A 144,179-nucleotide genomic window follows, 5' to 3' on the forward strand; every position below is an offset into this window, starting at 1 on the left:
AGGCTGCTTATTTTGTATTTACCTGTTTTGCTGTCCTTTAACTTGAACTTTTATGGCTGCTACAGAGGAGGCAGGCACATTTCAGCAGCGAAGTATTGGCTTTTTGGTAAAGTGCTTTGGTTTTTCTTTAATTTTATTTTCAATAATTTAAATGAGATGTCTCAAGTTGCATACTTCCAAATTGTACTCTGTCTTTTCATCTCTACTAACAAAAGGTATGGAAGGAACTTCAAACCTTATTTTTGAAAGCATTTATTAGGAGTATTAAAACTTCTATTTCTGGCAAAAAATAGTCAGAGCAGCACATTCATATTTTGAGTACCTTCCTTAAATGCACACTCTCAGACGTCTAGAAAGTTCAGCATGTTCTCTTAATATTTTTTTTTAAGGAATACAACAAAACATTATTTCCAAAATATTCTTCGAGAGATGTGTTTCATCAAACTGTCTCAGTACTTAGAACCTTTCCCTTGGTGGTTGTCCTTGTTTTGCAAGACTCTGTGGCTTCCAAGCTATTCTGCCAGTGATTGAGTAAGATGGAAAACATACATAAAAATATCCCCTTCTTCAGGGCAGAGATTCTTGGGCAAAGACAGCACAAACTCTCTCACGCAAGCTTTGGCACCAAGGGGAAGGGGAAGGACAGAGACTTTTTTTCCACAGCCAAATAAGGTTCCCAGGGCCTCAAGCTATGCTAAGAGTGAATAATATGTGTCAACAAGTGTCAAGTCTTCAAGACTTCATGCATATTCTGTAGAGGCCGTAAGAGAAATACCTGACTCAGATAAATGCATGTATGTCTGAAATTTCTTCACTTTTTGTAAAGTTCTTCAGGGATTTAGACAGTCATACGTAAATGGCTCTGTCTTTCTGGCACTTCCTTCCCAGGCTGAAATTCATGAATACATTTCTCACAAAAAAGATTTTTCCTTAATCTCTTTCTTGCACTCTTAAACCTTCTGTGATGACTTGGAGTTAAGAAACACAGAATATGACCAACTAAAGCAAAAGCTGATCAGCATTTACTTTGATTTTCCTTTCAAATATAAATTAGATAATATACCAGGAGAGAAATTATATCCGAGCAATTACTTTAAAATACTTTTCATATCTTCTAACTGTAATACAATCATCAATAGCAATTTATGACAAATAGTCACCAAAGATGATAAAAATTTTGTCTAGTTGCTCTACCAGAAAGTCATATGTTCTTCTCTAGCACTACAAAATGTACATGAATACTTAAAACTGCATCAAATAAACACCTCTATAAAGTATTAAAATACTGAGAGATCTCTTGAAATGTGTTTGTGTATGAAAGGTAGTCACTAAAAATACACTGACATGTAAAAGCTTTTACCCATAGATTTGTAATACAGGTGTCACCTTAAGTTAACCTGTGTATATTTTAAAGGGATTCTATGAAAAATAAGAAATGTAGGTCTCAACATTTTTATACTTCTATTCTACAAGTACCTGAGGAACACAGAAGAAAAATCTATCCTCGAGAGTGTTTAATAAAGCTGATTATTTAAACAGCTGTTTGAAAAGATGCGTCAAGCCATTCATCTGAAATGTCACATTCACATCCTCAAGGATATCAAAACACAGCTGAACGCCTTTCAAGTATGGATTTGGTTGACAATAGTGACATCGAGTGGTCATTGTTGTTAAACGCTGCTGTGCATTGGCATGAAACCCCTGCTGCGATGGGTGGAGTGGCACACAGTGCTAGGTCAGCTCATACTGCTTGTACAGCAGCTACAGAGGTGAGTTCATTACAGGCTGTCAGCGTGCACTTTAGTCCACAGTTTAGTTCACAGTGTGCTCTCCTGGGCAGCAGAAGAGGAGAGATCACTCAGTAGTCAGGGATTCAATGAACCACTTGTGGTTTCGGTGCTCACTGAATCATGTTCCTAATATGTTGATCCTTTCTTCACTCCCTTTCCAGTGCCCATTGCCACAGCAAGACAGGATTTATACTAAAAATTCCCCATCTTTTTTACTTCTCTACCTTTTCATTAGTGTGTTACATTTCTATGTTTAAAAATGTTGCTCACACATTAAGGCTGTATGTAGCCTTAGCTGCGAGGGCAGACACCTTCCATCAGTGACAAATTTCAGAAATCACTGGAGCTCCTCACAGGCTTGAGTGCAAACATGGCTCTCATTCGGAGCATAACACATTCTCTGCTCAAACACACTTCCATATCATGCCCTGCATCTGCAGGCTATACCTTCAACAGAAAGGTCACATCAGTATCTAGAGCTATATTGAGGGAACTTGCTAACAGTCCAATGCAAAAACTTTGATTTTCAGATTTCAAGGAGGGAGTGGTCTTTCGTCTGTATGACATATAACAGTTTCTGCACATGGTGTGAGATTTTGGAGGAACTGAAGGATAATGCAGAAAAGGAAAACCTTTTTGATCATTGCAACAACAGCCCATATGGATAAAAAAACCACCTTCTCAAATTCATATGATATGCACAAAATGTCCTGTTTCATCTGCTTGTTGCTTTCTTGTTCTGATGTCCCCAGTTATTATTCCCTGATAAGCTGCATTAGAAATAAATAATTTCTACAGCATTTCTGTAAGAAAAATAATTGAGACTACTACAGTAATGGATATTTACAATGGGGTTTGAGCAGATGAAAAACATAGCAGACTGTGGTATGTACACAGGAGGACAAGGTATCAAAAGACTTTTTGCAACTGAGATGATTCCAGCACAGACCTGCAGCAGTGCCCTTCCTGGAGGTGTACCTATATGTACAGCACAGCTACTACAATATAAAAACATTCAGCTTGAAGTCACATTCTAAACTAATTTGTATTTGATGATCTAAAAAGGTATTATTTAAAAAACTTTTGAAAATTTGGCTTCAATAAATTTGCTGTGATATGAATCAATACTAGAGTTTTTCGCTTATTGAAAATATTTACACAGAAATGTATTTCCAATTTACCAAATCATACAAAATTTCTCTTTTTCCTTGAAGACCACAAGGTGGCATGTGAAACATATGATAATTCTGACAACATACTTGAAAGAATACAGTAGAAAAAGTGGTATGCAGTTCTACCAGAGAACCATAACATAAATTCAGTTTTAAGAACCAGTCTAAATCTTTTCTAGGAATTTGCCTTTTTCAGTCCCAGCTCTTTGCATCGGAAAAAGAACAAGATGTGCAAGCCTTTTATTAACAAGGAGAGATTATTCTTTTTCATATAAAAGTACATTAAGGCATTCTAACAGACAGTGGGCCTTGCAACCCACAGAGTGAGCAGAATGAACTCCAGCAAATTTCTTCCAGGATTTCTATTTAGCCATAAGAACCAGATGATCATCATGCATGCAGCTGTGGTGTGCTAAATCTTCAATTTAGTGAAAATTAATTATGAGATTTTATTAAGCATGAACTTGTGGTTTAAAATGGAAAAATATGGAATCTGGTACTGTTTTGCTACACCATGGAAGTTCTGGGCCTGATCACACTGATGTCTGAGTACAATGAAGTTTTTCACTTATCTCACATACTTCTAAATTTAGCAGATTCAGGAGATGCCATTGGGATCCCTAAAGGACACCAAAGATCTCACAGTGTTAACTGTTAGGAGTGATTTTTGGGTATCTTCTTCTCATGTGCTTTACCCAAGATGATAATATTATGTTTTTGCCATTGCCAACAGAAATTGAATCACGTTGATGTGTCCATTTTTCTGAATTGCATTCCAGAGAAACACCTTCATTCCTCAGATCACTTCAAATGTGTTCCAAACCCAATCTTTCTGCTCCATCCCAACTACAGTCTCAGCCCTTCTGGGTTATTTTACCCTGTGTGAAGGTGAGCTGTGGCAACCCCAGGGCAGTTAACTCTTTACAGGCATTTCCTATATTGATATATTCCTATATTTCCAACTGTCATTGTTTGCATGGAAGACAGCCACAGAAAATATCTGCTCCACTATATAAACTCTTGTGAAAGGGTCAAGTTAATGACCTGCTAATACCTGTGGACATTCAGACAAACTGTACCTGTAAGTGTTGTACCCTGTGTAAACAGAGCCCTCAGTACAGATCTGGCATATATATTGCTCAAGAAAATATTCCACCTTAATTACTGTTTTGGTTTTTTGGTCTGGTTTGGTTTGGGGTTTTTGTGCCTTCTTTTTTTTAGACTATGTTCTAGAATTCACCCCACCACAAACTGTTACATTTGTGAGGAAAATATGTCTTACGTTATTCCGAGATGACACATTCTAATTGTTTATGCAAACAGGAAGAGAGGGACATGTGTTTATGCCTGAAAAAGAATGATTAACAGGTTGATTCATTATAGCTTACTATGAATTCCTTGAAGTGTAAACACTTGTTGCTAAAAGTCATAGACTTGCAACATAATACTTACCAGGAAATACCTGCTCCTAAATTAACAAGAAATAATTGCACTTGCTAAAAAATTAGTGAGGCTTTGACTATCAGAATCACAGAATCTAGGCAAAATTTGTCCTTGGAAGGTTATCAAACCTGGAGCTGGAAACTGGGGGCTATTTTTCCTATTATGAATACAGTCCCGTATTCTACTACATACGCAAAGTTCTTACAAGTCTTGACTCCTCATTTCATTTACAGATAGGCTGCATCTTAATTTGACTTCAAAGCACATAGATGTTATCAAATAAATATGCCATTTTTTCCTTTATTTAAGTGCCAACACAAACTACAAAAAAAGGCAAATGTAAATGTATAGTATTTCCAACTCCCACATTCCCACCTGGTTCTGTGCATCTACTTGATAATCTAGACCTTGCCTTGCAGTCCTGTAGTTAAGTAATGAATGCTGTTCTCCTTTATGACTCTGTCATGACTGTCAGCTTGACAGCTCTTTGGAAAGTATTGTAGCTATTCAAGCTAGAGGACAGAGCTCCAACACATTAAGTATTTCTGGGAACTGAAACTACAGACCTAGCAGATTTGTTACACTCCAGGAGGTGCCTTGAATCAGAGAATCATGGAATGGTTTGAGCATGGAAGAGATCTTAAACATCTAGTTCCAACTCCCCTGCCATAGGCATAGATGAGAGGCACTAGATCAGCTTGCTCAGAGCTCCATCCAACCTGGCCTTAAAAACTTTCAGGGATGGAGCATCCACAGCTTCTCTGGGTAAGCTGTTCCAGTGCCTCATCATCCTCACAGTAAAGAATTGTTTCTGATATCTAATTTAAACATACTCTCTTGAGATTCCATTTCTCCTGTAACTACATGCTCTTGTAAAAAATTCCTCTCCATTTTCCTTGTACAGTCCTTTCAGGTACTGGAAGGCTGCAAATACCCCAAAGCCTTCTCTTTTCCAGGATAAACAAACCCAATTCCCTCACCTTTCCTTGTGGGAGAGGTGCTCCATCCCTCCAATCATCTTTCTGGCCTCCCCTGGACTTGTTCCAACAGGTCTACGTCTTTCCAGTGCTGGGGATCCCAGAGATGTATGCAGCACTCCAGGTAGGTCACAGCAGAGCAGAGCTGAGGGGCAGAATCACCTCTCCTGACCTGCTGGCTTTGAACCAAATCTTCTGTACTTGTATAATAAATTAAATTTTAAAAGAGAAAATAAAAGGGGTAGGGGGGAAACTTGCTCTAATTCACTGCCAAAAGAATTTTTTTCAGCTTTCTCTCAGCTGAACTAATTTCATGGGAAACACAAAGAACAGCAGCATTTGAAACTGAAAACCAAAATAAAGATTAAAACCAATGAGCAGGGGGAGGGGGGGAAGCAGAATTATTTGAGGAAATACCCAGTATAAAAAAATGCACATAGACTAATCCTGAACACAGCAGACCACTGAATACCTAATACTACCTGTGCTTGTAAAGCTGGAGGTGTCAGGGAATGCTCCTAGGCCTGGCACTCACCTTCCAACAGGAGATGATTCTTTAAGAGTTCTATTAGAATAATCCTTTTTGGCTCATGAGAAGTACTGCTCTGCTAATAATCACCATGGTTCAGGAATTAGGAACTACTCTAGAGAGGCATTTCTGATGCAGATCCTGTTTCAGATGGATGACAGTCATCCCATGCTAGTTGTCCTTGCTGCTAAGAAATGGTCAAAGACAATTTTATTTGATTGAGCACCCAGGATGGACCTGGGCTTCACCTGGCCACTGAGAATCCACATGTTAAGAAAGGTACAGAAGAGTACCACAGTGCTACTGTGTCTAAGGAGAATCTTTCAAAATCACCCCCTCTTTTCCTTCCTCCTCTGCCAACCTTTTGCATCTGCATTACTTCCACACAGAAAGCTTCACTGGGTTCATGCAAAACCAAGGGCACTTTCATAAAGTTGCTCAGGTCCCACAGGCAAATGGTAAAAAGACGAAGCTCAGTGAAAACAGCAAATAAACACTGAAATGGTTCAAGTGTGGGATGGCTTTGTTAAACTGCTGGGGTTGAAAGGAAATGTCATTTACCTTCAAAAGAGCACTAGAGTTTATCCTGATATTACACTCATGATGTGTCATCACCACATGGGCACCAACAGTAGCATAACATGGTTATGCTAAAAAATCCAGGTGACTCAGAAGCATCAGACCCCAATCACTCCCTCCCTCCTTCCCTCCAAACTGCTAGAAAAGCTTTCAGCAGCTCTGCTCCTCGATTCAGTAAGCTGGGTAGTGTCAACATGTTGTAATAGCTGGATACAAGTACTTTCATGCAGCTCTCTTAATATAAAACTGTGTTAACAGACATCTAAAACCATAGGTAACAGCTTCCAAAAGAGTTCAGATGCTCAGGAATGGCTCACCTAGAGTGTGGCATATCCTGACAAGGAAGGGTTGCTTGAGGCTGGCAGGAGAACACACAGGGGATTTCAAAGGCTGTTGGTTTCCATGGTTGTAGCACTCATTACCAATAGATCTGAGCAAGTCTATCATTGCACTGCCAGTGTGACAGCAGGCAAAACAAGATCTCAGCCAGAATCTAAACACCTGATGAATTATTTCAGGAAAAAAGTACTTGTTTCAGTGAGAACAAACACAATTGAAGAGGTTACTACCAAAGTCCTTCATTCCTGCAATGTAGATGGTACAAAATATTCAGGCAAAATATTCCTTTTAAAAAGGCTATTATAACCAAATCTCCCTTGTCTTTTTATGCAAAAGCTTGAAAAATCCACAAAATAAAAAGCAGGGACAAAGGCATTGTGATTACTGAATGAAAATTCATTTTCTAAAGCAGGGTCTTTTATAGAGCTTGAAAGACACGACTAAAATTCAGAGACTATCAAGTGCTAAGAGGAAAAAAAAAAAGCCATTTCCCCAAATTTTCCAGAATACTCAATAGGTAACAGGGTGCATCATGTTTAAGTCCAACAGCAAAAATATAGTAAAGTTGTTTGAGATATAAAATCATCATCATGCAACCATAGCATTCCACTTTTAGAATAACAATCATTTTCCTGGGGTTTAAGTCAGTGTACTTGACACTATAAATATACATTAAATCAACACAGCACACAGTAACAAGAAGCATAAATAAATTTTCAGTATAGTGGCATCTTAATGGCAAAGACTGTAAGCATCTATTTACATCATGGTTTTATAATGCAAGCTCATGGTAATTATCCTTTGCATATAATTTTCTTTTGGAAACAAAATCTTCCTTATACATCAAATTTAAAATTGTATGACTAATGCTACTTCCAACATGGTTAATACAGAGAAGGATATACATAAACAGATACCCAAAACTTGCATATTGCAAACATTGCCTCACAGTTTTGGGAAACCACCTAGTGTGTCTAAAGGACAGGGACTAACTGAAAACTGAAAGTAAACTAAGTCACAGGTTGCTTTACGTGGTTGCTCATATGTTCATAATGTTGAAACATTTGGAGGATATAAATCATTCAAGACACAAGAAAACTGGAAAAGCCACAAAGCTACCAAAGTGCTAGGACCTAGACAAAACTGAAAAGTTTTTGCGATGTCTTAAAATGAATGCTGTGAAATACTGAACATACGGTAGCTTGAAAACTTAGGTATTTTCCCTCATTCTCTGGTCCATATCCATGAGTGGGAGAAAATAGAGGTGAAAAGCTACAGGCGCTTAGCCCTGATCCACACACATGGAAACGCAAGTGAGTTGCTCTATTAACCTTTATTTCATCCCGTGGAACTGTCACTCCTTGTGGAAAGCTACAAACCTCTACTTTAAAATTAAATTACCGTGTTAGTCTGCGAGAACTTGGCTCGGTGAGCAGGCTTCACAAAAGCTTCCTGTGCAATCTTCACGTAAGGCTCTCATAAATACATCAGCGTGTCTGGCAGCTCGCTAGGAGCAGGAGGGGCAAGGGTGAGCTTGCACTTACTGGAAATTTCGAAATTACCTTTTTGAAATGCCGCTATCCTGAAAAATCTTCCCAGGACAAACACGGAGGAGATAAGCGACTGCATGAGACAAAGCTTTTCTCACTTCGCTTGAGCAATGAGTATACACAGGATGGGGCTCTGAGCAACCTGGTCTAGTGGCAGGTGAGTCCTGTCCTGGCAGAGGATTTGGGCCTAGATAATCCTTAAGGTCCCTTCCAACCCACATCATTCTACGATTCTATGCCGTGAACAATTAATTCACTGCGGCGATCAGCGCTCGGCTCTGGCATCCTGCATCACCTTTCGAGAGCAGAACCCGCCCGCCCCAGGATGGAGGGGGCTGCCCCCTCCTCTGCAGCGCAGGGGAGGCTCCTTCGGACGGGATGGGGGATGCTCCCGGCCACAGCGCTCCCGAGGGGCGAGGCCGCTGCCCGGGCACGGCTCTCGGCACCGCCGGCACCGCGCTCCCTCGGCTCGGCTCGCTCCTCCCATCCCGGCTGCTCCGCCTTCCCCGACCCGCGAGCCGCGGCACGCTTTTTCCGTGAGGAAGTGCCTCGGCGGTGGGGTAGAAGGAGGAGAGAGGTGCTGCCAAGTGGAGAGCAGGCGGGGCAGGGAGGTGCGGGGCGAAGCGAGGAAGCGGGGGCAGAGGAGCGGCGCTCCGGGCCCCGCTGCGCCCGGCAGAGTGCGAGGATGAGCGGCGGGGACGGCGGCGGGGGCCGGGCGGGCGCCTTCAGCTACGGCCTCCCCTCCATCCCCTCCAGCAAACTCCCGGACTTGCGTTTTATCAGCCGGGGCGCTTACGGGACCGTGTCCGCCGCCCGCCACGCCGACTGGAGGGTCCCGGTGGCCCTCAAGTGCCTGCAGGGGCCGCTGCTAGACAGGTAACGGGGGGCGGGGGGCACCGCCGGGGCCAGGGCCGGGCCCTGCCCGCCTTCCCTAATCCAGCCCCAGAAAGGGTCCAGGTGCCGGTCGAACGTGCCGGGCTGGGTTCCTGAGCTCTGCGGATCACATCCTGGTGTTTACGTGGGCAGCCCGGCTTTAATTGCGCGGGGAAAGGGGAATCCCACGAGGATGGTTCAGCTTGGGCCAAGAGAAAGCACGGACCGGCCCGAGAGCTTCCTCTCTTTCGATTATTATGAAGTGGAGGTTTCGGTCTCGGTCCGTGAGACACTAAGTTGTATCTCTTGGAGCTTTTTTCTTCTGCACCTGTGCACCTTGAGCCCTCCTCACGGTGGGATTGACAGAGTTTGGCTTCTTGCTGGTCTGTTGGCTGCTAACCATTTTGCTGAGGCATCAGCATGATATTAAAGTACAGTGATTGCTATAGATTTGGTGTTTACATAGAGAGAGGAATCTAGGGAGTATACTCTTCTATCCACTAGAGATTGCTTCTAGAAGCTTCTCTCAGACAATGCAGAATTATTCTTTTTCCCTAGATCTCACAGTACTGAGGGAAGCTGATTTAAAATAATAGACTTTCAGGCCCCCCCTGTCAATCTGGTATTTTCCATGTAATAATCGGGTTCCCCGTTTTCCAGATACCCAAGTGGCAGCATATTTATTACAGGAGTTGTCATTCCATGTAAGGGGGCAGCAAGTTTTTTCGCTTTTCCTTTTTCACTTATCTCTGAATCTCAATCCGTATAGTCCCAATTTGTTAATATGTCAATGCAAATTTGCCTCTTCTTAAGATGTCTGGAGCCTACCTGACTGTAAACCTGCCTCTGAGTCTTATCAAGCTTTTGCCTCAGGTTTCTTTGATCTAGTAGTAGTCCTTTAGGTAGGATAACTTCACTCAGAAAGGCTTCTAGTCTTGTGATTCAGTATACTCGAATATAAGACAAATTGTTTAAAGCTCTTTCACCTCTCATTGCCCAGGTTTATGTATACAGTCTTTATCTCTGGAATCTTGCCAGAAATGGAATCTCAGTTATGTTGTGTTTTCTGATAAGCTGGTGGGGGGGGGAGGGGGGAGGGGAGTGGACAGGTCTTGCGGGTTTGTTTTTTGGTGGTTTTTTTGTTTGTTTTGGGGGTTTGGTTTTGTTTTGTTTTGGGATTTTGTTTAATGTCTGCTTAAATCCCAGCTAATTGGAAATTTAACCTCAGAACACAGTTGGGAGAAACCACCAGGGCTATTTTTAGCCTTGCAAAAATTTGGGTTAGTGGGGCATCTAACCTGTGAAATTATGATTAAAAGGGCAAGTGAGGTAATCAAGATAATTCAGTCACCTACAATGTATTGTGCAAAGCCCAGAAATGCTATCAGAATACTCAAAGCTGTGAAAAAATCCATCACACCTGAGTCTCAGCAGCAAGTGCTTTGTTGGCTGTATGGACAGTAGGCAATATAAATGCAGCCTGTAAGTGTTGTCAAGAAAAGGGATAAGTTCATGGTGCCATTAATTCCCCAAGAGGGAAGTGTGTTCTGTGCATGCCAGAATATGGTGAGTGACCAGTGAAAGAGCAAAGCCAGTTGGGAAGCTGCTGTGGGAATGTGCTCATTTTGGCATTACTCAGTGCTCTTCTGGCGTGGAGCAAAGGTAGAGTGACTGACAGACACAGGAATAGACTTCAGTATGTTGCAATTTGTTTCCTGGCCACAGCTGATTCCCATGTTAATGTGCCTTACTGTCTGGGAAAACCCCAAACTTCCTGAATCCTAGAAATTTCTGGAGAGAGGGAGGAAGGCGTAGAGTTGTGTCTTCCATCCTATGCTTGTCTCAAAGGCTGCCCTTTTGCTTCTATAATTTCCTAGAGTTTTCTATAAGTCTTTTTCCATCACACAGATAAAAGGACCTTAATTTCATATCCATCTAAATTCAAATTTTCCTGCTGCTAAGAGCTGCAGGCTTTAGTTCATAAGGCTTACTCTTTTCCTGTATATCCTGACAGCCTTTTCTTTGTGAGTGCTAAACCCACCCTGATGGATCCAGACAGCCCTGTGTGCTTTGGGGTGTGCCCTGAGCTCGATGGGCACAAGCCAGCTCTCACCCCATAGCTGTGCTGTGCACGGTGCTGTGCTGAACAAATCGTAGTGAGCATAGCCCTGGCCCCAGCACAGCCCTATTGCTTCTGAGTCAGACTGGCTCACATCCAAAGGATCAATTTTAAATGTGCTGTAAATGTCCTGTGTTTGAATATCCTAGTCATGTACTTGTACCTGTACCAGTCTCCACTGGTATAGGATATAATTGCTTTTTCTCTGAATTATGTTTTGTGGTCCACTACCCTCATTGACAAGAAACCCATTTTTTTCAAGACTATTTGACATGAGGCATACCAAATAGTTTCTGTTTTTAGGGATGGAATCATACTCAATGCTAAATAAAACTTGACCTTCTCAAATCAACATGCTGCATGGTCTGAATTTGTAAAGATGCATCAAAGACACATTTATGAGAAGTTTTGAGGTAACAGAGTGGATGCACACAGTCAAATTCAGGCATTCAAACATCATGAGGCTGGTCTATTCCTGCTATCTATGTGTCTAGGGTATGCTTTTTCCAGAGGGTGATTCAAAGTAGGGGCTGTTTGAGGGAATAATTTATGTGAAAACAAAGCATAGATAATTGTTCCTTTTCCTTCAGAAAGGAACTTCCTTTCTTTCAGAAGTCAAAAATGCATTCCTTCAACCCCTATTATTTTAGTGTACGTCAGAGTTCACTAAATGTTTGGAGAATGATGTGTATTAAAATCTCCACTCTCTAGGAGATAAATATTGGGCCTGAGTGAAAAGTCTGGATTTGAAGGCATTCAGTAAGGTGGGAGAAATGCAGCTAGTTGTAACCATTATGGTTTCAAGGAATGGTGGAAGCTGGAACTTCTGTATCCTTATTTACTGGAAACATGGATGAAATGTGTGAAGGAAATAGATCTGTGTGGTACAACAAAACCAGGGAAGCTGTCTTGTCTTTGCATTTGCAGATTCTGATTTGTCTTACACTGTCTTCTTAAAACAGTATAGTAGAAATCAAATGGTGAAAAGGTGGTGGTGCTGCATACAGGGATGTAATTGCCACAGAATATAGTGAACCCAGCATTTGCTTTGAGTTTCCTACAACTGGTATGGTAATGTATTTTATTTGTTTGCTTGTTTTCTTTAAGTGATAGAAACCACCTTCTAAAGGAAGCAGAGATATTACACAAAGCCAGGTTTACTTACATTCTGCCAATTTTGGGAATTTGCAACGAGCCTGAATTTTTGGGGGTAGTAACAGAATACATGACCAATGGATCATTAAACCAGCTATTGCATGGGGTAAGTGCACTTACAGTCTTTAAATATGATACCTGGCTGCTTCAAGTAGATTGCAATTTCCATACTTAATTAGTATGGTAAAGTATTTTATTTATAGTATTTCACACTAGAAGACAGTCATTATCCCTAGTAGTTTTTAGTGCTCAGATAGACTTTCTGTAACTCAAAAAGACTACTAAATTCAGCTGACTTAAGTTTTGTTAAAATTTTTCGTTTAATGTTGTAACCTATAATGAGCTTCATGTTGAATTATTATATGCAATCACTTTAAAAGTCTCAGTTGTCCTCTAATTAGATTCTGAAATGCTTGCTTCAGTTTGGGTTTCTGAATGACTGCCAATACATATACTGACTTTTTTTTCAATAGTTTGAATATTAAAAAAAAAAATTGAAGGTTTTTACTTCCGTTTATAGAAGCCAAACAGTTATGACTATTTCTACCAGATCTTATTCTCTGAGTAACTTCTGCACTGAACTCCAAGTTGCTCCCATTAGCCTGGTCTGAACAGTGTTGCTACTGCAAAGCTACTGCAGTTGTCTCAACAGCACTAAAGTCTCTTCTCCAACTTTCATCAGTACACATCCTGTGCATTAGCGTCAGTATAACTTCTAAGATTTCTGTTGAGTTTTACTACATTTTTCTTGCTGTATTATTATATATAAAGGTAGTATTTTGTGCATAGTTTCAATATGGTTTTTTTTGTTCCCCGATGTAAGTTGAAGAAACGATTTTTGCCATTCTTCATGTAGGACTTATAAATTCTGGGTTGCAAGTTTCATGCAGAAGTTCATCTGTAATTCATATTTCCATATGAATGAGTGATATAGTAAATGCTCAACATCATGTATAGCAGTCATGAACTACTGTGTAAATTCTTGGGAATGGAAACATAGCAATGCATAATTATTATTTTTGATAATGCTCCATTACAATTTCTTACAGAGTTTGTGAAATGTATGTTTTAAAAGAATATTGCTTGCCCAAGTCACTTTCTTCTTGTTGTCTTCAATAAGTCTTTGTGTGTGTTCTTAGATCAGAACAGATTATTATATTCTGGTTTTGTGGTTTTATCTTGGCAGAAAGATGTATATCCTGACATTCCCTGGTGCCTGAGATTCCGCATTCTTTATGAAATTGCTTTGGGAGTAAACTATTTGCACAACATGAATCCTCCATTGCTGCACCATGACTTAAAAACCCAGAACATTTTGCTGGATGATGAGTTTCACGTCAAGGTAGGATTATTTATTTCTTATGTTCTTCAGTATCCAGAGCAAGTGAAAGTGTTTTCATTATTCTAGAGGAGGAAGGGTGGGGTTGTGGCCATATAGAGAGGATGTTAATTGTATGGTGGACTTTTTCATCTATCGTTGCAGACAGAACTTTGGAGATTTTCTTTTGGAAACTCTGTATTACTCAGTTGCGGATTTGATCTGTCTGAAAAGACCAGAAAGATAGAATTTGGGCTGTTTCTGCTGTAGCAGTAGCTGATACTCAATAATGGTGACGCTCTTGTTTGCCCACCTTCCAAGGGTAGCTACATCTGGCCTTTCCTGAGAAGAAAATAGAAAGTGTTCCTGCCCAAGATGGTCTGACAATTTACTTCTTATAGGTCAAATTTCAAATATTAATCCTTATTTGATACTTATCATGCATTATCTGTTTTGTTGGTGTAGTATAAGAACATGTAAAAGAAGATAGTGAAATCTTACTGTGTTGGAAGTTGGCTTTTATGAAGCTCCTTAAAACAAGCAAACATACATGCAGAAGTATCAGTAGTTCACAACTTTAATTCTGCCTTTTAAAATATCACTGCCATGATGTGTAAAAGAGACTGAAAGTACTTCTGACAAAATGTTTAGGTGCTTCCATAATTGCAGGAGTTGGATTTGTTGTTTCTTCTTTTTTTAAAAGGATCTTTATTATTGATAAAATATGTTACTCAAGTAAATGAAAATAAGAGGTATTTTGCACTGAATTTATATTGGAAAAGTCAATGTTTCAGTTGTTACTGTAAGTTGAGTCTCTTTGTGAGTCCTTTGAGCAAAGATCCGCTGCTGGTTTCTTCTTTCTTCATTGCACAGAAAATTTTCTTGGCAGCAAAGTGCCTCACATGGCTTTGTCTCTGCTCACACCCTCAACAGGTCATACTTCCTCCCACTCAATTGTGCTGGTATTGCCAGCTCTGGAGCTTCCTGATAAACCTGATCAGGGAACTAGTCCAAGTCATTTTTTTAATCCACTCGCTTTTTAATCTGTTACAACTTTGGTGTGGCCTGGTGCTCTGCCTGATTGTATCTGAACAGTTTCTTTGCTGAGGCAATTGAAGGGAAGAGGTTTGCTCTTGCATACCTGCCCTGCCTCCTGTAAGGAGTGTCCTTAGGGTTTTAAGTGAGGCAAGATTCTCTGAATTAGTACAGTTGACAGGAAATGCAAACAAGGTTATCGTGCATGCCAAATAGAAGAGATACTGCATATGTATAAAAGTAACACCATTCACAGAATGCTTCTGACTGTCCCTGATCTACTTAATGAGCAGGTGTTAAGAGCAATTACAATGAGGAAGGCTTGATGAGAGTGAGTCGTAAAGAAAGGTTACTTTACATTGTGGATTTTGATGTATGCTCTTCAGAAAGCTTGTTTCTGTTATCTTAATTGCCACAGTGCTTGCATATCCTTATTGAAAATGTTTTTGCTATTACGCAGATGCTGGACAAGTGCAGAGCTGGTAGCTGGCTGCTTATCTCCCATGTATTCCAGACACTGCAGCTAAGCCAGCAGGTGTATTCTGCTAAACATTTCTCTCCCTATCCATAACCTAATCTGGTATCTGGTGCCCTGGCTCATGGATGTCTGAGGATGTACACTGAAATCAGTTACTTTTTCATGTAGATGCACTGTGTCCTGTAGAAAGGAGCAAGGCCCCAGAGTGCACAATGAAGAAAATATTCAGCAACCTTTTGCAGCACTGAATTTCAGAATATCCAACTTATTAATTCAAGATTAATGCATCATAGTTTTGGGAATGAGGTGAAGTACCCTAAAATTTTTCTGTGAGAGGATCTGCCTCAGGATACTGGCAAGCTGAGTTATGTATAACAGTTACGATTTATACTAAACTTGTGCTTTTTTCATAACCAGGGAGCTACAAGTAATCAATGATTATTTTGTTTGCTTTTTTTAACACAAGGAAGTGATTTTCTTCATATTACATCCATCTACAGCAGATTCTTCAGCCATAGTGTACTTGAGTCCTTCCTTAAAAGAACAGGATAGGGCAGTGCTATAGGGATAGCGTGAGTCATGACCTGGGAATGCTTTATGGACTGGAGTTGATGTTTCCTGTTGCTAGGAGAACCACATACTTTTTGTGTGTCAGGTTGAGAGCTTTGGGTGACACCGGCTTCTAGGTGTATTTCAGGAATTTCTAACAACTGTCAGCAGAGAAATCCAGTTTTTCTTCTCAGAACAACTGATTTGACCTTTCCAGATTGCAGATTTTGGCATGTCAAAATGGCGTATCATCTCCATGTCACAATCACGAAGTGAATCCTCTTTGCCAGAAGGAGGGACAATTATCTACATGCCACCTGAGGATTACAACCCCAGTCAGAAAATGCGGGCAAGTGTAAAACATGATATCTACAGGTAACTCCTGTTGTTCTCCAGCTTCAAATCTGAACTCAGATATGACTTACTGAACTTAGATTTTATTATTTTCAATGATAATATCATAGCTATATAGACTAAATTAATTGGGAAATAAAGAATTGAGTGATAGCTGGATTTAATGGCTCATTGCTTTTGTGCTGTGAGTAGTGTCATGCTCCAAAATTAGGCTGAGACTGCAGAAATAGGTGTGGGATTGGTTTCTGTAAGTGAGTGTACACATACAGACAATGCAGGGAAAGAAGAAAGCTATTTACACCATCAAGTCAATGCACGTAGTCTTATAATTTGTGTAATCAAATAACATAATTTTCAGAATATACTTGGGGGAAAGAAGAAAATGTATTTTTGGAAAGGAGGTAAATAAAAGCAGGATAGGGTGGTTGGAGAAAGTAGTTAAAGTAATCTCCTTAAGGAATAATGTTCTTTATGAAAGTTGTGATAGTTTTGTGTTGGGCAGTCGAGAGTACAAGTAGTAGAATAGTAAACAGAGTGGTGGTGACCCATATAACAAAAGGAAATCTCTCTGAGGATATTGGAGTTACAATTGGCTGGTGTGAAATTGTTTGGAAAGCTCAGAGATTACTTGAAGGATTTTTGGAGGAATTATGTGTAAAGGAAGATGGAGGAGGCATGAACTGGCCAATCACTGGTGGTGATGTTGACAAAGTCCATCATTCTGGTTCAGTTTGCCACGTTTACCCTCACTGATCTCTGACATGGTTGTATCTTGGTGAGAGGTGGCAGTCTCAGAGGGTCATACTGACTTCCAGGGAAACCACTATTTCCCTTAATTATCCCTTACTCTGAAGAAGCATGTGAAGTTTATTGAGATTCCTGTCCAAAGAATACAGATGACAACATACCTGCTTTGTTTATCCTTTGATGGGAAGATATGCATGAGGAAAACATTGAAAAGCAAAAAGGGTGTGTTAAGAGGATAGAGAGTGACTGGTGGCTTAATGAATGAGTGGATATGAAGAAGATAGATGTTTCTTAGAAAGAAAATAATATTTTCAGAGGAATAACAATCAAATAGGAGAAAATATGAGGACACATAAGTAGAAGGGTGTAGAAAACAGAAAAATTAGAAAGGAAAGAGATTATGTGAGAAGAAAGAAGAGAAAGTAAGACAACATTGGAAAGAGAGGTGTTCAAGGCAGGAAGACATGAAGGTACAGAGACAGTAAAGGACCACCAGAAAGGCCACATAGGAGGTTCTGTGCTCACGATCAGGAGATGTGACAAAGCAGAAATAAGAAAGGAAAACAGCAATAGAGTAAAGAGGAATGATGCAGTGTTGCAGAACTGAGAAAATAATCTATAACTGTAGAGAGATTCCAAAGTGAAAGAAATATATTATTAAATATTTGGATATGTTCTGGATGTCTAATTAGTTGATTGCAGCTGAGTGTTGTTGAGATATTGAAGCTAATTTGTGCTGAAGGATCTTTCTTAAAGAAACAAATTTTGTAAACAACAGTCAAGCAGCTTAATTTCTACAAAAGGGATGATTTGCTTTTCCAAAAACATCAGCTTTCATGGACTTGTCAAGAATACATCAAAAGCAGACTTCTAACAAGGAGGACTGCTTTTATTAAAAGCTACATGAGTAAATTTTGTTACTGAAAAATGTTAAAATGTAAACAAAATAAATAGTTAGGAAAACTCAGTATATGATTTGATTTTAAGCATCAGCTATTTGTTTCTTTCTTCATTTTTCTGAATTCTTACTTGGTAGCTGTCAGATGGTACAGTGCTCTAAGGCAGTTAAATGACACTTGTATGCAAAATTTGGTACTTCTTAGTGATGTAGGAAGGAAGTTCAGTACATTCATACCAAGGGTGGGGAGCAAGCCCTAAGAGCAATTGATCATGGTGATTATTTTCTGGAATGACACTGTCACAATACTTATAAAGACTTGGACTGAAAACATGGAAATGTACTACTGGTCAGCACCTTGCATGTATTCTGAACTTATTGAAGCACTGAAGCTTTAGCCTGAATTGTCTTTCTAAGTTCAAGTAGTGGAACCAGATACTTGAATACAGTGGTGGGTTGCCGGATTTCCCCTGGTCTCTCTGACCTGCTTCGGCTAGCTCAGGGTCAGAGAGATAGAGGATTTTTACCCAGCATGAACAAAGGCAAAAGATTAGAGGAAGCTCTCCTTCCTGGGATGATCCAAGTTTATTGTCCTGGAGGGTTCCAGGGAAAAAGAGTGAGCATGGGAAACGCGGGGTATTTTCAACCCCAACTCGGGCGGAGGAACCCCGGGTCACAGCCACTCAGGGCTGGCCTGGGGAAAGGGAGGGGTTAAGGGAAGGGGAGAACCACAATACAAACCGAGGGGGAAACAGAACAAACCATCCTCAGTGCAACACAAAACCATAAATGTGCATTACAACAGTGGGATTAATATTAGGACCTTTTAGGCTAAATCATGGACTAGAATTTCATTCAGATATGGTGGAGTATGTGAAGAAAAAATGGAGAGAAGGACTGAGAATTCAATGATGCTTTTAAATGAAATCAGCTAACCTTATTTAAATACAAAGTTGTTTAAAGTTACCTCTTTCTAATATATCCTGATGGCTGAACAGAGTGACTAGTTTACTAAAGATAGGGCAAGTTTGTACTCAAAGAACCACTTGCAGGACCATTTTACCAAAATGTTTCAAATAAAATGTAAAGCTGAGCATATTGTGTTGTTAAGTGTTTGTAGTCTAAAATAGCATCTTCTGTACTTTTTATACTGTAAACAGTTATGCAGTTATCATGTGGGAAGTGATGTCAAGGAAACAGCCATTTGAAGGTAAGGCCATGTCTTCCTTTAATTTATTTTTTCCTGCCTTACCTAGAGAGGTTAAACATGAAACCTGGGGATTTAATTTTAGGGGTTACTTTCTAATAATTCAACTTTTATTAGACTTGTTGAAGAACACTTTGAAGTACTTCTCAAATTAGGCAATTTTTTTAGTATCTTTTTCTTTTTGAATTACAGTGTTGTTTCATAAATGAAGAATACCTTTTCATTAATTAAGAAATGTAACTTTATTTTGATGAGCTATAAATTCTATGTCTGCAAGCCAAATTACTCCTCCTACATAGTAAGCTCTTTATATTGCATGTATTTCTAATGACTTCACAATGTCTGTTTTGACAGAAGTTATAAACCCCTTGCAGATAATGTACAGCGTGTCACAGGGACAGCGACTAGACTTGAGTGAAGGAAGTCTATCAATGGACATTCCTCATCGAGGGCTTATCATAAGACTGATGGAAAGTGGATGGGCACAAAACCCAGATGAAAGGCCATCATTCTTAAGTGAGTTTACCTTGACAGATTTCTGTTGAACATGGTACTTACAGAGCAAGATTATAGTCAAAAAAGGGAAGTGTTAAAGATGTCAGATCTCTGTGCTTGGTCTTATTGCTTATAAGGTGCTTAGCTACCTCCTTCATGTCTATAAACAAACTTTTATGAATGAATTATATGTGTGCCATAAAACCAGGTTAGTTGTTGGAGTGCATTTGCCATCTCAATTTACCTGTAAAAAAGCAGCTTGTTTTGTTTAACTACTTGTGTTTGGAGGTTTTTGTTTATCGTTGAAGATAATTTGGGGTTCTTAAGGGGTGGGGGGGAGGTGGGAGAAGTGAAGTGTAGAAAGAGTACTGTGAGATTTATGAGCACCCAACCAACACCAACAAACCTTTGCACATTAGATAAGCTGTAGTGACTTCAACTCCTGTTTGTGTCTCAGTGTAAGTCTTTCACTGATACTTTATCTTTTATTGTTCCATCTCCTTTATCAAGCAAGAACTGGATTTTTTCCCAAGCAAGGAAATTTATCTAAATACAATATTTTCTAAAATTAAAAAAATAAACACATCATGATATTTTCATATGCATTCTTGTTTTCCTATGCCAGTTAACAAGAAAAAAAAAGTAATTTAAGTATGTGGGCACACTGAAGGGAAAATTACCTGGGATGTGTCCTGCAGTGCGAGTTTACTTGGATTCTCTTTTTAGTGACATGTATGTAGTAAGATGGTCTTTGAAAAAAAAACATGCATTGCTTTTGTCACTACATTCCTATCCTAAAAAGAAAGAGGAAGTTGCAAAACTGTTGCAAAATTAGGGGAAGTACAGCTCACTGATGGGGAACTTAAGCAATTGCCATAGCATAGGGATGCAGACACACTGAGGCCAGTGTCATTTGGTTTCACTGGATGTGATAGGTCAGTGCTTTGATTATCCCATCTTCTCTGGCCCTGCCTCATGCCTTAAGCATGTATTCTGGATATTGCTGTGTTGGGTGTGTGTTTGTTTATTTTTCTGGTGTAGATCTTTTATACCTCTTCTAGAGTGAGAAGACAGCAACACACTCTGAGATCTTAGGTGTTTGGTTCCATTCAGCTAATCAGTCTTGAAATGGCTACCTTAAAACACAGCAAACTCACCAATCTCTCCATTCCATGACTGTGAGACTTTTGATTCAGCACTGTCCTGGATCTCTTTTGAGACACAGTGATCAGGTGGCCAGGTCAGGACAGGGTTTCTTTGGGTGGTGTGAACTGTTCTAAGAGAAGCAAGCAGCTTCTGTTTTAGCAGCATAAGTGGTTTGACACATGTCAATAGACACATTATTTTTTTAAGTGTGAGAAAGACACTTTACACTGACAACTTGGTTTCTGCTTCAAACTATTCACCAAGTACTCTTCCCTTGTTCAGAATGTTTAATAGACCTAGAGCCAGTTCTGCGAACATTTGATGAAATAGCTGTGCTGGAAGCAGTAATTCTGTTAAAGAAATCAAAGGTAAGTAGCTTTTGTACAGTCATCAGTTGGTCAAATAAGTTGGTAACTTTCACTTGCTAAAAGAAGTATAATTTCCTTTGTCATTTCTTCTCAGTTTCCTTTGTCTAGCCTTATATCTAGTTGAAACATGAGTTTGCACAAGGCTGTCCTCTTGTCTTACAGTAACAATTTAATACAAGTAAATATTCCTCTTCCAGTCACTATATGAATCACGAAGTATTTACAAGAGTGGAAAGAAAGCAAATGTGGAGCAGATATCTCTAAATATACCTCTGAATCTCGAAAAGGTAAGTACTTCACATGTTGCATTTGGTATGTCAACATCCTGAGAGACTAAAGGAAGGTTAACTTGGTGAGGGGAGTTGTTCTGCACTTTACTTAACTGTTCAGTCAGGAAAGGCATAAATGCATTACTTGAGCCAGAGTGTAACAAATGCAAAGCCATATATGTGAAGATAGAAAAGGGTGAGTATGCAGAAATTAGAAGGGCATCTAAATACAGGAAAGCTCTAAATATGGCAAGAAACTGTGAAACCAGGGGAGGTTTAGATTGGCTATCAGGAAAAGGTTCTTCCCCCAGAGGGTGATCAGGTACTGGAACAGGCTCCCCAGGGAATTGCTCTCAGCGCCAAGCCCAGCAGAGTTTGTGTTTACACAATGCTCTTGGGCAAATGATTCTTGGGGTGGTCATGTGCAGGGCCAGCAGATGGACTTGATGATCCTTGTGGCTCTCTCCCCACTCCACACATTCTGTGAGTCTGTGATTCCCCCAAAGAGAAATGCAGCCAATAGTAAGAGATTGTCTACTGCTCCCTTACACCTCTACAGAACTTGCTTATATAGAATGATATAGATTAGCATTTGTATCTTGATTATTAATGCTGCTGCTTTGGGTTCTCACTAGTAGTTAAACTTGCATACAAAATTGCTGTCATCTTTGAAAATACATGAGTATTTGGATTACAAAATTTCTTCTGATTTAACATATTTTAATTGTGCATTTTTATTGAGCATTTAGATAGCAGGGAAAATATGGTGATGGGAGGGTCTCTGTAAAAAAATTGTAACTTCATATTTGTTTGATGTGCCTGTTCAATATTCACGTGTATTTCTTTCAGCCAACATATTCTAGCTCCATACAGTGTGATGCACTTCCTCTTCGGAGCATCTCTCCAGATACATCAAAATTCAAGTCTATTCCCCAGTGTAATGTCCTCTCATCAGGTAAGATACTCTTTACTTCATGTAAATTTAAGTTGCCATTGCAGCTTTACATTCACACTGTGACATTGCATTTATGTAGAAATGCTGAGTCTCTCTGTGTAAAAAAAAAAATACTTTATAAACTTCATGCTCTGGCTAAAAAACTAGAGTTTTTAAGCTCTGATTTTTCTCTTCCTATCACCTGAGAAATCTCTACAGCTCACAGGTTCAGTTTTCCTATTCAGAGTTGCCGAGTGCAGAACTAACATTTTTCTTGTCCCTTCACACTCTTGGCAGTTTAGTTAACTGATTTTTCTTAATTTGTGAACTGCTTCTGAATATATAAAAAAGGCTACACATTTTAAGGTGTTCTAGAAGCCGAGTAAACTCAGTTTCCAGTGCAATTTTCTAGATAGTTTTTAATTCACTAAGTAAAAATGTCTTTAGTAGATTGCTTTGCAAAAGTATCTGCAGAGACCTTTTGTAATTGTGCCCTTTTATGAATAAAAGTTGGCAAAATTCCCCAAGAAAACTCAACTCAATTTTTGAGGTTTTGCTGACATCAGAAGCCAGAAAAATGGAATGGAACCCAGATGGAATAGCAATACATTGTGAAACTAAAACTGCATTTAAGTTTCTTCCCTTGACAGAATGTAAACATATTTCAAAAGAGTGGACTGTCCTCTGGCATTGCAGGGACCAGAAGTATGAAAGCAGATAAGACTATTGATTTCACTGCTATAAAATAAGGAAATCAATAAGTATTCTGAGGTGCTACAAAACAAGAGATACTCTGGTAGAGGTAGGAGAGCACAGGCAGTTCCTGTTTCAGCTCCTGTTTAAACACACACAATTTTGAAGTTCTACTCAGTGTACTAGAAAGGTATAAACACAGGAGGAATTTGGGTAAATAAATTACAGGAGGCTTAAGGACTTTCAGTTACTGGAGAAAGCAAGTGCAGGATACTTTTGCTGTACCTCAACTGAAGCATTTATCTATGCAGCATAAAAACCTCAGAGATGAAGAATAACTGGTATTTGTGGGTTATTTCTTTGGTGCTCCAGGCACCATTGGTACAGACTCCAACAGGTATTTGGAGTATTAACCTAGGTTAATAAGTATGTTGTAATGAATTTTAGAACATGGAGTATTCGTTTGAGCAAGGACTGTAAGTCCTTGTGACTAGTCACATAAAATAATGATAAATGTCAGCCTTTCTTTCTGCTGGTTCCTGTTATAAATTGTTGTGTCTGCCTGTGGAGAGCATCAATGAAAATTTCTTGGTACAATTAATCTGACTGGTCAGCTGGTGGTCGTTTTATAGAGTCATTGCTTAGACTTTACTATGTTTATATATAGATACTGTAAAGCTTGTGAAAACAGTGTCTACAAAACCCTACTGCAGAAGTGTTTATTACTTTGCCAATAGCTGCATCAAGGTAGCTTTGTAGTGGGAGGCAAGACTGACATTCCTCTTGCTTTTCAAACTCAGATGCAATTGTTTCAGGTGAAAATTGTTTTCCGGGTAGCTGTTAGCAGGAGAGGAGTTTGGCATTGCACCAAGGCAGAAGTTAATGACTGCAGAGTCTAGCCGAGTTAATGACTATAGATTCTTGTTTTTTGCATCAGAACAATCAGAATACTTTTTCAGAAAATTGCTTCTTCAGAGTTGAGACTTGTCTTTAGCCTTTCTTCTCATGTTTACTATTTTTTTTCCTTCCATAGTGAGTTTTTCTTGGGTATTTCTTTAAACAGCTCTTTTCCCTCTTCCCTTTTCATTTCTGATACAGGGAATAATCCTTTAATATACTTTGTTTTGCAGAATGAACAGGATGCACTCTTCTGAAATCCCTTTGTAAAATGAACTTTATTCTCATAGTATCCTAATTCGTCCTCCTGGTGCATATTCTAACTTAAGTCATTGAACTAAGGCTACATAGTATTATGAAAGACATGACAAACTTATTTTTGTCTACAAAATCCCACTGACTTGGTATACCTTAGAATTTTATTGTTCCTTTCTCACAGGGTCCTTCAGTACAGAATAATCTACTTAGGGGTTGTTTTTCTTCCTCATCTCACTTCTAATCATTAGCCCCAGCTTGAAACAGAAAGTCTAGATCTCATATTTTCCCTTCTTTTTCTGTTTCTGTTATTCTGGTCTTCTAGGTCACATAGGTTCTTTTTGAGTAACTTGAGCCAATCTGTTTTTTTTTCTGAATAACTCACATTAGTTTTTTTTGGGTTTTTTTAAGGGAACTGGGGTTGTTTAGCCTGGAGAAAAGGAGGTTCAGAGAGGAAATTTTGCTCCTTTGCTCTCTGCAACTACCTGAGAGGAGATGGTGGCCTGTTGGGGTCCTCTTAAACTGACAAGCAATAGCAGCAAGCAGTAGGATGAGAGGAAATGGCCCTGAGTTGTGCCAGGGGAGGTTTAGATTGGATATTAGGAAAAATTTCTTCATGGAAAGAGTTGTCAAGCATTGAAACAGACTGTCCAGGGAAGTGGTTCAGTCACCAGCCCTGGAGGTATTTAAAAGATAAATAGACATGGCACTTCAGGACGTGGGACAGTGGTGAACTTGGTAGTGCTGGACTTGAGGATCTCAAGTGTCTTTCCAGCAGAAAAAAGTGTGTGATTTTATGATTATATTTTTTTATGCTGTGGTCACTGGTCAAGGTCATTCTCTCATACCAGCACAATCCCAGTAGTTTTGTCTTTATGTCATGTTATTAAATATGAGTGCCTATAAATGTATAACAATCTATCCCAGCTCAGCTGCTTGAAATACTTTCCTGAAATAACCTTTCAGTCTCAGTGGTTGTCTCTTAATCCCCCTTTTTCATGCAGTAGATAATGTCTGCTGCTTCACAGTACATAGCTCTGCCCAACTTTCTCTTGTTCATGAAATAAAAATGCTAGTTACTATTAGTTCTAGTCCTCCATTTTAAAATACTGAGAATGGAGTTTCTTCCACATTTTCCTATTCCTTCTCTGTGTACTTACAGACATATTCTTCTACAGGTCAAGAAAGAGCTGGGAATACACCTTCAGATTTCCCCATTGGGCAGGTAATCTCGAGTTGTCCATGGGGCTACCTCATTGTGTCTTTAGATGCTCATCTGAATTCTTTCATCTCTGGTTCTTAGTTAACATCTTAGTTACTGTCTTTATCAAGTGACACTGTGAAAGTCTAATCAAAGCTGTTTACACAGGCACGTTTCCTGTCGTTTGTTTCTCATCACCTGATGGTCATATTTTCCTTGTTTCATTCCCACTGCTGCTTTCATATCTGTCATCCTTTTCTACTGTAAAAATATCCTAAAAATGGAGACTGTTAAACTTCCTACCTGATAGAAATACTTTTTACTTTTCTTTGCAAAAGTTTACATGAAGCTTTCATGAAGTCATATCCTGTTTTGATGGACGATAAAAAGCTTCCATTGGCCTTCCACTGAATGTTAACTTCTCCCACTGCTCCTCATGTCCTTTTCCCCCACCTGAATCTTTATTTTAATATTTTTACCTTTGTTACACTGCCAAACTTCATCAAAAGAAATTAGTCTGCTTTCCTTCTGACTTCCAGTTACCTCTCCAAATACTCAAAGGATTTATTTTGTTCTTCTAGTCCTTATAAAATTTTTCTGTCAAACAGAGCTTTTTTGTTGAAGTTCACATCTACCAGATTTATACTCCCAATATTTCTTTAAAATAAAGCAGGATCCCAAACCCTAGTCAGGCCCTGGTAAAATATAAGGGATATAAATGTATTCAGAATCTGAGTATAAGAACTAATTTGTTGTACATCATGTAAAAGTAGTTGGTTTATGATAACTTTTGTGAAATGGCTCTAAATAGTCTCTGATGGGTGTATTTTATTTGAACGCAGAAGTAATACAGCTTGTTCTTTTTTTTTTGTTTGTTTTGTTTTTGTTTTTTATTGTTTAAGATGGAAATTCTGGATGTCTACATTCTCTCATAAGTCAGAGCACAGATGAAAATCTGTCTGTAACTCAGAGTGCCAAACTCCTTGTGCATCCATACAGTGCTGTTCTCTCATCTGACAAGAGTATTTCAGATGCCTCGAGTCCTGCATCCTGTGCACTGAGGTCATTGCCGATTCCTTCAGGTACAGCAAACCCACAATAAGTGTTCTGACATTGAATGAATGTTATATGTGTCTGTATGAAATGGAAGCTGGAACTGTTATTCACCTGCAAAATGAAAACAAAACATATGCAAATTAAGAAAGCAAAATTAAGTAATTCTGTCCTTGTAGACTTATATTACAAAGTAAGCAAAAATAATGTAAAATGTGACCAAGTACAGGTAGCTACTTTAGCTACCTTTTTTTTCCTCTCCTCTTAGTCCTGCTGCCATGGGTCTTCTTTATTCCATTCCCTTTGCTCATATTATTTCTCCTATCTCCTACTGCTCTAGCAGTGCTACAGTCCAGAAAAGCAGGATTAAAACTTAGCTTAAACCTAAGTCACCTTGTTGCCTTCTCAGTTTTTAGGCTTTCCAGTCTTCCATTTAGCAATGGTGGGGCTGAGAGAAGCAGCAGCTGTGTCAGCATCTCACCTGTAATGATCCTCTGTGTTAGCTGGAAGCCCACTACTTTATATTCTTATGCATCAAATAACTGTTAAAAGTTAAGACAAAAGTTAACAAAAGAAACTTTAATAATGAATTATTCAGAAATACTTTTTGAGGGGCCACACAATAACATGCAACTTTATAAAGATCTATTATAACATCCCTCTTCTGGAAGTACAAAAATCAACACCTTCTCACTGTGTGAAACCTCATCTTGAGAAAAATACCAGAAAACTACAGGGATGTTTTCAGTAATCTTCAATAAAAATCCCCCTGGGAAGTGAATTTACCACCTGTCTCTTTTTAGTACCAGGTCGGGTTGAACACTGGAACAGGTTGCCCATGGAGGCTGCAGAAGTACCATCACTTGGAGATGCTCAAAATTCAGCTGGACAAGGCCCTGAGCAACCTGAGTTATCCTTGAAGTTGGCCCAGTTTTGAGCAGGCCATTACATCAGATGACCTCCTTGAGGGTCCCTTCCAACCTAAATTATTCTGTGATTCAGATAGAATAAATACTCTTTATAATAAATACTACAACCAAATTTGTCAAATTGGAACATTTTAACAGCTTTTTTTTCAATTTTTTATTTGTTCTGTGGCAGTATTTATTGACAGACAGTTACAATCCCTTACTTTTTTTCTAATCCTTTCCAATCTCAGATTTTGTATTGGAAACCACACAACAGAATGTAGCTCATCAGTGGATCCAAAGTAAAAGAGAACAAATTATTGATCAGATGACTGAAGCATGTTTGAATCAATCACTGGATGCCCTTCTATCAAGATTTTTACTCATGAAAGAAGATTATGAACTTATAAGCACCAAACCTACAAGGACATCAAAAGTACGACAACTACTTGATACCTCAGACAGCCAAGGAGAGGAATTTGCCAAAATTATAATACAAAAGTTGAAAGATAACAAACAGCTAGGACTTCAACCTTATCCAGATATTGTATCTAATTCTCAAAGACTGCATCTTTAAGTTTATTCTTTCTTTATGAAACCATGTGAATGTTTCTTACAATGTGATTCTTGTTTCTGTATAGTATTTTATATATGTGCAGCTTTGTCTTTACTGTGTCTTTGTAGAGTCTGAGTTCTTCTAGCCTGCATTTGGTCAGTGACCAATTAATAAGTTGGAGTGCAGTTGGAAAGCCAAACACTTGATGGTTGTTGACTCATTTTGTGAAAGTATTTTGTTTATACATGACAAAGAAAAACATTAAAGATTCACCATTTTATATATTTCCATTTATACATATCCTTTCCTTTCATTTCACAGGACTGAGACATCTCATCTTAACGTGGCATGTTTGTTTTTCTCCTTCCATCTGCTCTTTGTCACAGAGGAGGGAAAAAAAGTGCTCTTTTCCAGGGCTGTTCAGCTGTGTGTATAATAAATTTTCATCCTTAAGCCATGCTTGTGTGCATACAGGAGAGGAGTGGTAGGTGGTAGGAAGTTTATATTGTGTTTTTACAGGATTTTTTATTGTTTTCTTTTGGGTTTCTTTGCCCATTTTGTTGCCAGAGCAAGTGCCTTAGATCACTGCATAAGAAAAATGTTAGTCCAAAGAGGAGCCAAAGGGAAAGAAGGACAATGTGCTTGTCATCTTTGTTCTGCTCAGAAGTGATATAGAAAAGCTATACATTGTGTGTATATCACTTCATATATTCTTGAAATCATAGTAAGATGAGATCCAGAAAGAACTTAGATAAGGGCATTGTCAGTTAATATCTCTTTAACATTTCCTTTGTCATCTGCCTTGCCTTTGTCACCTGCCATCTTACCACCCCTTACCTTTGTCATCTGCCATTAATACTTCTCATGTCATGTTGCTAGATCAATCTTTTAACTCGGTTTTATTTTTGGTATTTACATGATGGGCAGTAGTTGGGTCTGTACAAAGATCAATCATGCCCTGCCTTGCCACACTGGAAGCAATATGCAGGAGTCTCTTCTGCTATGACCTGCCTTAACCTTCTCCAGATCACATCTCTGCTGTCCTTTTTTGTCTGAAGGATGGTTAAAATGTTGAGGCACTAATGGGGCCACCTGAGAGGAAAAGGTATGTGGCATTTTTTCAGTTCATTTCACAAGACCTTAGTGACTTTATATAGGTGACTTCTAAACTAGTAAAAAGATTACTTGTTTTAAATTGTCAGAACACTGCACAGGCAGATTATTTTTGCAAGCACTAATAAATAATTACGATTTCTGCTCAGACTATCTAAAATTAGGAGGGATTCAGAATTGTTTTTAATAAAGTAAGTTTTTGACATAAACTGGGTGTTTGCCTTTTATCCTGCTTCTCTCTAGAGGCTGTAAAATTAGAGTTAGATGGCTGAAACCCAGGACCATGGTGCAATGGATGGCTATGCTTTTCCTAGAGCAGACCTAATGATGTCTAGGAAGGAGAGGTCTGAGGAAAGCTGCTGCCAGAACTGTATGTTTCACTGCACATCACATTTTAAACCATAATTGTTCATTATTGGTGCTTAAAATAAGATTTGTGTCTTGCAAGGTAGCAAAGTAACATTTCTTCAATGTGTGTCCAAAATTCATCATGTATTAGGAACTTTTCTGAGGACCCAATGTAAGACAGCTACATGAGGGAAAAGAACATCCTGCAGCTTTCAGTGTCTCCCTGCTGACTCCTGCCTATCAGTACAGAACTAGCTTGGTTTCCCTTAATTGCAATATTAAATGTGGCCCTATGGAGTCACACTCAGGAATGGTGGTGTCACACTGCTACAAGCAGTCTGACAGTTCTCTTGTTTTACAGTTGTTTTAACAGCATTTTGTACATTTCTCACTTCTTCATTGCAATTCCTAACAGATTTTTCTGCGTTTTCACTCCAAGGGGAAATGCTGCTGATGTTTCATACTGACAGTAAAAGCTTTTCTCTGAGTCATAACAGCTCACTGAAAGGCTTTCAAAATGTGCACGTAGTAATGCCTTTTTACACGTACATGGGGGAAAATAGAAACATAGTACTACACATATTTTATGTTTGTTGGCATTTGATTTTGTATGGTATTTTAGCACATTGTCACTTAGTAGTGGCTGCTCCTTGTGTTCTGCTCCCATACCTGAAGTTAACATGGTTGGAAGAAGTTTGTTGGTCTGTGAGCTATGTTCTCTCCTGCATCAAGTTCATGGCAAAGTAAGTAAAGATCTGATTCTACCAAGATGACAGAGATGGTGGCCTTTGTTTGTCATTCAGAGTCTTGCAGCTAATGGTAGAAGGTGTTTGGCAGTGTGTTTCCAATCAGGGTTCAGTGTAAGTGCATATGTTATGGATGAGGACTCCAGGGGCCTGTGCTGGCTGCGGCACAGAGGGCAGAGTTACAGAACAGGAGGAAGCAGAGGACTTGGCAGGGGTACCACTGAGCTGTTTACTGCAGCTGAGCAATGGTATGAATGAAGAGGCTCTGGAAATAATTGAAATAGTCTTGTTTCAAGTGCAGAGCATGAAAAGCCTTCCTGAGCAGTAATGGAAGTGTGGGCAAGAAACCAGAAAATGTCAGAGGTTTATTCAGGTAAGCGTGCCTTAAACTGCTGTTCAATAAGGATGTTTATATGTAACTAAGAAGAATCACTGTGAACAGTAAGCTGGTACAGGAGAAGCCTCTCTGCAAACATTCTTATCAAATCCTGAAATACTGTAAAAATTAGTAAAAAAAACTTGTTACAAAGGCATTTATATTCACTTCTGTACATTATCCATCTTGCTTACTCAAAATGCAAGATTAAATGTAATCTTCCTTGCAAAGGAGCTAGATTTTGTATTTACAGAATAAATGTTCAAGAAAAATCCTTTCCATGCACAGTGCATGCTTTATGACTGCTCAATGTTGATTTATGTGCTGCTCCTGTAAATCTATGGCAAATATCCAGTAATGTGTAACCATGAAGATCAGACCAATAGAAATATGGGACACATTAATGAAGAAAGGACTCTCCTTCATGATCCAACATGCAGCTTCTACAGGCTTGAAACAAAGGCTCAGGAGCAGGACTAATAGATGATATAAAGATCTGATAGCAGAGTCCCTCAGTATAACAGAGGGACAATCAGAAAAATAGTTTGGTGCTCCAAATCAGAAACAGGACAAACTCAAGTTCAAATTTCAGAGTGAGAGTAATTACACATTCTTGAAAATATGCATTCTGGGCTTTAGGCTGTAGTTTGTTAACATTGCCCTGGCAGAAGAAGAAGACTTTAAGATGACAGAGGCCCTGATTAATTAACATGGTGCTCAGCCTCTTTGTCCAACAAGGAACAACATCCCTGCAAAACAATCCTATTGCCAAAATGCTTCTCGCTACATTATAATGTACGTAACCACAAACTTGCAGGCAGCTGGAATTGTGCAATCTTTTCAGGCAGACTTAAAGAGCTCTCCTCCTTCATAGATAAAACAGCTTGAAAGCTGCTTATTCATAGAATTTGTCCTACAACTGCTTTGAATAGGGTTTTTGACTAGTGACAAGACTAGTGACAAGACCTGCTGGATCAGCTCCTTCCAGATGAACTTTGGCATGTGAGTACATAATTCTTCACGGAAAACAAAAATCCCAAGTTAGTTTTCTTGCATTTATTAACTTTTTGTTAATATTTGATTTTGTAAAATCCCAGAAGATTTTATTTTCTGCATGTTTACCTGTTTCAGTAGACATTATGCTGTACACCATACTGGCTTTGCTAAAGGACATCATAGGACAACCTATTATTTTAGAAGACTAAGTGAATACACTGGGTAAATAATTTCTTTACTTATTTTTATCTTTTTTTTTTAAGCTTATTGAATTAAAATAAGATCTTAACACCAGATTAGACTCTTTTGTGTCTCATGCCTCATGTCATAAATTATTGTAAAAGGCACAGATCTATAATTCTGTAGATAAGTGAATCATTTAATATTTAACAATGCATAGATTAAACTTAGAAGAAAATCTGGAAAAACAAAAACCAAACAGAAAAACATTTGGCTGTTTGAAATTAAATAATACCTATGATTTTCACTTAACTATAACTCTTTGCTAGTCTTCCCCCTCTGAAAGACTTTCTGATTTAGCAAGTTATCCCACCAGAATAAACCCCTTTGTGTAGCATTAGAAAAAATTCCATTGTGGCTTTCTAAATCAGCAGGAAGAAATTAGACTGCATTAGTTATTCATGGCTTCAGTGGCACATGGATGAAAAATTTCCCCCTCTCCCCAGCTTTCCTTTTGTTTTATTTCTATCGCAACTTTCTTAGGAGCAGAAATCAGCAGTTGCGTACTTCTGCCTGCTAACGACCTCGGTTGAGGCTGTTTGGAGAAACCACATCCCAGAAGAGTCTGAGCGCTCTCATTGATTTTAATATTCATGCTACTGTAATAAAAATAGCAAGGCTAAACAGAGTGAGACAAGAGGCTATTCATATGGGTGTTAAGTTACCCATCCTAGTGAAACAGAGATGTTTATTTAGAGCAGCAGCCTGAGAGGCACTGTTTTATTACAGCAGCCTTTCTGCTAAAAGAAGCAAGCATATCACCTACCCTCTGGTAAGCTGTTAACTTCTCTTTTTAATACCTCCTTAGATTTGGGCTATAGTAGCTTTTCTCTCAAATCTCCTCTGTGATTTGCTTTAGGGTGGGAATGGAGTGCTGGGGGTGGAGCAGGTCCCTCCTGTGGGAAAGCCAGTCTATGACCATAGTAATGCGTTGGATTACATGAAGCAATAATGTATTAAATATTTATATGAATACAGAATTTGGAAACCAAATGGAAATATGCTTGTTTCCTATTGAGTGAGAAATGTTTTCTTTGGATGAGATCAAAGTGGATTTTTGTTGCTGTTGGTCGAGTTTTTAGTATTATAATTTCTGAGAGTATTTTATTTTATGCTGTTTCCTCATACTGCATAATCTTGTTTTGCTTGCTTTCCTCATTGGGAAATGTCCAGCAGTACAATCTTCATGAATACTCCCTTTGAGACCTTTTGATGCTCATATTCAGCAGTAGTGTTTTGAAGTTTGAACTACAAGCATGTTGAAAACTGCTTGCTCATCTGATTTCATGTTCCAATAGCTATTAATACAAAGGTATATGTTTGGATTTTTTAAACTTTTCATTAATCTTCTACAGGCATCAGAAAATGTACTTGGAGAAAATAAGAGTTTTCTTGTGACTTTTGCAATGACGTTCTACATGCATATTGATTTCTAATACACACCTAATTAAAGTGTGCTAGATTTTAATTTTAAATATTATTCTTAATCTCACTAATTTTCTGACTGAAACTAGAAAATGTTGGGAGTTGATCAGTATTCTTATTTGGTTTGACTTTGCCTGGTTCATTGGTGGCATAGTAAACTTTTATTACTGAGAAATTCTGTGGAGGTAGGCAAAATTCACCAAAAGAAAAAGACCATGAAATGAGGTGTAAATCTGATGTTCAGCATGTTCCAACATCTTTCATAGGAGTTAGCTTCCTAAATGCCCTCGGCTTCTTAAATGCCCTCAGCTTCCAAGGGACTCTGCTGAAGGTAACAATAATTCATCTCTCAGACCTTATTGAGTTGCTAATATTTCTTGAATTTAAAGATGAGAATTGATAAATGCTCTAACAAATAGAGGCACCTCAGTCCCTCTGGAAGGCTATGGAGAAGTTTGCAATACTTCACAAGACTGTAAGTTCCTATGGAAGTACATAAGTACTTCCCTGACCAAACCTTGCTGAATCATTTGGCAAAGGTGACTTACCTCCTTAAGAAGAAAGCAATAATTTATGAAATGTAGACTCCTGAAGAATGGGACATGTCTGAGAAAATCCTGCCCTGCCAAACCAGCCCTATAGTAAATTGATGGAAGAACTGTCTTTGATTTCAGGTCTAGTTTTCAGTTACTATGAACTTGTCCTTTCTTCCTTCACTTTTGTGCACGACTTTTGGCAGTGGCTTAAGTAAGAAATGAGCTATTGAGAATTAACTGTATATGGTGTTACTGCTTTCTTTAACTTCTCAGGTATCGGTCTCCAAGGTCCTTTATTTTGCTCTTTGCACATACGCCTGTGGCGTAAACATGAAGCTGCGGAGGATTTAGGGCCATTATGGCTGTCTGGGCTCTCAAGGCATTGTGCTTTCCCTGAGAGGAAAATTTCCCTCCATTTATTGAAAGAGTCCCTAAGGAAAAGGAAGACCTGCATGAAAATAGGGTTCTGAAGTTGTGTAACAGGGGTCACTTTCTGACATAAGGCAGAGGCAAGTGTTGGCAGCTGTGTCATTGAGTCTGCTGTGCCTCTCAGGCACATTGGCACATTGATTCCAGAAAGCAATTGCTCTTTCTGCTTGTCCCAGTCCATGGGACCAAGACAGCAAGGGCCTTCCTTAGCATCAGAAAGATTTTATGCTTTGCTCTTCAGACTTCATGCTCAAGAGTTACTAAAATGTTGCAGTTGAGACAGACATGACACACGAAGGGACTCGGCATAACTTCAGAAGGCTTCTTTTTCTGTTTATTACAACAGCATGCTGTCTTTTATACCCTCCACAAAGTTTACACTTTATTCATTAGTTACAATAGGTCAACACAATGTTCATAGGTGCAAAGCAGTCTCCACCACTGTTTTCAACTAAGTTTCACAAAACCTTTCTAAAAATACTTTTTCAGCTGCAGGTTTCTTCTTGCTTATCTTCTTCTCTTCTCCATCTCCATGCCAATGGCCTTGATAAAATTCCTTTCAGAAGCAGACCTTATCAATTAACTCTCTCTAACTCACAAACCAGTTGTCAGCCCCTTCCACACTAAAATACCTGTACTGGTATTTTTGCTGCCATAAAGTTTTATCATAACAATATCCAACCGTTCTAAGGCAGGATGCAAAGAACCTTAGTTTTTAAATTACTGAATAAATTAAAACTTTCTGGTCTCAGGAAGCCACTCTTGACTGCTAGAAGCTTCACCATAAATATTTGTCATTTACTATAATACAGGATTTTACAACTGAAAATGATCACCCCTGCAAGAAATCACCTTATTACAGCTCTCATGATTGTCCCCAGTAAGATCTCTCAGCTAGTAGTTTTTGCTGTCTCTAACCTGGATTGCGTGCACATTCAAAATGTGACCTAAATGTCCAAATGATGGAGAAGAGCTATTGAAACATTCTTGAACACATAAGCTCCTCGGCTTAAGCTTCTTGGCACACCAGTTTGAAGCAGAAGCAACAGTGGTGGTCCCAGAAAGGGGACATCATGGCATAAGGATCAAGTGATGGTGACAACAGTAGGACAGGACTACTGACCAGGTTCAGCTGGTAAAAAATAGCAGAAGCTATAAATGAGATAAGGAGTTAGACAACAGACACTGGCCATATCCTCGAATAGTTTGCATCATTGCCTGGAATGTAACTGTAACAGCAGTAAATTCTTTATACACTTGATAAAAATATTGTTCTGATGCTATTGTACAGGGAGATCTGTACAGGAGACTAGTTCCTATATTCCACTAATTTTCTTAACAGCATGAAGACTTTGCTGAGAACAAGCATGAGTCACCGCTCAGTGAATCTTGTTTATTTCAGAACACATAGTCCTGAATAAAGAAATCAGTGACTGCTCCAACATTGGGATGGCATTGAATTAAATCAGTGCACTGTCAAAGCTGCTAGAAATACTACTGTTGTCTTGGTGGAGAAGGACAGGCAGAAGCTGTTGAAAATATTTTGTTCAAAAAATTCCACTTTCAGGTGATAAAAATTAATTACAGTGAAGTTGCACATCTTGGTTATGAAAACTGGAACCAAATCTCTTACCCTTTGATTCTCAGGCCATACCTATTTGTGGACTTGTTTGAGGGTCTAGGTAAAAGTTTTGCTAATGTGACATGTCTCAAAGTACTGAATTTTGAACTGTTTTGTCTAATTGTTTTTCTTTCATAAAGTCACTTATTTACAGAAGAAATACTTCCCTACACAGCTCTGGTTACACATTTTTAGAAATCGGAAATAATATTTTGGTAGCACAAGAGATAAGAGAAAAATATGCAAAATATTTTGTTACTTAAGAAAATAATTTAAATTTTACCTTTGTGTTCTCGTGAAAGCTGCAGACTGTAAAAGTGCTGCTAGGCTTCAGCAGCATTGCCAGTTTAAATGATCAAATTCCCTTTAGCTAGCAGGCCATCTGTATTAGACATCAAAGTTCAGGTTTGATACCACATACACAAGTTCTTTTTTACAGGAAAATAAGTGTATCTTACTTATCAGTGAGACTTAATTTCAGGAGAAAGAGATGGCCACTGGGTTTGTTCACTGCTTGCATAGCTCCACATTCTCATGACCTGGCTAACTACTGCATTTTAAATTCTCACAGCGTTTGATCTGTGTTGACTGAAATAGTTGTGCATTTCAGCTCACAGCCAGAGCTTGCATTTAAAAATGAAAAAAAAATAAAAAATTAACATCATACATCAAGCATAAGAAGTACAAGATGATTTTAACCCAGCTATGCCAAAAAAGGAGTATTAATAAAAAATTATGCCCAGATTTTTAGCATGCTACTATCATGATGAACTCTCCAAACAGCTTCCATCATGGGGGGAGGGGGGTGTTCTGCTGATATTTCACATAGCCATCAAGAACAGAAATGGAGACAGGAGGTTCTGGAAGTATTGGCCTGTATTTCGGGGTGGAGAGGGTGACTTTTTCCTCCTTTCTGTCACACAGAAGGAAACAGGTGAGGCCTACCTGGAATTTAAAGGAAGATATGTGAATGGTGCATTGCATGCATTAAACTTCTCCCTGCAAACCAGGATGATGTTTTTTATTCATAGAGAGATGCTGTGAGAAGTAAGAGGAGTCACTCGTGTGTGTGAGGAAGAGGTCAGGGAAAAAAAAAGGGACACTTTTGATAAGAGTTAATATTTAACTTTATTCCAGTGTACCCACAGTGTTCCTGTGGTTAGAGAAAGTGCCATTGGGATGAGAAAAGCATTTAATCTTTAAAGAGAGTTTGGCCTCTTTTCATTTTAATACTCATCAGGCCTCATTTGCTATTTGATCAATTAGGAAAGTGAGTTGCACCAAAAAAGCTGGGAAGGACCACATAGAATTATAATATATTCAAGGTTGCTAAAACAGTCATATTTTACAAAGGAAAGCAAACCTTTCAGGAAATTTGGGGAGGGCGGATTGTTTGAAACTGGCCATTGACCCACGTTTAAACAACATAAATTTGTGAATCGTGTAATGTGTAAATGTCATGTGTAAACATTTGTACTCAAATGGGGCTTGTTTTGCCAGTGTTGCATGGATGAGCTTTGTTCTACTCAGGGAACTCAGATCTAGGTAACAGGATTTTTAGGAAGTTATCTTCAGAAGTACTTTAGAGTGTGTGTGTGGAGGGAGGAAGGGAAGGGAAGGAGAAAGAAATGTATTTTGAGACAGACACCAAAAATTAGCCTTTGTTCCAACCGCCCTTATACATCAGCAGGTCCCAAGAACTGAGACAGTCACTGCAGTCGTGTGTTCCTCCTCCCCAGGGGCCTCAGCCCCTGAGCTGTGCACCTTTGCACAAGGCAGCTGATCCATGGAGCTATGCAGTTAGGTTGTTTTTCCCAGCTCCCAGCATTCTTGGATCTTGTCCTGCGAGCACCAGAGGGAGATGCTTTTACAGGCATGTTTTGTTGGACTCTTTTATACAGAAGCATTCCAGGGACAGAGTGTTCCAGACTCAATCCCTGTGAGTGCCAGTGGCTTCTCCTGAGAAGTCAAGTGAGGTTAATAGCTAACCAAACTGCATTTTTCACTGCAGCAGCAATCTCATTTCTAGGTGCAGTAAAACTCATTTTTTTAACTCTCATATTACTTTGTGAGATTAGAGATTTTGAGGTTGTGTTTCTGTCTTTTCTCTGGTAAACTGTTCCCCAGCAGAACAGTTTTCAAGTGAATGTTATTTCATGAAACAAATTACAATGAAATTAAAATTCTTTCTGTGATAAGAACAAATTTTAGAAAGTGGTATTCTTAGTAGAGGACACTCCAGCTGTATTAGAACTCTCTTTCCAGGGATACAGTGTCTTCTCCTTCCTTAAAATATTTTCAATAATGTAATGTCGAATTACAATTTGAGACAAATAATAATTGTGAACTGAGAGTTAACAAAAGCTTCAAAATCTCTAACCAAGGACAGCGGCCTCATATTTATCCATTAAAAAGATACGCAACTATGAGTCAAGAAAATTCACTAGTGTGCTGTTCCTGAACTGCAAGATAAAATCAGGCAAAATAGTTGTTTTTGTATCATTTATGCCTTGTATGTTAATTATCTTATCCATGTCTCTGATGCCACATGCATTACAAAAGATGTTCTCTCCTCTTGTTTTCAGGTAATGTGAATTGAAGATGCCAACCCCTTGGCAAATATGCTGCGATAAAAAGTCCAGAACTAAGAATGCAAAAGCTGAAATGGACAATATGGCAGAGACAAGTGAAAAAATGCAGATGAAGAAAGAAATCACATTACTAAATGGAGTTTCTTTAATTGTAGGGAACATGATTGGCTCTGGCATATTTGTATCACCCAGGGGTGTTTTAATGTACAGTGCTTCCTATGGACTCTCGTTGGTCATCTGGGCACTTGGTGGGATTTTTTCCCTGTTTGGAGCTTTGTGTTATGTTGAACTGGGAACATCCATCCTGAAATCTGGAGGCAGTTATGCCTATATTCTGGAAGCATTTGGGGCTTTTGTGGCCTTCATCAGACTCTGGTCTTCCTTGCTAATTATCGAACCAACAACTCAGGCAGTGATAGCAATCACATTTGCTAACTACATTGTCCAGCCAATTTTTCCCCATTGTGAGCCGCCCTATGATGCAGTCAGGTTGATTGCAGCTGCATGTATATGTAAGTAGTGATTGCTGGAAGTTAAGAACTGTAATTCTACATGGCCAGAGGAGGTTTTTGTAAATTTCTATTTCTTTGCATTCTGTGAAAATAATTATTACCTATCTAAAACATGTTCTTAGGAACTAATAATCTTTTATTCTGATGTATTGTGTTTGGGGCTGGTATTACTAGAGGCGAGAGGAGAATTACAACAATTTGTCAGGGATAAACCATGACAGCTGATTAAAGATACATGTATGTCTATGGTTCACCGGCCTAAGTGGCAGATAGAACACTGTCACATGCACAGATTAATTTAGGAAAATGAAGGCAAGAAGTTCTTTGAGCATGTGTGGTTGCATGCTAGTTCCCTTACTGTATAGAATGATTTCTAAATTCTTTTCATTTTGAGCATTATAAAACCCTTTTCCTTCCTTTCAAAACTTAAGCATGGGTTATAGGCAGGTCAAGGAAACAGAAGCAAAGATCAACAGGACTTCTAGACAAGAAATAGCCCACTTTGATCCATGCTTGAGAGCATTCTAGGTCACCATGCCACATTTGTTCTGCTTTCTTCTCCAGCAGTTGGGCTTCATACCTTGTACCAATGCACACCATTACCTTTCCTCATCTATCTCTGTTTTGAATCATGAGATTGCAAGGGGGAGAAGTTGCCTGTGATGCCATGTGTGTGTGCTAGAGTGGGAACAGATGGGCACATGGCTCAGCCCCTGGCTGGACCTGCTGCCAGCCAAGGGACAAACCTCATTGCAGAGAACACGACAAAAGGAGAAAAGGCAAACTGGTTGATCCCACCTGCTCTTTGCAAACAACTACCTTGTTATTTTTGTTAGATTCTGTCAAAACTGGGACTTGAGAGGACTCTGTAAGTAGGTGCTGTGCAATCTTCAGACTCAGGGCCAAAATGGGGACTCTAAGCCATGAGCACAGAATAACAGCACACAGGCCTGGCTCAGTTCAGTACCTTGTCCACAGCATGCAAACGATTTTTGTGCAGAGGTTGTCCCTATTCTATACCTAAACTAGAGGTAAACTCAGCATGAAGAAATTTGTGATATACAGGATATAAAGAAATACTATAATTTGCATGTAAACAAATTTAATAAAATTTAAGTATTATTTTAAAAGAGAAGGAGTCCTAAAATTCAAAAATTGATGTGTTTTATCTTACCTACTGTCATAAAAACAGTATTCTTCAGAAAACCATTGTGTAAATTTAAAGCCAGGTATTTCATTTAAATAAATCTGAGCGGTCCTGAAGTGGTGAAATTTGATTCCGTTTTACTCCTTGAAAGAGGAGTGGTATCTAGAAAAATGGGTTTGAAATATGACTTAAGTGATGTGAAACATTCAGTGCTCCTTTCATGCATATTCTTTTCCTCTACAGGTTCCTTAACCTTTATTAATTGTGTTAATGTAAAGTGGGGTACCCGTGTACAAGATGTTTTCACATATGCGAAAGTTATGGCTCTTATCTTGGTGATATCTGTTGGCCTTTATAAAATTGGCAAAGGTAAGAATAATTTTCATTTACCTAAATTCTATGCAATGAATCTTATGTTATTCAAAATAATGTAGGGATAATTTCAAATTATTTCAAAATCCATGTAGGGAGATCTTTAAGACTTACAAATGAAGTGTTGTTTATTCTGGAGAAAAGAAGCCTGCCATAGGCAGATCAGATGTATTTTATGGATTGATAAGCAATAAGTGGTTAATTATTCAGGCCAAGTCCTGTGCTGCTTGGTCTGAATAGCAAATAGCAGCTGAATTAACATCACTTTACTGCTGACTAGTTCAAAGTCAGCCTCGGTGTTTGACTCATGCATTACTACTTGTCCTGTAAGAGGACAGGGAAATAGAAATTGTATTGCTTCTCACAGTTGCCCTGACCACCTTCTCCCTACTCTTCACCCCACCAGCACCACCCCCCAGCCACAGCACCCTGCCCAGGGAGATGCCCAGAGAGGGTCAATCATGGGTGGGATTTGTGGGAGGGCGTTTGCTCTAGAAACAAAGGAGAAGACTGCAACAGTGCAGTTCTGTGAATCACTGGGGCATGGTGTCACTGTAAGGCATCACAGGGCAGATGAGCCACCTCCTATCAGCAAGAACTGGATTGAACTGAACACATTAAAAAGCTGGAGAGCAGTTTATTCTTGTGCTGCCTCAGAGCTTTGAACATGGCAATAGATTTGATTTTATTAATTTGAACCTCTGGCAGAGTGAAGTCTCTTCCAGTTCTAGCTCTGCTGCTTAGATTACAAAGGTTCTTACATTTTCATTTCCTTTGAAATTCTTAAATTGTATAGTGATTTCATCTTCATTCAGTTGAAATAAAGGTGGTTCCCCCTCTTCAATTTAGGGATTATCTTTTTCTCCTACTAAATTAGCTTATAAAACCCAATAAGCATGATTACTTTTCCATGCTTGTGGGTCTCCTCCTTTCCTTGGCTGCAGTTGCATCAGCTGTTAAACTGTAAAGGTACATTAGACTTTAGGAAAGCTTTTTTATTTAGTCATTACCAGTCCTAAGGGCAGAGGTCTGAAGATTCAGAGAAGCCACTTTGCTTAAGGGTCACAGTTGCACAAAGGAGTAGTTCCCCCCATAAAACTGCTGCAGTTTTGCAAGAGTGTGACTCTGTGATGTCACCTCTGCAGCAGCTTTGCCCCTGATTTCAAATTGCCTCCTTCAAAGCTGCCTCCCATCCTGCTCACTGTGTGCTGTTGGACCCAGGGGTGCTCCCTCTGGTCCCACATACAGCCCACTTTGTTTCCTCTGCATTGCTCTGTGGGCTCAGGGAGGGTCAAAGCACAGAGGAAACATTATGGTGAGGCACATGAAATTCTGAGAGCTTTTACTGGTAGTAAAGGTCTCCTCTCTGCTTTGTTTAAGCAGAACCGAGCACTTAAATACAGGAAAGACTTGGAGGAGGAATGATGCAGACTTCTGGAGGAAGCTGAGATTAGGTCAATGACCCTTTTAAACTCAACAGCTGTTTTAATGAAAAGAACAGTTACGATGTTTTAGCCCTGCCATATTCCTTCTGATGTGCTTGGATACACTTCTTGTGTTAAAAGACCTTAAATAAATCTGATTTTGAATATGAGCTGTCTTTAGCCAAAAACAAAAACAACAAAAAACCAAAACAAAACAAACAAAAAAAACCGCAAAAAAAAAAATGCAACAACAGGGAAAAAAAATAACAAAACAAAAAAATACTTTTCTTGAACATTTTTTTATTTTTCTTTCTTTTACCTTTGAAAGATTTAGTTCTCCAAAGTATGTGTACATCTCATAGCTTCTCATTTTTGGTTCAGTCTCCTGTTTTTTGATGACTGAATTGCTTTTGTAATACCTATAAAGTCCTGAGTTGAATCAGTGCTTTCATTTTACAAAAAAAAAAAAAAAAAAAATTATATTGCTTTCTTTCCTAATTGAGGCTTCAGCATGTTTCTGTCTTCCCTTCATACTTAACCCACTTCCATTTTCATTAGATAGTTGTCTTTCCTTTTGCAGACTCAGTAAGGCCTCTCTTCCCTTTCCCAGGATGGCAATGAAGGTTTATGCAGTTTCACTTACTTTTCACCCATTTTCCAGCATTCTGCAGGTTGCCATCTCAACCAATGGAGCTAAACTACAGCAGAATTTTGAAAGGAAAGATGTTTTTTATCTCATCTCTTAGTTTTGGGATCAGCCTTGAGGGTCAGAGCATCCCACTGACACCCATGCCTAAAGGAGGTCCCCCTCTAGTGGCCACTAAACAATCTGGTGAAAATAAAAGCACAGCAGCCAGGAAGAAATATGAGAGAGATTCAGGAACTGAAATTGTGTTTGCCAGGCACCTCACCCTGGCTGACAGGATACTGCATGCCCTTGGTATGGCTCCCTCCTTCGGTAATGTCACAAGCAGTAATGTCAGAAGAGGACTCTGTGAATTCTGGTAGCATTACAAAAGTCACACCCAAATAACAAACGCCAAGATGTTCTGGTTTCTCCCTGTGCAAGCGTAGCTGTCTGAACATCTCACTGAAACTCTTCTGTTTGTTGAGTAAAAGTGTAAGTTGTGCACTTTTAGATACAGTAAGGAAACCTGGATGCAGTCGGGGGTTATTTCCTTTTGGTTAGCTGACACTTCAGGTGTAGTGCCCTTCTCAGTTGCAATCCTTGAAATGTAACAGGCAATTGGCACCTGCCATTTGTACAGGGGAAACGGAAAACCTGAGAGCTCCGTTCGAGGGCTCAGCCACCAACCCAGGGATGATCGCCCTGGCTCTCTACTCTGCCCTCTTTTCCTACTCAGGATGGGACACACTCAACTATGTCACTGAGGAAATGCAGAATCCTGAGAGGTAAACACATGCTTTTCCTTTGAATCACTGGCAGGTGATGGCAGGACCAGCCACTCTGTATTTGTTTCTGACTGGAAATTAGTAAAATTATTTTTTTTTCAAAAACCTTATTTTTTTCAAATGAAGGAGTAAGTAGAACTCTTTCTGCTTATTGTACTCATTTATCAGTTGTATCACACTATGAATCATTTGCCTGTATATATGTATTTTACATCTTACACTTCAACATACAACTTTTAAAGAAGGGGAACATATCCCTGCTGAAAGCAAGGAAAACCAAAGGTGCATCTAGACATCTAAAAATCCCTGTTACTTTTCAGTTAGGTAAAATTATTTTTCCAATACATTTTTTTTGCCACCAGTAGAGTAAGACTGTGTCAGATTTATGGCTTTTATGATGTGATCTTCAGTATTACTATCTATGGACAAATATAATCTCCTTCCTCCTGTAGGGATGTCAGACCTGTGGGAGTTGTGTGCATCAGCCACTCAAGCTGATACAGTCCATCTTGCCTTGGGACATGCACAGGTTATGAGTCAGGAAAAAAATGGCACAATCAAGATAATACCTAAGTCTGCACTTAAATCTCATTTTTGAGAGCTATTTTAAATTGCTGCATATAACAGACAGTGTATTAAATTTACATGTACGAATGTTTTAAGGTGTTTTTTTTTAAATAAATCCCTCGTGGCAGACACACAAGCAACAAACTAAGCTTTTTATGGAATTGTTTCACACATGGCTGCATGTTGTTTTGTAACCCCGTGATTCAAAATGATGGATAACAAGACATGTTGAAGGTATCCATTCACAAATACTTGAATCTGAGAACAATCTTCTATTTAAGTATTTCTAATTTAAATAACATGAAATAATATTTCCATTTTCCTCTTGCAGGAACCTACCTCTCTCTATTGCAATTTCAATGCCTATTGTAGCTATTATTTACCTATTGACTAATATAGCATACTATGTAGTGTTGGACATGTCAGCTCTCCTCACAAGTGATGCAGTGGCTGTGGTAAGTTGTGGAACATAACCCAAACAAAAGACACTACAGGAAAATTTCAGGTAGCATGCTTGACAAACGGCTGAAATACTGTCATGCCGAAGGCTGCTTAAAACTTTTTTTTTTCCATGCAAAATTACTAGCATATTAGAAGGTGCATATCAAGAATGGATCCAATAAATCTGCTCTTGAAAAATCGTCCTTGTATACTCTGTAAATCCTACTCTTAACACTACATCATAGTAAAGATGCTTTTGCCAGGATGAAAGAGCTATTGAAAATCTGGGTGTTTGGAGAACCTGGTTTTTTATTATCATTCTAATGTACAGCATTTAATGCTTAGTGCTGCATGACCACAGCAATATTTTCAACGCAGAACTATGCACTGAATTTTTTTTTAAAACCTTATCAATATTTTATGCAGAATAAAATTATAATTCATTAATTACTACAGTTGGGATTTGTCAGAATACTTTAAAGCAAATACAGCATCTTCTTTTCCATCATTGAATTAATCTAGGTGTAGATTTTTTTAAAAAATCTTTCTTAATATATCTGCCAATTTTATTGTGATGCTGATCAGCTTTTCCAAATTCTGATTTCCTAAGTCAGTATTGGGTGTCATAAAAAATCATGGGCTATGACACTACCTTTGGGACGATGGGTTTTCTTGAGAGTTTCTCAGGATTGTCCATATGCCTAACATAGTGGGCCTCACTGTTATTTTTTTTCCCTGTTACAGACATTTGGAGGTGAAACCCTTAGTCATGCCAAGTGGATAATTCCTATAGCAGTGGCCATGTCTTGCTATAGTGGCTTAAACTCATCAATTATTGCAGCATCTCGGTATGAAATATAAGATTTATTTTAAATAATTGAAAAGGAATCATTAATCTGCATTCTTTACTACTGTTTGGTAATTTTTGCTATGTCAAGTAATTAATTTGTGACGGAGGTATTGTTACAATCAGATGTCTTCTCATGATCAGCACCATTTGATAAACTAAAGCCACTTGAGAAGAGAGCAGCACTTACAACAGAGTAATAAAAGAATTACTTCTTTGCTTTGTCAGGAAGCAAAAAGCTATTCCTATAGTTGAGTTTCCTTTGGTTTTTTTTTAGACTTTTCTATGTTGGAGCCAGGGAAGGACACCTCCCTGTTAGTCTGAGCTTGATTCACATAAAGTGCTTCACACCAGTCCCTGCTCTCCTGTTCAACGTAAGTGACACCCCAGCCTCGTGCCTGGCTGGGGCAGCTGGGGTTTGGACCTTGGTAAAACATCTCTGCTCTGCCCTGGATTTCTCACAGGCTTCTCCTGCCCTGGAGACATCTTTTGCAAATGCCCAAAACTTCTAAAACTCCTTGAGGGGGTGGGACTGGAGTTATTATTTCTGATAAGGTTTTTTTTTTTTGGAAAAAGAGAATGGCTTGATTCATACATTCTCCAATAATACTAGTGAGAAGTACAATAGCATTGCTGAGAAAACAGAGAATGGCTAAAGATGTAATGGTACAGACAGGAGCTGTTCAAGACTTTAATGTGAGTTTTTAGAGTGTCACTGGAGAAGAATATGTCAGGAACCTCTCTGACACTGATGTAGACTGATGTTCTACAACTCTAGTTATAACAGGAGTGATAAACTCTTAAAATTAAATTTCTACCACTGGATGCCTATAGCCCTATTGACTTTTTTCTGCTGTCACTGTACACATGAGATCTTGTGACACAAAATTGTGGAACTATAAGTTATAGAATTAGTGGAAATTATTTCCGTGTATTTGAGCATGCATTTTTTTGGGTGTCCACCCTGTGTGACGTATTATTTATGAATATATTATCATACTGATCCTGTTTGACATCAAATAATTTACTAAAAATTATAAATCTCATTATGAAGACTCTTCTCATAGGGACTCTGTTTGCACTAGCAAGATGATCTATACTCTCTTAATGTACTACCATTCATATTTTTCATGTGGAAAGTGGAAGTTTTTTCTGTTCATCTGTTAAAACAGGCATTGAATTCCTGGTGGTTTTGGTTGTTCTGGGCAGGCAGTATAGCACAGCTGCAGGGCACAGAATTTACTCTAATGGTCTCAATTTATGAGTGGGCTAAGGTCATACAAATAGGTTGGAAACAGGCCAGTTTATAATTTTACTCTGTCTTTATTTTCACATTAAAAAGTCTTTGTTTTTATTATCTTTAGGGCTTAATGACTTTGCTTTATCTCCTTGTGGAAGATGTTTTCCTCCTTATTAATTACTACTGCTTCAACTACTGGCTCTTTGTGGGTCTATCTATTGCAGGACTAATATATCTGAGATACACTCAGCCACATAGACCACGGCCTGTTAAAGTAAGTAAAAAACACAGGGAGAAAGCTTTAAAAGCCAGTTAAAGCATGTGTTCATATGATCTTTAATATCCCAACCATAACAGTACCAGTTATATTATAGATTATTTCTTGGCCATAGAAATTCTTATAAAATACAAGATGAAGGAGCAAAACCCATTGGAGTCCACAAGAGCATCTGTTCTGGTAGTTTTGCTGTGAGATTGAACTGATATATACCATTTATTCTTCTTTCATTCAGACTTAAAATAATTTTTGTTTCAAAACAAATAAGGAATAAATAAATGTCTGAGGCTTTTAGCCCATCCTGGAAGAATAGCAGACCTCCGTAGAGCTGGTGGTGAAGGCTCCAGAGAGGTTAATACTCTGATCAAATCTACATGATATAACAAACACAGTAAAATCCCTAGAAAGCCCATAAATGTCCACAATTCTGCCCACACTGGAGTTAGCTTAAATAATCAAATATATTTTGAAGGTTCCCTCCCACTGCATAGTGGTTATAGGCAGTAAAATGCAAATTTAATGATTGACTTAGAAGAGCATTTGACTATCAGTTAGACAAGGCAGACTGCACATAAACAAAGTGTGCCTAAAACCTGTTTCTAGTTTTAATCCAGTGATTGTCCAGGAAGCAAGGATGGAAACACACAGAAGGCACACAAAAGCATGCACTGGCTCCTGTTTGTTGGCACCATGACCTGCATTTTGGCTCTGCAGTGATGCAGCAAAAATCAAGATAATTGCAAATTAACACCCCCCCAAATATTTCTTCTTTGTCCATCTCTCTTTCTAAACTCCTGCATCATTTTTACAAACACATTTTCTTTCTATTTAAGTATAACATCCTGATTAATTTTTAAAAAGGTTCAAACAAAGACATAAAATATCCCAAGCACCTCCTGTTAGAAGCCTTCCCTATTTTCTGCAGCAGACCAAATTTTCCTGAAGTATGTTCACACTAAACTTCCAAACTTTCCCACAAAATATGTGGAAGATAAAGATTAAATTTTGCCTTATTGGCAGTTTTGCCTCTGTCTCTACTAAGGATTACAGTCAGATTATACACAATGACTGTTTAATTCCTGTCAGCATTTTCCAGCTTAGTCAACACAAGTCCACATACACTGTTTCTTTTTCTGAAATGTAGCAGTTGGTTTTCATCAGCTTACATTTTTAACCTTTAAAAGGAAAAAAGAAATTATTTATACCAGTAAACTCTCACCAGTTTCAGCTTGTATTCAAATGTCAACTCCTGCACCCTTGAGAAGGCTCACTTCTAGAGACAGTAAAAAAAATAATGAAAAATAAATTCATAAAGAGGTTATTGAAACTTTCATAGAATCATAAAATGTTAAGGTTTGGAAGGGACCTTAAAGATCACCTAGTCCTAGCCATCCCTGCCACAGGCAGGGACAATTTCCACCAGACCAGGTTGCTCAAGGATTTATCCAACCTAACCTTGAACTACTGCCAGAGTTGGGGCATCCACAACCTCCCTGGGCAACCTGTTCCAGTGTCTCACCACTATCACAGTAGAGAATTTCTTCCTAATGCCTAACCTAAATTTCCCCTCTTTCAGTTTGTACCCATTACTCCTTGTCCTCTCACTACAGTTCCTGATGAAGAATCCCTCTCCATCTTCCCTGCAGGCCTTCTTAAGACACTGGAAAGTTGCAATGAGGTATCCATGCAGCCTTTTCTTCCCTTGGCTGAACAGTTCCAACTTTCCCAACCGGCTGTTGTAGGGAAGGTGCTCCAGTCTTCTTATCAGCTTTTTAGCCCAACTTTCATTATTTGTGATATGGTATTTCTTAAGTGCCCACTTAAGAAGTGGTTGTAAATCAGTCCATTAGCTCTACAATATCCAAATGGTAATTGAAGGTCTAGTGAGCTAGTTCCCAACCAAAACTCCACATAAAAATTCAGAACTGAAGTTGGAGAGAAAGCATTGCATTACTTAAAGTACTTCTTTCAAAGGTTGATCTTGAATTAATTGTAAAGGAACAGAGTTTATGCATGCCTGAAAAAAATAAAACAGTCAGATGCTCAGATGTGTACCAAATACGAGGCTCTCAACAGTGTACACAGAAGCTAACAAATTATTCTGACTGTAAGCAGTCAACAGATTCAGTGCATACTTTTATTATTGACATGTCTAACTTTAATCTGCAAAGCTTGAATTTTTACAATAGAGTATTTGTTGCATCTTTTAACAAATGCTGTATTTTTTTTTTTCCTTCACAGCTTAGCCTCTTCTTCCCTATAGTATATTGTTTGTGCTCCCTATTCCTGGTTATAGTGCCTCTCTACAGTGATACAATCAATTCCCTTATTGGCGTTGGTATTGCCCTCTCAGGCATTCCTGCATATTATTTGGGAGTCCATCTGCCAGTTGAAAAACGTCCTAAATGTCTACTTTGGCTCTCTGGTAAGCAACGTCATATCCCAATCACCATGTCAAAACCTTGGTCAGAAAAAGGAGAGAATAATTGTTCCTAAAATCCTTTTCTTTATAAGTTTTACTATGCTTTAGTATGTGGCATGTCTGAGATTCTCTGCTTTATCACATGGTCCTGAAAACAAAACCATGCTTACCTGTACAAAACACTCTAATATGTGGACGTCATATGGTCATCTGATATGTGTGGTGCTGAACCATTTCAATTTGTCAGCTCAATAAAAGCCATGTAGGATTGTGAATACTAAACCTAAGCTTTTTAATACCCTGGAAGGCAGAAATATCAGTACATCTTCACTTTCCATCCAAGGAATGGAACAATTCAAATCAGAGGAGTCCTCAGATTTTCAGAAACACTGAAATAATTAATTATTGGCTTGAAGGGTAGTTGCCAGTCCTCTAATTCAGGCAGCCCTGAAAAATAAACTTTTAATATCTTTATTTATTATACTCTTAATTCAGCAATTAATTCAATGAAAATGTTGATGAAAATCTGATTAAACAAGAATTTCAATTTAATTATTGACTTCTTTTGCCTTTAGCTATTTATAACATACACTTAATTTGACTGATTAAGGTGTTTCAAGATTTTCCTAATATCTGTGTACTGTTTTCAAATCCAGATGTATATCTGAAATACATTATGAATTTCTCTCACACATTTTTGCCAGTACAGCTACCACAACAAAGTATGTTCAGATGCTCTTCTACTGTGCTCTGTCAGACCTGGACATAGATGTGGAGCCCACAGCAGCTAAGAGTAAATAGGGTTGCCTCAACACTGAGAATTGTGCCTTGACATCTCCTATCTGGAACAATTTTTGTCATCTGAAGATCTCCCCATATGTTCAGTCATTCTAGAGCACTAACCACGGTTCTGTGCATTAGTTTGATGTCTGTTAAGTTGTGATGGTCGTATAAAACACTCTGTTTTCCAGGATTTCTTTTTAAAAATCTGTTTGTTATTAGTGAGCTATCATGCAATGTTTTGAAACTATAAAGCACTTAATGAACAAATATTTATTAGTAGATAAGTGCTTAATATTAAAGGCAAAAGAAAAGTAAAAAAGTATTAGATCAGATCTTTGCAAGATTCATAGTCTGAGTTTGAAAGCAGAAGCCACACTAGTCTTCTAAAAATGTAACTAAGTTCTTAGCCAAAGGAAAAAAAAAAAAAAGATATAATTCTTGCTGGTGCACATGTTTTGAGCATTAACATTAATGTTGAATTATTCTAATGCATAATTCCTGGCATATATGTAGTTTACCCAAAGCGAAAAACCAAAGGGTTTGATCATTTAAGTTCTGTGAGAAATTTTAATTTGATGATAATTCACATACATTACTCTTTTGTGAAAAAGTATCTCCAACAAACAAATGATACCATTGTTCAGAAGTAGTTTTGCTTTCCAGAAAAACAGTCTGCCATGGAGAACTTCAAGGCACTGAGTCACATTCCATCTAGTGTATATTCAGGGAAAACACCTTCTCAGACTGTCCTTCGCTTGCCTAGAAGTATCAAAAGAGTGATCCCATGAATCATACTGATTTTTTCCACAGTGGAACTAAAGAATTTTACAAGGACAAATAAAAAAATTAATGTTTTTCAAAATTCCTTGAGGCCCTTCCTAATCCCTGAGACCTCACCAGTTTCTGCTGGCAAGGTAACCTGCAGGTCTCCTACTGAGCACACAGAAAGCCTCCAGGTAGGTCTTCACACCACCTAGGTGCCTGTTTCACAACACCCAGCACAGACAAGTGCACCCACCAGCGGGTGCCATGAATGAAAAGGGCAGTTAAGAACTAGGGATCTTCTCCTGATCATTAACTTTTTCAGTGGGGCACACAAGAATGTGCAACTAGTCCTAATCCTTAGTCTCCTGAAAAGGAAAAGACACTAACTATTGGGAGGAAAAAAGAAGCCACCAGCCTTATAACCTAGACCTTAAAATGCTTCAGCTCTAATATGGTTTGTTGACATGAAGTACCATTTGTAATCCTTGCTGGCAAGTCATGCTTCCTTTCTGTTTTTATATTTAAATGTAACATGCATTGGTTTTAATTTGAATTTCTCCATTACTCTTCAATTAAACCTGACTAAGGCAATTTAATCTTATACAAGTCTTTGTAGCTTCCAGAATTGTTGTGTGTTATTGATGTCTGCTCAAAAAAGAGCAATGGAACAGGCAATGCTTACTATTTAAGCCTCTCTTCACTCCCTCCCCACACTGCAAAGTCATTTGGAAGATTGTAATTTCATGCATCTAGGGTGTAGTTTAGTTTACCCAGTTCAGAACATCCCTACCTACTCTTCACACACAATATACCCTTAAGAGTATAGCACCACTGTGATCCTGTCCTATGAGTGCACAGAAATTCTGCGTTTTCACCTCATCACTCACAAACCACTGGTTAGTGACAGAGATGTGTTCTCTGGCTGTATCAGGGCACAGAGAAAGTACAAACCATCCAAGCTGGCACCACATTAAATGTGACCACCTTTGCCTCCACCGAGTTTAAAATCATGCTTGGTACTGAGCCACATGTCACACCAAGACAGGACTGTACCAGCCTCTGAAGTTTTTCAGCATAGGACCAAAGTTTCTAAATTATTTGGGACACCTGAGATCACATCTCAGATGGTAACAGCAGGCATTACAGGGAGTGTAATAAGAGCTACAAAATAAGAACATTTCTAAACAAAATTCTGAGCTGAGAAACTTCTTTTGTTGTCTGTTCTTTGACTTTTTTTTTTTAATTTCTTTTATGAATCTGTGTATTTGGTCTGGCTGAGATCGAGATGAAGTTAATTTTCTCTCCAGCAGCCCTCACAGTGCTGAGCTGTGTCTTGGTCGCTGGGAAGGTGTTGATAACACACCAGTGTTTTGGCTGTCCCTGAGCAGTGCTGACACAGCATCAGTGCTGTCTCCCCAACATTCCACTCCCAAGCAGTAGGCTGGCAAGATCCTGGGAGGAGAAATAGCTGGGATAGCTGACCCAAATTAACCAAAGGGATTTTCCATACCATATAACATCAGCTTAGTTATAAAAGTTAAGAAAAGTAGGAGGAAGGTGAGGAGGTTTTTTTATTTAAAATGTTTGCATTCTGGAGAAATCACTAACCATGCTGAAGCCCCACTTTCCAGGATGTGGTTGGACACAGCTCACTGATGGAAAGTAGAGAATTTTTTTTTCCTCTTTGTCTGTGCACACATAAACTTTCACTTTTGCTTTAGTAAACTGCTTTATCTCAACCTACAAGTTGTTTTCCACCTTATTTTCTCTCCCCTGTCCCACTGAGAAGAGGGACTGGTGGAGCAGTTTTGTGGGCACTGGGCATCCAACAAAGACTCAGCACAGTCTTTTGACTTTCTGGGCATGATGCACAAGCCTTCGTTTTCTTTCTGGACAGAAGGAAAGTAATCGATACAAGGTTATAAATGTAAATAAAATTATTTAAATTCTCTGTACATTGGAATCTCTGAAATGTTAATGTGATTGTTGAATTTTCACTCCTTACAAATGTAAGTTATTGTCAAATATCTAAAGTCATAGAGTTATGCTGGAAGTGTTTAAAGAAATAAAAAGTTGATTCTTGGCAAATGCTATAGCTGTGTGGCTTTAAAGCATAAAAACAGTATTGTGAGATAAATTTATCCTGCTTTACATCTCACTAGTTGGGGTGCCAGGAGAGAAGTTAAACTAACTCTTCTTTGTGTTCTCATAAATCAATTTTAAAAAAGCATTTATGGAAGGAAAAAATTCTGGTTGCTCTCAGATGGGACACATAGGCAATTCAAGCACTTTCTTGCTCTAGGAGTTAGTGTTTATTTTTTGTACATTATTCACAGATGTTCAATTACACAGAAAGACAATAAACCATTCCACTGTTTCAGAGACATTCTTAGTATCTCTTCAGGCTAAGTATCTCTTCATTAAATATCAAAACATAAGGAGGGGGCTGTTTAAAATCTAGTTTGCCAGCTGGCTTCTCTCTGGTGGAAGAGACTTGGATGTGGACAACACTGGAATCCTCTGGAGGATGCAGCACCTGGAGGTGAAGTGTTGACAGCAGCCTGCCAGGCTGCTGGGACAAGAGACCCTGGTGAGCAGCTCACATGCAGAACTGGGGAAGGACCCCGCAGGGGCAAAAGCTGGGGCAATACAGTACCAGGGGATAAAACTAGCTCTTAATGAGGAATTTAAAAAATGCAGTATTCTTGCTTTTACAAAAAGTCACAGTTCTTTAAATAGAAAGAGGAGAAGAGGATTGGTATCAGATGTCGTTTCTGTGTCAGCAAGGGAAAACAGAATTTGCTGTTGACAGAGGAAATGCTGTCAGCCACAGCAAGTTTGAAGATATCTGGGCTTGGCCTGGGCCTGAAGAGGCATAAGGGCTGTTGTGTGTTCCCTGGATACAGAGGTGAGGAAATGCCTTCAGACAGCAAGTAGGATGAGGATATTAAAGGGTGAAACTACCCGAGAGTTGCACAACCGGGCACTGGGACAGGTCACAGCTCTATTGTACTGTAAGGTAAAAGGTCTTCACTACATGTGGAACTTGAAACTGGAGATACATTCTAATACATTTCTTGAAATTTACCTTCATTGTGTAACAGAAACTTAAGAAGTATTATTACACAATCTTTCAATCTGTAGTACGAGCTTTGTCAAGTCCCTGTTCTGATAAGCTAATAGGTTCTGTAAATCTTCCCATTTTTTTTCTGCAGGATTGATTTTTTGGCTTATGAGGAGTGGCAGCCACACAACTACATGAAGTTCCATAATTTTGCAAGTAGCTCAAAAGCACGAAAATTAAAAGAAACAAAGAAGTGAATAAGAAAAAACAAAATGCAAACCTAAATAAGATGCCACACAGTAAAGGGAAAATTAGCTACTTTGTCTTGTACATCAAAAAGCCTTGATTATTACCACAAGAAAAAATTATAAATACTTTTTTAGGAGCACACATTTAATGTATCAGAGGTTACTGAAAAACATAAAAGATAAGTCGCTACTGGAATGTCTTGTTATTAGCTACCTTGAAAGGTCAATATTAGAGTCAAAAGAACAGAGTAGAATTTCAGTTACATGACCATGGGTTTGAAACATGAGTGGTCATCATTAAAGCAAATGATCAAGTGTTGATCTTCTTGGAAAGAATAAATGAGAATGGATTGGTTCATGCTACAATTCAATTAAAAAAACAGTAGGTGTTTTAACAGCTGTTCATCCAAAATTTTCTGTCCATGAAGTGATAGAAATGAATACAGTTCAGCATACACAGAGAACAAAAATCAATTCAGCAATATATTTATATAATGCTCAGAAATGTTCATTTGCCAGAGTCAAAAACAACTGTGAGACATGCCTGCTGGAGGGAGAGAGGACAAAAAGAGTTTAACTGGAAGAAAACCTGCTTGGTGATGTTTGAGGACATTCTACCTACATGCAGAGACCAGAGGGGGGGAGAAAAAGAAAAAGGAAAAGAGCGTGAACTGGTTTAAAACTGTAATAAATCATTCCTCTATGTAGAAGTGCAAAGAGTCGTCTAGAAACAGAAGAAAGGCAAATTTAATAATAATGGTCATAAGTTGAAGGACAAGCTGCTGAACCAGGTGCCTGACATGCAAAAGAATTCCAGAACTATTGCAATGCAGTGTGTGTTCAGGTCTAAATACACTCTTCCTAGTGATATTACCTTATTTCTGACTGGACCTCCCTCTTGCCCATAGTGTCCATCATATGAGGAATCTTGCAAATTACATTCATCTTTCTCTTGCTGTCTTAGGACTTAGGTCCTGTCTGTCTCTGAGACTGGGTGATCATGGAAGCAGAATTTAAATTGCCAATGGAGTTACATTTGACTCCACAAGAGGGAGAACTCCTCTTCCTGATGCTCTCAGGAAAAAGCTTGCAGTTTTTAGACCTTCTGCTCAGAGCAGTAGAACCACAGCTATGTGTATATTCCTGAGAATATATGCAGCAAAAGCCCTGAGATATACAGGCTTAACTCCAGTGTAAAGTGTCAGCTACATATTCTGAATAATACAGAATGTTGTGTGTACAACAACCTGCTGCAAGTCCAATGAAGATGAGGTTAAAATTCAAACATTCCTCTTTCCTTACAGGATTGCAGTGGTGTCTGTAGCAGCAGACAGATTTTTTTCATTCTGGCTGTTTCCAATATGTAACACCATGAATGAAAAGGATCAAGGGCATCCTTTTCAGAATTTCCACATTAAGCATAAATAATAAATGAGCTAATCATAGCTAAGAGATAATAAATTAGCTATTTTATGGAAATGAAAAAAAATTGTTCTGCTTGAATGTCTGAGTAGTTTTCCACCATTATACTCCCCTTTTTTCTTCTCTATCTTTTTGTCAGATAAGACCTGTGAAATATCCAAGTCTCTCCTATTTGGTAGTGAAGAAATATTTATATAGACAGTCTTTGGAAAATTCAATGTTGATAACAGTTGCCTGTTGGCCTGCTGTCAATATGATGTCAGTACATGGGCAGCTATGGCCTTTGTTCTATAGTTGCTATTTTTCCATATCACTCTGTTGAATTCACTTCCACTTTAACTGCCTTCTAGAGCAATCCCCTAGCTCTGCTCACTTAGTGGAATACCAAGCCATCCTTGCATTCCAACTTAGTTATAATATCCATCTGCTGCCAGTAGTTTTCTCAATACATGAAGGTACTCTTAATCAGCTCCTCCTAGTAATATCTGCAAGTTAACAATACGCACAAAGTGCACAAGATATCTGTAAAAGGTAGGCAGCAAAGGTAGCAAGTGGAGAAGGGTATGCAGATTTCATATTCTTTTCTTCCTTTTGCTTACTTTACTCTCAGGCAGAATACCTGTATTAGTTGTAGTGCTTGCTACAAATCCAGATGGTAAAGAGATGGGAAGAGTATGGGGATGCTTCCCAATTTTGTATGGCCGAGGTCAGGAAGGCCAAGATGCTGCTGAAGCTCAACTTTTGCAAGGGATAGAAAGAGAAATAAAAGGGTTTCTGCAGATGTGTCTGCCCGAAAAGGAAGCTCAAAGAAAACCCCATCCTGGAAATATCCAAGAGCAGATTGCATAGGACTCTCAGCAACCTGATCCACTTGAAGATATCCCTGACCATGGCAGGGTGGTAGGTCTCTTAAAAGGTCCTTTCCAGCCCAAGTTATTCTATGATTCTATGAATCTGAGTCTATGGTTCTTCATCATGGCTAAACTGCAGAGTAGAGCAGAGGGCACAGTGAGATCCTGCACTGTAATTTCTTTTTGTCCTGTTGATATCCATAGCAATAAATTATTAAGTTCCAGGTTAGAGAAAGGATGGGGACTGACAGCTCAGCCTCCTTTGTGACTGGGAAGATGTATCAGCACGGGCCAGAGTGGCATATTGCAGTCTCCTGAATACAGCACAGGCAATCTGTTTCTGCTAATGGGTCAGAGCAGGGTGCTTTTGCAAAATCAGTTCCCTGGAAACAGGACACAGGGCAAAAAATTTTTACATCATCTTCATGGCTTCAACACCTTGGGCTCAAATTATGCTGGTTTTCAGCTTCTCTGTGGCTCTACCACATTGTTTTGGTAGAACAAAATAGGCTGTAACACAAACATGGGCACTAGGAAATAATTAGCCAGGAATGATTTCTGAGTCGCACCCCTATGTGTCCTGTAGGACACTGTCAGAGAAATGCTGTGCCCTGGCTGAGCACAGGCATCAGAGCAGTCCTGTGGTGCCAGGGAGATCTGAGGATAAATGACAGTGGGTTGAGCACTGCTGAAGATGGCAGCCAGGTAGAGAGGGCAATGGCATTGCTGAGGACATGAAGAGGGGCACAAGTAGCTTTCTGCACAAATGGGCGGACACTCAGCATCCTTCAGCCACAACAGGAATATTCACACTCTGACATCTACCAGGATATAAATAATCCTAATGAAGTAGCTGCTGCATTGACAGATTAGAGGCTGTCAGCCTTTAAGTGGTGTGAGCCTGTGCTTCTGCTGTTCTCTCTGCAAGAGTCAGCATGGCTGGGCAGTGCCAGTGGGGAACAAAGGAGGACAGCAGCTAGTATTCAGGCTCTCAAATTAATTAACCTAAAAAAAAAAATTCCTGAGATCTAACAGACCAATGTTGAATTCTTTTCTGTCAGACCTTTTAGCTTCTCTGTTTATTCTTTAGTTGCATTTCAAACCTTCCACTGCAATAATGAGGCATGGAAGGGGCATTTGTTCAGGTAGGTTTGCTCTTTTATTAGTTACATTTTGGTTTCAAAAGGAGAAAGTACTATGGAATCAAAAGATTCAAGTTAGGGTTTAACCACAAATATGGAACAGTTTAAAGCAGGAATGCCATTAACAACTGCAGAATGCAGAGAGCTGATTTGGAACAAGGGAAGAAATCAGCAACTGGTGTGGAAGGACAACATCAACCTTTCTGCAACAGCTATGCCAGCAGAAAGCCAACAACATTTTTAGAATGCCATGTGCCTGGTTTTTTTCCTTTCCCCTTTCTTATACCAACAGTTTGCTTCTTATTTTCTTTCCCTTGCTTTTCCCCTACTCTTCCTTTCCTTACCGTTTCACCGCCATAAGTAGAATTCACATGAGAGTGATTTTACTTTGTACAGAAATATTAAGGACAGCAATTTCTTCTCATTGCCTCCTTTTTCCCCCTCCCCCACAAGATTTGCTTTAATGACTTGTCCTAATTAAGTTTGAAAAAATTCTTTATTATGTTCCCAGATTTTCTGTGGTGTGATCACTTAACCTGCAAACTACAATTGCAGATTTGATACCCATGCAGACTGATTATTTCAATTGGTACCTCCTACCTCACTTTTAGATTTCATTATATCTTTGCACTCAAGGAAGCTAAGACAGTTAAATTACAGAAATAAACAGGATACAAAAAGGTTAATATGTTTGTCTTTCGAGTGTTTATTGCTTTCATATAATACCATTAACTATTCAAAAGAGAATCTGCTGAGTATTATCTCGGTATGGTAAGATTTAGACGACAGTTTGAAATAAAAACAATACTTCTGAGCACATTAGAAATGGACCAAAATCAAACCAATGATTGTGGGATCAAAACGAGCTATGTTACCTGAAAATTTGACCACATATATTTTCAAAAGCAGCTCTACCTTGCTGTTGTATTGATAAATCTAATGGTTTTCCCTGAAAAGATGAGTGGTGGATGGTACAGGCATTCTTTCAGTAACTTTTCAGTCTTCCATATAATGAAGAGAACTGTTTGAGATCTGAGCTAATGATTTTGTAGGAATGCCCTGCAAAGGAGAAAAAAAAAATTATCTGAGTTTGGTCTAGAAAGGAAAAGATGAGAAGAAAAGTGAACGAAGGCTCTGAAACAGTCAAAATAGGCTGGTTGATGAACACCATTTAAATTGCTACTCCTTTTCATAAAAATTATGCTTCTGTAAAAAGTGTCAGACATGAAAAATTAATCAAGTAATCTTCACAGAATTTGGCTAAAGTTTTAATTGGTGAGCATTTAATATTTTTTTCCTTTCATTCACTCTGAACTTGGGTAAAAGGGTAGAAGAAAAGTTACTGAATTAGAAAATTATTTTAAACTGTAATATTTTTTAATTACCAGCACATCACTGATGTTGGGTAAAAATAGGAGCCCATTTTCAACTTCTATAAATGGCAGAAATTAATACAAATTGACATTGCTCTCTTGCCACCTAATAGTCTGTAAAACCAAGACGCAATGATTTAAAACATTTTTTTTGTTTTGTCTTTGCTTGTTGTACCTCTAGTGCATTACCATTTCATTCACAATAGCACTTAGATACCAGATAAAGGTTTTAAAATGTTATTGACTTTGTAGCAGTATCTTTATTGACCTATCTGATTTAATTCCATTTTTTTTCTTTATCAGCCCTAGCCTGACAATGTTGGCCTGCATTCTCATTCCTGAGGGTGTTTTACATTTCTGTCTGTATTCAGTCTTAGGAGATGCAGGTTTGCCAGTGGAATGGAGAGTTGTAAAGGCCTTCTATGGCTCTTGCCAACACATTGTTTCTTTTATTTAGTTCTGCGCAGATTTGATTGAGATGGGGCTTTTCCTCCTTAGAATGAGAGAATCATAGACCATCTCTTAAATAACTCCAGGGATGGTGACCCCCACCACCTCCCTAGGCAGCCTGTTCCATTTCCATCAAATTGAAATACAGTGCATAAAATACATAAAATTATAGAAAGCAGATATAATGAGAACTGCATTACTACAGACATAGTACAAATATGTGCTGTTTCCATAAAAGAGAGATGTCAATAAGATGCAGAAATAAATTTCAGCTACTGCTAGTGAGCAAGCCATTTAATCCTACTGGTGAATGGTTCTTGGTACCAGCATTAGGTCTGCCCTATGGCTGTGTTATGTAGTGTATTCACAAGCTAGTACGGCTTTCTCAGTGCAATCATAACAGAGACATTCTGCAACTCATCCAGCAGAGCCCAGCAAAGCAGCACTCTGCTCTCCCTTCCACATTTCCTTTTCTGGGCAGCTATTCTCCCTTCCTAGGGAGCTTGTAAGGAAGATTTACCTGTTTCTCCTACCATTACTGTCTTGGTTTCCTAATTTTTCCTTGCCCTGATGCCTGTCAGCTATATCATTCTCTATCCTGCTGTATCTCAGCCCTCCTCTTTCCTTTCACCCAGTCTTGTTTATAAGCTCTATGGGATGTGGAATTTCAGGGTTTGCACAAAGTATTGCACTTGTGATTGCTGCAAGTCTGTTGTTTATAATGCCATCTTCTTAAGTTATTAGCAAATTCAAAATTCACTGTATTGTTGCATATTCACAACCTTTCAGCTAAAAAGCATTCCTGACTGTTGTTGTAAGCATCAGTTCATGCCATGGAAATAAGAAATCACTCGAAGAAGCAAATTGTTTCCACTGGTGATCATGCCACTTTAAAAGGATAGAGACCCTGTTCTATCACAGAATATAGACATATTATGGACACACTGTCTTGATTAATTTCAGCTGTGATAGTATAGACTGTGTCAAGCTTTTCACAATGGACAATGTGCTAAAAAAGTAGAATCAGAATGAGGAGTGAAAATTGCTGAAGAATATATTTTAGCTGTTTTTACCTGAGGGGCAGCCATGTCCTAAAAAGATCAGGGCTGTGGAGGGATCTTTCCTACAACTGCTGGCATAGAGCTGAAAGTTTTCCCTTTGCAGCTCAGGGAGGGCCACTGCTGGGGCCACATGAAAGGGAGGGGAAAGCCTGGAGGGGTGGGAGGGGAAAAGCCCAACTGCCAGGGAAGGAGACATGGGGCTAGCAGGTCCCACAAGATAGTCACAGAGCCATACCAGCCCTTGTTGGAAATGGGTGGCCATCCCAGTCCAGATAAGAACATTCAGAATGGATTTACACTCTAAGAAGAGCCGTGTTATTTAAAATGTATTTAAATACTAAGTAATGAAGCTGAACTCATTCTGAATGGTAAAAAAATGGCTGAGAAAGGCCTGATACCTACTTGTCTACAGTACAGTTTCCTTCAGAAAGAAGTAGGCTGCTAGGTCATGGAGTTTGGTTTACTGATTGTATTGATGCTGGCTTACTCAACTAATTAAAATCCTCATTAGTGATCTTAACAGAAAATCTGCAATTTTCAGGTCAGGCTTCTGCCTGCATTCATTTGTCTGATCCTGGGGTTAAAGCACATGGACTCAATAGCAGAAAATAGCTCTTCCCATATACCTCACTCTCTTCTGGTACGTCCTTGACAAGACACTTGATCTGTTTGACTTTCTTTGCCAGATTGTAAATGTGAAGGCAAGATCTTCCACTTGTCAGACACACAGAAGCTGATTTCTTACCTTTGAAAAATAAGGTGTCTAATAAAAAGATATTAGTTGTATTTATTCAGTCACTGACGTTAGTCGGAGCAGTGTGTGAGCATAAACTGGCTAAGAACCCTAAAGATTTTGTGTTGCAGCAGACCATAAGCTGTTTACACATAAGTTGCAAGAGCACTCTGAAAACCCATGACTGAGATACCCAGCAGTAATATTGTTGGGTGCAGATAATACAGACTAGCTTGATTAAACAGGGAGAGTGAAGGATTTGCACACAGAGGTATTCAAGATTATGTATGATCACTGATGAAAGTCAAGTACTGATTCATAAGGATCCCCTAAAACACACTGAAGAAATAAGTTTTCCATGGCTTCCTATGTCTTTAAAGGTCTGAACAGCCTTTTGTTCCTCAGGTAATCAGTTCTCAGTACAGTGTGGCTGCAGTGCACTTTAGGATTTCTGCCTTTAAAGAGATTATTTTGAACTACATATACTAAATACGACTGCCAAGACTCATGCTGACTGAAATAAATGAATTCCTATTAAAACTGAATGTAGCTACATAAAAGAGAAATGGTACACTAGAGTTTATGCCCTCTACCTCCTCCTCATTCTCTCACGAACAAAGGTTAAACTGGGTCTAAGAATATTTGAAAAATTTGTTTCTGTGGTGAAAATCTTGCCCTGTTATCTTGTCACCAAGGATGTTTTGCCATTTGTTTTGGCCATATTTGAATGTGGAGTCCACAGTAGCAAATACAAAAAAAAAAATTAAAATTGATGAAATCTTTCCTTTTTAAAAAAATGCTGTATGTCTACAATATACATCTCTTTAAATGTTGCTGATTAACACTTCAATTTCTACTTTAGAATTATTATTAATTATTATTAATTATTAATGGCAAAATGCTGGTGTAAATTGCACTTCTCTGAAAAATAAATTTGTAACAGTTATTTTACTAGAGAATTGTATAGTTGTCTCAATTAATAACAAAACTACATGCTTTCTGTTGTCTCTAAATATGGGAAAAAAACTCTTTTCCAGATACTTCATAAACTTATAAGGGGTCATCTAGAATGAAACCCTTTTTCTACATCCCATGTAGGATATAATGACCCAGACATATTCTGAAAAATTATTTCATATTCTGAATGATGATTTCATAGACCTAAGAGAAGTATCGATCAGGGAGGTGATGGATTTTGAGCACAGTGGTCACTGGGTGCTAGTGTGAGAGGACCCTCAAAGGTGTCACCCTGGGATGGAGAGCCTCTGCAGGTATGTTCTGAGGGACTGCTTGTTTTCAGAGATTTTGTCTTCCAAAAAGCACTAAAAATCTTTGTCATATTATATTTATATACCATTCATTTTACAAATGGCTTTCCACAATATATGTCTCTACTGGGAAAGAATGAATGGTAGAGCCAGCTGAAAGGTATAGAAAACATTGTGGGAAGTTTTGTCATGAAAGAAGACAATTTTGAAACAAAATGTTTCTACTCAGTATTTTAAAATCAGACTATAAAGTACATGTCACAAGAGCCTTTACCCTTAAATTAGTATTCTCTAAATCTCTAAATGCTGAGAACACCAACACACTACGCCATTATTAAAACCTCAGGCTTTTTCATGTTTCCTGTGTTGCACAGTTGCACAGTAAGAATTGCTTTGGAAGGGTCTGGCTTCTAGTGAGAAGCAGAAAGAGAAGCAACTTCAAGTTCAGGAAGCACTGGAGATCAAGAACTGCTACAACACTCCATGCTCCTTTTATACTATTATTATTTTAGTTTCCTGTGGAGAAGTGCTAACTTTATCTTCTCAAGACTCATGGTCTGCCTGAATGTCATCCCTCCTTTCCACTCTTTTTAACCAATAAACCCTCAGAAAAAAAATTCTGCCCCAACCCCCCAGCAACAAGTTCTTCCCATCCTTCTTTCAGATGGGACACAGTGAGAACATTTTCACTGCCCTTTGACAAATAATTACAAGCTCTTCTCTCTTTTCCTCCACTAAGAAATATGCTTTGTGGAAGATTTCCTAAAAAGCACTGTTATCTCCAGACCCTGAAGAATTACAAGTACTCCTAGCACCACTTCAGTACATTTTCCAATGATTAATGATAAATAATATTGCTGATAATATTTTCTGTAATACTCATGTTACAAACATCACAAAGGCCAATTACCTACCTATACTATGTACTTGATGAAGTTCTAGAGACTTCCCTCTTGTGGAACAATTGGTCACGTAGGGACAGAATATACAACTGAAGCTTTCAGGAACAAGGATTTGAGGAAAATATTTCACTGAAAGAGAAGTTATCATGTGACAGGTTTATGGAAAACCAGGGAGAAGTGGATTGTAAATCATTACCCAAATAGAGGAGGCACAGTTGTCTGTTTTTTTAGACACAGATTGGATCCCTACAGTGACCAGGACTGTGTAAGGCTGCTCACTTGGACAGCATGGACGCAGGATTTCAGCACTGTCACCAAGAAAGGCTATTGGTAGCAGAAGTGGAAAAAGTTGGTGAAGATGAGGTTAACAAATGTTAACAGGGCTCATACACACTGATCATCATGTTGGACTCTTTCCTAAACAAAAAGATTTAGGGAAAAGGTTAAATGTAACAGTAGCAGCAAATCCTCCCCCACGGAATGATTCATAAATGCTGTTTTAACTACAGTGCAATCAACATTTTTGACACATTGTGACGCAGACGGTACAAAAGCTAATATTAACATCATTTATCCCCTTTTTTGATGTCAGGACCTGTTTTTTTAAAAAAACAAGGGCATAATCTTTAGGTTTCTATTATTAATAATATATTTTATTAGACCGACTACTACAAGTAGAAAAACAGGTCCAACTGTTGGACATGCACAGTGTTGAAATAGCGTAGTGGTAGCAGATCATCAAGCCCTTGTACATCCTTCCCACTTGCAATTTCATGTGCTGGAACACACACAAGCGTTGAAAGATGTGTTAGAAAACAATTCTATTTTGAAATAGGGTTCTCCAGATCCTCCCTTCCAATTACACAGGTCCCAGCCTCACTAGGACAGGCAAGTTGCCTGTGGCCAAAACAAACTAGATGTATTTAGGCCCTTCAAAACTACAAAACTTAACCAACGACTCTCCACTACCAGCACATAAAAATATGACTTTACACAGAACAATCAAATCCAATGCCTGTAATTCTGGGCACTTTTTATCAGGTGCATTGAGGGCTCTCAGGGTAACTATGCAGGTGAAACTAAGCAACTACAGGCACCAGAAAGAATGAACATACACAAGTAAAGGACAGAAGTTCCTCAGTTATCAGGGAGAGAGTATTTTTCAGAAGATAATCACTGCACTTTGAATATCTTAGGCCAGACCCTCGAGGATTGCTACATTTTCCAAAGAAAAATTTGGGTGCTTTCACAAATGTGCTGGATACCAAAACCTGTGACTTCAGAGATAGTGCTTCTGTGAGAGAAAAACATCCCCACCTTCCCTTTGATCTATCTTTTCCTCCAACTCTCCTTTCTCTTACTGTTCCTTCCTTAACTTTCCCATTGAGATGGTCTGAGCACAATTAACGTGCTATGACAATGTGCTCAACTTATACTTAGCTTTGAAGACTTCTGCTTCTATTTCAGACCTGAAAAAGGACTCACGTGCCCAAAAACTCATCTAATTTTGCCAGAGATACAAGATAGTCTAATAAAAGATACTGCTTTTAGCAAGAAAATCTGTCTTGATTATGTCTTTAGGCTGTCATAACAACAGCACCACTACCATTATTTTTCATGTGACACAGCCAATCAGTAGATATTTTTTGTCTTTCCATAAGTGATCCACAAAGCTAAAATAAACCAGGCACTGGGGTTTTTTTTGACTGATGGCTCAGAGAAAGAGGAGAAAGCACTACAAATAGTACTCCAACCAGCAGAGCCATAATTCACACAGAAAGCATGTGTGAAAGGAAGGGGCAGAGGTGGGGGGACTTGTGGTTTCAGAAGACATATAAAAATACCTGAATTTAAAAATTAAACTCAAAACCATGGTAGGGTGATAAAAGACAGATATGTTCAACCAATGATATATAAAGGTCAAATAGACTCATGAGTTAAATCAATATAATTTGTGGGAAACGTATAATGTTGAATTAAGCTGATTGTTACTCTTAATCAAACACGGAGGTTGAATACTTTTCCTTCCAGATTTCTTTTTATTCCTTTTAAAGACTCACATATATCAGGAGAGCCATTTTGAGAAGAAACAGAAGATAAAAAAAGCCAGATGTAACAAGAGAAGGAGATAATTTGCCAAAAAAATACAGGGCTGAATACAAGCAGAGAGTGAAAAAGGACATAAGGAAAATAAGGAGTCAGGAGTGTTTGAATAAACACACTGAGGAAAAGGAAAATGGAGGAAATAAAAGAGATGCAAATATTTTTACTACATGTCCAGAAAGGCAAAAAAATGGTGACTCTTAGAAACATGATGTAGATCAAAAGTACCTGTGAAGAGACAGAGGGGAATGATACACAGCTTGACCAACAAGAGAGGAAGATGATTCCTGTGACAGCATTAACCTTCATAACAGACCATACAGCAAAAAGAAACAGAACCTATAACTTTACTAACTATGCATCAGAAACAGAAGTTCAAGAAAGCTGATTTTTGTACACTGTTTTCACATAATTTCTGTTATAAAATGTTAAAATTTAATCTCAAACAACAGCATTTATTATAAAACTCAGCTTCTAATTGTGATAACTGTTTCATATATTTAAATTAATTTGTTTTATTAAATGCCTGACCTGCTAAAGGTTAAGCAAACACTGTCACATCAAACTTTTTCCATTGACTAATGTACTGTTTTCAGGGAGTAACAGCAACCTGTTTCCAAGTATGTATTTCCTTGAAAAAGATGTCTATTTAAAGAAATGAGTAGGGTGATCTTCACATATATATTCAGACTTCCAGCTTGGATCCATCAGATTTTTAGTCATACCATCATTCTTCAGCCCTCTCTGAGGACAGTCATAACAACCAGACATCTGAATTTCAGGACAAGAATTTATCTCTACTGAGTGTCATCTTCTACCCAGGTGCAATTATACTCAATTGTCAATGTTATAAAATGTGAATAAGTCAAGAATGCTTGTTACAGTGCTCTACTCCACAAAGACATGGAACTCTCAACAAAAGCTTTGAGATGTGCATTACTTAGTGTATATAATTTATGCTCTTCCTCAGGGTATTTGAGGCATAAGTCCTGAGCTCCCCAACACCATCTGAGCAGCAGAAAGTGTTTTGAAAAAGACACTGGGCTGAGCAGTGAGAACATAGTATGGTGACAACATTTTCTGCATAAGTTTTCCTCTGCAAGATGATGCTCCTCAGTGACCCTGTTGGGATTTCCTTTCACTCTTTCAGGTACCGTGACCCTCTTCCTTGATCTTGTTCCTTCTCACATATTACTTTCAACTATGAGGAGCTTACTTTATTTTCTCATTTTTATCTCAAAAATGCAAACCATTTACTTACTAGCTCTCTTGCATCCCATTTACTTTTTAAAAGTTTGAATTTTTCCTGTTTAAAAAAACTTCAAAAACTGCCACATAAAAAAACACAAAATACCTCAACATTAATGTCATGGGTCCAATTCTCCCAGGGCTTGGATAATGAGGAAAGGTCCTGCTGAAGTGTACAGAACTGAGCTAACCATACCAGTGGGTTAATACAAACCAGCTATTTTTTTTCTCAAGAGACTCAAAAATTGCTAAGGATACAGGCATATTGCAGAAAAGCATCTAATTTCCTAAAATAATGCTGTTATTTCTTGCATTCTGGTCTTTCTCTACTAATAGTCTATTTATGTGAGTAGTTTGCATAAGAATTCATGTTAGATTTTCTGATCATGCTTTTAATTTTCTGTTCATGTAATCATATTAATGAATTACTTGGGCAGCAGCTTTCCTTCTCAAGAATGAGGTGTTAACTGAGTTCATTTTTAATCTGAAATATGTGCACCTAGCAACCAAGCTTAAAAAATGCTGTATTAAAATTCCAAACTGTGTATTCATTACTTCCAGAATTCAGCAATCATATCAGCTTGTTACAGAAGTGGAAAGTCTGATTGCATGATGTCAATTTAAAACAAAACTATTTTGGAAAATTTTACATTCAAATTCAGATATTTTTTTACTAAGTTTTCACTTTAAATATTCTCAAAAAAAAAAGGAAAGAATAAAATCAATTTTTTGCTTTTTAGTATCTCTGTTAATGCTGAACATCTACAGTCTTGTAATTTAATATTTACAGAAATTGAAGTAAAATTAATAGTTCTGCCAATATAGTAAACTTAGTACTGTTCAGCATTTATTTTTATAATCATTTATATTTTTAAACTGTGATATATGACCAAAATAATTCAGGTCAGGCAACATGGTAAAATGCTTTATTAGGTAAACATTGTTTGAGCACTTTATTGATTGACACACATTAAAGTAACTAATGTACAAGAGAATTTCTCCTTGTTCATTGATTGCTGATTGGTAGTAAGGCTACTGTGCTTAGGTAACCAAGACAAAATAGTGAATTCCCTGTTTTTAACCAAAATAAAAACCCAGAAAACAGATGTAGGTTTTGGGGATTTTTGCAAGTAGTGTCTTTTCAAACAGTAATAATGTGGCCTCTGATGAAAAGATCATTACACTAAGTCTGTGATTTGCAGTGGAAACCTACTGCAAATACAAGAAAAAAAGAAACAAACAAACAAACAAACAAACAAAAAAAAAAGAAAAAAAGAAAAAAGTAGCCTGAAGTGGAATATGTCCTCACTCTCAAAATTCATTACTTTCTGTTCTAAACTGAATCATTAGTAATACTTTCAGAAGAGACAGAAGAGACTAAGTTACAGTTTTCCTACCTTTATTTTGATGAATTTGTTGGCACAAACAGGAGTCTTTCATGAAAATAAGTCTTGTGGACTAAAATGGGAAAACATTTGCACCACCAGCATATTTTGGTATTAGCATTTGCACAGTTGCCATCCCATTCCTGCTTCTAACCATGAACAAACCTTGCATCAATACTTTCACCAATTAGATTATACTTCTTATTTGAAATATAACTTATCATTAGGTTCTGTTGATGGGTGCAGACAGTGTACCATTATCGGGTTACTACCTGGCTGTGTGTAACTTTTTTTACTAGAGGAGTGTTGTGTTTCTGCTAATAAAATCTTCTGGAGAGCAGTGTTTAGACACAATCATTTATCCAACTGTTCTGCTTGACCAGACCAGAATTAAAATTTTGCCCCACGGACTACGAGTAGAGCAAACACATACCAGTTACCACTTGCTATCTGGAGATACCACTTTATTTTTATACAGTGACAGGAGATGCTTTATGCAAAATTCATTTTTGGAGCTTCTACCCCCGCATTTGGCAAAGCCAAATTAAAACTGAGAATTGGTAAAATAATATTTTAAGTATAATAGGATAATAGTCAAATAATATTGTAACTTCAGTAAGGAAATCTTGTACAAGCATAATAACAAAAAATATTCATGGGCCCAATAAAGCCGATAAGATGGAGGATCCTTGCAAAAATGTAGTTGCTTATACCAGCAAATCTGATGTGGACTTAGTTTTTATAACACTGATCAATTTTACACAAATAAATGAAGACTTGGCAATATTTTTCTCCTTGCCAAGATTGACTTTTGACCTTCAGCCCACACTTTGTATCATACACACTTATCATCTGATTGAATAAACAGTTTAAGTTACGTATTAGTGACAGTAAGTTTTGGTATGAAGCTATAATTTATCACTAAAATGAGCTGGAATGTAACTTTTCCCCCATTGATCTCTGCTCCAATTTGATAGCTCTTTTCAGCAGATGGCATTTTTAGAAAACAACCAGATTCCAACTGTTTCTACCAAAAGAAGGTCTGGATTCAAGAAAAAAAAAAAAAAAGCTTTTCTAAATGCCAGTTACTACCAAGTCCGTGCCTGGTAATTTAAGCTGAACTCAGTTGATTTGGAGGAAACAGCAAATGGATTTACAGGCAAAAAATAATTCTCACAAATCCCTGCTTCCCATCTGGTTGTTACCTACAAAAATATGGTCAGTGGTTTGGCAAACTGTTCTCCAGAGGAGGGAAAGGAAAATAAAATGAGAAAGAATTATATAATTTTTTAGCAAAAGTCTTCAAAAAAACCCTGAAATCTAACATACAGAGGAATAATGGCTGGAGCAAAGTATGCTACAGTTCATTTGTAAATTACACCAGACAACAGCAATGGGAACCTATATTTAACAACAGTGTCTATGCTCTGAAAACCCAGGTGTCCTGATTGACACCGGGAAACAGAAGGACTTAGCAGTGTAATGAAAAGTACATGAAATACAGATGGGGATGTATGTTCTGCAGTAACAATTCCACTGCAAGTAGGATGCTTCAATATGTCCCAGAAACCTTGGAAATTATCAGTCTCCACTGCATAAAAATTACCTATTCATTTTGTAATAAGTGTTTTGTGCTTATTTTGCTAAAGAAATTAATTGAGCATTTAATCAAGTATGTGAAGTGTTAAAATGATATATTAAGAACACTCTTTTTATTGTCAATTTGAGCAGCATGGTTTTCTCTTTCTGGGCTAAACAGTACTTACAAGGTGAATAAGTGGTACTTGTGGATCCGTCAGTTGAATAGCCCTGTGATCATAAGATCAGAGATTTTCCAGTTATTTGAGTCACATTAGTAACAGCTCAGCTAATAAGCAATTTTAAAAGGATCAACTCACTAACAAATTAAAAGAAGTATCTGTATACAAAGAGAGATTGTTCGATTTGGCTCCAGTCTTGACAGTAATAAATAAAAGCATCTATTGTGTGAAAGCGGGGAAATGTCTCATCTGTAGTGATAGGGATTCATTTTGGATGACACAGCCACAGTTTCTATTTTCTCAGTGTTTTGTGGGGTATGTTTTGGTTTCTGCTTATTGAGAGTGAAATTTAAGGTCAGAGGCTAAATGATGTCAAAATGCCTTCCAATCATTTGATGTGACAAAGCAGCTGAGCTGTTCAGGATGTGTCCCGAACACCACAAATATGTGGCAATGTTTAAGTGAGCACTGTTGGTGGACTTAGTGTTTATGCTTGCAGATAATTTTTCAAAAGTAAAGTTAACAAGGACATCTTTGAAAATATTGCCATACCTCTCTAAAAGTGGCTTTTATTCTAAAACAAAGAGACTGCAATAGAAAAAGGGATTCTAGAGACATTGGCTGAATGCCCTGTTGCCCCAAGCACTCTGATGTCTTTTATGGATGCTATGAAACATTTCAGTTTGCCTTGGATTAGGACACTGGCAGTACAGAGCATGTGATCCCAGCCTCAGCAAAGCATTCTTTCTCTTTGGGATACAGCTATAGAGTGATTTTTCCTAGGAGATTAGATGAATCTAGCCTGGGCATCCGCAATACTTTTTTCACATAATGGAAAGCTTTTAATCAGAAATGCGACACAAGCCAGTAACAGAAGCCCTCTTGATTTTCTCAAAGCAAAAGCAAAGAAATCAAACAAAATAAAAAACTCCAATGACCTTAAACTAGTACCCTAAATATGCAGCAGAGACCTCTTTTTACTTGGAGGAAACAAGGAACCACATGTTCCAAAAAGAGGTCATTACTGCAAGTTTAAAAAGTATTCTAAAGTAAGCTACTTGCTGGCATAACATTATCCCTGTATAATAAGAGAAAAAAAAATAATTCAAATTGCTTCAGAATTGCTAGTCTGAACATATCAGGAGTCCTATGAATACAGTGCTCTGACTTCCAGGGGGCTAGTATCAGGCACTATGGAAAGAATAGATAGCCAAAGCCACAGGGCTTTAGTCTGTTACTATGAAGTCAATAGATTTTGTAAGTGAATGCCAGGACAGGATGCATAGACTACAGCTCAGCAATTTCTGACTGGAAGACTATGAAAATACATTGCTTTTAATGTATTAAAAGCTCTGGTGATCCTTGATGCAAAAAGCTCTGTCAGGATCTGTCATGTCCTGAGATGAAGCCCTTCTGTTGTTGTTTCATACTGAGCACAGTAGGCCACTGCTGCAGTAAGTAACACCTCACCAAAACAGTCAAAGATTTTGCTGGTGGATCTCCAAGGATTGATTTTAAACTGCCCAGAAAGAGTCTAAGGGGAAATTAAAAGAATCCTGTAGGTTTTTATTGTAGTTGAAATTATATACAGTTATATATATTCTGCTAAGATGATTTCTTATAGTGATGGAGTTTTGTTGTTCTCAGTTGAAGCATTTCTAAACAATATGTTAGATAAATCACAACAAATAAAAGCAAATAAAGGAAAGGTATTAGCACAAAGAAAAGTCCTGTAGGAAAAGTAAGAGTCTAATACAAGTGACCTGAACACTGATGTTAATATGCTGCTGTTCTGAGGCATGAAGTGTTGGAGAAAGGGTTTAGAGAAATTGAAATGGTTTTGAAGCAAGAGCAGAAAAAAATATATCTGACATGTAAAATAAAAACAGTGCCATAAGTACCTTCAAGTATTTAACCCAAAATCATGAACAGCTAAAACTAAGTGGATTTTTTTAATAAAGAACATAATTGAAGAGTGAACTAAAATTAGTGCATATCAGAAAAAGCAAAATCATATAATAATAATAATAATAATAATAATAATAATATAATAACCATGCGATCGAGAAACTAAGGCAACTAGAAAAAATCTATTTTTCATACTAAACTTATCAAGAAGAATAATTTTAATTGTAACTAGTGACCCATACTCACGGAATGAAAATCATTAAAACTAAATTCAAAACATAAAAAGCATTGCTTTTCTCCTTCCCTTGTCTCTAATTTATTTTACACCAGCTTTACAATGCAGAATTTACAAGCATGAGCACATCAAGGACCCAAAAGGACTAGTGCAACTAAACAGACTCTACACTATTTGCATCACAATTGTTAAAAACCCTTTGCTCATTTATCAATGCCTTTGCATCCCGGAAGAGCTGCACAGGTTAACACTAAATAGGAAAGATGATGCTTTTCCCTAAACCATCTGATACAGCTGTGGAAAGCAGACCTGACCCTAAACCAGATGATACAGGCTGCACCTAACTGGGCTCTGCAGACAGCAGCTAGAAATCATTCCTGATTCCAGTTCCAGATGGATCACTAGAGTCTCATACCTTCCTAACCCTGCCAGATCAGCATAAATTGAGCAAGCCTAGAGTTCCTGGAGTTTCAGAAAATTTAAAACAATATCATCACTTTCATCTGAATATGTGACAGCAAAACTGAAATGTACATAACACATAGTTTTCCAAAGAAGAGGTCCCCAATACTGATCACTCGACCGTATGAGTGCATCGGGGCTAAGTATTCAGATCCCACACTCCCAAGTAGTTCACTGAAACGCTAAATGCTTGCAATTGTTTTCTGTAATATGCAAGAGCCAGTTGGCTGGCATGTAGAACAGTTAAGCCTTTATTGTTGCTAGACTTAACATTTTCAGCAAGGTTGAATAAAGCCATTATCAGTGAGACTTCCATCGGTTGTTTCAGGAGTATAGCATGGGACTTTTAAGCAAATGCAGAGACCTGTGCACATTACTGAGGCTGAGCCCAAAACAAAGGTACCAGAAACACAAAGCCGCTTAAGAACATGCAAAACTAAGGGACTTTGCTTTTGTACCAGCTGCTCACAGCAACGTGTCTCCATAGATTTTCATGCAATCCCAGCTAGGAGGTAGATGACTTTATTTCCATCAGGCATTCATCAAAAAATACTCCTTGAAGATACAAATCAGTGTATCTGGTCACCAGGAAAGTATATTTGACTACTGAGATAAATACTTGGGGGGGGCAGTGAGGGGGGGATAATAGTATCTTCTTTTACCTGGTACTGAACACTGCTTATTTCTTTAAAGTATAATTATAAACATGCCTTTATATTGTAGTATTCCAAATTATTACAATCCAGACTACAGTATAACAGCACTGCATGCTGTAGAAATAAAGAAAAAAAAACATTGTTTTTCCCTCAGATTCTGTAGAATTCAGTACTGAAGTGACAAAAAAAAAAGACAGAGTGATGATCATCCTACAAGAACTAGAAAAATAGAAATATTTATTATAACCCTTTTAAGGCATTATTACTAAATAGCCCTTAGATTTTATTTCCGTAATTTTCTGTTAAAAGTAATTGCTACTGTTTTCCAAAAGACACAGCTAAGGTGAAGTAAATCTTACTGTTGAGTTCAGGTAATGTGTCACGGTTCATTTGTATGGTTTGGATTTTCTTATCTAATATCACCGTTACTGTGTTACTCATGCAGATTTAATGAAAAATCAGCTAGCCCATTCAGGGTAGGGTTGATTATACCTTTTTCACTGCTTATAAAGTGATTTGCTCTCCACAGCTGAAGACTCCCTAATTCCATAAAATTTACACACGTTTCAGCTGTGAAATGTGTAGGAGGTGGCCAAATGTTTAACTTTGTTTTATGGTTTGCTGGGAAAAAAAAAAAGATCTGCAGTGGTGAAACTGCTAATTTTGTAAGACAGAAATGCTCTTCAAAGAATTAATGTTTTTATATAATACTGACCTTAAAGCATCTAAAGAACAGTTTATTTTAAGCCTTTTGGAATTCATCTCAGCTATTACAGGCGGTCTTGTGACATGATCAGTTGTCTGTTTCAGAAACAGGTGAGCTTAGCAAATATTTCCCACTATTCCATTATATCAAGGAGTTTGGCTCAATGATCCTGATGGGTTCTTTCCAACTCAGTATATTCTGTCTTTTTCTCTTCGTCATATGGGTTCTCTAGTTTAAAAGCATTTGCCGCTCCTCACCTTTGATATTAAATGCTCTTTGGTATTAAAAAAAATAACAGTATTGGGTCAGGTAATTTGCTTGGTTTTCAACAGCTGTTTTAAAACATGAAGACTTCAAAATACAATTTTAAAATAAAATTTTATAAAATTAAATTAACATATTTCATATATCACACCACATCAGATGTACGCCTTACTAAAACACACACACACACACACACACACATACACATATATATATTTATATATGACTTCTCTTTAAGAAATTGTGATGGAAAATGTTGCTGTGTAAATCTTAGAAGGGAAACTAATTTTGGATCCAAATTTTGATATTACCTAAGGAGCAAAACTGCATGATAAAAAAAATATGGCTCTTAGCATTTTACACCAAGACGTCTCTGTTTACTCTCAAAATGTGTCCTTGAAGTTGTAATTCATTCTGCATTTCCTGTAACATAAACTAAAGAGGAATAACTGCATTGGAATCCATCATATCTTATACAAACTGCTGTTGAATTTGCAGCAATGAGAAAGGAATAATCACACATTCAGGCAAATTATCCTTTAGCCCATGTACAAGGAAATCAGAGAGAGAGAGAGAGAGAAAAATAAAAAAAGATTGTGGAATAATCCATTTGTTCTCAGACAGGAAAACACAGTAAGTTCTTATATATTTATGTGTTTCAAACTGGTCCTTAAAAATGCCCATCTAGTACAATACATGCTTTCTTTAGAAAAACAATCTATGAGTACAGTTATTACTGGCAAATGCTTCCAAAAATTTTGCCAAGTCACCACCCAAGAGAAAATGCCATTCTATCCTCAAGCTCATCTAAAACCAAATGCACGTTCTACACCATTTCTGTGGTCTGCAAAAACAAGACAGAATGCAAAACAAAAGACTGGGTTACAAAAGAAGGAGAAAAATTATGGTTAGGCAGGCTTACAAGAGGCTTGACAATATATTTGGTACAGAGCCGAAAATCCTGTTATTGTCTCTAGAGCTTTCTGCAATACTTGTTAATGGGCTGGCTTGCATTTTGGGCTGGATTTTGTTAGTCTTTTAGGACACCTGTGTGTACTTAAAACACAGAGAGAGGCACATGTATGATAAGAACACCCTTTTGGTTTCCCCTTCTGCAACCTGCAGCCTCTGCTTTCCACCTACTTATTCATTAGAGACTGATCACACCTTAATTCACTCTAAGTTCCAAGGTCTGTGCAGTGATATGTCTTTTACAGACAGAAAGTAGTTAATAGATGTGACAATTAAAACATAGTGACTTAAAATAATGTTACACGTTCATATGAAGTGCAAAGTGTCATTGAAGCGTTGTTGCTATGTTGGTTACCAAGCTGACAGTAGGTACTGTGGTCCTAGAATACAGAAATCCAGCATTTAAAGAGAGAAAAATTTTTGTATGGCTGTTCTTTTGTTTCCTTTGGTGCCTAATGGAAGGAAAGGCAGAAAGTTTGAAATAAGCTTCTAGTGGGTGTTGGATACTGTGAGAAGTGACTTCCCTTAATTTTCAGTAGCTGCATCTCCCATTCTGTGACAAAGCTGCCCATCACTGGCAAAAGAGGAAAAAAACAATCCAACAATTGTTACTTTTAATTATTATAGGTCAACTTTAGGAAATAAGAGTACTAGAAAAAAGAGACTAGCATTTTGATCATCTTGCAGCAGAATCATAAAAGTACTGACAGTCTTAACTATACTAAAAGTGAGATTGACTGCCCTATATAGTTTAGTGACGTTCCAAATCAGCCGTAACTGTTATTTTCACAAAATATTTTCATAATCTCCTATTTTGTGTTTTTTTTTTCATTCTCACCTACTGAATTTGGTTTACTGCACAAGTTGAAAGGCCTAATGAGAAACAAGGCTCTAGGACAGCAGTGCTCACCCAAACACACATCAGTCTCCTAAGAACACAATCAGAAAAAAATTATTATAGACATGGCAGATAATAGGAAAAAGCAGGAAAGAAAAAACAGCTGTTATTCTAAGACCCAGTAAGTAATAGCATTGTCCAGTTCAGTAAATGAAAGCCTTTCTTTTCCTTTTTAATTAAATATATTTGAGAGCTATTTTTGTATGCTCCTCTGTCATTACTTGATATCCTCTCTCCCATAATCTCCTTCACTCCCCACTTGGGCAATACAACCCAAGTGTGATTTAAAGAAAAGTATGAATTAGAAAAAGCAATTGGATATTTATGACAGCTGGATTTTGAATAGATTAAAGGACGGAGGAATGCAGAAGCCGCAACAAAAACCCTTCAGTAGGCTGGAGTGCAATAAATTTCAACCTACAGTAACTGAATAATTTCAGCTTTTTTCCAACCCCTGGGGGTTTGTCCTTGTTTTGAAAACTACTGTTATCATTCTCAATAATATTTTTCAAATCCCTTGGGCCTTTTTATATGCCAGCCTTGACTAGTTTGCTTGGCACAGAATCTTCTCATACTTTTCAAACATCCATGCCAGTAGACAAACTTCCCCATGGATTTGGCACTATCCCTAAGAGAGATGCAACCTGACTTTCATAACAGACAGCTTGGGCAGCGGCTGGGAACAATCTGTGTTTCAAAACAGAACAGAGAAACATGAAAATAACATTAATCCAACTGCAATTTTGACACTTTTAGAACTATGTTACCCTTTTCCCAACATCTACATCTCAGCCCCCTACAGGGTGTGGCTGAGAAGGCAGCAGAACACATCCAATAGATACTGTCAGGAGCAAGCTGTGCATTCTCGCGTTTAGTAAAAAATGCTGTTAGTAACACAGCACTACATTTTAAAGAAAGCAAAGCAACACGATAGAGATAGGCCCACTTCTTTAAGAAATTATAAATCAGACTTACACAAATATGCATTTGAAATTAATTTATAGATAAGGAGTTACTTTTGACGAGGTTTTTGCATAATCAGAAATATGATTGAGACACATTTTGCAAGTTTTTGGGGATAGAGGTTTAGATATAGCCTATATTATAATTTATCTCTAGGAGCTGTACTTTGGCAAAATAACCAGCACAAAGAAATTGGGAGGGGAAAATTCTACTCCTCTATAAAATTATTTTTTATAAATATAAAAACTCTGCACTAATAGGAAGCCTTTCCTAATTAAAAATTGCAAATTACTCCCCTAGAAATGAATGTGCTTCTTGATAGTTACATGTGATAGAAAGTAGAATTATTAGTTGCTAACATCAATATCATCAGTGATCTTAGATGGTATTATCTACAGAATAAAACATTAGGCCACTGCTTGGAAACTGGCTTGGCATTGGAGAGCAGACTTGTATATTCTTTTATAGTTGTTATTATTATTCTCCTTTCTGTTTCTATCCTATGAAAGTGTACTTATCTCCACCTGTGAGTTTTACATTTTTGCTGATTCTCAGCTCCATTCCACTGGGGGCAGTGGTTATGAGGTGTTTTAGCTTCCAGACTTAGTTAAACCAATGGCAGAATTCATTCTCTTCTTTAATCACAGAATACTACATAGACATCTTTTTGGGATGCAAGTTGCACCCTGAGATACAAAAGGTCCATAAAAGGATCCTGTCAAAAATTCTATACTAGTAAGATAATTCTTTGACAGAGAAATTGTTGAATCTTTATTCTCAAGCAAGCATTATTTCATTAGCACTTAGTAACATCTGAAAAGGACCACTGAAAATAATTTTATTCACAGATGATGAAAATATCCCAGGAACCTTACAGACCTGCTCCTTTAAGATTGTTTTATAAGCACCTTTTCTTGGTCCTTCTTGACAAGTATCTTGACTTTCTGGTAGGATTTGTTATAACTACAACAAAACTTCACTGAGATTCCCCAACTTTTTTTTTTTTTCTTTTCCTTAACTTGGCCAGGCAGAAAGTTGTTTTGCAGTTAGGCTGCCTAGTTGCCATCTTGCTTAACAGCATTGAGAGCAAATAAACCTTCCTAATCTCTCCTGGCCTTTTTTCAGTATCTCGTGCTTCGGGCAGAGTGCCACAGGCTTGTGGCAAACTTTCTATTAGCTCATCCCAGAAAATGTCTCACTACACTCTCACTTGCTGGGCCTTGCAGTTCACACATGTTGGAGTCATTTGATGTCACAGGGAGCAAGTTTGCTCTTGATGAGACATCTGTCCTGGGTAAGCTCCAGAACTGAGATACTTCATTATTTATTCAGACAGAGTTGATAATAATCCTGTGACATTTGAAGCCTTGCAGGTCTATTTTCTACTTAGTTTGTATTTTAATCTCATATTGCAGTGGGTGGGGACCTGGGAATCTTACCAAAATGTTGCAGTCACTTTCCTTATTTCCCATGTTTTATTACAATGTGCAGGTTGTGCTCAGCACAGAGTTGGAGTCATTCTTCAGCTACTCACTGACCATGTCACTTCTACAGAAGAGGATGAAGTCCTTTTTTTCCATGCTGTGTATTGTGAATTGAGGCAACAGTCTCCTCTTCTGATGCTCCCACCTCTGGCAGGAATTTTAAGAATTCTGCAGTGTCAAGTACTAAACATATTTAGTTGCCAGTCAGTTGATCAGGAGAAGTTACAAATTTTGTTAAAAATACCCTTGCACATAACAAAAAGCTTATAAAAAGCACATAACAAATGCATTTTCCAACATCATTGGTTGAGATATTGACTTCCTGAATACTTGGAGAGAAAATATTTTCAAATTATATTGATTTTGAAAAAGATTATTCTTGAACAAATGTACAACTTTATTACTTAAATCAGTACAGTAAGTGTTAGCAAAAGAAAGGCGATTTAAATTAGCTAATTGGCTAGCATGATTTAAAATGTAAAGATTTGGAATAAAGCTAACAGCCAATAACTGCCCAAATCTCTTTACAAAAATGAACTCAACAGGAAAAATAGATCCTTTTGAAGTGTAAGGAAATGTTTGCTGTGGCTTGATGTGTTTTAGTCTCTTCCCATTTGTTCCAATCTTAATGAAAAAAACTAATACAAAGGTAAATCTAAAGAAATACATTTTATTCTGAGACATGGAATTGAAATAAGTCCCAACCTCAAAATTAAGACATTTGAAAAATCCAGGTTAACATGTAGAATTTAAAGGGAGCAGAAAATTTTACTTCTGGGAGAAACATATTGAAACACATAGAAAATTAGGACATCTATGCAGGACATAATTCCCAGGGAAGCCCCATTAGTACTTTTTCCAAACTGCCTCTTTATATCACAGACATAAGGTCCAATAAAATCTTTTAATTTTAAATGTGAAAGCATGCTGGGAAAAGACATGTCCCAATCTTAGACATGCACACAGGTGTGTTTGCTTTCCTTCTCAAGTGTATATACATAAAGATAAGAATACAAACTAATAATAGTACCTGTATAACTGACGTTCTGCGTTACAGTTTAGATAGCCAGATTTGTTTATGGGAGGAAATGAGGGCAATACTTAAAGCCAAATACATCCTTAATATACTGATTTTGAAGTCACCAAGTAACTGGTGAAACCCAAAAAACTTTTGCTTGGTTATAGCTAGTTTCCTTGAAATTTGACATCCTGAAGACATAGAATTTTGTATCTGGGAGGAGGTTGTTCTGACTATGAGCAAACTATTATGCAAAAAAAAAAAAAAAATTTTTTTTAATTTCTGCTGAGTTTTCTTCAACTCATTGAAAAACAGAACACATATAATTTGAATATACCTATCTGGTCAACAAAAAAATCATTCACATAGTTTTCTGGACTAAAGGCAGCATTTTTTAGGACAGAGCAAGCTAAATGCAGCTTTATGCTGTTAATTCTGGTCTAAAGACATATTAGACATGGTGCTGCACTTGAAGAACAATGTGTTTAACTGAATATGTTTCATCCTTTCAAAATATAGATTTTATACCAATATTCTGTATTTCCTCAGTGGTAAAACTCAACTCCTGTGTTCTTTTACCTTAAGCTTTTGCAAAGCACATATCCAATAAAGTCATCCTTTGTACTGGAACCAGACCAGAACAGTAACTGTTCTCTGACTACAGACATGGCAGTCTGTTGAATGAACAGCCTTGAGGTGAACTGGACTGTCAGCTACCATCAGCTGCTTCAGACACAGCAACTCCACAGCTTTGTAAGATCTTGGTATTGTGGATTCACAGAACACATACACAATGAAGACATTACTAATTGTCAAGTTTAACGCTGTGCAGAAAGCTGTAATTGTTTAACAAATAGTCATATATTTATTGGCATTCACTCTTATTGTTTGGTAGACTTTGAGAGAGAAAAGCAGTGTAAGACACAGGTTTCTCATGAGACTGACTACTATAACCAGAGGCTTAGAAAGATGGGACTGTTCAGCCTGTGGAAGAGAAGGGTTGGAGGGATCCTTAACCCATAAATACCCGATGGAAGGGAATAACGAAGACTTCATCAGAAGATGGGAGGGAACTCAGTGGATCCCTGGGAAAGGATAAGAGTCAATCAGCACAAACTGAAAGAAAATCCACGTGAACATAAGGAAACACGTTTTCATGGTTAGAGTGGTCAAACACCTGAGCAGGTTGCTGAGGGAGGTTATTAATTCTCCATCCTTGGAGATGCTCAAAACTAACCTGGCCTTGGTTTTGGGCAGCTGGCTCAGGGTGGCCCTGCCCAGGCAGGGGGTTGGACTGGGTGATCTCCTGAGGTAGTGCCAACCACAGCCACTGAGAAGCTGTGACTGGGAAGGAATGCTGTCTCCCCAAATAAGCACTCCTGAAAGTATTTAGGATAAGACACAATTCAAAGCGGCCAACGTATCATATATGAAACATTGCTCCCGAATAGGTGGCTGTTAGCCAAAAGATGCGTCGAAAAAAATTTAATTGATTGATTTCTGTAAATTTCTTCATGTGCATCACACGAATAACCCGATGGGGCCCCCTCAGGAGAGGCAGCCCGGTGTGAGCTCCCCTCAGGAATGGCAGCCCGGTGTGAGCTCCCCTCAGACCCCACAGCCCGGTGTGAGCCTCCTGAGGAGCGGCAGGCTCCTCACGGGCCGCGGAGCTGCCTCGCGCCGCCTCCCCACCCGCCCTGCGCCCGTGCCGGGTCGGGTCGGGTCGGGTCGGGTCGGGTCGGGTCGGGCCGGGCTCTCCGCCCGCCCCGGGGGAGGCGGCGGAGCCCGCATCCGCCTGCGGGAGCAGGGCCGCGGGGCCGCGGCAGCAGGAAGCGGCACTCTTCCCCGGCTCCCCTCCGCTTCTCTCCTCTCCTCCTCTCTGGTCGTCCCTCCTCTCCGCCGGTGTTAGCGGCGGCTCCTCCTCCCCGTGTGACCCGGTGCCGCATGTGAGCGAGGAGGAGGGACCGCGCGGCGCGGGCCGCACTGTGGCGGCGGCAGGAGGAGGAGCGGGAGCCGGCGTGCGGTGTCCCCCCGCAGCCTCATCGCTGGGCCCCGTCGGCGCTCCCCATGCCCGTGTGGTGCTGCCGCTGCTCCCTGGCCGGTCACTTCAGGTGAGGCGGCGGCGGGGGGCCTCGGGCGAGGGCGGTGCGGGCAGGACGGGGACACCGGCGTGGCCGCGGCCTCCGCGGGGCTGCGGCGGCGAAGCGCGGCGCTGCCCGACCCCGCTCGGCTCCGCCGAGGGAGGGATGGCGGCGGCGGCGGGGCTCGGGCGGGCGCGCCGTGACCTTGGCCAGCGCCGAGGCGCAGCCTGGCCGGGGGCAGCCCGAGCCCGCTGATGCTCGGTGTCGCTCCGGGGTTCGCAGCGCTGCACCGCCCGGGATGCCGGCCCCGAGGGGCACCGCTCCGCCCGCTTGCCTGAACGAAATCCAACCGTTTGGCAGTGATAAATTCTCTTCTCGAAGTGTCAGCTTGAGACCAAATTCAGATTCCTTTTATATAACGAGTTTTCTGTTAACCGCCCACCACAGTCCGTTTCTTTCTTCCTTTTTTTTCCCTGAAAGTACGCAATGTATTCTAGCATCTTTCGAAACGGCTACCTGGAAAAAAATGTCATTTATTTTAATAACCTGCACCAAATTACGAGTTGTTATCAAGCTATTATTATTATCTTTTTCAAATGGGAGAGAAACTGTTATGTGTATGTTGTGTTTCTTCTCTTAATGGGTTTTTTAAGAAAAACCATGGATGCACATGTCTGTACATCTTTAGAATCTGGATGATTGACAGAATGTCATTCCCCACGCGATTTGAGTGACCAGTATAAGATAAATTAGGCACTAATGTTGGAACTGACTCATCCTGTGCCCACTTGCATGTCTGCAGGACTAAAGCCGTAGGCAATTGTGCCAAGTCCCCACCACTGCAAAGCTGTCTACCGTGAGTTTTATCAAGATAAAAACTGCTCGCACTTGGTGGCTTTCAGTGTTGTTCAGAGGTTAGGAAGGTGTTGGCCCGTAACTTCAGATCCTACTGGGTTCCGGTATGATGTTCTTGCAACATGCTGCTGACAACAATCCTCCGTGTGCACTGCATTTTGTATGCCGTTGGTCCTGTGCAAAGAACAAGAAACTGCATATTGTGTGCAGATGTTCCTGTACAAAATCATCAGTTTGGTAGTTTGTAATACACTAAGCTGCACAGAAGCAACATTTTAAAAGATTCTTCTGTAGCCTACAGCATTGTGCACATAGCTCTCAAATGAAGTTTTGAAATGTTTCTTTTGGTTTTATGTTCCACCACAGTAAAGCACACATGCTCCCCTTAAGCCTGTCTTTGCAAAACATAAGGTACTGTTGCCTTAGTCAACTTTGAGTAAAGGCTCTAAAATAAAACAGTCTGCCTGCTCCTTTCTAAAAGCAGAGGTGAAAAAATCAGTATGATAATTAGATATCCCCTTTCTGACTCCTCGTCTTCATCTAACTCATGCTGTTTGGATGTTAAGTGTCTGCAAGAGCTAATGCACAGCTGTAATCAAACAATGAGCGAGTAATTTGTTGGGTTTTTTTGTTCTTGTACTGCAGGGAGTAGTGTTATCAAGTACTTTCCAAAATAAATGCAGCCTCAGAATAGCTCCCCACCCTTTCAAACAATACCTTCAGAGATATGTGTTGCAGAGTGTGCTACTGCTGTTGTTACTGCACAGATTTGTCTCCAGTTTACTTCAGACTTCCCCATAGACGAAAGGCTTTTAAAACAGAATCTTGGGTGCTGTGGGAGTTGAGGCAGTACGTAGTGCATGTGGTTTCTTGAAGGCCCTGGGAGTTGGATCATTACAGTTTTGATCCTCTGTAGAAAATAATTGCTGAAACACTAGAATAGCTTTAAGATATACAAAGTCTTCGGAAATAGGTAAGAGTACTTTTGTTTATTATTGATAATTAACCATCTTTATGAAGAGAAAAAGTTTTAGAATTTTTTCTAAAAATATCCCCCTGTTGATAGGGATATTTTAAATTAAAAATTGGTTGTCCTTACTTTACAAAAACTTGACAAAAACTGCAGTAACAGACTATTTTTAATTTTACTCTGTCTTTCTAGCTAGACTCATAGTTTCTGTGCTTCTTCAATGACCTGCAAAGGTTTCAGAAAGGACTCTTAAATAATTAAACAGAAAACATTATAAGACAAGTCTTTGTATTGTAGAAGCACATCTAGATGGTGAAGAGTTACAAGAGAAACTTAAGTGTATTTTTCAGAGAAAGAACTGAGAAATCTCGGAAAATGGCTAGCGGTAAAGGCAGTCTACTGTGCAGGAGATGACCTGACTACATGGCAATTCCTTCTGTAAAAACTTCACAGTGGGAGGATGGGTTATGTCTAGGGCTTAAAGGGATCACTTCACAAGAATCCATCCTCATACCACTGCCAACTTTGACCAAACCCACTTCCCTCTGAAAGGAAATTTGTTGAGGTGAAGTCCTGTGTGCTGCTCAGCCATTAGGAAGGGATATGAATGCTGCTGTTGTACCTTAGCTGCTCCTTCAGGATTTGTCTGGCCTTAATGTTGTTAATTGGCTAGGCAGTGTGTATCTCCTCACTTGATAAGGATAATGAGGAATGAGTTCTACTGTGTGTGGGATCAAAATAATGCTTGTGGTTATACTTTGGCTTTGTATAAACTGAGATTAGAAAGCTGCACTTCTGCAGATCCATCTGTACCTTTTTGTTATCCTTCTTTAGACTTGCTAGGAAAAAGTGGACTTTTAAAAATCTTCTGTTAGAAAAGCTGTGCTGAAGAGTAAAATTGTGTAGATTGGATAAAATATATCTGTTTTGGTCTCGATTTTGCCAGTTTTGTAGCTCTTAAAGTAAAACTTCAAAAGTGACTGTTTTTGAAGAGACTGTTCTGACAACAGTTCACTGTTTCATTTTAGTTTTCTCCCATCTGTCCTTCTTAATTAGAACTTACAACAGCACTGAAACCGAAGGACAGCTTTTGAATTCCTTTGTTCAGTACTTTGGTGAGAGCCTTGGGAGGAAGATTAAAAAAATGCCTTTAATTGAAGAAACTGTTCTGCCTGGGGACTCCCTTCTTACTCTGCCTGTAGTAATAATAGGTGAGTTTTTTCACTCTTTTCAAGATTCACTGTCACTGCCATTGTCTTTATAGACCTGCTGCATAAAATTATTTATCATTAAATAACTAATGCTTAGGACCCTTACAGTGAAGATGTTTATTAGAGTAATACAGTTGTTACACTTAACAACAGTAGTATTATATTATATTAAGGGACTTGTTGGAGTATATTTGAATTCAAATTGTGCTTTGAAAAAATGAGCTGTGATATTTGGCTGCAGATATGGGAGTATTAACAGAAGAACTGTATTGATTCTAGTGTTGATAACATAGGGTATGATTAATGTGATATGTCTATTTCTGCATGCATGGAGGTTATCAATGGTACACCAATAGAAATCTGTGGGGTCATGTGGGAGAGTGAAAAGCATAATGTAAAGTGTGTACTCTATGTTGGTTAGGTGCTAATTTCTCATTAATTGCCTTTTTCTCTGTTGCATCCATCACTAATGTCTAAATATTCCCCTGTCTTTTCCAAAATGAATCCAACTCAATTCAGCTAGTTTGAAACAATAAAGTGTAGTCTTGACTGAACACTTAAAGGCTTGCACTTGTAAAATGTCAGGATAACAGAGGAAGGAGGCTCCACAGGTACACAACTTAATTGAGAATACCAGCCTGTGTATTGGACCAAGATTTTTCAACAACAGCTGGTCACTATCTCATTATTGCCATGACTTCATGAGGGGATAAAGAAAAGATTTGAAGTAAGGAAGGTTTTCAATAATCTAGTCCAAAGCTGCTGGGACTAGATCAAGTACCTACCTGCAGACAAGCAGAGATTTTGGAAATTGATGTTGCAATATAATTGTGTTCACAGTGTCTCCACAACTTTGGTGTTTGTACAGTGCCTGTTCTCAAAGCTCTCTTTATGATAGTTTAAAATAGTGCTCATGTAGCAGATTTATGTGTATGTGACAGACGTGAATCACTTGATGAGTTCTGCATAACAGTTCAAGAGAACAGTGTCCTGGCATTTTGTCAGCCTCAGTATAGGTTTGCCATATGGTTTCTGACTCAGTTTCCACTCTTTAGTTTTGCAAATACCTGTGCTCAATACTTACTTTGTGTAGAGCACCTTTCTGGGTGCTGACACCAAACACAGCTGCCTTAACCATTTCTCCATCATCCAAATGCTTCTTCACATTTATATTTGAGACACCTTGCAATTTGATCTTCTCCATTGACAGCCTGTTACCACTGAAGAGCCTTTGAAGGGATCTAAAATGATTTCATAATGTGGTAGAGGAGTATGAAAATAGTTGTCATCCCTCTGCCTCCCCAGTATATAAACAGATTCTCTACTTTGATAACTTCTGTGCAGTACCTGTGTTAGGAAGAAACAGGTACATTCCATCAGGGTTGAACAATTTCATGCTGAAGCTCTTGAGTTTAGAGTGTGTTCTGTGCTAAATATTTTCATCTTCTGCACTAGTTTTGATCATTACTATGTAGAACGTTGTCACTTATCCAAATAACAAGGCTATTATGATACTTGAAATTGAATATTTGCTTTAAATCCAGACACATAATTATTGTGCTATATTTTTCTGTTGATCAAGAGAAAATTTTGCTGATATTCAAACAGATTTCAAACTGCTTCTTAAATTAACAGGGCCATGGGGGTTTTGATTATATTGATTGTACAACTAAAGTTTGTGTAATAGTATTATCTCCTAATTGCAATCAGAGGTCTTATTGGAGGCACTGTGTGTAAATAAAGAACAAACCCCTTGGGTATTAATTTTTCATTTCAAAAAGATTTTTTTTTTCCCAATAATATTTTGAGAAAATCAAAGCAAGTCTGATTGCAGACCTTGCTGCTGAGCCTTCATCCCATGTATTCTTGACAGCATATCCTCAAGGGATTTCCTTTCCCTTGGATTCAGTCTGCTTAAAGAATAGGAACAGGGTTTGGATCAGCTCACTGGATGGTTCCAGAAAAGTTCAGGGAGCTCAGTGACAATAATTCACCTTAACATCACAGAATCACAGAATGACTAGGTTGGAAGAGACCTCCAAGATCATCAAGTCCAACCCATGCCATAACACCTCAACTAAACCATGGCACTAAGTGCCACATCCAGTCTTTTTTTAAATACATCCAGGGATGGTGACTCTACCACCTCCCTGGGCAGACCATTCCAGTACTTGATCACTTTCTGTAAAAAGCTTTTTCCTAATATCCAACCTATATTTCTCTTGGTGCAGCTTAAGACTTTGTCCTCTCATTCTGTCAGTTGCTGCCTGGTGAGACACCAATCCCCACCTGGCCACAAACACCTTTCAGGAAGTTGTAGAGTGATAAGGTCTCCTCTGAGTCTCCTTATTTCCAGGCAACTCCAGCTCCCTCAGCCACTCCTCACAGGACCTGTATTCCAAGCCTCTCACCAGCCTTGTTGATCTTCTCTGCATGAATTAAGCATCTCAACATCCTTCCTAAACTGAGGGGCCCAGAACTGGACACAGCACTCAAGGTGCAGCCTCACCAGTGCTGAGTACAGGGGAAGAATGACCTCCCTGCTCCTGCTGGCCACATTATTCCTGATACAGGCCAGGACTTCACCTCAGCAAATTTCCATTCAGAGAGAAGTGAGACTGGTTAAAATTGGCAATGGTGTGCGGATGGATCCTTTTGAAGTAATCCTTTTAAATGCTAGACATAACCCATCCATCCCATCCTCAGTAATCTCCTTGGCCCTTGCCAGTCTTTGTTTGGACAACATTTGTTACCCATTTAGTTCTTTTAGCCTTATCCAGTAGGAATGATTTTTATCATGGCATCCTTGGCTATGGGACACATTTTCCTCTTTCCATTGTGGACGAGCTTTGTTTATAACCCAGCAGGAAGGAAAGCTAGCTGTGCAACTGGTAAAAGATAAAAAATTCTTTACAATTCAAGTTATAATTGAATTCAAGTTACAATTCTAAAAACAGTTAAAAATTTACTCAGCCATGGAAATTCATGTGAACTACTGGTATGATTAAAGTGTTTTCATAATTTCATTTTATTTTGTTATGGATAGTTTCTCTGTATTGCTACAGTTCTCTTGCACATCTGTCTCATGGCAAATGGGTGACAGGAGGGGCTTGCATATTCTTTAAGCTTTAAATTCCTGGACTGAAGCATATCCAGCTATCTTATGTTGGTCTGTTTGTGGGAGGGCAGAACAGTGTGAGAGTAAGGAAGAACTTTTTCACTGTCTTTAGATTCTTAAAATTATTTTCTTGTAACCTATGGCTGTGACCCTCTATGTGCACAGCACTGTAATAAAGTATGGGATATTCTGCCACTGGGGACCAGGTGAGTTTAGCCTGGTGAAAGAGGAAAAAGAGATCCAATATATGAAGAGACTGGGAATGAGCAGGGCCTCAGTGAAGTAATGGGGGATTTAGGACTGAGGAATCAGGAAAAGGGAGAAGAGACAGGCATTGGAGAAGTGGGATTCTTAACAGGTTATGAAAATAGTGTTTACAAAGGTGATGGGGAAAAGTAAATGACCTTTGAACTCTTGACTTCAAGGGGTGAAGTGATTAGAAGTAAGAGCAAACATCCAACAATGCCTGATATAATAAAGTATGAATAAATTAGTAACTTAAATCCAGAATTTGCATCATGTGTGCTAAACACTAGGTGGGCAAACAAAGATAAAATACTGACAAGTGGCTCATTAGGAGAACACCATGCTTTTCATTTAGTTAATGGGTAAGAGGAACTATAGAAATAAAAATACATAGCCACATATTTAAATTCTGTATCATAGCATATATTTTTCTGATTTAGCTTTCCATAACTTTTGATGTCTGACTTTGCAACATGAATGTTACCTCTCTATTTGCATATGATAAACATGGTCCCCTACTTTGTTTAATACTAGTCAAATAAATAGAAATGTTTACCTTATGGTAATGTTTTGGTCCCATCTATCCCATACCTTTAATAACATTGTAAAAATAAGTGTCTATTCAAATTGCAGCAAGACACATATACACACTGAAAATGCTACAAAGCTGTTAAAAGTGTTTGACTTGATACTATTCCTGAACAATGAATGTGGTCTTACATGAGTTTCTTGTGCTTTACCACTTACTTACAGGAGGTCTGTGTTCACTTAGCTTTTATGTTGTTATTTTGCTGTGTCTGTAACTTCTCATTTGACTTTCAGTCTTAAGCTTTCTGCTTGTCTCTTTCTTCCTTTTATTTTATGGACAGACCTGAAGAGCATGTAATTCAGATTGTCTTTCTGTTTTGTGTTGTACAGTGCCTATGGGAATGCAGAGTTGTTAAATGGCAATAGTATTCAGCTATCACTGTGCCTGACAGGCAGACCATTATCTGTCAGGCCATTATCACAGAAGAATAGTGAATTTGACATACTAAATTAGGGAACTTCTTTATATGCATTTTGCTTCCTGATGTAAAAGTCACACGTTTTTCTTTAACTGAAAAAAAAAAAAAAAGTTTGCTCTGTTTGTTTGAAGGATGGACCTATAAAAAGTTCTGTTTTACTGCAGAGTTTATAAACTGCTTTGAATCAGGACAGTCTGGCATTATATTACTTCAGTATTATTTTGTTGCTGTATATTTAGTGATTAACAAACTGTAGATTATAAACATTTCTACTAAAGCAGTACATTTTTTTCTTTAATAGGAAATGGACCTTCAGGAATTTGCCTTTCTTACCTGCTCTCTGGATACAGGCCATATTTGTCTCCTGAAGCTATACACCCAAACACCATCCTACATACAAAATTAGAAGAAGCTCGACATCTCTCCATTGTTGATCAAGTAAGCTTTGGTTGCCATCTTGGCTAGCTCTTCTCCTACTGCAAGCATTAGTTCATTAATAAGTTATCTTGTTATTCTGTTACTTTAAATAGAACCAGCTCATGATAGTTAGATCCAAACCTGGGCTGTGTAGTGTTGTTTGTGGTTCTTGAAGGTTTTGTTTGTGGTATTTTTTGGTTTTACAGTCTGCTCTTGTTGTACTCTTACTACTTGCCAGGAGTGTCTAAAGCATGACTTGTTCAATGGCTGATGCAGGAATTCTAATTATCATGTCCTGGGATGCTTGGGCACTATCAGGAAGGAACACATACTACTAACATACATAAAGTACCTGTAGTTCAAGTTAAAATATTCCTAAATGCTACAGTTCTTACTAATATTTCATTTTTAGTTATATTGGAGGACATATACCCTCTCTATGAACACAATCCATTTTTATTTTTGGAACAGTATGCATCCTTCAGTGTTTGTGTTGTATTGACAGTTGCTCTTGTGCTGTAGTTGTTACCCTTGTATACATCCAAATTTTCTGTCTGATTGATTAGTTAAATCCTCTCCAGCATTTTTCTTTCCACTTTTCCCTTGGTTTTCCTTGTTAAAACTGTTTTCCACTCATCTCACTGTACTCCTGATGGATTACTGAGATTGCTATCACTGTACTGCCTTTGTGACTAATTTATTTGAAATACAAACATGGATTTATGTTTGTAGGGGGTTAGTAGAAGTTTGTTTGGCTTTGCATTTTGGAGGGTGTTTTTGTTTCAGTGCTGTGCTATTTGCATGTAATGTTTACCCTAGGTGTCAAGGTCTTTTTCTTTTGCAGGAAAGTTACTTAAGTTTTGGCTACAGGCGTTTCATGTAACTTCATCCTCTCCTGACACCCTGATATTTTGCCTTATTAGGAAGTTAATCTGTACTGACTTTGTCAGCAAAAATTTGTCGTATGTCCAGTTCTTTCTTCAAATCTCTATTTTCTCTTCAAATATTTGCTATTGCATCATTTTTGAAATTATTGCAATTTTTAGAATGACTGGTTAATAGATGCTGAAATGTGAACCTTACAAAGTTTTATAAATTTTTCTCAACATTAACTGCTGTGTAAAATAATCCTATTTTTACTTTTTAAAAATAATGCTTATATTATCTTCATTATTTTAAGATATAGTTACTGTCGGAATTAGCTAAGAGGTATCAAAAGAGCCTTTTCTACTTGATGTTTAAAGCTTAATGTTTTTAGATTCCAATTTTGCTTTATCAAAATGGGGCTCCTAGAAATATTAGCAGTTCTTTGTTAAAAAGCAGTCTGTTCTTTTATATATAAATATAAAATAGATAGTCTGTAAATATAGATGTTACTAAGTTGCTCTGATCTCTATTTGTCCACATACCTCTTGTTCTACAATGCATATCAAATACTGAATTGCCCAGAATTACTGTTATTAACATGTAATTTTTAAATGAGTGAGATGTATTATTCAGAGTTACAAAGAACTGAATCATAGCAGTTATTTCTGAAAAGTGTTCTGATTGAATCTCTACATTAAATACCTTTACCTAAAACACAACTTGAATTTATTGTGTTTTCTTTTGCAATTCAACTTCTGTTGAATTCAACATCAGAATAGCATGATGAACATTAACAGTTAAAAACTTGTCATCCATCCTTCAGGATCTGGAGTACCTGTCAGAAGGTCTTGAAGGACGCTCCTCAAACCCAGTTGCAGTGCTCTTTGATACATTGCTTCATCCTGATGCTGACTTTGGCTATGACTACCCACCTGTTCTGCACTGGAAGTTAGAACAACATAATTATATTCCCCACATAGTGCTTGGAAAAGGACCACCTGGCGGGGCTTGGCACGTGAGTAAAAATTTCATCTTGCTCCTAGAGTAACTTGATAACTCTGTGTTTTCTTACTGCCTTACTCTATGGCTGTTTCAGATGGTAGTGCCTGGTGCAGTTTTAACTGCTCATTAAGAAGCCCAAGTAAGTGGGGGATTTGAGAAAGTAAGGAAGAAGCTGCTCTTTACTTGGGTGTTTGTGACCATGAGTGCTGTCTTATATTACCAGGTTTTTTGTTAGTTTACTTTTAATGAATTATAATGAAGAATATTTTTTAAAACTCTTTTTCTTGTCTGCGTTGTTTCCAGGTGCTTTTATACAAAATCTTAAGTCTTGGTGTCTTTATATGATGCTGCTTTCACATGTTTTTCTTCCTCTTTAGTATTTTAAATAACTTGATTTTAATTTCCCTTTCATGTGCTCTCTCTTCACCTTCTTTATTAGCTTATGTGATTGCCTATTATCTAAGTGTAATACAGAAATAGTTCTTCATGTAATGTCCTGGTTTTATGTTATATTCTGGTATTTTGTTGCTCTAAAAGAGTACAATGAGAAGAGCTTCACTGGTTTTTACATTAATTTGAAATGTATCTGATGATGCATCTTCATGTTTTCTCCATAGTCCATGGAGGGCTCTATGCTAACCATCAGTTTTGGAGACTGGATGGAATTGCCTGGCCTCAGCTTTAAGGAGTGGGCAGCTAGCAAACGCAGGTAAAGATACTGCAGAATCTATTTGGGAATCCTAGTGGCTATAAAAATCCAGATAACTGGAAATTATTAAAACTTTACTGTTCACAGGAGGCCTTCTTGTTTAGTTTATTAAATTGCCTGATGGCACTGGAAATTCTTCTGCTGTGTGTACTCTGATGAAAAAAAACTGGACAATGGTCAGGCAGAACAATTACTTGTGAGTACACTGAAGGCAAACATACAGGCAGCAGTGTGTTCCAGCAGAATTTTAGAAAGAGGCATTTACTGAAAGCAGTTCTGATCAGAGGTGAGGGAAGATGAAGGAAGGAAATTCAAATCCACTGAAGGACGGATTGCAAGTTCCTCTTTTAACACCGATGCAGCTGAAGTTGCTATGCACACCAGCTTTCTTGCAATTCAGGAAGTTGTATATTTCAGCATTTGGTTTTACAGGCTAAACTGCAGCATCTGAAATCTATGAATTTTAATTTTAAGAGAATAATTCAGTATTTCAATGTTAATTTGTAGCAATAAGTTTCTTTAAAAAACTTGAGAAGAAAAGTTACTCTTGTGCAAACTCACTGGTTTTACTTCAGTTCATAAAGATCTGTGTCAGCAGAAGAACATAGTAACACTCTACATGAGCATTTTCTAAAATTTTAATTTATTTGACTTTGTTCTAGTAAAATTAAAGGAAGTTTGGTTTGTACCATATATGGGAAAAGAAGAAGTAGAGTGACTTGAGCATATATCTTTAAGGGCAGACTGTTACTCATTTCAGGACAGCCCTTGAAGTGAGGAAACTGTAGCTTTGTTTCTTAATCCTTTTCTTAATCACAGCAATCTTGCCTCCTTATTAACTGAAATCCCCTAAGCTGCTTATTGTCTGAAACTATGTATTATAGTTTTTAACAATGCTAAAACTAGAAATGCTGACCTGTTATTCTACAATTAAACAAGCTTATTTAAAATGATTGATGATAATGTAAAATTCTAGTTACGTAGAACAGTTTCCTAAGTTTCCTTGCAAGAGGTGTAACAATGTCACATTATTCTCTTCCAATAAATAGCTCATGAGGATTTTCAAAGTAGTAACCTGAGGATTTAAAAAAAACATGTGCTATTATCTTGTTAGTCTAAGAAAATGATTAGCCTGATTACTTGTAAATATTATTTTAAGCGTAATTTAGTGGCAATCCTGATGTTCACTACAGTTTGTTTTGCCTTCTTCCTAGAGCTTACTTCCAAAGAAGCAGCAAAATTCATGCAACTGTTCCAAATAATTACACTATCAGCTATTTTTCTTATAAATGAGACTGCAGTAATCACGAGAAAAGCACAGATGTAATAGCGGGGTTGCAGTGCAAAAATGTTTTTTATGGAACACTTGAACCTCACAATCCTGTTTACATTGTTGCATTAGCACTCTGTGTCATGTTTGCTTTGCTCATTCATGTGATATGGAAATACTTCATTTGATACTTCGTGAACTTAACTGTACCCAAGGGAGAGGTCTTTTGTAAACTATAATGAATACTTGGTTCCAGTAGCGTATTGAACCTAGAGGTTCAAAATTAGCACTTAACTATGACATTTAATTAATTAATCACAAGTAAATGTATTCTCATTGGGTACAAGTTTAGCCAAGACTGTATTGTTGATAGTTGTGATCTTAAACTTTGTAAAAACTTCCATACAGAGCTGCTGTGATAGTCCAGAGCTTTGTTACACCTAATTTGTTAATCAACATAGCAATTTACATTGTATAAAGACTTAAACTATATTTTAAAAGTTAGCTGGTCTTGTATATCAGGAAACAAGAGAACAAATAAATTAAATGCCTTTAAAGATACTGTACTCAGTGTCATTTACACTGAGCAGATTCAGTCCTCATAAATTCTACCTGTCATGTGGTATGTCATATCTGATATTCAGATTACCAATAAGGTCTATTTATTAACTGGAACCATTCAATTTTCTTTCAGAAATATAAAGAGTGATCGAGTAATGCCAGAGGAAATAGCTTGTTATTATAAACACTATGTCAAAGTCATGGGTCTCCAAAAGAATTTCAGAGACAATGTTTACATAACATCAGTGTCCAGGCTTTACCGAGAAAAGGATGATGAAGGCAGAAGTCACCAAAATGAAGATATTTCAACACTGCATTTGGAAATGGAAGATGGACAGAAATCACTTACTAAGAGAAACTGGGAAGTTAGAGGCTATCAGCGAGCAACAGATGGTTCTCATGTGCCCTTCTGCCTTTTTGCTGAGAATGTGGCTCTTGCAACTGGAACCTTTGATTCTCCTGGCCGACTGCAAGTTGAGGGAGAAGACTTTCCTTTTGTCCTCCATTCCATGTCTGACTTCGGAGCTGCAATCAGCAAAGGAAAGTTACGTGGGAAGGCAGACCCTGTGTTGATTGTGGGTGCTGGACTAACAGCAGCTGATGCAGTGCTATGTGCCTATAATAACAACATCCCAGTAGTCCATGTGTTTCGTAGAAGAGTTACCGATACAAGCCTAATTTTCAAGCAGTTACCTAAAAAGCTTTACCCTGAATACCATAAGGTCTATCACATGATGTGTACTCAGTCTCATACCGTGGACTCTAATCAACATTCTGCTTACACTAGTTTCCCTGAACACAATGTACTTTCCTTCAAGCCTGAAATGAAATGTGTTCTTCAGAGTGCCTCTGGACTGAAGAAAATCTTGAAGTTTTCTGTAGCCTTAGTTCTGATAGGTTCTCACCCAAATCTTTTCTTTTTAAAGGACCAAGGACATAGCATAGGTCATCACTCTAATCAGCCCATCACATGCAAGGGGAATCCTATAGAGATTGATCCATACACTTATGAATGCACTAAAGAAGCCAACCTTTTTGCTTTAGGGCCTCTGGTGGGAGACAACTTTGTACGGTTTTTAAAAGGAGGTGCACTGGGCATTGCACGATGCTTGGCAATAAGACAAAAGAAGAAACATGAATTGATTGAAAGTGGGGATGGAGGAGGTGATGGGGTACCATAAATGAGACATTAGAAACTCTCACATCTGGGATTTCAGATATAGTCTTAACAGAAAACTCACTGGCAGCAAAAGTTGATAGCAGTCACATTTCTGTTGTATACAAGTAACCTGTGCTTGTATTGCTTGGTAAAGGATGCTGATATTACAATACTTCACTCTTTAAAAATACAAATATTTCAACTGATCTCAACTGGAATTGCTTCCAGATAAACAGAAAATGAGACTAACTTATCTTAGCCTGCCTGTCTGTCATCTCTTGCTCAACTACAAGAGCAAACTTTGTCTGTGAAAGGCAATGCCTGCCAGAGTGGCTTTACATTTAAGTGTCAAATGTGACAAAAATACTCTTACCATGAAATTTAAATAACTTCTAAAAGCAGAAAGCTGGTTCAGTACAAAGTGATTCTGTGTCTCAAGCAAATTTGGAGCCTTCTGCTTGAAACAAGGGTTTTATTTATTTTCCATAGTAATACTTGGAATGACCACTTAGTAAGATGGTTTCTACTATAAGAAGGACTTCTGTAAGCAAGAAGTAATCCTCAGCAGTTTTAAATCATCCTGGTAACTGGAATAAAAGAATGAGCATTCCAATTTAATCTTTAACAATTTTACCCAATCCATTAATGTTTCTTCATACTATGCCTAGAGTTGGGTGAGTGCACAAAGACTAACATGAGATGTTTCCCTACAGTGATATGTACATTTCTGAGAATACATATTAACATAAACAATAAAGTACTGATGTAAGTGCTCTTATTACAGTGTCAATATCATGAATATGTAGTATACTACTGAAAAATAAGGTACATGAGAGAATTAAGGGGTTTTTGCTTCAAAGCTCAGGAAGACTGAATGGGATCACTTGGCTGATGAAGGTGGAGTGGGTAATAGATATTCTCATCTCCCATTTGACCAAAAATTGGTTCTTTTTTTGTCCTAGAGCAGCACATGATAATAAAATATTTTAGCCTGCAGTTTTTGAAACTTAAGGAAGGCTTATATCTTACAGCCAGCTAAAAAATAAACCGATCTCAAAACAAACATGCAGTAGTACCTTTAAATCTTAAAGCTTCTAATGAAAGACAAAGACTTGTACCTACCTCTGAATCCAAGTTTCATCTTTCTGCTCCCAAATGTAAGACCTAGATTTCTTTGCTGGGTTTTACAGTAGTCAGTTTACCTAAACACAGTTGTAGGTTATTTACTATAGTGAGGTTAAGTTAGGAAAGTGAACTCCCAGAACTTTCAATAGACAAAAATGTTTTTTTTACCAAATGTTTTAATTCAGGTCCAATGTAATGGACCAACGTAATGGAAAATATGTTCTTTTTCTGTTTGTTTTTTTTTTTTTTTTTTTTGTGTTAAAGAATGCTGTGTTAGTTTCAAGTATTCTGTTTGCATGATTAAAAATCTCCATATTAGAACTTCAACAGTTTTTAAAAAGTTAAGCTTTGTGACTAATTGCTGGTTTCCCAGCTGTCTTAACTTTTGTAAGTGGCAGATAGGTATAGTCAATAAATGCCTGTTTTCTGTGCCTACTGAATTACATGGGTCTGTGGCTACTGCAGATCTTTATGCATCTGAGTAAGTTACTCAGACTTTGGACATAGAACTTGCAAAGGTAAAGGATGCAAGGATTAAAATTATTATTTTCAGTGGAAGTCAAAAATATTTTATGAAATTATACTACTACTACTACTACTACTACTACTACTAAATTTTAGTCTAGAGCCACTTAACAGCATAAACACAAACAAAGGAGCATTTCTATCAATTTCTGCATTGCCCACATGGTTGGCTTTAGCCATGCATTGTCAATACTAGTTAAGGTAATTTTTTATACTGACATTGAGCTGCTTTTAATTCCACTAAAATCTAGGCTTGTTTTGTTCATATTTTAATTGAGATTCTACAATTTGCCTTCTCTGGCAGAAACTGTGTGTATATAAACTAATTCTAAACCTGTCATACCTAAGAATTTTAACTTTTATAAGTGCTAAACACTTGACTATAGAATTGTATTGCAGTTAAGTTATTGGGAATACATCTGCACTGTGATTAAATTCCTGCAGTTTTGTATCAATATAAGTGTCCAAGTACAACATATGGCACGTTACTGCTTTTTCACAAGGAGACATTTGTCACAGGAGACATTCAAAATGCCAGCAAAAAAAAAAAAATTACTTGCAGTTATTTTTGCAAAACAGGAAAAAAAACCTTCAGGCCCTTTTCTAGCCTCAGCTGCTGCAGCTACTCAGAGCTCTGTGTGTTGTAGTGACAATTTTGTAGCAGAGATCTTTGATCTATTATTACACAAGTATCTTTCATGCAATCTTACAGCACCTTGAGGTTTAGCTGCTTTCTTTTTCATCAATCTTGCCAATTTTTGAGATAAATGTTGCATGTGAGACCCCCTAGCTGTGCAGAGAAATCTCTGTAGTCATGTTTATTAAGCCTATATAAAAATATTTTTTTCAACCAAAGCTTTGCTAAATGATCATCTTCTGTCTTCTAAGAATTACTAGATTTAAAGTTGTAGCTAGACTTCATAATTTTCATATTTCTGATTTTGAGAGAAATTTGTTTCTCTCCTGTTTAGTATTTTGAGGGACTAGGTGATAGAAAAGTTGGGGCTTTGCCTTAAGGTAGCTTTACCTACAACATTGCATTTATAGTGAATTAGATGTTGGCACTAAATAGTTGTCTTTTGGGGAAACACCTGGTTTCTCAGATAAAAAACCACCAAGCATATGAATTTCCTGTGTAATATAATAATTTGCGGAAGGGAGACTCTTTCTTTTAGCTCTTCTTTCACTGAAAGGATAAACTTTTAAACATTGCAAATTTTAAAAGGATATTTAGTACTTAAGATTTATCAGGAAAATGCAGACAGGAAGAGCATAATTTTTAGCTGAAGTAAGTTAATTTGGATTTATGGAATTTGTAAAGCTATATTAACCCATATTGTGTATTTTTTAATAGGCTAGTGAAAAAACAGCTTTTACATTTGGCTTTAGCTCTTAATGCTGTGAATGTGTCTCCTAGTTTAATTATTGCTAAGAGTATTTCAAGTAGTATCCAGATTCTGAACTGGGAGTAAGATTTCTCCTAGATTTTCCTAACAATCTGCCTCTTTCCAGTGCCTCTTCTGACTGAATTGTGCTTAAAACTTTTTCCACAAAGCAGCAAGCCTAAGTTTCACGCAAGTGAGTAACCACAGGAATCTTTTCTGCAAGGAATCCAGAGAGTGGTGACACAACCACTGGATTCTTCTCTCCCTTAGCAAAGTGCTGTCTTGGACTAGAAGCCTGGGCTTGTCAATGACTGCATGAAAAGAGTATGGCTCCCAGAAACAGTGGTTATAAACTGAGAAAGGGATATCAAAGTGTATCCCACAGCTGCAGGTCCCTAGTCCTCAGCACTTAGGGAATTGGTGGGGTACTCTTGTATTTTACTTTTGGCCCAGTGGATGTAGGCAACTTCTTTTTAATAATTTCATAGAGTGATGTTTGCGTAATGAAAAATACTAATTTTGTTAGGAGGCGGCTGTAGCTTCTTTCACAGCTCAAGAACTGGAAAGAAGGCTAGAGCCAGAAATCCAGAGTATTTACTCAGAGCTGGAGGAAGTCAAACTAAAACATCAACTTTGAGACAGGCCTGATCTGCATACCCAGTTGAAAGAAAAGGCCATTTTTAGGCCAAATGCTCTTAAAAGAGAATGAAAGAGAGTAAAATCTGCAAACTTGTAGTGAGCCCTTGCTGCTGACAAGTGATGACCAGTGAGGGATGATGGGAGGAAAGCTGTGAAGAACGTGTGCAGTATGAAGTGCAGACATACAGGTGCTGAAGTGCCTCTGCAGAGCAGCCATAGGCTGGGGGTGTCCCATCCTCCTGGGCTGAGATGTGGGTCTGTGACCAGAGCTCTGCACGGGAGCTGTTCATCCAACACCCTGGTGGGTATTTCTAACTGGCCATTAACTCAAGCACACAGAATGCATCACGTATGAGAAATTGTCTTTGCTGACTAAGCTGTAGGACCAGATCTGCAACATGGTGTGCCAAGAGATAAGGCTTTGTTACTCTGCTACCATATTTTCTACCTCTGAAAAGCAAGCAGGATCTGGTCTGTACAGTGCTCCCAGACATTTCTAAACAGGAAGAGGTAGCACACATATGCCTTAAAGGCAGCTGATTTTATTGTTGTCCATATAGTCATAATTTAGTTTTGAGTAATTTAGGGAACCAAAAATGCCAAAAGGTTTATACTGTTACACCTTAATTTAGATAGTGCATTAGAACTTTACAATAACAATGTTCTGTTATAGTTTTTGGATTCTTATTTTAGGGTGAGAGCAAGATGGGAACATTCAATGGATGTTAAGAGCTTTTTGTACAAATATTTCCCCCATTTCCCCTTGCCCATCCTGAAAGAAAACTTTTGTTTTGTTTGAAATAACTATAGCAGTTGATTTTACTTAGCAGAAAGAATGAAAACTAAAGCATCTTTGACAGAAAAAAAAATGCTTTGGTGACATTAGGGGTACAAAACTGAAATAAGGAATTATAAACAGCTCTTTTTCTGAAACAGAGCATATTTTTGGGAATATGGTACACTGGGAGTTTCAGTGTAATTTATTTTTAAAGCTGTATGGCCAAGGATGAATTTGGTGTAAGGAACAAGGATTATGGGCAAGGGGAAAAGACTTTCCAGTGCAATTTCATAGCTATAGTGAATCTAAGTGCTGTTATAAAGATGGTTTTGTCTTTGTAGACACTAGAACATTTCAGCTCAAGTACACCTTGATCTTGAGTTTATATTATACCTGTCTGCATGTTAGGTCATTTTCTGACAGTTTTGTACTTTCATAAAGTTGAAATCATAATTGCAAAAATCTCAATCATAAACCAACTTTTAAAACCTAGATGTAATCAGTAGTCATCAAAACCAGGAAACAACTTGTTCTGGAGATTAAGAAACTCTAATTTGTACCTTTCTCCTCTGTCTTTTTATTCTGAGATCACTGGCAATGTGTAAGTACCAGCCTACAACTGTATGTCCCCCAGATGCCCTTCGTAGACTCAAAATACCAGCATAAAGAAAATTAAGAACTAGGTTTGCTATGTATTCACAAAATACTATAGAATCCTGGCATTTTTAGGTTGTTTTTTAACTAGATATACAAACACTTTTCATCAGTTTGGATGCTAGCACCAGCTATGTGAACAGCGAGCTATTGTTGAAGAACTGATTCTGCTACCTTACATCTCTGTGGCACCATTTACTGAGTCAGTACTCTGACCTTGCCCATTTCCTTGCCCATTGTTAGACCTGCTGTGTTGGTTGTATGCTGGAATTCCAGTTTGAAATTACATAAAGCACTGTATTCATCTACCTATCTGTTTGCTCACACACAATGCACCTGGACTTGGAGATACTGTGTAAATACCATTTCTTTGTGTGTGGCAGTGCCTGTTCTCATCTTTTGCTGGAGTATGCTTGCATCCTATTTTTTTTTTTAAGATGAGCAATGTAAACACAGAACATTTTCTGTAAGCAACTTGTGAGCAAAACCTATCTTTTAATTAGACAATAAATATTCCTGGGGTTTGCATGCTAGGCTTGTTTTATCTTAATGTGTGAAAACTGATTATAGACTGAAGGAAAAAAAATTAAAATAGTGTCACCTAGAAGTCATTTATTTCGATTTTGAGAAGTAGGGAACTCAAGGTCAATCTGTGGAAAAAAAAAGGCATTCAGAGAGCTGCAGTGTTGAGGATGAAGGTGGTGTTGTTTTGCATGGATCTGGTGCTGCAACCAATGACTGACCAGGATTCCAGTAGTAAAAGCTGCAGCAGAGCAGTAGGGGCAGAGCGCTCAAGCAAGTGGTAGAGAGTTGCTAGTCAGGGATATCTGATATTGTGTAGCATTTTTGTAACTATCTGACTGGAGTTGGAGATAGCAATCAAAGAGGAGAAGAGAAAGAAGGAATAATGGTAAGGAAGAGGGTTCATTTTTTGGCACATTTGGCTTGAATTCTAAAGAGGCACCAGAACAATCTGAACACAACTGGAATTTTAAAAATCAGGCAAAAGTCTGTGAATTTGTACCTCAAACATGATGTGGCCAAATGTGGCTGAGGATTGATTCAAGAAATGGAGAAGAGCAAGAGAGAGTGTAAAAGACTCCCTCCGGTTTAATGGGAGAGACAGGAAGAATATGGACTGAGAAATCATTTGTATAACATGGACTGGAGCAAGAGAGGCGAGTGGATTAGAGGTATGTGTACAGTAGAAGCTTCAGCTACTGTCTCAGTAAGGAATTAACATGGAATAGAGCCTATCACACATCAGGAATGAAGGCAAGGAAGGGGACTTGGCATTTCAGAGGAAGTTGATGGGGAGGTGGCTGGATGGAGGAACAAGCTGACTGCAAACACACTTTCCACACATAGGGACTGCTGCAGTGACAAAGAAGAGGCCAGCCCTGATGCAAAACTGCCACCATTCTGGGGGAAGATGGGGGAGTAAGGGTAGGAGAAAAAAGGACAGACTCACAGATGTGAATGGATATAAACAGAAATCACACTTCAACAGTGAGATTATCTTGGTAGTCTTCCCCCCCAAAAAAAACCAAAACCAAACGTGTGGCTTCCCCCTCTGACATAGAAAATGGTAAGTCAGCTGATATTTGTGTGAGTTAAACAGAAAATTAAACATGTTTTCATGCAGGTATACAGCACCTATGTATAGTTTTAGTAGTACCTGGAGTAATTCAATCTGCTTTAAACTGTTTTCATCAGCTAAGATGCTGAATGCAAGACTGTATGTTAAGAGCCTTGCTAATAAAAAGTATATTTAGTTTATATATTGTGTGCATCTCCTTCCTGTAAGCAGTGTGAATAAAGGTAATAAAAGCACCCCAAACAAACCCTCAAACTCTTACACACAAAAAAATACAAGACAAAAGATTTGAAGTTTCTGCTTAGATGTATTTTTAGGGTGAAGAGCATAACTTTGTCAAAAAGGTGGGTATACTTGCAGACTGTGAGTGTGGCAGATGAAAGAAACCTTAGCTATCTTCTCTGATCACTGAACTTCTTTTAACCTGAAGAAAATCAGCACCACACAAGCTCTCACAGAAACAGAATGATTGAAACCAGAGCACAAGCTGTACTGTGAAAATAGAGCACACAGCAAAATTTCTGAACAGCAGAATGCAAAGTTGATTGCCCTTGCTTGTGCTCACAGCTTTTGCTCTACCTATAAAAATGCCTCAACCCATGAACTTTCCATCTTTTCTGATTCTATGATTCTCCCATCCTGCTGGGGGAGAATGTGTGAGTGGCTGCATGGGGCTTAGCTGCCTAATGGGGTTAGCCCACAACAGTATGTTCTATACCATAAATGAAATACCAGGGGAAGTTAATGCACTAGCTCCAGGGATAAGGCAAACACTGATGTAATTTACTGGAAATTCAAATTTATGTATTAATGTCCTTTATCATTTACCTCAGAAACTTCAGTAACAGAAGGTCAAACCAGTAACCCAACAAGCATGTTTCTTCTCATGTCTAAAGGTGAAAATCATGCCAAAAATAACTTAAGATGGAAGACTTCAGAATAATGAATAGGACTTATTACATGAATTTGGTGTTCATCCCATGGTTAAGAAGGTCTAAGCTTTTTAATGCAAGCCTAACTTAATAATGAAATTGCAGAAGCTCAGGTGCACTAATATGCAGGGTTTTCATCAACTGGACAGCTGAAACTGGATTACAAACCAAACTATATCACCTACTAGGCACCCTCAAGTTGGAATCCTACAATATTCTGAGCTGAAAGGGACACACTCTTAAATACTGAATTAAAAAAAAAAAAAAAAGAAAACAAATGATCAAATCGGGTAAATTCAGCTGTCTGGTAAACTAGAGTTGAAGAGCCCTAAATCATAAAACATGAACAAAAGAGTGCTCTCAGCTATGCCATCAGGGTTGCTTGAGCCCCTAGTAGATCGCAGTCTGAGCAGCAAGGGACTTTTAGCCATTACTTTCTTGTAGAAGGCCCCTATACATTGTGTGTTTTGTCCTTTCACCTCAGAAACTCTCCAGCTGTTTTTCACAACTGTAAATACAGCCCTTCTGAAGAATCTTGTCCGTTGATATTCTGCTATCCGACCTATTTGCTTGAATTTACTAACACTTAAAAACATCAGCAGTCTACAAGAGCTCTGTTGGACCAGTAGGTCTTCAGCCAGAAAACCTGGAAATTCTCACAGTGACAGTAGAAAAACTCAACTGAGTGTGAACAGTCAGTACGTCTCCTCCAGAAAGAATTTCAACTGCTTAAGAACAGTCTTTTTAAAGGTCTTTGGTGGATAAGATTTGATATGCCCGTACAGAAACACTGTCACAGCTTTTGTGGAGCTCATAAGAATTGGGCTGTACTTTGTGTATCAGTCTGGACATTGCTGACCAGCAAGAAGATGCCAATGCAGAGCTCAACAAAACACTGGCTTTGGAAGGCCAAATACTTTCTGCATGTAGCAACCATGATGACTTCAGCAGATCTGCCATCTTGACAGACACAAATCTCTTGATGTTCTCCAGATCTGATACAACAGAGCAGCCTCAAACAGTGCAGCTCATCTTGCTTGTATGCTCAGAGCTCTCGGCAGAGGAAGTAATTTTGTTTGTGTTAATTCAATTACAATTACATCAACCAGATTACTTCCTCACATGAGGAAGGAAATCCTCTCTCTTGAAACTGGATACAGTAGAACCACTGTCCATCTCTACCTGTATGTAGTGGCTTCATACAGCTGAGCAAGATGTCTGGAAAGTTTTTCTCACTGTATTTCCAGAGGAATTTCACAAATTGCAAGTTCTCAGATGATTAAGATGAGCTCTCCTAATCTACAAACAGGTAATTGTTTCATAGCTTTCCCTGTTATGTGAACTATTTTGATGGCCATATTTTTACACAATGATTGCAAAAAGTACAGGCATGAGAAAAAGAAATTACTCATATAATTTAAAATTCCAAATTGGAGTGCAACAGCTCTTAAAGACTTTGTCTGGCTCGGAAGTAGGTTTTAACAAATGAACATTCATCCACACTGATTTAAAAGTGTAAATGAAAATATGTTTAAGCAAGAGAAAAAGAAGCTGTTCTTTTCAGTTCCAAGATACTCTGCACCAATAACAATAGTACATGCTCTATATAATGAACCACAGATAAGTGGTTCATTATGAATCATATCATGACCATATTGTATCAACCATATCATACCACATCATGATCAAATACCAGTTGCATCTCTACCTCAATAGATTTTCAATTATTAACATATCCTTGAAAATATCTAATTAACAAAGCCTTTCTGAAAAAAAAAAAAAAAAACAAAAAAAAACAACATAGCCTGGTGCTAAGTTCCGTTTTTTCCCAAAACAGTACTGATAACCAAACATTAAAAATAGCCTAAAATTAAATCCTAAGTATCTACAATATTTTACTGAGCATTACTCTGAAGTGAATAATGGGAAGGTCTTGACAATACTGCAATCTGTAAGTACTAAGCAGTGAAAGGAACTTTTCTTTTTCTTTAATAAAAGCAAGACTTAGAAAACACATCTTACAATAAGAGATATTCAAATGGTCATATATAGGAACATCATACACACTGTAACCTAGAAACCTAAGGAACAGAAAGCAGGTTTTGCCAGAGAAACACTGTAAATCCAGGTCACAATTTATCTTCTTCTTTTCACGTTAGGATCATATCTGCAACAACAACAACAACAACAAAAAATTGTCACTAATGAGTAAAACAATTATATTCAAAGTTTATATAGATATACATCTAGATATATATACAATGTGATGCAAACAGTTTTACTATATATTCATAACAAGGGAATGATCAGTGTTCAATCCTTTCCCTGACTACACTCCTATAATTAACTACAGTTACTACTATTTGACTGAAGGATGCATAAGGTAGAACCCGTGTACAAATTTAAGATAACTTTTAATGAAATTTTCAGATTGCCTAACTACTTACAACCTTTAAATCTGAGGCATGGACAAACTTCTCCAAGCCTTTATTGTCCCAGCTAAGCTCTTTACTGGAAAAGTACACCAAAAAAACAAGAGGAGGGAGGGAAAAGGGGTCCTGAATGCTTACACTGATGTACATTTGGCCACAACTCATTCAGACAAAACCTTTCTGCTGCTTTCTACTCCTACATAAAGCAGATCCTTGCCCTACCTCACCCTTTATACAGCTTCTGATTGACTGCTATTGACTGTTAAATTTAGAGCTATTTTCTGGACATATAAACAGCAACCTGATTTACTGCAATATGCTTATAGTTTGACTCCACTTGACACTGCTATCCTTTGGCCTTCTCTTCCAAAATCCTGTCATTTCTTTGAAATTCTGATGTGTTTTATATTCATGCATGACTAACTTACAGACACAATTGAACGATGAGGCAGTTTTACTTCCACTAATTCTGCTTTCATTCATGAAGACGTTTTGCTTAGATAGGAAAATGTGACAACTTGTGAGCCAAATTACATCACCACATAGCTAGAAAGGTATTAGAAGTCACTGCTGTTGCTATACAATTCATACTTCAAAAATTAAATGCGCACCCTTTGAAAGAAATGCTCCATTATTACCTGTTAATGAACAGAGCAAGTTGTTAATGCAGTAAGATTTTCTAAATGGCTCTAACATGTATTGATGTAGTATCATGTTTGTTTTGATAGTGATTCAGAAAAAAAAATCCTTCTTCACCATACACATCTTTCTACCTAAATGCACAGCTATTGGTGTTAGACAAATTCATGAGGTGAGAAGTCAAACAGGGTCACTTGTTTCTTCACATAAAAAACACAGAAAGTAACAAAGTTTCTGCTAAACTAAATGAGGTCCCTATATTACCTGTCAAAACAGTTACTTGATATTATTGCTATAGCACTGTAACACATTCGTTCTAATGCTTAAAAGTCCTCTGTACAGCAAATTCTATGGATTGGATATGGATTCAGTGGGGAGGGGAGGAGTGGAAAGATAAAGCAGTTAGGGGATGATACATGATGGAAACCTCGCATCAGAACAACAGCAGCTTCAACCCTGTCAGTGACTGGCTAGAGAGATGCTGACAGACAGTGATTAACACCATCTCATGTTATCTCCTCCACCTCACCTCCTCCCATTTTCCATGTTAAATGAAGCCTGAATAGTGATTTTTTTTCCCAGAGAAATTGCTGAATCACCTTGATTACATTCTATACGTGGGAATACATGAAATTTTGAGAAGAATAGTCAAAGCAGTCTTTTCCAAAATCAAAATTTGTCTAAAAAAAAGATGTGATGCAAAAAATTCACATTTTTCTAAGTACAAACGTAAAACTCTTACCTAAAGAGATCATCAGCAAGTGATTCTTCTCTTGCACGTCGGTCTTGTTCCTGAGAAAGTTTATTTAGTATTTGATTGTTAAGGATAATTCTAATGGACCATCTAGCAAAACAATATTCCTGCACTAACAGTTTTTCCTGAAGAAGTAAGTTTTCTCTATGTACTCCATTCAGTGCATATCCACATTAGACTAGTTATTTTCCTGCCCAAATCTGGCTACTGCTACCAACTAATAAATTGAATAGTCTGTGAAAGGTGTCAATTTTGGTCAGAACTGTGTTTTTTTGGGTTTTAAGCACTATTATAGAACTACAGATTTTTTATTTGATTATTTGTGTATAAAGGGAATTTTAATTAGCATTATTTATATTCAGGGACTAAAAAATGAGGTAAGAAGTGTTGATGCAACTGGACCTCCATCAGGCTGTGGAAACAATATGACATATCAGCAAGTATTTTTAAGGAAATTATTGGAAAACAAAAGTGCTAGAGAACTGCCATGATAAGTAGTTTAAGACTTTTGTATCTAGACATATGCACAAAAGAAAAAAATATTAAATTTATTCATAGTACATGTCTTCAGTATACTCCACCAGCGTTTTACTCATGCATTTTCTGTTCTATTCAAGAGCAGAGTATCAGCTGTACTGTACAACTACTTGAACACAGTTAGCCATGCAGAAATTCTTTCTAGCTCCTTGTCACATTTTTACAAGTCACAAGTTTACACAGCGCTTATTTTACTCATCAAAAGATTGCTCTCATTTAGGTTACTGATTTTACTTTCTATAAATATTTCTGAAGGTTGTTGCATGCAAAATGAATTTAAATAACCAAAAGATGAGTGTTACCACTGACCTATGTTACTTTACTACTGTACATGCTCCCATGAGCATGTGTGGACAACTATCTGGCTGAGGTTTTGTTTAAAAAATAAAATCCACAAGTACTCCAGTAATGATCACTCACATTAGTCAAGTTTTTTTTTTGAACACGTTTAAAAAATAATTTCTTACCTCCAATTCTTGCCTTAACCAGTCTTCTAGCTCCGAATTCTTTTTAGCATTGTAAGCAATCAAATCTGATCCTCCAATAATGCATGGAAGTTGTCCTGCCCCAGGGTAAGCTACCTGTTGGACAATAAAATCTTACAACTACAAGGCAAGCAGAGTGCAAATAAAAGATCTATTTCAAGAAATTCAGAAAGTCTATTCAGATATCACAGAAGAAAACCAGGCAGTCTTTCTTCGAACAACATTCAAAGATCATATTTAAAAGTGACTGAAGTCAAAAAAACACTTACAGAAAGCTGTCAACTCCCTCCTTTTACCAAAAGAAACAAACAAAAATACATCTGGCAAGTTAAATATGCTAAATAAATTTCATAGTGCATTAAGTGGAGTTTGAAATACACATAAAATCGGTTTATATTTTATTGTCAGACTGCCTAATCATCTTAAAAAATAGTGGAAAAATTACAATTACAAAATAGTGGAAAAGAAAATATTAACAGAAAATTAAAACATTACCTAAAAATGAGAGCATACTCCCAGGAAGTAGTATTATATGATCCCATTCTATAAACAGTATTTTACTGAAATGCCTTTCTAGTCATCTTATAACACAAGATTTTAATTTTTATTTTATTTTCAGTATAAGCTGAAGTGGTACTTTTACACTGAACACCAAGAATCATTTTGCAATTGTCTTCAGGACCCAAGCAAGCAATCATTTTACTTTTGTATGATATAGATTTAGTTCTATTTAGAAATCCAAGATTCATTAGTTAAAACGGAGGAATCTCAATCACTCTATGCTGCACATACAGGTCTTGGAGAAGTGGAACTGCTGGCTTTTGGAGGTACAACCAGAAGTTATGGTAGCTATCATTTAACTTACTCCAAGCAACAGCTTGAAATAGGGAGTACAAACATCTAAATAATCCAGCACGAGGTCAAACTTGTACTTCTTCACTCAATTAAAAAAATATCTGTCTACAGTATAATATGGTATTTAAATTGTTTCTTTCTGTAGTTATTATCAAATCTTTAGTAACATATTTCTACTATCTATAGGCAACACTTTTTCGTATTTTTAAACAGTGCCATCTTGTGACCATTTAAAAAACACACTAACCTTTTTGAACATTTTGAAATTTTTCTTTCCCCCATAGCTGATATTTCCAGGAAGATGACTGCTCTGTCTTAGATGGCTGACAACCAGCGATCTAAATTCTGTCAACAAAAGCCTGCTAGGAAGATTGCTGGAATCATCTTCCAGTTTGCTGTGGTTCTTATGTGGGAAGAAAAAGGAAGAAGCATTCAAGTGTGTGAACAGACATACAGCACATCTAGCAATACAAACTGTAGGGATATCATCGTGAGCAGAGCTAAGCAGAAATTAGGATTACAAAACAGTGAGGGGAAGCAGCAGCAGCTAGAGTCTAAGAGGATGTATAAACTTTTCAGCCTCCTTATACACAAATAAACAGAAAAACACAAAGTTGAACGTCTTCAGCTCAATTCTAGCCTACAAATACCCGCCCAAATCTAGGGCTCTAAACTGAATTTGATCACTTTATCAAATTTTTCTTTTCCATGAGAATGCTCATATGCCAGCAAGTCTGCATGCACACTTTGCTGCCTGGGGCTGCATCTATGTGGATTCCGGAGGATGCCTGGGCAGAGGACAAGTTCACAGGTAACATTAAAGGACAGCTGATCAAAGACAGCTCCAGCCCAGACGTAGTATAGTTGTTTTACAGAAAAATATAACAAAGTCCTTTCATCTGAGCTGACCCTGCACTTTGGTATACCTGCTCAGCATTCTCTCTTCTCGGGCTGTTTTTTTGTATGTGGGTGAAAAGGTATTATTCTGCCCCTTGTTGACTACACTCCATCTCTTCAGAATATTTTTATTTGTTTCATTCAGCCTAGTCTCCTTTTCCTCTGCCTCACTGCCCCCTCCAAGCAATTCTCCTCTCCTTCCTTCATTTCACCTACAAAGACTTAGCACGCTATCTACTGTTAATCACTGTATATTAAATCTATTTTCCTAATGCTCCATCTCTTCCGTTGTAGTTGTGATCTTACAGCAGACAAGATTACATCTCTGGCAAGTCTTTAAGTAGTAATCCAAGAAAAACATCAGTCCAAGTATTAACTACATTAAAGGCTTAATACAATTACATGTAGCTCAGTCACCTTTAAGTATCCACCCAAACGCCATTACAGAACCACACAGATGAACTACAAGTGCTCTTTTTTTCCACAGTCTACAAGCTGGACTGCACTATTCAAATTTACATTACTATGTTAAGTAGTACAACCTTCCAAACCTCCTTTACTCTGAAATAGGATCCAAAAATACTATGTTCTTAAGAGCAAAATTCTGATGTGCTTTTGTAATGCTTCTTAAAGTTCACTGTTCAAACTTACAATTAGCTGGCTCCTTACCAAGGCTTGTGACTCTTGCTTGATATTACTTTTCATTTCTGAAGTTCGAACTGATCCAAGTTCCTCTTCCTTCTATTTGATTAAAAATAATTTTAAATATAAAACTGAAATGAAATGGGAATTTAGTCACATAAAATTATGTTCTGCTATTTTTGGTAGAATAAACATATCCAAATCAACATAAATTTTTAGACAGAAAAGCAACTGCCCTGTACTTCAAATTTTTTATTATTTTATGCACATTGTAACAATTGTTGGAGGTCTTCTCTACCAAAAAATCACTATTATTTGTTCACTTCGGGTTTTTTTCTTTCTTTATTATATGGTCCATCTGTACAATGTTTGAAGTCCTGACAGGTACTGGAAAACTGTAAAAGCTATTGAATATAAAATGTATCATTTTCAATTTAATATTTGAAGTGTACATGTGTGCAGAAAGGATATTTCATTACCAGGACAAGAAAGTATTCTGCAGATTGATTATGTCCTATAGCTTAAAACCAGATTTGCATTATATAAATTATTTTCAATGGTTGATAAAATACTAGATCAGCTTTATGCACCCTGTAGGTTTTGAGTCAACTACTCACATTCTTTGTCTTGCCAGATACACAAGATGCATCTATACCTACAGAAAAGATTTATCAAATTTGCGCGTGTCATGAAATCTCCTTCCTAGTCCACTGGAAATGTATCTTACATGAATAAAGTAGGTCATTATTAAACTATGAGAAGACTTATTTTCTGCAAAAATCTTTAAGTGCATATCTGCTAAAGTATCAGCTTAGTTACACATAAGATTTTTTTTTCTCCTTCAGAATGCTGACAAGGAGTTAGACTAGAAAAACTTTCCAAGCACCAAGCAATAAAATTCAACAGACTATTCCAAGCACCAATTTTAGTCTGTCACTATGGTCAGACCTAATAAACATACTTGCTGATAGCATAAAAAGCAAGAAACAAAATTCTCTAAATCACAGGACTTGTCTTTTAAAGTTAGCCTGTTAGTAACACACACACACAAAAAGCATTATAATGAAGTTCACATTTGGACAGAAGCAAGCTCCAGTAGAGAATAAACAAGGTGCCAAGCTGGTCTGACTTAAGGATGCACAGGCAACTAATAATCCTTATGTGGTTCAAGGAATCCTGCAAATTACATTTAATCATGCATTCAAACTTCTAAACACTTAAATGCTGCCTACACTGTAAAGGGACTGGACAGTAAGCATTAAAATATTTATTTTAAATAAATTTAAAAAACCCATGTTCTCTTATTCCTATTGTATTGTTAATAGACTAGACCTCTCAACACTGTTTTCCTTTACAAACCTGCTTTTCTTTTTATTAACACAGTGGCCACTGTTAACTCAAGGTATGTTATTTTTTTCATATCTTTTAGAAAATTTCCTTAGTGTCAAATACAAAATCATAAAAATAATCACGAAAAAACAAGCTGTGTTTTGGTTTTGCTGTTGGTTTTGGTTTAAAATTTCTTATACAAGAATTTAATAATCTTTCACATGCTATCAAAAGACTGACTTAAAGGATGTTGGACACTACTGTGGTATTCAACAGAAGAGGTCAACTAGAAGTTCCTTTAGAAAATTAATTACGTAAAGATAATTGAGTACTATCTTAGAATAAATAACAACAATTATAATTAACACAGTAACAAGCAACATGAGAAGGTTTCCTTGGATGATGGATATATTCTCCTATTCTACTTATAGTATATAGAATTAAAAAAATAGGAAAAGTTTAGAATACAAGCAGCTTTCAATTCATAAATAAAAAATGCCAAGAAGAATGAGAAAACATTTAGTTAGGTGCAAAACTGTAATGTTCACATGTAAAAGATGAATCATTCTGATCTAAAAATTGATGTACAAGATTTAAGCAAACAAATTTTACAAAGCCACTTTCTGTATGCAGGCAGCCTCCTCAAAGGAGTTAACTGCATCCTTCTAACAAAGCTGCAAATTTCAAGATTAGGCATCTGAGAAGAATATAAAACTTACCAATATTTTATTCTCCTCTTGCTGATTTACAATTACTTCTTGAATCCTGCTTCCTTTAGCTTCCAAACATTTTCTTCGTTTATTTCTTTGAGCTTCCTGGTCATGATCTGCCATTTGATCTTCCCAGTCTACATCTCCACTTCCAAACACAATTTCTAATGCTTCTGCATCTTCTGATAAATCATCTAATTCCTTTCTCTTCTTTGGTGCATGATTTTCACTAGAACTGGTTTTAGTGTCTGTTCCATCACTTGTTAGTTTGACACTTTCCCTCACAAGCTTCATACCCATGTCTCCTGCAAAATTTAGGTTTGGGTCCAGGATGCTATTTTTCTTTTGATGCTGTTTTGCTTCACTGTTGCAGGCTGAGGAAGTTGTGGATTCAGTGCACTTTGGAAGAGGTGATGACTCCTCCGATTTTGCTAATTTGGGTACAGAGGTTTCTTCTTCTTCAGCTCTTTCCCTTAGCCAGAAATAAATTGCAAATTAAAGAAACTACAAAAGCATTTTTGAGTATGATTAGCTGTACCCATAACATAAGAGCTTCTGGGGTTTTATAAAGTACCTTTGAGGAAAAACCTTCCATTCTAGGAATTCAATCTAAAAAATACCTTTTTAAGTACGTGTCAAATTAAAAGTACATTGCTTGAGTTAAAATTTTTCAGAAACATCACGAACATACCAATAAGGGAAGTAATGCCAAGAACATTTCAACTCACCTTTTTCTAGAAACCTGGAAGTAATTAGTAATTGAGTTCGCCTGGTGACGCGAAGCACTCATACAAGGTTTGCCAGCTTCTGAGCTCTTAGATGGTGAGACAGGCTGACTTCTTTGACTGAACCCAGGTGTTCTGTTCCCTCTGGGTATCGATGTTCCTGCGTTTACACTGCCACCTGTGCCACTGCTTTTCTTTACAGCACTTATACCGTGGAAAGCCATTTTCCTTTGTCTATGCACCTGGGAAGTATCCTCTATCTCCATACTAGATTAGAGAGGAAAGGAATACACAGGATAACAGATACACCAAATCAGAGATAGGCTTTTTTAAAAAGCTATACCTGCACTTTGAATAAACTTACAAACAATGTGCTAAAAACAAACTGTAAAATCTGCTATGATCAACATACTTTTATAATTGTGAAATGGCTTGAAAACCTGTAATAGTTCAGACAGTCAAGACAGATAAACAGTATGCACATTTGCCTCTGGAAGTCATCTAAGTCCTATGGGATGCTTTCTGAAATCTAATACTCAAAAGCAGAAATTATCTCACTGCAGATAAGTGGCAGCAATTTCGTGAATAGCATTTCTAACAGTTCCTCTGCTACAAAGGACTGCTTTATTTGCAAGTCTTAGCTTAAAAATTTCCAAGAATACTTTACCATGTCTGCTCTTCTGTATCAGCTATGCATAAGGTGCTGCTATCTGCAGCAGCTGGCATTATGGTTTCATCCACAGCCAGACTCTGGGAAATGGCTCGGCCTACGGCAGCTGATGCAAGAGAACTTTCAGGTACAGCTGCAAGACCAACATGAGAGAAGAATTTTAAGGTTAATATCAAATCTGTGTTCCTTGCATGTCCTATCACACATTACTACCTGATCATGTGAGAGCTTTGGAAAATGATCTTAAAACAGTTTTAATTAAAAGATAAGCAGATGTATTAATTTTTAAAAAACTGACATAAGTAGTTCTAAAGGACCATATTCTGGAATTCAGATTTAGCTAAATAATCTATGGATTAAGTACTGGAATTCTGCTTAAATAAAAATGCAGCATAATGGGAAATCATATACCAATATGCACATAATGTACTTAAAAATCATGTGGTATATATTTTATGCAAAAAATAAAATATATACAATGCAATGTGAACATCAGGCAAAACTGTCAGAGCACAAAATTCCTTATATTTACTCCTTTATGACGATCTCTAAAGTGATTACTGGAACTGGTATATAAGTTTTTTTCAATTTTAAACACTGCTTCCTTTAAACTCTGATATACAGTCTGTTGACACAATTTCAGACCACTTATCTTTTATCCAGCTGAATCATTCAGACTGCAAACAAGAATCAGCATCTCTACCAGTACTGCATATTATGTTTTCTCTATTCAAAATACATTTTCAAGTAATGTTCCTACATGCAAAGACAAACTTATGTTTCTTTTCTTTGATTTTAAAAATAACGGTAGGATTTTCTACCTGATACAACACTTTGTAGAACAAAACAGAATCCATGAAACATAATTCTGAAAATCTCATAGCAACAAAATATTGAATAAAATGAAGAGGGATGAAAAGAGAATTTCATCAAAACAAACAAAACCTTTCTGTCTCTCGAAGACTTTTATTATTACCACATTAGCAAATACAAGTTTCATGTCAAGACTTGGAATGTCCACTCCCAAACTTGTACTTCAGCAAATGTGACAATTATGTCTCATTGTCTTAACTTATGGAAAGATTATTTCTACTTTTAAACTGTGCAGGAGGGATTGTATCTTCCTGAAGCAAATTCTGTTTTGTGCAAAGGGCAAAAGAGAAAAAAAAGCAAGCCTTAACAAATTATTTCCATTCTTATTCTCTTGATTTCTGACATTCATCTTCTACTTCCCGATTACCCCAGTCTGATATAGAAAGACAGAATAGCATGGCATTCAAACTACCACATACATATGAATTCATGGTCACTAGAAATATGAACTTCAGATGTTTTTAAATTATCTTTCCTTTCAAGGTCACTGTTCTGCCTAACTGCCTTTTAGGATAGTTTTATATCTGCTTTTTTATTTGCATCTAAGAATCATATAATTTTCATTACAATTTACTGCATGGCTTTTAAAAATCAATTGCCTCTTTGGAGATGTATACATTTTTCATAGAATGTCAGTCTTTTTTAGTGGTCTTGCAAAACAGAACAACTTGAACATCACAATTGATGCTCTTACACAAGAAGAAATACTGCCTCTTTGAGGCTGTTTAACTCACTATGACCTTTCTTCCAATTACCTTTGGAGGCAGGCTGCTTTTGAGGGTTGCAGTATTTTTCTGTAGACATGAAGATAACTGCCAATCCAATTTCTGCCTCTGGAATAGCCCTAAGATTTTTGCTGTTTACATATAAATTAAAAAAAAAAAAAAAAGGTTTTTCAGTACAGATTCAAAGACAAATAGGCAAATGAGCACAGGTATGGCAAAGTACAAAATATTCCATTCCTCCCCCCAAAAAAATCAGCCTACACTACAGTTTTTCCCAACAGAGTAAGTCAGCAATTATCCTTCAGTGACAATTATCCTTCATTATAGCCATGTCCTATATGCATGAACTCCTGTGTTTCCTGATGCTGTGACCACTGTCTAACCCCAGTAATCTGGCCCATACAGCTCTACTTTCCTGATTTCTGGGCATTTAACCAATTATGCTCTACCTCTGATGCAAAAATGTATGAAAAGAGACTTGGAAGATCCAACCACTTCTTACACATCAGACCCTCCCCCCTGCATCTTCTGTACTGCAGCCACAAGGAGAGATTGAGCACTGTCTTCTCTATCTAGCAGGAAAATTTAGAGGAACCAGGTTTACATGTAAAGGATTGAGATTTTGTTTTATTGTTTTAATAAAATGGCATAATGATAATCCTAACATCTACAATGTTATAATGCAGTCCGCCCTCTCAAACAAAACCGACCACCAAAACAAAAACTAATTTGCATTTAACAGTTGTTCTTCAAAAACACTGTATACAAATAATTACACAACAATAAATCACATGACCTCAAGATGCCATCTCATCTCATCTCTTGTTTATGAAATACATATAATTAATGAACTATCATAAGTTATCTATTTTGCGTTCTTAGAATATATTAATTTTCACTTCTTTTAAACAGCAGAAGAGGAACTACTTGCTGCCTGTAATTTTAAATTTTAAAATTCATTACAATGAATTTTCGTAGAACCGAGTTCCAAAAAAAATTAAAAAGAAAAAAATTCCATCAAATGCTCATAGAACTGCCAAGTCCTTTCTTTCCCACTTCAAGAAATTTTAGTTACTCTACTAAATACTTAGAACAATGAAAAAATGCCCTTTTTATAGGCATCCTCCTGCTTAAATATGTATGTAAATGCCATGACCAAATCTCTGTAGAAATTCTGAAATTATCCTACCGCTGTACAAGAGAACAATGCTGCACCTTTCCAAGACAGTCAGAATGGAATCAGCGCTGTTTGTCATAGAGGCAGATCCTGAGACCTGAGAGTTTGTCAAACCCACATCAACTACACAGACTTCAGGAGACAGTAGTAAAGGCATTTCTTTTCTTCCTTCTGTCACCAACTTTACTTCCCCTCCTCCAAGAGCAACTGCTGGACCCAATTTCTTGTGCTAAAGAGAGAAAGCAAATGAAAAAGAAATAAATCTTAGAATGTAGACAGTTTGGAGGTATCAGAATACAGAACTATCTGCACAGTGCTTCCCAGTGACACACTACTGCAGATGCAATACATTTTCATGCTCCTTTTCTACATTTTATCTTGTTTAGACCACTGTACTGTAGGATAAATATACAGAATTCCTTCTTTTCTGATGAACCCAGAATAAGTGTGATTTCAGAGTGAACAGATCTGTACTTAGCTACCTACCCCTGCAATATTTTTGCAATGTAAAGCCTGATTACCTGCTTGGCAGTTAGAAATATAAAAGTTTTTCCACTGAATATTTTTTTCCTCTCATGGTGCTCAGATAAATCAAGGTTCTCAGTGCCAATGGAAGGCTCATCAACTGGAGGATAAAAGCTGCAACAACAGCAAATGAAAGTTATGAAATTCAGATTCACTTATCAATACTGACTCATAGTCCTTTCTGCCTCAGAATAAAGTTCTGAAGTTAAAATCATACTTTTCTCTGTTAAAACTACTTAAATAAATACCTTTCAAAAGATTGTTAAGAAGAAGAAGTGCCCCTAATTTTTCAACAACAAATATAAGACTGAGACTTCCTACTTCAGTAACTAAGAAAACAGTTTTAGGAATGCATTCAACAAAACTGTTGTACACATATCCACATTCTTACTAACAATACTGACAACTGAGACTGCAACTTCATTCTGCCCTTACTCTAGATAATAGTAAGACTCCACACAAAATTAATCATCTTTCTTCCTTTACCCTCCACATAGGGACAGTCACCCTTTATTCTCTTCTACTGTGCCAAGAAATTGTGTACCACCACACATGAGGACATCCTATAATATGACAGCAGACAAGTACACTTTTTTTGCTGAAGGGGATTCACTGTGCAGATTCTCTATTGTTTTGTCCAATACAGGCAAAGCGAGCAGGAGTTTAGCTGGGAAACATATTAGGTGAAAATAAAATTCTACCCTGAAACCTTAAATTTTGGCACAGCTTGGGACCTCAGCTCCAGTTAATGATGGCCTGCCCAGAGAACAAAAAGCCTCTAGAGTTAGGGAATGCATCTAATTAATAATTTCAGGATACTTATAAGATCTTTGAGCTTCATATTCACTGCTACAGCAGTTTTGACAGAGCAAGGAGAACTATAGGTCAATTTTAACCAAACTATACCATATCTGTATCCAAATTGCTATTTATATACATAGTTTGACTGATCACAGAACAAGTTATCTTTATTCTGACTGTTGATTACATATCCTTTTCATACTACTATGCAGGAAAAATAAAAGATGCTGAAACACACCAAGAAAATTCAGTTTAACAGCAAAGATTGGCAGATAATAAGGAAGAAACACATGAAATGATGAAATATTGATGTTCTGGGAAAAAAATCAAGTATCTGTAAACAGAAAAACATCCCTCAATCACTGTGAGCATTCATATATTTCAAGCTGGACATAAAAATAAGCACATAAATTTTCTACTTCATCCAAATACGCAATTCAATTATGACAGGCTAAAATGTGCTATATAGTTTCAGGTGCTTTTAAATAATCTTCATTCTTATGTGTTCTTCACAACCACTTCTTCAAAATTTATGTACACAATGAAAATTCAGCAACCTAAATCCACCAGATTTTGAAAGGTATTTGATCTATTTCAGCAGCCTGTTAAAATCTGTTTACAAAAATATTGCTGCATTGAAATTGAATAGATATGATAAAGCCTACTAATTTCAAATAGAAATAGGGAAATTCAAACTTGTTATCTTGCCAGAAGACTTTTGATAGTGACTCTCATAGAGACAGTTATTAACCTAAGATAAATACAAGGGACAAAGTCACTTTTAAACATGAAAGGATGAGTAAAAACAGAAAAACAAGAGTTTTCACTACTCTGAAATTGGACTATAGTTTCTTCATAAATATATTTTAAAACCTCCATTCTTTAACTTCAGCAAACAACTTTAACTGATGATTGCCTAGAAACCTCGCCCCCCCCAGACAACATTTGATTTTCCTTATAAACTCTTATCTAATGCTGATCTAAGCTCAAAAGGCAACAGTCTTTTGCAGGCAGGATTCTGAAGTTGTCCTCATATTTGGCCTCATAAGTTTTTAATAGCAACACCATTATCTAGAAAAGATCCTCTTAAACATTGAATCTCTCGATAAATATTTTGATTCTTGGTTCGTTTTTATTAAAAACTGTTACTTTTCTTCTTTTTCAAAGCTGTACACTACTGACACTGGCCTGCAGTAACCCAACACATTATTTCATATAGGACTGTGCTCATGCAGCCATTTGTGAAATCTTTGGTTATTGTTCTTTGCATAGGTTGTCAGAGAGTACCAGAGGACTGGGGTAATGCCATTAAAAAAAACCCAAAACTCCAGAAGTCCCACATTCATATGGGAACTGCAGGTTTGCCATTACGTGAAGTCTTGCCATAAACAAAAAAGATGCTTTAATTATTACTTTCTTCTAAAGATAATGCCTCCCTAGATTTTTTCAGAGGGACCAGCTCTACAGTTATAGTAAAGATTTAATGAACAGTATCACCCACTATTGCCACCTCCATTTACTTTTCCTGTTTCACACTCAAACCAGTATTGCCCCAAGCTCTACCTACAACACACAATATAGATTCCCAGTTGAAGGTGTAAGCATTTCTGGAAATTTAATGAAAATAGTTGCTAAGTAAATTTCCAGCATCTTCCCACAAGCATCTCAAAACCATGCCCTCTTTAAAATACAGCAATCATTTTAAACATATATCTGTGAGATACATCAGCTGTTTCATTTAGCTTGATGCAGAGCTCTCTTTGAAAGCTGTATAATGTGCATACTGCTACTGTCACTACCTTTTAGCCAGTTCAGGTTTTCTCAATGTCTTAAAAGTCAGCAAAAATATTTCAGAAAGGTAAACATATCCACCTGCTTCTTTTTTATGGAGCACTTGAAAGCCAATTATACTGTCACTTCTGTACTAAACAGATACACATTCTGGTTGCAAGACAAGGACACTGTTTACTTGTTCCTGTAAGAGACAGGAACAGCAGCATTACCACCAGGTAATACTCGACCAAACAAATTTTAAATTGCACAACCCATCACTAGCTTTTGACAGCTTGTATGACCTGTGATGCAAGAAAATAAAAATCTCCCAGGTAAGTATTTCAAGGACTACTAAAGAGTTTGTTTAGTCTTCTTACAATCTCAGAAAACAATGCAGAATTTTAAGGAGAAAGGCAAGTTACAATTAATTCAGATTCCCCCTTTCTTCTCAAACTGAAGAACAAATGAGTTTTAAGGCACTCACAGATGACTGATCTGACATATTACATAATCCCTGCTAATGCAAAGCAGAATCTAGAAACTGAGTATTTCCTACCAATTGCTCCAGATTGGCATCTTTATTTTCCTAACAAGGTAGTATTATGCTCTGTGAAATATATTTTACCACATATCAAGCACAGTTTATTGTGAATCCTCTTATTTTGTTTCTATTTCCTCATGAGCACCAAAAGTTTGTTTAGTATCTACCCAGGCTCAGACTTCAAACTGTTCTACCAATGGCTATCACCACACCCACTAAAGAAAATAAATTGCCATTGTCTAACATAAATGCATATTTATGCACATATGAATGTGGGAATTTCTCACCTGTATAAACCATGTGTTCATACAATAGAAAAACAACAGCCACAACCCCCAAACAAAACACAAATGTCTCCCTTTTCAAGGCAAAATGAGTAGCAGTATGGGCTCAGATGAAATTGTCACATACAGTATTGTGACTATTTTACATATTATCACATTGAGAAAATAAGCAGAAAAGCTATCCTGCAGTATTTAATGATTCCAAATAAAGAATTCCCTTTTGAAGTTAATTTAACCATGAAAAAATGCATATTTAATTCTCATTTAGTGAAGGCAAATGCGCATTAGTCACACTTCATCTCTCAACAGATAATTATAAACCTCTTGTATTTCAGAGAATTCAATGGTCAAGCTAAGTCTGTTCTGACCAAAGTTGACAGTAAACTCAGTAACTAACAGCACACTGGCAAGATAGGTCTACGTTATGAAATACACTTGATACTATTTCTTTCATAAAAGTGTAATTTCTTTATTTTTATGTAGCAATTCCCAGAAGCATTTGAAGCAATATTTAAATACCAACAAAACAAGTTCTTTTTCAGAGACAGTAACATCTCTAAGCATACAGTAAATTCTAGAGCTCATTTTATAACTCTAGGGATGAGAACAATAAAACTGCTGGAATATCAAAATGTTAATCATATTAAGGATCCCTCCACAAATAAAATTACTGTGAATTGCATATTATGTCAAAAATTATCAGATAAATGTGTAGTTATCGGGTAATCTAACTCCCATAAATTTCATTCTGCAACACAGTAAACATGATGATTTGGCAACTTACCTTCCATGATTAGGCAACTGTTGCCTGGACTGAATAGCTCTGATTAATTCAGAAAAAAACTCTGGTTTTATAATTGGCCGAGCACAAATCAAAGCACATATAGTCTGAAAAAAACAGAAAACACAAATTCACTGCACAGAAAAAGTTCAATTTGCATGTGGTTCAACTGACATTAGCTTTTTAAGATCGAAGATGTGCAAAATACCAAACAAATAAAATAATACTGATTTGTTCTTCTAGGAATGTTTTGCTTCTAACAGCATAGCTTTTAATTGGTGTCTTGATTAAAGTTCTTAAAATGTAGAAGGCAACTGATAAAAATGACTAGGTGTTCAAAACTAGCTTTTTTTTGTTTTCTTTCCCTTCAACTTCCTGTTGACATACACACCTTCTAAACTTGGAAAATGAAGCATTGACTACAGTTTTGTAGAGAAAAATCTTGAACAGGTCTAGAATTTAATTAGCATTTGTGGGGAAAACTGCAAAGCAATGCTATCAACAGGGAAAAGCTCAGCATACCTTAACAGTAACTTTTACTGATACCATTACAAGGTGGGTACATTCTTTAGTCCATTCATTCACTACAAGGCCTCCGAGCTGCTGGATAGCTTGATTTAAATCATTTTTCTGAGCTACATCTAAACACGAAGAGCAGACAATCAAAGGTTCATATTCCACTCTGCAAATAACAAGCAAAAGAATTGCTTAAGTTAATTCAGCCAATCATTACAAGGAACATAACTGACTTAACTGTCACATTTGTATCTCACAAAAATCTGAAGGAAAAAAAAATAAAAGACACATACTCTAATCTAGATCAAAAGTAAAATCTTCATGCTTTTAAATTTCCTGAACAAAAAGAATACTAATTTTTATACAGAAAAATTAACAACAATTTGACCTGATATCTGAAATATTTCTATGGACTTGTTCTTTTACAGACATCACGTAGAATTAGTGCTTCAAGAACAGTGCAAAGTCTGGGAATATCAAAAGAAATTTGAGTGTGTGCCTCCAAAAGCAACAGCTTAGTACTTAAAAAACACAGGTGTCATAGAATGCAATTTCAAGTAACATTTTCCTAACATTGTCATAATTCTTGACCATAAGCCTTTATATATATATATATATATACACACACACACATACATACATATATATTAGATCTTCCCTATCAAATTCAAAACATATAAAATTCCATTATTTCATTTTTAAATTATTTCAATTTCTTTCTACTTCATAAACTTTCCAGTACAACAGTCATGATGTATCTGGTCTCAAGGTATAATTCCTGTATCATGTTTCAGGTATGTTAGCCTAAAATATAAAAAATTATTTTATTGTAATAATTGGAGGAGACTGACAAGTTTTTCTTAACAATAAATAATAACAGCAGCATTGATAAAAATGATAAAAAATTTAAAGCACAAAGCCACCTTCTGGTTACTTTAACATTAATTTTAATGATCATTAGACTTTTTCTATTTAGCTGCTACTTCATCTTCAGAAGCGCTTCCTATAAATAAACAGATAGCACTTGCTACCATATGAAATTTGGAAAAAAATATCAAGTCAGGTTCACATCCTCCTGCAATGTCAGTTCTTTTCTCATTACATTATGAACAACTAACAAGGGCTCGGACAAACTGTAAACCTTTCTCCCTTCTTCTCATCTGGTTAGGATTTTGTTCTTTGCCTAAGAGAGCTTGAGAAGACTCACTGTACATGACACATCATCTTCTAAAATGCCAATGCTTTCTTATCTACAATTTTAATCTCTTAGTGTCAAAATAAATTATGTAAAAATATAATGGAAAAGTGTTTCAGAAGCAGGTGTGGAACACAGGCAAAATACTACTCATCTCCTTTGCTGTATCACTTGAAAAGTTGTATGATGTGCTGAAATACTCTTCTAAAAAATTAACTTTTCACTTGATATTTTATAATCAAAACACTTACCTAAACTTGCTTTCAAAGACACCAAAGTTGATTCTGTCACCAGACTGCAAAGACACTGAAGTACCATTGAGTTTTGATCCATTAACAAAGGTACCATACTTAGATGTATCCCTTACTGTTAATACAGGTACTGAGAGAGATTGACTCTGAAAATAAACATAAATGAGCCACTATAGTTTATCAGATTGAGACAGCTTTATCAGAAACAAGTTATTATCACTGTGGAACACAGCAATGGATAAATAAAAAGCAGCCCACAAAATACTATCTTAAATAAAGTCTTTGGACAATGAGGCTTGCTATAAGTAATTATCTTCTGTATTTCACTGTAAAGACATGAGAGAAAACATACATGTTTTTAGCTTCTGAACATTTGTGCTTCTTACACTTGGTCTTTCTGGATATTACACTTTGTCTTTCTAGAGACTGTGCATGGCAGTCATTTAATGACCCCAAACCTGAGCTGGTGCAATTTAGCAAGGCTCTGAGATTTATTATTTTTTTACCTACCACTCAGTTCTATCATGAGCATTAGGCTGAATAGTAAGTAAAAGCCTAAGGTCACCTGAGGGCACTTCTTGCACTTTCTTCCATAAGGAACGCTAGTCTTCCCCAAACTGCAGGACATGGAGATAGCATGGAGATCTCTTGAGAAGTCAGATACTGTCAGATTTCCAAAGTGGTTCACAAGCCAGTAAGAAGACTGACAGCTTGTTCTTATGAAATTCTGCCATGCAGTTATATGCTATTTCACAGAATAGATAAGGTCAGAAGGGACCACTGGAGGTGATCTAATCCAACCTGCCTGTTGAAGCAGGTTTCCTTATAGCACACTGCTCAGGATTGTCTCCAGGCTCCTTTGGAGTATCTCCAGAGACAGAGTCCACAACCTCTATGGGCACTCTGGTCCAGTGCTGAGTCACTCTCAGTACAGTTCTTACTTGTGCTCAGGTGGAACTTTCTATGTTCCAGTTTCTGTCACTGTCTTTTGTCCTATTGTATGGCACCACCAAGAAGAGCCTGGCTCCAACCTCCTGACACCCTCCCAGCTACTGACAGACATAGATGAGGTCTCTTTTCAGTTGTCTCTTCTTGAGGCTGAACAGGCCCAGATCTCTCAGCCTTTCCTCACAAGTAAGGTGTTCCAGTACCTTCATTATCTTCATAGCCCTCTGCTGGACTCACTCGATATTTGCAGCATTAAAGGGACAAACATATTTTGCATATTTTATTTTAAACACTAAATAAGGTTACAGAAATGAAACTTCTGCTGTCTGGCTTCAAAACATCCACATATGTCACATCACTTAGTGACAGTAAATTGCTGATTGCTAATTCTCTTTGGTATATTTTTCTTTTCTGTGCCTAAGCAAATACAGAATTAATGATGTGAAATGAAACTGAAGTTAAGACTACAGTAAAACAATTGAAGCACTTCCCAGAACCTAAAATGTGTCTGTGTAATGAAACTTAATTGCATAATTTTCCTGCTATGATTAGTTTAACACAAATTCCTAGTGAATTGTCACTCTAGGATAAAAGGAAGCTTGGACTACTAAAATTATGCCACTAAATCCCTCAATGAAAGCAAATAAACCTAAGGGGAAAAAAAATAAATTTCAAGATAAAAAGAGAAAAAAAAAAAACGGGTGATCAATGATTCTACTCCAAGCATAAAACTGGTGAGAGCAAAATGAGAGTACGTGTGGTCATGGCAGCCTGAATTATCCCCACAGAGCATCGATAATGCAGTAAAATGGTGGCTACTTACAGGGCTTGTTTCAGGCTGACTTACAGTCAGAACTGCGTGACTTCGACTGATAGACTGGTCATCCTGAATTAAAATTGTGCAGTTCTTGCGTCCAACAACATAGTCTACACCATTTAAAAGCCGATAAGGCTCTCCTGGAAATAAACAAGAGACAGAAAAATACCAATTTAGAAAAAACCCACCAAAATACCTGAAGCACATAGGAGAGATACTGAGGAGTTTGTAGCACATCTAAATCTCAGCTTTGCCATTCATGGTCAGAGCATGGTGCTAATCATGCCAAGGTTGTGGATATTATCCCCATGTGTGCCATTCACTTAAGAACTGGACTCAGTGATCCTTGTGGGTCCCTTCCAACTCAGAATATTCTGTGACTCTGACTTCTGTGATTCTGATTAGGTTGATTAGAATTATGCATTTTGCTTATAGACAAAACCTCTTTCTTTCTTTCTTGCTCCTTTGCTCTGTCCATTATAAAAGGATACATTTTATGAAGTTTCAAAGTAGCCGCACATTTTACAAGGACAATATATTTTTACCAATACTTCCTTGAAGATTAAGCGTAACATTTAGAAGAAAAAAAAACCCCACAACGTACAATAGGTTTTCTAAAACACCTTTGTAAGGGTACATAAGTTTTTGAGGCTATATTATTTATTCATAACTAACTAAGAGGTTCAGAGGAAAATGTCCTCCTGATGAATGTAAGATTTTAATGTAAATCAAACTGATACTTAGTAAGTTCAGCCTCTGACCAATGCTTATGGTTTTAGTTTATGTTTTGCATTTGTCACCCATGGTGGCTTCCCAGTGAATGGCTTGACTCTCTCCCAAAGGTGTGCTACCACTGGTCAACAGAACCAAAAATGTTTCTTGGTGAATCTGAGTAAGGAGAGACAAATTCCAGTTATCAACCCTGACAAATAACTTTTCAACTATAAACTGTACAGAAATGATAATTCTGAACAGAATGAAGAATGTTTTGATTCACTCAAGAGCTCTCCAGGCAATAAGAGTTGATTTCAGAAAGATTAGGTGCTGTATCCACAAGGAAATAAACATCAAAAATTTCCTCACAGTGAACCAGGAAACAGAGAAGATGCAGTTGTGTTAGGTCTGCTCCCTACAAGCACTTAGAAAGAAACGTATGTATTATATAAGACCTAGTACAGCTCCTATAGACAAGAAAACGAAGAAAAGTATAGATGCGATTTAGTTTCAAAACTGCATGCACGAAACACGATCAAGTTCAATAACTGGTCCTTAAAACATCAACACAACAGTCAAACACCGTTTCTGAGGTCGCTGCCTCAGAGTTCAACTCCCCAAGTATTTCAAAGCAGGACTCTAACCTGCAGCACCCTAAGACATCCCACACAGACTCGAAAAGAAGCCCTGCTAGATTTAACCGGCGCTGTGATCGGCGGTGCTCCAGGGAAATACGGAGGCTCCGCCGTGGACGAACACCCAGAGCGACGAGGCCTCAGACCACCGCCGGCCCGAGGCAGCACGGACACGCAGGCCCGGCAGGAGCCATCCCTATGGAAGCCACCAGGCCAGCACGCCCAGGGACACGCGCAGGCGCCGGTCGGGGCGGGGAGGGGAGGGGAGGGGGCCCGGGCCCAGCCCGCCGGAATGGCGGGGGCGTCTGCCGCTCCCTCACCTTTTCCCGAGGCGGGCACCAGCTTCCACATCCTGGAGCTCCTCCCGGCAACTCCCGGCGAGCCAGGCCGAGGCCAGGCCGGAGAGAGAAAATCCCGGGATCCGCCGCCGCGATCCCGCGCGCTGGGCCGGGATGAGGAGAGGGACGCGAGGGCGCCGCCTACTGGCCTCGCGTGATCTCTGCAGCCGTGGAAGGGGCGCGTGCGCGGGGCGGGACCGGGGCGGGGCCGGACAGGGACAGGGGCGGGGCCAGGGCGGGGCCAGGGGTGGGACCGGACAGGGACAGGAGCGGGGCCAGGGCGGGGCCAGGGGTGGGACCGGACAGGGACTGGACAGGGACCGGGGCGGGGCCGGACAGGGACCGGGGCGGGGCCTGACAGGGACCGGACAGGGACCGGACAGGGACAGGGGCGGGGCCAGGGCGGGGCCAGGGGTGGGACCGGACAGGGACCGGGGCGGGGACCGGACAGGGACCGGGGCGGGACCGGACAGGGACCGGGGCCGCAGCGAGGCCGGTTCGCTCCTGTGCCCGTGTCGTAGCCGGTCCCCTTCGCCCCGTGTCAGCGTGGATCGGGGCTGACATCCCCGGCCCCATGGGCAGCTTCTTACATGAGCCACCTCTATGGCCCCCCGCTACCAAAAAACAGGCCGTGCAAAACCACTACATTTAGTGATATCATCTTGTCCACTTTCACCATAGAAATACAATTATTTATATTATTTCACAGGTAGCTGTTTGGCACATTTGTATTTTCCAGTGCATAGTTTATAGTTTGTTTCCTCTTGTTAGCATTATTCAGGTGAAGCTTCCTAAATTCTGTAGTATTTCACAATTTAAAAGCTTCTCTTGGAGTATATGCACTCTGCTCTGCTTCTCCAGCTTTTTGTTTTTGCTGTTGTTCGTTTATTTCTTGGGGTTCTTTCTTTGTTCGTTGTTGTTATTTTCTTTTTCTGTTCAGTGATTACAGATGCCTTGAGACCCAGAGCTGTTGAAGTAACTGATTTTAATGGAGTGTTACAATGTAAGTCTTACCAGATACAATCCATATGCTGCTTTAATGACTGTGGCAACTGCTGCCCAGCAGTGTGGCGCTATTGCTTCAATGCCTGCCAGACGGTGTGCAGAATTTACGAAGATGTTGCCTACTCTAGAGCTTACTGTACCAACAGAGCATCAACAATTTTTTTTTCCCTAAATGCTGAACATTTTGAGAAAATGGCTGTTTTGCCATTATTATACAGGGCAATGATGAGTAAGCCGTAAAATTTAAATCCTGCTTGCTCTGAATTTCCACAGAGGTGTGTGATCAGTTCACCTGGAATTCTTAATTCAAAAGTTGACAGTACAGACCCAGTGATGGATTTGTTGTCTTTCATGCTAAGTTTTGTAACTGCAGTTTCATCAAGTGTAGTGGCCTCCCCTCAAAAAACTGAAGCTTTGTTAAATCCATAGGTTCTTATAGCTACTATGCTACTCCACCAACCCCTTTACCCTTCCTTATGAGTAGATATGACTCTGCAGGTTTCTATGTCTGATTACCAAGGCCGTGCAAATAGGTAGGTATGAGTTAGTCAGTACTTTTTCCATCAGCCTGTCTCTGTGCTCAACACAGATAAATCAAATGTCTTGTTATCTCACCATAATCCTCCGCAGCTAAATATGGTCTGATGTTCACAGACTGCTTAGGCTGTTTCTGAACACCACTAACAACACTGAATTTGAAAAGAGGACTCTTGATCTTTCTGGTAAACCTTGTTACACAGCAGTCATCCAGTGCTGATGTGTGTGGTGAACCCAGAATGAAGCCTCTCTCTGCTGGCCGGGGGTGGTCTGTGAATGCACAATTTCACCTCAAATCAGGCCCTGTGTTACCTGTTATATTAGACAGCTAATATTCTCAGCCACTTCTTTTCTCATATTGCTTTAGCAAACAACTCCTCTCCCTGCAAAACACATGCCAAAAACTGACCACTGTACTACAGGTAAAGGGTATAGTAATTCCTGGGTTTAGATACCTCAAAGAAAGCAAACGAAGAAAAATACCAAAACCCCCATCAAACAAGATAGTTATTTAGTATCCTTTAAATAGCATTTAGTAAATCACTTGCAATTATAAACTTCCAACCCAGTGAAGCAGATAGACTGAACCAAGCATTCTCTAACTCTCACAGCTGGAACTGGAAGTGCCAAGGTAGTGGCAGCGGCTGAGAAGGTGCCCCTGTGTTGTTCCAAAATAGGTTCTTTTTCCTGGTGTGCAAGAGGCTGGTGTACAGTTGATTTACAGTTCTGTGAAGAAGGAGGTGTTGGATGACAATTCCATAAAGCTGGCACAAGGACTACCAAAACTTTTCACTATTTAAATATTTTAGCAAACAAGGGCATTCATTGTTCTTTGGCTGCCAGTTACCTAGTTCTCGTATTAATTAGTATTCTATCTTCTATTGGCGAATGATTCTCTCCCTTCTCATGCAGTTTAATCTATATGCTCAGTCTTTCTATTCTTTTGGGTCAGTGGGCAATCCCCCCATCAGAAATACCTTTTACCCAGTCAGAGCTGACTTGAGCAAAGTTGCTGAGTTGCCTTTATTATTTTTTTTTTCTTATCTTGGGGATTCTGCCAAATGCCCTTGTATCCCGTAAATTCTGCATTCTTTGTGTCCACTGCCAATGATACATACTTCTTCCCAAGTTTTGTTAATTACTCTCTAGGTGTGAGATCATAGAAATATGTCAAGCCCTTAACAAGGTAATTCTACTGACAAACAATTTGTCTTTCACCTGGGCAGCGCTTAGAGCTTTTTGCACCTTGTTGATTAGGCTTGAAAGTATAAAAAGATCAAACATCAAAGAACGCCCTATCTTAAAAAAATTTTTACATATTCTATGCTTAGCAACACTTGGTGCCGGTTCCCCGATCCCCGCAACTGCCGGTGCCCGCCCGGTGCCCGCCCGGTGCCTCCCCGGTGCCCGCCCCGTGCCCGCCCGGTGTCTCCCGGTGCCCGCCCGGTGCCTCCCCGGTGTCTCCCCGGTGCCCGCCCCGTGCCCGCCGCTCCTCCCCGCGGAGCAGGCGCAGAGCGCGGCGGGGGAAGATGGCGGCTGCGGGGCTGTGGTGGCGCGGAGTGCGCGGCCCCTGTGTGTCCGGCGGCGGGCGGGTAAGGCACTCCCCGTGCTGCCGGGGTGAGGGCGGACGGGCGGTGCCGCGGAGGTGTTCCGCCACCTCCTGCTCCGCCCGGACGCTGTTGTCCCCTCGGAGGGAGGGCGCGGTGGGGCGCTGGGGAAACAGCCAGGAAGGGGGCGCCCCTCGGTTCGCCTCAGTTCCCGGCCCTGCCCTCTGCGGAGCTCCCGCGGGGGTTCGGGTCGGGCTCCCCGGCGTACGGGCTCCTGCTCCGCCGCCGGGCGCTGCCGTGACTCCCGTTTAGGTGCTGCTGGCGCCCTTTGGCCCCGTTAGCACAGCTGTGCGGGGCCATCTAGGTAAATGGCTGGAATGTTGCTGCACAAGCCGTGGCGCGGCTTGACCTGTGACCGAGTTGGCTCATGGCAGCCTTCCAGTACCTGAGGGGAGCCTGCGAGAAATCTGGAGGGCAACTTTTCAAGGGCATGTAGCGACAGGACCGGGGGAATGGATTGAGATTGAAAGAGGGTACTTTAGGTTAGGTGTGGGCAGGTTGCCCAGAAAAGCTGTGGATGCCCCATCTGTGGAGGTGTTCGAGGTCGGGTTGGAGGGATCTCTGGGCAACCTCTTATAGTGGAAGGTGTCCCTAACCATGGCAGGGGGTTGGAACAAGATATCTATAAGGTCTTTTCCAATCCAAACCATTCTGTGATTCTGTGACTGTGTGGATGTTGCCGGAGGCCATTTCTCGTGAGTTTTCTGCGAGCACGACGCTTCTTGCCCGTGACTACTTGTCTGTTTCTGAGACGCCTTTCTGCAGCAATTTCACAATTCGCTTCTACCCGCTGGGTGAGGGTTGTGTTTTGGTTTGTCAGTGATTCTGTGTTTGTTGTTTGATGGTTTGGTTTTTTTTTTTAAAGCTGTTTACCAGCTTCTTGATATCTGTTTGCACATGAGATTTAATTTAAAACCTCAGCCTTAAGTAGTAGAATGATAAAATTGCATGGATGCTGTCATAGAAACCTTTTGTGCAAGGCACTAAGGAGACCATAGCAGTCTGACTAAAAGATTGCTCAATTATCCAGCTTCACTGGCTGGCTATCATTATCATACTTCATTAGTCTTGGTGCAGCCTTCTGCTTTACTCTGCTATGGCATGTCCTAATCTTCCCCCCCCTCGAGCAGAAGGAAAGCTCCTTGCAGTGTTTCTTTCGAGGAGAGCAAGAAGACTGGGCTGTGTCTGTCACTAACAACACCTGATCAGGGAGTCTCCTACTCATAGGGGTTATCTCCATATCCTGAAGGAAGGGGGAGTCCAAGTGCTGTCTTGACTTGCAGTCTCTGCCGTGGGCTGAAATTCTCCAGAGTGAGCTGTTTTTTTCCTTAAGAGAGATAAGTAGGGGATTACTAAGAAAGTCCCAAAGGAGAACCTTCACATTTCCCTTTCCTGGAGGCTTAAATAGTATTCTGGTACTATGTGAAAGCATGCAAATTTTATTTTCACTGGGAGAATTAAAAAGCACTAGTGTCTTGCAAATGTGATAGTTCTTGCTTTAGTGCAAGCTTTGCTCTCTGAATTTTGTCCTATGTAATGGCTCCAACTCTTTAATTCCACTCAGTTTTAGTTTTTCACAGAACATTCTGAGTTGGGATGGACTGACAAGGATCAAGTTCAGCTCCTAAGTCAATGTCCCGTACAGGGATTGAGCCTGTGACCCTGGTGTTATTAGAACCATGCTTTAAGTTGCATTAAATTGTCTGTGTAATTACATGATTGTTCTCTCTGTTTTCATCTGAGTTACTTATGCATATGTATTACCATACAGAAGGATTCATGTTCACACGTCTGCAGGCCAGTTTCGAGCTCTGTGAAACCCCCAATGCATGGTAACTGTGGGAAGTACAGAGTAATCATCTACCACTAAATATATTGTCTCTTAATTTTAGTGTTCAAAATGTGAATTAGTGAACAGAACAACGAGTTGTAATATTTTTGCTGTTTTAAAACTACCTTTCTTCTTCATGTCAGTCTGTTGAACAACTGCATGATTTTATTAACAAGGTCATACAAGAGTAACCATTCAGTCTTCTTTCACAAAACTGTATTAGGTGTTTCTTTAATTATTATTTATTTATTAAATAATAACATTATTATTTATTAAAATAAACATATTAAAGGCTCTAGTACAAGGTAAAACCAGAGAAAATAAGTATACCTTACAGTCTTCTAATTGTTTTGCACATCAAAAATAAAATAAATCTAGTTTTGTCATACTTGGAAGCATTTGCAGCTTCAGGTTAGGGTGATTTGTATTTTAAATAATAAGGGAATTTCTACATTACTACTGTAATGCTGCTGTCCCAAGGCATTTAATTCAATACTTAGATTAGGGCTTGAGTTAGTTTAGCATATCAGGATGCTAGAAATATCCTGTTGGGTATTTTTGCTGCGTCTTTCTTGGCGACATCACAAATTGCTCATTACATTAGTAGGGTATTTTCTTACTAGCGTAGTTTCCTAGATGTAATACTTAATTTTCTTCTTTTTTCATGTCTATTTTAAAACATGTTCCAACCATATATCTTTTTGCAGGGCCCAATCCTTCTGAGGCTAATTTAATGTAGATGGTATTTCTGCTGGGACAGAGTGTGATGCTGATAACCTAACCCTGCCCAGTTTTGTCTGAGAGAGGGCGTTGGTTTCCTTAGCAGCTCCAGTAGCCATTAGGACAGGTCTTGTGAAGTTTGATTCTGTCCTGTTCTCCAGTAAAGAAGAAGGCTTGGTTGGGTGCAGTAGAAAAGGATCAAAATCATGAATCTGTTACTGAAGTTTTTAAATTTGTAAATGTATACATAAAATCACGTGGATTTGTTTATGCATAAATTACTGTGCATATATCAATTTGAAGCTCAAGTCCTTGTATAATTAGTTGTTAATGGTTTTCCACATGTTTTAGTAAAAGTGATGGATAAAAAAAATGCATGAAGTAGCAAGGAGAATGACTAAAGTATTTTTTCAGTAGTTCTCTAGTTGCAGTAAAATATATAAAAATAGCTCAACTGCTTTCCTAGTCTAATGATAGCATTTAAGTAAATGCCCATGTGTGTTGCTGTAATGCAATCTAGCCATTCTTACATTCATATATATTTACTTATAATAAGGGAGTAATGATTGTTACTCCACTGCCCTAGAAAGGTCTGATCTTGCATAACAGTCCTGTATGGAGAAAGGAGAAAAAAAAAATAACTTTTCTGGGTGTTTTAGTTTTTCAGCCGTGGGCCAAATGTGCTGCATCAAGACATTACTGCACCACAAGCTGCGTTCTTCCCACCGCTTCAAAAAGTGATGTTGCCACCAAATACCTTCCAAGGGAAAGTGGCCTTTATAACTGGTGGAGGTACTGGGCTCGGCAAAGGGATGACAACAGCTTTGTCCAGTTTAGGTGCCAAGTGTGTTATAGCAAGCAGGTAAATATTAATGAAGATGTTTTAGAACTTTCATTTAGTACTGACTGCTGAATAGATGTTTTCTTCTTTGCAAACCAGAAAAAAAAAAGATTCTATTTATTCAGTTGCAGTACATTTTTAAATTACAGTGTCATATTGTGGATTCTAAAATCTTGCCTATTTATCTGCAAATGGTTAATGATATAAAAATCAGTGGGAAGAAATAAACTAAGCACGTTTTCATGAAATGTGTCAGCATAATAAACAACCTCAAATATTTGGCATAAATTCAAGTAAAACCTTAAGGAGAACAGAAATTTGCAGTGGGCAGTATTGAGCTGTAATAAATGTTATTACAGGTGTTCTTGATATGGATGTAAATTACAATAAAGAATTAAATAGATTCCTTTTCTGACTTGAAACAAGAGCCCTGATTTTCCTTTAATGATGGTTTTCTACAGCTCTCTTAAGTACTGCAGTGAAGTCTAGAAAAACAATTTCATTTTAAATCAAAATGAACAGAAGTGTTGTGACATTGATCCTAACAGTAATTTGTTTAGTTTTAAATGTGAATGTGTATGTCTCTTGTATTAATACTAGTAGAGTAGTAGCTAAAACTAAATTTGTTATGATCATGTGCTTTTTTTCTGATTCATCATGTTGTTTAGCTTTAGAGTCTCCTACCACTGTAATTTCTGAGTTGCTTTAAAGTAGCACTAACCATAAGTTACTCAAAGTTTTCTTTCAGAAAGTTAGTAGTTAAGCATAGTTTTAATCTTGATTTAATTCATGAAAATCAGCAACATGCATGTGCACACACACATATTTTAAGTTGTAGTTCATATTTGCTCAGAAAAAAATATATTTTAGTAATCTGAATTGTAATGGCATTAAACTGATGTAAGGGATGTTAATACTTATTTCTAGGAAGCTGGATGTTTTGAAAGGAACAGCAGATGAAATTTCTTCTAAAACAGGGAATAAGGTAAATTTTTGTGGAATTATGATTATGTTACATATTATGCTCTAGATTTTATTGTTTTTTTTTTTTTATTTGTATGCTTCTGTGGACTTGTTTAATTTAAGAATGATACAGTTTTTAGGCCTTACAACTCCCTTTCCATTATTTTTTAGGTTCACGCCATCCAGTGTGATGTGAGAGATCCGGCCTCAGTTAAGAATGCTGTTGCTGAAACAATCCAAGTGGCAGGACATCCTGATGTAAGTCTTCTAGGGAAAGGGAAGAGCTCATTCTTCATTACTGAAAATACTTTGCATAGTAGGTATGAAAAAAGTTATTAAGATAGAAAGTTAATGGAATCTGAAAAGACACTAGACAGAACAGTGGCAATACTTCAAAGTAAATCTAACACTCAGACTAGTTACTCTATTCCTGTGGTTCTTAAAATATTTAGTGACCAAGTAGACAAAACATTTTTACCCTTACTCTGAGGACTAATACTTTGTTTCAAATAATAAGACAATTCTGGAGGGATTCTTTCAATTAAGGGAATGGAATATTGCCCTTAAATCCTCCTGAAAAGGTGTTTTACCTGTGTTTACTGAATTACATCTTAACACAATGCATCACAAATTAGGAATGGAAGTAACCATAAATGTCTTCTTTGATCCTTGCTTAGCTTATTAATATATATGCAAATAAGATTCCAATTTGAAGATTAAGTTCTCATAAAATGAAGAAAAACATCTTCAGTCAAGCCAAACATCTGTTTTTTAACAGTTTGACCCAAAGCAACAGGGCTCTTTACATCAGATTGTGAGGAGAGTGGTCTGGTGAAGTCTGAAGGATGATAATCACCTAATTCTGATTTGATTGTGAGATAGCAACTTGGATTCTGCTAGCTGATAGAAAGTGTGATGATGTAGCATCATTGTAAAGGACAGTCAGATTTCAAGCTGTTTGCTGTAAATTCAAAACTTGTATGTGTGTTGTAGACAATTTGCATTCATGAGGAGCGTCCTATAGATGTGATAAAGAACCTACTGAATTTTAAATAGTGTAAGAAGTAGAGAAATTATATGCTGTGTAGCTGGATGCTATAACAGTGCTAGAGATGAGGCAACTCACTGTCTTGATGTGTAGACAAGATTTTCTGGATATTATTTTGACTATTAGTTAACGCAGTTTTTGGCCAAAGTCAAAATCATGATCTTCAGGTTTTATGTGTGTGCAGAGGGAGGAGATTTCTTCCTGTATAGTACATTTTTAGAGCACCATTAATTTTCTGAATAAATGCTTCCCATGACTTGTTCTTTACAAGCATTTACCTTTTCTATAATTGCACATATTTTATGTGTTTAAGGTCGACTGCAGAGTAAATTGAATATTCAGTTCTTTTTGTCCAGTTTTTCTCTTAATTGCAGACATGAGATGTCAGTTTATGAATCCAGGTGATCACTCACTGCCATACTGCGTGTGAGGTGAGATCTCAAAGACAGAAGTTACTGGCAGTAACTTGAGAGTCCTTTCAGCTCTGTTTTGTTCATTCCGTTCCCAGGAGTGTTATTCCAAATTAGAAAGCAATCATTCTTTTCTCAGGGCTTACTTTGGCAGTTTTACATACCTCAGAGATCATATTGTATGGTTCTTAGTTCACTAATTTTATTATTGTGTCATTATTTATTCAGTGGTTCGAGTAACCTCCTCAGTATCTCAAGGTGTTTGGATTTTTTTTCCTTCAAATTTCAGAGAGGCCTTTAAATTGAACTTGCTGTCCATATGTATAATTCATGGCTGTTGTATATTGTTAGTTTTACATTCATGTAATATGTACTGTGCTCTGTTTTGGTATTGAAAATTCTCATATCTTCATTAGAATTTAGCCCAGAAGTTCTTCAGGACAAAGAATTTGTCATAAGTGCAAATCTACATGAATCAAGGTGCCATTCCATTAATAGTGCATCATTTTATTGCTTCAGCACATTGCATTATTAAATACACTAGATCTGGCTACATATTTTCTGGTTTAAATACTGCTAATGTGATGCTTAGTCCCTTGAAGTGAAACTATCCTCTACCTGGTGATTGTTCATAGGAAGTGAGAGATGTACCTCTACTCTACAATTGTAGTGGTTGTTTGCAGTACACTGTATCATAATAGTCTCATTGTGACTGATTTGAATTCCTGTTATGCAGCACTCACTTCATCCAGACTTTAGTTATCAAGTTGCCACCTTTTGCTTCTATGCCCATGCATCCAATATATTAAATAGACATGATGTTGGAATTTGGTGGGAGCAAATGTGACTGTTAGGATGCACTTGAGTCACTATGGAAAATAGTGACTTAAGTAAGCTTCTACATTTTACAGTTCCTTAGTACAGTAGTTTGGAAATACAGCTCATTTTCTGTTACTGATACTTTATTCTTTTGTTTTCTCTTACTTTATTTATGCCGCAGATGTTATAATTTCTTATGGATTATTCTCCCTCTTCCCCTACCCCCTGTACCTCATTTGATGAGGATATTTTTACTTTTGTCCCTGTAAATGCTAAAAAACTCCTTGTAAATTCTTTTGTCTCAGAAAAAGTTATTTTTAGTTAACTCTTTTCCTTCATGTGTTTCAGGTTGTGATAAACAATGCAGCTGGAAACTTTATTTCCCCTTCTGAACGACTTTCTGCGAATGCCTGGAAAACAATAACTGATATTGTACTTAATGGTACGGCTTTTGTAACTCTGGAAGTTGGAAAGGAGCTCATTAAAGCACAAAAAGGTATCTTAAGCATTGTGACACATTATTACTTGCTTACCTTTCTTTACTATTATTATAGCCAGTTTTGAGAGTTCATGTGAGAAGAGAAAAACAATTTTTAACATTCTTCTAGAAAGGAACTTTTTTCAGTGAAAGCTGTTCTTAAGTATCACACAGTAGATCTGGCTAACAATTACTTCGTTGTAGTATCACGCCTTACAATGGGACCCAGAGGCCAACTGAGGCAGAATATAAAAATCTAATTGAAGAGTTCCACTTGTAAAACGTTTTTAAATTAAAAAAAATAAAGCTTTGTGTTAAAAAAAACTGTTATATCTTCTGAATTTTCTCTATGTATGTTGATTTCATTCAACTGAACATGGGATATTTCTTTAAATGAACAAGAAGTCAGGATATCCCTTTGAATTTTCCTCTTACAGCAAAATAAAATTTGAAGCTGTGCTATTTGATTAATAGTACTGGAGAATATTACTTTTAAGATAATCTGAAAGAGAATTTTGAAATTGAAATCTGTATTAGATTTTATTTTCCTAGGTTTAATTCTTAATTCTGGGCTACCTAGAAGTTTAATTCAGTATTATAGTTTTATGGAAATATAAAAATGACAGTTCTTTTATATACTATTTCACCATAGATTTATTTAACCAGATTGTTGGTTTAAAAGGAAAGGTGATGTATGCCCTTCTATGTTGTATCATAGATTATTTACAAAGAACTGCTTTCATTTTACATTCCGGTTATAAATTGAAAAACATTGAGTTTATTTTATGAGATCAGAATAATATAAAAGCAGTGAGATATAATTATGGTTTTCCATGTGCCCTCACTTCTGAATCCTGTTTTCTAGGTACAGCCGCTATGTTGAAATACTACTTTTGTATTTACACTGTATTTCTTTAACCTCAGAATTAGCTGAATTTCTTCAAGTTACTCTACAAGAAGTACTCCATGAGTTTATGCTGTTTGGTTATAGCAATATGAAGTTAATGTTGTTTCAGTGGGTCTGTAACAGTTTTTAGTTGTACACAAGTATGTTCCCTCTGTAATTTTTCATGCGCTGCTAAAATAATTTCCACCATTCTAGTGCTGATATTCCAACATGAGAAACCCATCTCCAGCTATGACTTAACTCTATCGTTATGGCAGACCATTGAAATAGGTTGCCTTATGGTCCTCCAGGTGCATGTAGTGTGCCCGTAGTAATGTGAAATATGATTTCAAACATGCTTTTGTGTTTGCTGTTGTTCAATGAAAAGCTACGTTCCTTCCTTCCATCCTCAAATTTGGTAAAACCCAGACATCATTCACCTTCGTGTTGCCTCTCTTTCTCTGACTTGTAAGCTTACAGAACATGTGAATTTCTTTTGCTATTACTTGCATGTCTTCTTCCTAGGGCAGTCCATCTGTAAATAAGACTTTTTATTTAAGGCTTTCTTTGAGGCATGTTTTTGCAAGTAAGTCATGTGTACCTGTTTGTCTTCTCACCTTCATCTTATTTTTACTTGTTTGGGTTTTTTTTTTTTATTCGAGCAGAGACCTTAGTTTCTAAAGTGATGCTACCTAGTGCAAATATTTTAGAGCAGTCTATGAGGATACTTAAAAATCTAACAGCTTCTAGAACACTGGGATGTCCTTTAGGTCTGCAGTGTGACCTTCATTAAGTCTAATGCAGTAAATAAAAGTTCTCTACTTTTAGACTGCAAGTTTGTGCTAGAATTTGAAAGGAATTTGTAATCTGCTACTGTGTTACTCATTTTTACGAAATGAGAGGAGTTAATTGATCAGTTATTGTTAATTTTATGAGTACAGGCTTTAGAAATTTGTGTATGAGCTGAAGTGTTCTTTAAATATCAGAGATATAAATTTGTCAGTTTCTGTGTTAGGCTAACACAGAAACTAACTTGCCTCTATTTAACCTGAATTAAAAAAAATAAAAATCAGTGGTTTAATTCTACAAAATCTGTAATTAACAATGATCTCTAGATAACTTCGAAGTTATTCTATGGTTTTTGCCTGTGTAGATTTTATTCCTTTCAGAGTCTCTCAGTGAAGACTCCTTTTTTATAAACAGGGCCCATGGTTTCTGGATATCTTCTGGCATTTCAATTAGTGCTTGTTTATGGTTCTCTTTAGTTTCTCTTGTGTAATATTACTGTAATTTTTTACCTGAGTATCTGCTTACATACAGTCTATCAGTAGTGTGTATTGTTTTAGAAGTATCCCCTGGGCAGCTATTCTAATGAAATTATTTTAAAAATATAGTAAGTGGAACAGTTATTTTAGTTACTGTGATGTAAGCAGTGAACTGTCATCCCTTGTCCTTCATTTCCCAGCTACAGTTAGCTCATGCCAATCATTGATCAGACATAATTTGCAGGATTCTATAAAAGAAAGATTAAATAAGCAGTTGCAGTTTCCATTCCAGAATGTTTTTTGCTAAATCTGTTATAAAATATAGCATATAAAAGAAAATTGTTGCGATGATGATAGTAATGGGAAAAGTTATGTGGGTTCACTCTGTAATTGGCTCTGCTACAGAAAAAGCTTCTGAAAATTTCTTAAAAACCTTCATTTTTTCTGCATAAACTTTAACTCAAGCCCTCAACTGTTAATTTGAGATTATGCCAAACCTAGCTGATTTTTTTCCTTGTTCGTTTTTAGGGGGTTTTTGGGTATTTTCCCCCACTCAGTAATTGATGAATTTAGGGCAAAATGTCTGGTTAGTGACAACTAGACTAGGGCAGCTTCTGCAAAAACACTCTTAAGATCTTAGGCCTTCACTCCAGTTAGACTAATTCATGCATTAAGTTCATTATCAGTAGAAGTCTGAGGGCTTAGACCTTCAGAGCCTAACCAATAGCTGTTTGCATTTACCTGGAACGACTCTTTAATACTCATGCAAAAGAGGGAACTGAAATAAAAAGGCTTGAAAAGAAAGTTTAAAGACTGTATTTTTAAGATGCCTTTTCACTGCCCAGAGTGAAAAGGTATCCCTAACACTTGAGCTGAAAACTTCTGTACCATTTAGCTTGCTTTTACCTGAACTTGAGAGTTTGATCTTCAGGGTTGTTTGGTTTGTGTGGTGTGGGTTGTTTCTTAAAAGTTTTTGCACCTTCTAGGAGCAGCATTCCTGGCTATTACAACAATTTATGCAGGGAGTGGTTCAGGATTTGTGTTGCCGAGTGCCTCTGCCAAAGCTGGTGTAGAAGCAATGAGCAAGTGAGTAATACAGTAAAATGTGTGCTTTGGCTTTCACACCCTTAAGATGGGGTAATTGGTCTATAAAAATGGAGCTTATTAGTGTAGTCTTTCTGTTTCACTGTACCACAAGAGTTCAATCCAGGCTTCAGTATCCTAGCAAAAAAATAATATGCTGACACTTCTTGCAGAGGGAAGTATTAACTGCTACTGTTTTATTCACAAGACAAAGATAAGGACAAGTAGAACTGCTTACTTTGGTAATTGCAAGTTCCAAAGTTTCACAGAATTTCAATAATCAGGTTCTCTTGCATTCTTACAGATGAACCAGCACCTAAAGACAGCTATTAGTGGAGCTGTTTGAGATGTACAGCACCTTCCACATTCTTTTGTCTGAGGAAAATATATGCCTGTTATTTGGGTGCAGTATACTGTGGCTTCAGCTCTGCTTAGATTCATCAATACATTTGTTTTCTATCACTATTTAAAATTAAGGTCTGCAGTTCTGCTTAGTTCAGAAGAGTATCATGTTGACAGATCCATGGTCAGCAAACAAAAGGATTTCTCTCATTTTTAATTTCAGGCTAGTCCTTCATAGCATATAGATCTTCCTCTGCACTTCAGAAGAAAGAATTGAATAGATTGGCAGCCTTTTAGTAGCTAGAATTCACTAGAATCTAGAAGAAAATGAGGGACTGAATACAGGTCTTGATTTCTGTACTACAGAGCTGTATCAGAAGTGCTTGCTTTTCAGAGACTTTATGACTCAGCTAATTCATTCACCAAAATAGATCCAAAGTACTCGTTATGCATAGAAAATGTCATAAAGCCAAAGTATTCCAGTGGTCCTGCTTTAGAATATATTTTGTTTTGTGTTTTTTTCAAAACATAGTGTGAAAGCTACATTGCAAATGTTAGGAATGTATACTTCTGGGATAGTCAAAATTCCCACAGAAAGATGATGCCTAACAGTTGTTTGTTAAGGAATTTAGGTGTCAACACCATCTGTGATTTGCAAGGGGGAATGAATTGCTTCTTCATGCTGCTTTACCTCTGGTAAATCAGCATTCCTCTGTTTGTGAACGAGATATTTTTTTTTGTTTCTCTGAAATTATTTTGTTGAGCAGAAAAAAAACCCCTTTAAGTAGAAATTGTCTTTTTCAGGAATGTTGTAGTATTTATACATTTGATTAAATTTCTGGTTTTTTAAATAGGATTACAATATTGTGTTTAAAATATTGATGCATTCTGTTAATGAATTTTTAGGTCTCTTGCGGCTGAATGGGGTAGATATGGCATGAGATTCAATGTGATTCAACCAGGTCCAATAAAAACAAAGGTACATGGCATGAAGTGAAACCCAGCCTTGAATATGCTTTGTAGTACAGCCTTAACTTTACAACAGTCTATTTTTTCTGTAGCTGTAAATTGTAATATGATTTCCTTGGTAGTCAGGGCTGTGCTGGAATACTGAACACAACTTCCCTCTTTACTTTTTGCTTTTACTTCCCTCTTTACTTTTACTTTCCCTCTTTACTTTTTGTAAAATAGGATTTCTTGAACTTCTGAGAACTGCCACTGTTCCCTCTATTACTATTGATAAAAACAACCCTTTTTCAATGTTTCAAAGAACTAACATACCAAAGTACTTATTGCTGATTCTTATTTCTGTGTTTCTAGTTTGTCAAGTGGAGTGAATTCTTACACTTGTTGGAGTAAAGTTCCTATTTCTGCCTGAACCCCTAATATTTAAACTAAACATCTGATCAGTTCCAAAATCTTAGAATCTCTTTTAGGTATATGAGAACAGACTCTCACTAGTTTTGTTGAAAATCTCAAAACTAGAAAGAGAAAAACTAAGTTGACAAGGAAATGAGAAGCTTTGAAGTGAGTGAGAAGCAGGACTGGAGGGTTTGAAGGAAGTAATTCAAAGCAGCTGGAACAGGAAGAATAAAGAAAGCAGTCCTGCAAGAAGAGAAAGGAGCATCCATTTCCCATTGAATCAAATTATTATGATTATGAGCACTAACAACTAATAATGGTACTACTTCTTCCTGTAAAATATGTCATTTGTTTTTGCTGTTGTTTTGGGAATAGGGGTGTAGAGTTGTTTCCTTTTTACTTTTTTGTTTATTTACTATTTTTTCCTTTTTCCCTCTTGTCAGTTTTAGATGTTACACTGGAAAACTTAGTTTAAATTCTTTTCACTATAAAGAAAAGTAAGTGACAGAATTAGCCAGATTGTAAGAATTTTGAAATAGTATTAGAGGATCAGTCCAAAAGTTCTCCAGACCTTGTATCTTGTGTATTTTTAAGTAAGACTAGAAGAAAAACATTTGATAAATTGAGATTTAAATGTCAATAGTGTTCCCTCCAGTTAATGTTCCTTTTCTGAACTAACAGTGTATAACCTGCTCGAGATACTGATAAAATGCTACATTTGGTGTATCATTCCAACTTAAAATCTCCCTGAAAGCATAAAAAGGCAGACAGCATATTGCAAAATCAAGGTTTTCTGCCTTAGGGGCAATATTCATGGCCTTAAAACATACTGTTTTAAGTAATGATGGGAAAAGAGCAAGGCATAGAAGCACAACATTGTTAGGCTTATAAACTGGCAATTAAAAATATGGCAGTAGTAGACTTAAATGTCATGATTACAGGCATGATTACATGAATTACAATGTGCTTTCAATCATGGCTTCAGTAATTTAACATAAATGTTACTGATACATTTCTGATTTTGAGTGAGGAGGTTATTTCCTTGTGGAGGAGCAGGGAAGAAAAAAGCCCTTTTATTTCCCACACCATTTTAAGCTGTTCAAGTACTAAAGCATCTGGTGACTTCCTTTAGCTTTAGCAGTTGCTGCAATTTAACTGAGTTTTTTCTTTCCCGTTTTATTTACTCTGTCATGTATAATTTATTTTTGGTTGCTTTCCTGTTCTTCTTCTTCCCATGTTCTCCTCTGTCCTTGCAGCAATTTTGAATTTTTGTCTTGCTTATTTCCTCAAATGTTTATCAAGGGTGTTTGAGGAAAGAAAGATGATTAACCCCTTTTGTTATTCACAGGTAGATGGTGGGTGACTATCCCAAATGTTAAATTCCAGCTTATCATCAGTAGGATACATATCAGTGCAATAGGGATCAATTGTTTTTTCCACTTCCTTCTTTTTTGTGCTACTGACAGTGAGGGAGTAGACAGCTTACTCACAAATATTAACTTCCATATTGTGTACGTGGAGTCAAATCTGTTGGATTTTATTTTCTGATGTAGACATAACATTTTTTAATGTTTATTTTAATTCTCAGGGTGCTTTTAGCCGCCTTGACCCAACAGGTGAATTTGAGAAGAAGGCAATTGAGAGGATTCCCTGTGGTCGCCTGGGAACCATAGAAGAAATTGCAAATCTTGCTGCCTATTTCTGCAGTGACTATGCAAGCTGGGTTAATGGAGCAGTGAGTTTTGATTGATCATGTTTGTACAATTAACCTGATGGTGGTGTGAGTATTGCTGATGCTTTTTTAAAGCCCTGGTTTCAGAAATTAAACATTTTACTTTAAAATTCTTTACAAGCATTATTTATCTTTTAAGTGTAGTGCATGGTTGTTAGCACCTTTAAAACGAACTTTTAAAACTGATTTTATTGCATTATCTTGACTATGGGCGATTTTCACCCAAATCAGTAAAATTTATTTTCGCAGTTCATAACAAGGGAATACTACAGAAATTGCACAATTACTAAATACACTGTTTGTGCTTTTTCTAGGTTATCAGAATGGATGGTGGAGAATATGTTTCTATAGCAGGAGAATTCAATTATTTGAAGAGGGTATTAATTTCCTTGTTTGCTACTTTTCATATAAATACTTTGATGTGCAATTATTATATGAAATTCCAATAAAATCTCTTTTCTTTCGTTAGGTTACCAAAGAGCAGTGGGATATGATGGAAGCAATGATTAGAAAAACAAAAGGCTCCTAAAGTACATAACTTTATGGCAGAGATTCTTGGAAATGAACCACTACTTTTTCATTAATATTTAGAAATAACCAACTGAGAAATGGCCTTCAAAATCTTTTTTATAGTAATTTCAATAAAATGTTTTGAAATTGTTCTATTTTGAATATAGTTTGTATATTTTTCCAGTCTGAAATCTATTCTGTTGCCAGTAGTGAACAATTGTTCACTAATACTTTGTTGATCTTTAGATTGTCTTATATAGCCATGCCATGGTCTACATTCAGCCTGTTTTTTATCTTTCTGAGGAATTTTTTTTCTCAGATATATGCAAGTGTCTCTTAGTATTATAATAGCAATAGCATTTCAGTGCTATCATAACTGAATATAATCATTAATCTGAAGAAACAAAATATTAAATCCTAATCTTCACACTTGAATAAGAAATTCTGAACTTGCAAATACAGTTTCATGTTATTAGCAAGACTGCATACACTAAGAAAGGATGTAACTCCTGTTGTTACTTAGGAAATCTTGAAACACATAACCTGTCTTGGTCTTATCTTTTGTGACATTTTCAGTCTGTTAATTATCTTACTCTGAACTTTAAAAATGACATTTGCAGACCTGCAGGGCCTTTCTAAGGAGCTTGCCCTTTGTTCATGAAATGAACGCGAAAATGAGAAACCAAAAATCATTTCTTATTACATATGTGTGACTATAGCAGCTCTCCATAAAAAGTGTTTTATTTAAAACTATTTAAAGGGATGTTGGTAAATTTGGACTGAAAGTGTTGAAACCTTATTTGTTGAAATTTACAGAAAATCCTTAGGTTTCATTTGCATTCACAGGCTGGTATTAAAGAAACTTTTAGATGGCATTACCTCTGAATCTAGTCTGTTTATCCATCCCAGATAAGCAGGTGATAAAAACATTGCTCCCACTCTTTTATCCAAATTTAGAGAGTTGGTAGA

The 144,179-nt window shown here is 37.8% G+C and overlaps 5 protein-coding genes across 6 annotated transcripts in view; 4 read left to right on the forward strand and 1 right to left on the reverse strand.

Moving 5' to 3' along the window:
• Positions 1–9,064: 9,064 nt before the first annotated feature.
• On the forward strand, positions 9,065–27,908 carry RIPK2 (receptor interacting serine/threonine kinase 2). The gene is made up of 11 exons (XM_062502803.1): positions 9,065–9,255; positions 12,479–12,632; positions 13,713–13,868; positions 16,124–16,281; positions 19,066–19,115; positions 19,467–19,628; positions 21,036–21,121; positions 21,319–21,408; positions 22,240–22,345; positions 26,273–26,452; positions 27,583–27,908. The coding sequence occupies exons 1-11, from the start codon at positions 9,065–9,067 to the stop codon at positions 27,906–27,908; spliced, it is 1,659 nt and encodes a 552-aa protein (XP_062358787.1).
• Positions 27,909–38,318: 10,410 nt separating this feature from the next.
• Positions 38,319–49,771, forward strand: LOC134050013 (Y+L amino acid transporter 2-like). Its single transcript, XM_062502815.1, has 9 exons — positions 38,319–38,820; positions 40,211–40,336; positions 43,032–43,176; positions 44,075–44,198; positions 44,929–45,032; positions 45,309–45,405; positions 46,396–46,545; positions 48,790–48,973; positions 49,680–49,771. Exons 1-9 carry the CDS (start codon positions 38,319–38,321, stop codon positions 49,769–49,771), a joined length of 1,524 nt encoding a protein of 507 aa, XP_062358799.1.
• Positions 49,772–81,106: 31,335 nt separating this feature from the next.
• Positions 81,107–94,589, forward strand: OSGIN2 (oxidative stress induced growth inhibitor family member 2). The gene is made up of 6 exons (XM_062502827.1): positions 81,107–81,205; positions 84,057–84,211; positions 88,884–89,020; positions 90,690–90,881; positions 91,486–91,577; positions 93,542–94,589. The coding sequence occupies exons 1-6, from the start codon at positions 81,162–81,164 to the stop codon at positions 94,587–94,589; spliced, it is 1,668 nt and encodes a 555-aa protein (XP_062358811.1). The 5' UTR covers positions 81,107–81,161.
• An 8,926-nt stretch (positions 94,590–103,515) lies between these two features.
• On the reverse strand, positions 103,516–125,879 carry NBN (nibrin). Its single transcript, XM_062502840.1, has 16 exons — positions 125,754–125,879; positions 124,091–124,224; positions 122,320–122,465; positions 120,880–121,039; positions 120,361–120,464; positions 116,174–116,291; positions 115,691–115,881; positions 114,506–114,606; positions 112,875–113,010; positions 112,211–112,474; positions 111,492–111,954; positions 109,453–109,542; positions 108,152–108,307; positions 107,032–107,145; positions 106,016–106,065; positions 103,516–104,369 (listed from the first exon to the last, which is right to left on the reverse strand). The coding sequence occupies exons 1-16, from the start codon at positions 125,782–125,784 to the stop codon at positions 104,339–104,341; spliced, it is 2,289 nt and encodes a 762-aa protein (XP_062358824.1). The 5' UTR covers positions 125,785–125,879; the 3' UTR covers positions 103,516–104,338.
• A 2,958-nt stretch (positions 125,880–128,837) lies between these two features.
• Positions 128,838–144,179, forward strand: part of DECR1 (2,4-dienoyl-CoA reductase 1) — a 15,862-nt gene continuing 520 nt past the window's right edge. The window contains exons 1-10 of one of the 2 annotated variants that reach the window (XM_062490096.1): positions 128,838–128,905; positions 132,131–132,333; positions 133,240–133,297; positions 133,447–133,533; positions 135,901–136,048; positions 139,168–139,267; positions 140,513–140,585; positions 142,557–142,703; positions 143,015–143,077; positions 143,170–144,179. The exon at positions 143,170–144,179 is cut by the window's right edge and continues 520 nt beyond it. In XM_062490096.1, coding sequence (XP_062346080.1) covers positions 128,843–128,905; positions 132,131–132,333; positions 133,240–133,297; positions 133,447–133,533; positions 135,901–136,048; positions 139,168–139,267; positions 140,513–140,585; positions 142,557–142,703; positions 143,015–143,077; positions 143,170–143,229 — 1,002 coding nt within the window. In that variant the 5' untranslated portion in view covers positions 128,838–128,842 and the 3' untranslated portion in view covers positions 143,230–144,179. Of the gene's footprint in view, positions 128,906–132,130; positions 132,334–133,239; positions 133,298–133,446; positions 133,534–135,900; positions 136,049–139,167; positions 139,268–140,512; positions 140,586–142,556; positions 142,749–143,014; positions 143,080–143,169 lie in introns of those variants that run through there. The other variant, XM_062490105.1, reaches the window with a different exon arrangement.

The sequence above is a fragment of the Cinclus cinclus genome, chromosome 1 (genome assembly GCF_963662255.1).
Source record: "Cinclus cinclus chromosome 1, bCinCin1.1, whole genome shotgun sequence".
Taxonomy (NCBI): domain Eukaryota; kingdom Metazoa; phylum Chordata; class Aves; order Passeriformes; family Cinclidae; genus Cinclus; species Cinclus cinclus.

Coding starts and splice junctions, on each gene's coding strand:
- RIPK2 (XM_062502803.1), top strand. CDS start 9,065: ATGAGCGGCGGGGACGGCGGCGGGGGCCGGGCGGGCGCCTTCAGCTAC. Junction 19,629..21,035: donor TGAAAGGCCATCATTCTTAA/GTGAGTTTACCT, acceptor TCCCTTGTTCAG/AATGTTTAATAGACCTAGAG. Junction 21,122..21,318: donor TTCTGTTAAAGAAATCAAAG/GTAAGTAGCTTT, acceptor TTCCTCTTCCAG/TCACTATATGAATCACGAAG.
- LOC134050013 (XM_062502815.1), top strand. CDS start 38,319: ATGCCAACCCCTTGGCAAATATGCTGCGATAAAAAGTCCAGAACTAAG. Junction 45,033..45,308: donor TCAATTATTGCAGCATCTCG/GTATGAAATATA, acceptor GTTTTTTTTTAG/ACTTTTCTATGTTGGAGCCA. Junction 48,974..49,679: donor ATGTCTACTTTGGCTCTCTG/GTAAGCAACGTC, acceptor TTGCCAGTACAG/CTACCACAACAAAGTATGTT.
- OSGIN2 (XM_062502827.1), top strand. CDS start 81,162: ATGCCCGTGTGGTGCTGCCGCTGCTCCCTGGCCGGTCACTTCAG. Junction 84,212..88,883: donor TCTGCCTGTAGTAATAATAG/GTGAGTTTTTTC, acceptor TTTCTTTAATAG/GAAATGGACCTTCAGGAATT. Junction 89,021..90,689: donor ATCTCTCCATTGTTGATCAA/GTAAGCTTTGGT, acceptor TCCATCCTTCAG/GATCTGGAGTACCTGTCAGA.
- NBN (XM_062502840.1), bottom strand. CDS start 125,784: ATGTGGAAGCTGGTGCCCGCCTCGGGAAAAG. Junction 122,466..124,090: donor GTCAGCCTGAAACAAGCCCT/GTAAGTAGCCAC, acceptor GTTTATTTTCAG/AGTCAATCTCTCTCAGTACC. Junction 116,292..120,360: donor CAGTTGCCTAATCATGGAAG/GTAAGTTGCCAA, acceptor CTGTTGTTGCAG/CTTTTATCCTCCAGTTGATG.